This window comes from Tachysurus vachellii, chromosome 4 (genome assembly GCF_030014155.1).
Source record: "Tachysurus vachellii isolate PV-2020 chromosome 4, HZAU_Pvac_v1, whole genome shotgun sequence".
NCBI classification, from domain to species: Eukaryota; Metazoa; Chordata; class Actinopteri; order Siluriformes; family Bagridae; genus Tachysurus; species Tachysurus vachellii.
This window is the reverse complement of record NC_083463.1, coordinates 26,022,912-26,167,090: the sequence shown is the minus strand read 5'-3', so window position 1 is coordinate 26,167,090 and position 144,179 is coordinate 26,022,912. Positions and strand designations below refer to the sequence as shown.

The window sequence follows — 144,179 nt, the reverse complement described above, 5'->3', positions numbered from 1 at the left end:
AAAAAATCAAAGAGAGACGTTTGAAAAGACTTCGGTTCCTCAGCTGCACTTATTTGAAATCCTCTGCGGGAGCTGTGGATGTTCTCCATGCTGCCATTTCCAAGCAGTATTCTTTGGTAGGTTTTAATAAACGAGACTATGTAAAGCCGGCAATATATAGATTCCTTAGATCAGACGTTGATCGGAATTATTTACTTTATATTTTCATTCAAATGCTTTGTTTTAATATTTTATTCGGGATACATATGAACTATTCCAAACAGTAATTTATTTCTCCCCGTTTCATAACTGTGTAAAAAAAATGTCCTCTACCCTGTTTTCTTTTTGTTTGTTTTTTTTTTTTTGGACAATTTGTTTATTTGTTTCGTTGAATTTTTTTGTATTTTTTTTGAACGAGCACAAATCAAGATCAGTCTTTGGCAGTAGACAACAAAGGGTATTTTGATGTGATGATTTGATTGTAATTTAATTTTTAGTAGTGATTCCGTAAGAGATGATTGAGAACAATAAATTTGTTAGAATGAACAAAAAATGATGATTGTGTGTTTTGCATAAAACCGCAGATGTTTATACACATAGAACGTTTCAAGTGGAATTTATTTATTTATTTGCGATTTTTTGTGAAGACATGAACAAATGAGCTAAACTAATGATGTGGCAGTTAGAATGATTTATTTGAATGAAAAATATATTCTTCAATGCTAATTCATCTGGGCCTCTTGTGTAGATGCTAACAACTCGACATTTAAACGCCATTTTTGGAGCGACGTGTTTATGATTAAATTATTTTATAATGCAGCATGGCTTTTTAAATCACTCCATTTCGTGGGTAAAATATTTTATATTTTATACTCTTTCCTAGAGATGTGCTCTTGTCTTTTTTTGCGCTATGTTGTGTAGCAGCGGTCAGGGTTATTCACTGGGCCTCGATCCCACGGGGGCAGAAGTTGAAGGCTTGTCCGAGGTGGAGTGTTTACAGCCGTTTAGCTTTTAGTTGCTCGCTTTTGCTGTGCACCTGAGTTGTAATTCCTGGTTTCTTATCACAGCTGTCAAAGCCAGGATGCACCTATTAAATCGCTAAAACGCAAAGATAGACGTTTATATTTTTCTATGGTATTGTAGCTGCACATCAGCACTGAGCAGATAATGTTGTACTCGTGGAACGAAAATGATGCCGAGTTTGAGCGCAGTATACATATTAGTTTGTACAAAAGCAATGAAATTACTGGGCCTCCAATACCTTTCATGCCTGATTGCTGCTTCTCTTCCATTGTGATAGATTTCCTCTATTTGATTTAGCCCTAATTCTTGAATATCTTAACAAAATGCACATGCACAGTGCTAAAATCTGGAACCATTGAGAAGTCTCTCTCTCTCTCTCTCTCTCTCTCTCTCTCTCTCTCTCTCTCTCTCTGTCTCTCTCTCTCTCTCTCTCTCTCTTAGACTTCATGTGAACATGCATCCTGCACTCCACCAAAATATTTACATTCCCATATCTAACAGCCCACATGCAATAAGAATACGTTTATTATTACGTTTTGTATCTGTTTTGTTTTGTTTACATTATCCTTTGTTGGATCGTTGTTTAGAAAATTTATTGGATAATGTAACACAACTCATTCGCATTGTTAGTTATAGAAACCAAGTTTACAACTGTATCAAAAATCCAATAAAGTTAGCATAACAAGGAAAACACTGAAGGCTTTTATGATTGGTGCAGATTCACAACTCGTTTTGGTACACGCTTTTAAGGCCTGTGCAGTATTTTATTTATTTTTTTTATTATTATTATTTTTTTGCATGCAGGATATAATAGAAAACAGGCTTAATAAAAAAATAGTAAGCTTGGTGAAAAAAATGACAAGCACAACACTGGAAGGTGTAAGCGTCATGAATGCTGTTTGTTAATATATATTTTTTAATAATACCGTATTTTGAGTACAAAATTTTAAAAAATCAGAGAGAGAAAGGGAGAAAGTGAGAAAAGGGAGAAAATTGCTTATCCTTCAACTTTTTTTTTCAGCTGACTATTCAGCAAAACGCACAATCCCCAACTCTCCAAAAATTTGAATTTCGCGGATGATTTCCCATACACTAGTTGCTAAGCAACTGAATTCAATCAACGTTATAGAAGTAGCCTATGCATCTCCACTCTTTGTGCCCAGTAATAGGAATCTGACATTCAAGCTGATTTGGTATATGAATGAGAAAAGAGTGTGTTTTATAATTAAAATCCACAAAAAGACACGTAATTCCAAGCCACTTTGGTTGTTTGCACTTGTCACAAAAGTGACGGTGCCAGTTTGAGTTGTTTGTGGATAAAACTGTGTATTAAACTGAATTAGAAGATTATGGCTCGATGTGGCCCAGGGTCATTTTATTAGGTTTGCTTTCCTTGAAGCTTAAACTTTGCGTTTTAATGGATTCTAGAAACTATTGCTCGCAGTTGCTTACAAGTGATACGTGTGCAAGGCTGTTATATTCATTTATAAATTACAAAACGAGCTCTGGTGTGAATGGTCATCTGTTTAAAACTTGCACCATGGGAACCACTGCTGGAAGTTATTGACTGTGATGTACAAGGGTTCTTCAAAAGGTTCTTGGTAGAGTTAAGGGTTCTCAAAAAGGTTCTGATCCTATCATATATTGTAGTGTTTTACATAGAATCTTTAAGGGTTCCCGCACAAGGACAACCGAGGAACTCTTAAGGTAGATTTGTCCCTCTTTTTATGGAAAAAAATAATAGGAAATATAAAAATAATAAATATAATACATAAATAGTCATAGGATTAAAGTTTGACGTCGCACCATCGCATGTTTGGGATCCAACTCCAATCCACTAGAACTTAAGAACTATGCACACTTTATTTTATGAGACTCCAGAACTCTGTTCCTTCAATAAAACCTTACTTTTTTAATGATTTTATCGAATTAATTTGGGCGTGTTACATCGTATGCCAAAAATAAATGGACAACACAGTGACAATGAGTGTGTAGCGTAGCACGATTTAATAGAGTTATTTCTTTATTTATTTCTTTATTTTACAGTATTGTGTTTTTTATAATAGGTGTCTGTAAACCTAACACAGGTTAATATCTATATAAATCATGTGACCTTAGTCAGTATTCAACAATGTCAAAAAAAAAATAATACAACAACAAAAAGACACAAATATGACTAGAGTCAGAATAAAGCACAACCCTATGTGACTATATAATCTTTATAATAACATGCACGAAGAAATAGCTTCCGACATAAAAACTTGGAAGGTTTTAATGCTATTTAAAGAAGTGTTCAAATATCAACAGCTATATGTTTGCTTTGCAATTCTGTTCTACCGAAAAAAAACCCTTAAAAGCGTCTAGTACTTTTGGGCAGCGAAAACTTTCGACTAAGCATCAGCGTGGGTTTTATTTGCTTTTTAACTGGTGTTGTTCACGTCAGGTATAAATCACGATGTTATGTAAAATATGAAACATAAAGGCAACAGCAGTAAAATAGTACAGCAGCCTAACTGGCTATTATTATTATTATTATTATTATTATTATTATTATTATTATTATTATTAGTATTATTATTATAAACAACACAACAGCAGCAACAACAACAATACTACTACTACTACTACTACTACTAATAATAATAATAATAATAATAATAATAATAATAATAATAATAATAATAATCTTGATGTACACAACTCGGGTGTTTCTTTTTTTTCACAGGCTACAAGGGAACTCTGATTAATGTCCTCAGAAATCAACCTATGTTCAAACAGATAAAGACAGCAGTCAGGACTCATTTGCACAAACTGAAGAAATATTAGATAATATTGACAAAAGCGTTTTTATTGTGCTATATCTTAGAAGAAAAAAAGCCTACCCGCGTTCAATGGATTAACTAACATAGATCTGCACTCTTTATTATGCATTTAGTCCTTTTTCGTTACACATTATGGGCCACATCCAAGACTGCTGTGTTTTCCTTCGTAGTTACTTATAATCAGCTCTGCGAGCTCTCATCGGGATTCTAGCCTGTTTAGATGGAGTGCTGTGGATCCTCGACTGTCACTCAGCACTCTTACGGTGTCTAATGAGCTGTCGCGCGCCTCCTTTTAATGCAAAAACGCAAAACGCAAATAGGCCTAGTGTACCGATATAGCTATATTCTTCGTCGTTAACACCACCTCATTCAAAAAAAAAAAATCCTTCCTTCTGCCACGGGATAGGCATGGAGAGAGGGTGAAATTGCACGCTTCGGATCATATACCCCCTTCGGAGGGGGCATCTACTCCCGGGGCCTGGCTGCCTCGTGCCCTTCGCCGGCTCGCGCTAATCAAATATTAATATATGCAGCGGGGTGACGCGACGCGCCGGCTTTTCTTTCTATAGAATAGGACAGGTGAGAGAAACGAGCCAATGAACCGGAGCTGGGGATCATTTCATTCGGAAAACACAGTTTAGAATATTACAGGGGGTAAAAAAAACCTCACCAATATTTATAAGACGGCTCATGGAACAATAAGGCCTATTATATGTTAAGGATGTTTGGAAATAATAACTGGTTTGGGGCTTTTTCCCCTCCAGAATAAAGTGTTCATGCAGTAGTGAGGCTGAGAAGAATTAAAGACCTAGACATCATGTGTTTTTCTCCAAATCGTTAAGTGCTTCGATTTAGAGGACGAGGAGGAAGGAGGAAATACTGAACAACTTTTTTTTGGGATGCGTCTAGTTTTACTGGTGAACAAACCAAACATATAGGACTGTGGGTTGTAATGGCAGTTTATATGCACTGAAACTGGCTAAGCAATAATACACACACACACACACACACACACACACACACACACACACACACACACACACACACACACATATATATATATATATATATATATATATATATATATATATATATATATATATATATATATATATATACACCATCCCTTTCCCTTTAGCATTTTAAACATCGTCCGTTAAAAAGGGACGCATTGGAAGCGCGTAAAAGGCCTGTGTGCTTGTTTATAACACTTATGTACTTATGTAATACAGCAAGACTTAATAGTAACATCTAGCTATTTAAACATAATTAAGCTGACATATAACTTATACCTGTTGTTTTGATAGATTCGCCTGACTGGTAGATTTTATGACTCATAGCCACATATTATTATTATTATTATTATTATTATTATTATTATTATTATTATTATTATTATTATTATTACAACAATAACAACAACAATAGTAATAATACTTATTATTATTATTATTATTATTATTATTATTATTATTATTATTATTATTATTATTATTATTATTATCACTGGTTGTTTTGCCAGACAGCTGTAAAATAATCTATAATAAAAGTCGAAAAACAAAAACTTCTGAATATAATGAGACGTTTTAAATTCCTGATCAGAATAGTAAGTTATATTTTAGTAGTTAATATTCTATTAGTTTAGTAGTTAATATTAGTAGTTATAATAATAATAATAATAATAATAATAATAATAATAATTATTATCATTATTATTATTATTATTATTATTATTATTATTATTATTATTATTATTATAGTACAATACACTTTATAATACTTACATACCGATTACATGGTATATAGGTGAAGATCCTAATGACTCTAATTCTCTTTATTAATAAACAACAGACAAAATATAACCAACAACTGACAAAATATTCAAGAGATAGAAATCAATGAACTTTACTTAGAGGGGTAATACTATATGCTATGGATGTGCCCTGCTAACTAGAAATAGGCTTGGAATAGAATAAGACTAGCTTACAAGGAAAAATGACTCAAATGCTAAGAAAATTGCCATTTACTATTGCACATTAATTATGAAACTGCAGGTTAATACAGATGATTACTATGTGATTTTATTTCCTGTAAGTCTTTAAAACAGCCTGCTACATATATGAATGATGTTAAGATATATGTGATTTACACTGTGAGGTGCCACAGAGTGTCTGTTTTAGGCTTTTACGGTCCAACAGCGCCACCTGCTGGACATCATATAAACGTCGACAGACAACAGGACAAGTGGACAAAAAATGGACAAGTTTTGCTCAGTGCGCGATGTTGTTTAGATTCATTTCATAGTTTCTGCACAGGACCAAACAACTGTTAGATGAAATATGACTGATTATTGTGTTGGGAATTAAAAATTGGATACTTTATCTCCAGTGTTGTGGGGCTATGATTAATGACCTGATGCTTAATTATTGATAGGTTTAAACTGTTTTATTTGTTCTATATATGTAATTATTTAAATAAACAAATAAATAATCATGCTGATCGTTTAAAGTTTTTTTTCTAAAGACTATATAGAGACAACAAGGAAAGTGAATGGTTTAAAACATAATCCAACATAAGCCAACATCACAAATGTGACTCTGCACAGTTGAAATATCAATGAAAATCTACTTCTTTTTTTTTTTACCTTTGTTTATGAATCTATGGATTCTTCTTCAATGTACTTCTAAAGCAGTGTCACTTAAACGTGAATGCTTCATGAGCCAGTTCATATCAGTGGTCTAGTATTGCTTGACAGCATGTATTTCATGTCAGTGTATGATGCTTAGGCATGATTTTGTTCAAGACCAAAGTTATCTGCTGGTGGAATTTACTTTGTTAAGACTTGTGGATGAAGTCATTTGGCCACCATTGCACCCTTGTCTGAACCACCATCTCACGTAAGATCCATTTCTCAGACCGAGGACTACCGAAGCTCCATTAATCACTCAAAACTGCAGCTTCCTGTCTCCTCCCAAATGTTAAACAGCCTCGCTCAGGAATAAGAGGAATACATTTAGCACAAGAGGGGAAGGATGACTGGAGAATCAATGGTGACATGGCCGTGTCCTCTGGAGTCTGCTGACATCTTCAGGCGTATGAAAGACTTTTAGCTGTCACCTCATCTGATGGGTTTGTCAATATCACTTGCAAGGGAAGGACCAGTCTTAAAACATACACGAGCATGCAACGACACCCACTAACACACGTAGTCCTACACAGAGTTGAGCTTGGATAAACATGCTTTCTGATATGTGCATTAATTAGGTGATATGTTTGGGGAGGATGAGGACATGCTGCTGGTGGTATTACTGTATATTCAGAGAAACAGAGAGCGTGTTTATATGTGTATATGGATGGGGAGGAGGGAGGTGTCTTTTGGGATTAGTTTCTAATTAACCAGGCAGGGATTTGGGGTAGAGAGACGAGCCGAGCTCTGTTTAGCTCCAAGGGCTGCATCGTTAACCATTTCAGGTTGCAGGGTTTAATAGATTACTAATGACTGGGCACAGGTATTTCAGTTTAGGCATTAATGCCTGAAACCACAGCACACAGGCATGTTTCTAGCTTAGCTTTTAAACTCTGTGTTTGTAATTTGGAAAGCAGCGAATTGAGAATAGCAGGAGGGAGTTAGTAGGTTCATCCGGGTCATCAGTTAAGGGCTGGCGTGCTTAAACACACACCACTTTCAGGACTGACCACCCTCAATTACTGACAACCTAAGCGAGTGTATGTGGAAGCAGGAAACACAGCAGTTTTCACTGCTTTTACATTAGCTTTATTTTCAGTCCCATTTATTTTTACAGAGGTTTGCAGTGGGGGGGTGGGGGTGGGGGGTGGTGCTCCTCTCTGAGTACTTTGACTGCTCCCTTAGATTAACCAGAACTCATCCCGATTTAAATAATTGTAATGATATTTGCACATTATATAGTTGGTTTACAGAAACCCTGTGTTTTCCTCTATATGCTATGATGGTCCTGGAACCATGATATGTAATTGACCTAGTGTAACCTGCTGGATTTTTTTAAAAACCAAACTAAAATATTAGAAAAAAAAAAAACTTTGCAAGAACATTCCTTCATACTACATAAGTAACCACACTGTGTGCTCATTCCCAAGTCATTACAGGCTTTATTCCCTGAAATAATAGTAATTAATTGGTGTAATACACAAAGGACATAATTATCTTTTTTTTTCCAGCACGGGCACATTTAATTACCGTAATTGTTCCCCAAGCCTTGTTCAAAAAGGGGTGTAGCCTAGACAATCATAAAGCATTATATGCTAATCCCATATTTGATTTTCAATCAAGGGGCTAAGGGTATCAAAGATGGGAAAAAACAGCAACAAGTACCAAGCTGAGCATGTTTTAACCAACACTTTTAAAGTGTACACTTTGCTAACAAGGGACAAAAACAGATTTTTAAATTATGCCAGTGTTTTTACCAGCTGCAGGTCTGTGTTATCTGGTCAAGCAGTGGATGTGTTAATAACTGCCAGATTTAGCTCTTTCCTCTCACAGGCCAAGAGCAAAACTACTGATTAACTGGAGTTTCTGTGAAGTGTGGCTGCTTGCTGCATGGCTCCTTGAACGCAAGATGGAATTTAATAAGTAAACAGAGCGAGCGAGAAGAACAGGAGTTCTGATCAGGAACCCGTCAAGCCCCCAATGTCAGCTGATTAGCCCGGGCCGAGTGGACCTGGTAATTGCGGAGCTTTGACCCCCTCCAGGCAAATATTAGATTTTAGTGGTTTAACCTTTCACGGTGGGCTTAAATTGCCTCCACAGATGTTGAGCGGTAGCTAGAGAGCTCCTGTCCTCTCATCAGAGAAAGGATGGTCTTCAGACTCGACTCTTATTAGCCTCCTCTCTTTCAGAGACTGCTCTTTAGGCTTGATTGGTGATTTCTTCACTGATATCATCATCATCATCATCATCATCATCATCATCATCATCGAGATCATCAGTGGCTGCTTTGTTGTTCAAAGTGTTTATAATTAGACAGGGGGCTTCTTTTGCACATCTGCCATGCCAAACTATGTACGTGGTTTTCTCAAATGATTTTTCCCCCTTTCTCTGCAAAGCAACATCAGGAGCCAATTATGTTCATGGAGCAAAACATGAGAACGTTAAATATGTAAGCAGTTTTGAGGGTAGGAGGCAGTGGAGGGACCCATGGGAAACCCCGGTGGCCATTAGAGGCGAACGCGCAGCGGGATGAGGCGCTAAAGGAAGTTTTTCTTCGGTCGCTCTCGGCTCTTTCCAGAGTCTAGGGTTACTTTCGTCCTGTCTGGGATCCAGGACCTCTTCCTCCCAAGCGTCTAGCAGCTGCATCCCACGGCCCCTCGCACCACGTTGCGCAGTAATGGCTTCCTTCCTCTCACTGCCCCTCCTTCTCAGACACTCACCTGGGGGAAAAAGGTTAGACACATGACTGGAGTGGAGGGGGGGAAAGACATTGGTCTTTTTATCCATGGGAAATAGGGAAGTAACCCTCAGCTTGTTTCAGGATGGAAACCCAATACAGCAGCTCTTCTGGTGAAGAGGGTGTGTGGGGATGGGGAACGAGGGGGACGTTCAGACAGAAAAATGGTTCCATCTGAGGACGAGAGAGACATACAGAGAGAGAGAGAGAGACTCTTCCATGACTATATGCAGTCTGTAATGAACTTTAAAGGACAGTTTTTTTCCTAAAACAGAAGGAAATACATGACATATAGAACAAGAAAGATCATCTTCACATAATCAAGCTAGTCAAGCTCGCTCCGATTGGTTGTTATTGTCGATCGCATGAGGTGATGATAGCTGAAATTTTTGGCATGAGCTGAGCACACATCTGATCTAAATCATCTCATTTTTCATTTATAACCACAGTATATAGAGTGATACTTAGGTAGCTCCCTCCTCCTTCTCCTTCTCTTCCTCTAGCCAAAAATCCTTAATATCTGTGGATAGCCGTAGCCACATCCCAATCTACTGCTGCTCGTTTGGTTTCACACACTGCCACAACTGCTTTGTAATTAGGCTGATATTGATGAGGCCCGAGTCCAGCAGGTAATCGGCTGGCGGTTCGGCTTCTCTCCAATTCTCAGCCCAACGTCTCTATTTATTACAGCGCTTTTGCTATCAATTAAAAACCAACTCTCTAGGAGTCACTTTCAGATAACCTGAGGAGCGATTTGCATTGAGGGCAGATACTGAAAGCTGAGTTAAGTGTTCTCTGTGGATGAGGAGAGCTGTATAAGCATGATGATTAGGATGATTAGGCTACACATCAACAATTTTTTGCTCAGAATAATTCTTAAAAGAAATTGGAGCTATCTGTTCTCTGCAGTAAGAAACGGCAGGGAAAATATGTCTATGAAACAGATAAATAAATAATGGGCATGAATATGTGGTGACCTTTTATGTCACAAATTATTACAAAAGAAATGACAGAGAAAGTAAGTGGAGAGGGATGGTATGGTAAAAAAAAAAAAAAAAAAAAAAAAATATTATTATTTTAGAAATTTTACAAAAACGATAAAAATTTTTTACAGATACACTGCAACAACAGCATATACCATAATATGACTATTTAAAATGATGCATTGGCCTTTTTCCTTTTTAATCTAGGGTTGTGCTGCATGTTTTAAAAAAGGTCTGACTGTAATAAAATAACATTAATAAAATACCGATTTTACTTTCCCTTATCAGCTTACACCACCACACTGGTATACCATCACACAGCTAATCCAAGCATTTTCTCTCTGGATTGTCCTTTTGTGTCTACAGATACATATCATTTGTTTGTCCTTGTGTTTTTTTTTCCCTTCCGGCTTTAGTTGATGTGTGTGATGTGTGGTGTGTGTGTGTGTGTGTGTGTGTAGGGAAGGTATTATTCAGTCGTTGTCTCCTGGGCTGTGCAGGTCTTGCGTGAATTACCGTGCTCAGGGTCTCAGGACGGCTCCATGCTGAGGCAAGGACACCATGTGGCCCTCGCTCGTGTCCCGCGGCTGCTTTTTTTCCAATCACAGTGTTCCCTCTGCAGCACTCCCTGCAGATAAGAAGCCAATCATCGCTGGCTTAGGCACATGTGCTGGTTCACACAGGGCAGAGTCATCAGAGGACGGGGGGTGCAGGTTGGCTGAATGGCCCTGGGGCAAGAACAGTTCACTGGCACCAACGACAAAGACACATTCACACACATTTCATGTGTGTGTATGTATATATATATATATATATATATATATATATATAATCAACATCTTAGTCATAGTCTGCTTTGTTAATGACATACTACACACAATGCACTATGTACTCTACCATCTACTGTATGAATTTTTGAGAGTAGCATCATTTCAAATGGAACATTGTTTATTTATACTAAACGGAAATATACTAACGCACATAATACATATCATTTGAATGTTGGAAAATAAATCAACGTGGCCTAATTTAAAAGTCATTCGTGACCAACAACATATTACAACAACAATTATTATTTTTGAAATGTATTATTAAAAATTCGACATATTATTATTTTTGAATATATTTATATAAGTATGTATATATATGTATATATGTATATATATATATATATATATATATATATATATATATATATATATATAGAGAGAGAGAGAGAGAGAGAGAGAGAGAGAGAGAGAGAGAGAGGGAGAGAGAGAGAGAGAGAACGAGAGAGAGACTTGTAGCGCCGCCCCTTTTCTGCAACCTATGCAAAGCTGTGTGTTGAGTGCATGAAGAGCCCATATATTCCACAGTTGTTGTTTTTTTAGCTGAATAAGTGCATTATCCAGGTACCTGAAATACACTTCCTTTTGTTGGAATTTTACTACGAAATGCTTACACGAAATGCTTAGTGCACAATAATGCGATTTGGGATGCACATTTATTTATTCACGTCAGCATCCTCCTTATAGTCTCTGTGTATGTTCTTGCTATAGAACCCACTACATATTAAGGCGAGGACAGTAATATAAATAAACGATACAGCCAAACTTAGAGCTGCTGTTAAAGAAAATTCATTAAACCAATCAGAATAGAGTATTCAAGACTATCATGGTTTGTGTCCTTCACGTGAAAGTTTGCTAGTAAAATATCATAACTGATTCAACCGATCCCTTGATATCCAACTTAATTTCCCCAGAAAATCACATCTGTTTATGGATGTATTTCATGTTTAGAAGCTTAAGATTAATGCTAGTGTAATCAATTAATCCATAACTATGCCTTTATCCTGATGCAGCCAAATCGAGTTCACGTTAGTTCACTCGAGTTCTTGGCTAAAGCTCAGTATTTTTTGTTATTGAGATGGTTTTTTAGGGCTGAATTGTGCATGAATGGTAGAAAAATGCTAGCGGAAAAGCAGCTCTGAGCATGCTGCCCTGTGATTGTGATTGTGTTGGCCATAACTCAGCAGAGCTAAGTAGTATAACAGCTTTAAGGCGAGACGGTGAGATGCGCTTATCCTGGCACGAGCCAGTAAGGATATTAGGAAATCGCTGTAAAGCACTGTGAAAATTGTGATTACAATAAGCTCTGAACCACGACCACTAAAGGCTCAGCAGATCTCTCTCACTCTGACTTTGTTCGTTCGTTTTTTTTAATATTCAAATGCTTCTCAAATGGCAACGCTAACCACAATTCATTCCACGGATTCTGGCATTCCACTCATGTTCTCCAAACAGACACGCTTCCTTTGCCTTTCAAGTATTAATGACTTGCTTACTGGACTGAGCCCACGTTTCCAAAATTCCTTGAGCGAAGGAGAATGCTGATTAATCCTCAGAGAAGACAACCAAGCCATAGACGTCTGCAATACTAATTTTTAATCCTAAAAATCAAACTGGCACGGAAGTGTAACGAAATAAAGCGAATTGAGCAGAACTCATACTTTCAGTAATCTGGTACTAACTCTTTTTTGTGTACATCACAAGCACATAATTACTTTTCATTTCATTAAGTCAAGAGTCAGTGGCTAAATTCATACTTTATTCTACTCTCTGGAACCACCTTTCTCTCTGCTTTTCTTTTTTTTTAATGGAAAAGAATTCTTTTAAACCTTTAAACAAACATGGACGGTTTCTGGGAAATGTTCAGCTCCAACACAGGTGTATAGTTTCACAGTTTACCCAAGAGACCTAAAGGAAACTTCTCTCGAGCCACACAAAATACAAACACCATGACTGCTTGTCCTGTGTTATCTCAGTTCGGTCTTAGCTAATGTATGATTTATGCCTAGCCCCCTTAACCCCCTACAGTGAATTAGAGACCAGAGGTCAGGTCTATTTGTCTTCGAGAGCCACAACGTGCTTGTAGCTAAAGTCTGAGCACAAACACAGTTCATCATGGCACCGACGAGCGTTGCACGTGGTCTAGCACGAGCCAGAGGCGAGCAGCCATTCAACTTGATGAATATGTCTCAGCACAAGCTCCAGCTCCAACACGGTGGTACATGTGATGGCAGAGCATTGATCTGTAACACAGAACATGCCTATCGAGCACAGCCTTGAGATTGCTGTTGCTTATAAATGTCTAAGCAGTGAAGAAAAACAGAATTTTAGACACAAACACAGAACTGCTTTTAAAACTTACTTTGGATACATCATGAAGCTACAATCAGTTTGCAGTTACATTAATTAAGTTTAAAGTGTGAGCTGCACCAATAAACACCGTGACTCAGAAGGTTAAAAATAATAGAGAAAACATTATATGTTTATTATGTAAAGAATGAAACATGGTATATGGGGTGTTAAAGGAAATAATTATTAACAGTGAGGTGGTGTGATGCAGCTTGATGCAAAGTGGCACCATGAAGTACTAACTTAGTGTTTTTTTTTTTATCCATTTCGATAGTTACATCCATTTAAAGTGGAAAATTAAGCAACCTACTGAAAAATCAATCACATTTAAATAAATAAATAAAATAAAATAAATAATTAAATATACACTATATATACAATTGTATTATGCTAATACATCTGTACTAATGGGGCTGTGAATATTGTAGTTTTGTGGCTGCAATTAGGGTGTTAAAGTGATTAAAGCTACTTTTTTGGTAACAAAAATAATATTAATATTTGCTGAAAACAACAAAATCACAAATGCCGAGGTTTAACAAACATAAATGTCCAGAAAGAAACAATTAAACATTAAACATAACATTGTAGGCGTCACTGTAAGACAAATTGAATTTAAATATTATATAAAATTTAACATTTAAATTGCAAATTCAAACTACAGTCAGGTGCTAGAAAAAGATTACGACCTAAAAGTTGTACACGTACAAGTGTACTAAAACAACGACTATTAAAAAACGGAAATGACGTAACCACAAACAATCGGTTCATTCCGGTGAAAGTGTGCGCCTGTTATCCAACATGGCTGCGTCCAGTAGTAGAGCCGTGTTGACTGTTTTATCAAAATGTGGCAAATGCAGCTGGACTTCGTTTATTTCTTCGTCAAACGTGAACCGACAGGTAAAAAACGCTTCTAATGTTTTGTATGAATTTTTTAGAGCTAAATCTGTTTTGGCTTGTCGCGTGTTGTAGTGGTTAGCGGCGATGCTTATAAATGACAGGTCACGTCCCAAATCACGTGTATTAACACGAGGTAGTGCGCTAGAATAGTGCGCCAGGGCGCTGTACACGGCCCTTCTGTTTAGTGCCCTAATGTACAGTTTTGGACACAGCCCGCGATGCCCTTGTGCTGTCTCTTCTTAACAAACTAAAGCTGTAAAGTCTTACTGAATAAAAAGGATACTGAAGGTTAACATATAAATAATACATGTAAATACATCTGCCTAATGTTTTTACTTAGATATTTTTGATAGTTTGATATTTTATATCTATTAAATTAAAGATACAATGTGTGGATTTTTTTTTTATTAATAATAATGAGTATAAAAAAAATAATAGTATGATGTTTATGAGCTGTTGTGGGTTTCCTATAATAGGAAATCACAGCCAGCATTGTATGCAGGGTGTCAGGTTGGATTTGGAGGTAAATGTAAATTATACACTGATGTAGATACATCCAGTATAATGGCCAGACATCAGGTGAAAAAGAAGTCTGGCTACAGGATGACTGTCAGGAGCCACAGCCAGTCAGAAGAGGGTTTAAGACTGTTAACAAATGGGTAGTATTTCACTATAAGAGGAAAAGGATTGAAAGACTGGTGGTGTTTTAGCTGTTTTTTTCGGTTGCTAAACATATGCATGTTAGTCTGATGGGATGTTAATGAATGATGGCTAACAGTTGGACTTCTTGTGATTGTTTGTATCATCACCTGTGGCAGATAGATGGTAGTGTCTGAAAGAAGGTGTTTGAGAGTTTCTGTCAGTGACAATGAGCGACATCCCAGTGAACCAGTCACCATAATACACACTGTTATTACTGTTTCACTGCAATAATAAACAATAATAAAGCATATTAAACATGTGCAATAACAGAAATTTTGAAATGTGCAATATTACCTATGTGCAATATGTCTTCAGTGTAACCACTACTCTTTTTATACATTTTTGTTTTTGTATATACTGTATATTATATTATGTCTTTATTCTTTATTCTTTTTATATATTTTTTCCTGCTGTAACAGATAAATTTCCCCATTGTGGAACGAATAAACGAAAATCTTATCTTATCTTATGACCCCTCTTCTTGCCCTAATCTTGGCAAAGACCCCATGGTGTGGAGCAAGCAATCAGAAATGAGCTTTTTTCCACATTATATGTTAAAGTAGGCTAGATCATCTATACAGTAGTCTAGGAGATGTACAGGAACATGGAGTATTCCATTAAAATGGATCAAACATGTCTCTTCAACAGAAGCCAACCTTTTTTCTTACTATCTAACTATCTATACATTTTTCTGAGACAATGGAAAGCACTGAATCCCTAAGCAGAGTGAATATTAAAAAAAAAAGAAAGAAAAGAAAAGAACATCTATTCAATCCAACATTCATGGCAAATATAAATGTGCTTGATGATAAAATTCTGTTAAAAATCTATGCAGATATTATTTTATTTAATTTATTGCATGTTTTGTAACACTGGCTTTTTTTGATTTATGTGACATGTGCATGGCCACATGTATTTATTACAAATAACTTGCTAATTACAGTCTTTCTCAATCTTTTCAAGTTGCCGTTTAACATTTATTTTTTGTCTCTGTAGCTAATCAGCAGGCAGATCTGTGTGTCATCAGCTGCATGGAGGAAGAACCTGGCGGCGGCTGGGCCTAAAAAGTTCTCAGAGGAGTACATTAAGAAACAAATAGATGAGTTCAACATCGGCAAACGCCACCTTGCCAACATGATGGGAGAAGATCCTGAGACGTTCACGCAGGAGGACATAGACGTAAGAAGCACATTACTGCTATAGATATTTATAGTTGTTGTGTTGTAAGAACTTGGGTTTTGCACTTTGATATCTAGGCATCACATTGGAGCAGACATATAGGGAAGTGGCATTTTAGTTTGGGTTCGTGAGATCTACACCACATCAGATGCTGTATCTGTAATCTGCAAAATTTACTGCTAAATCTGACTTTAACATTTGGCAATAATTATGACAATTCGCCTTGGTGTAAATGTGTATTATTAACGCAAAAAGCAGCACAGGATAAAATAAAACAATTCTGAAGAAAACAAACCAAGGGCTTTAGGATCTGGTTAAGTGTCTGAGTTGCTCTCAGTTGAAATGTTGGCTAGAATGAAAACATAGTTGTATAATATGGGGTTAAAAATTTGAAAAAAGCAGCAACTTTGTTGTGAGTTGGCAATGATGCTATTTTTTTTATTATACAGTATGTTGTGTTACTAGTGTAAGGTGTATAACACAATGGGGTGTGATGTGACTGGTACCACCCTGAAATTGATTACTTTCCTAAATTGTCCTTTATTCCTCTTCTACCAATAACAATTGAAAAAAAAATGCCATCTGTAGTGGACAGGAGAGGCGTTTTGTTTTCAGGTTGTCTGTCACTTCATCCAGCTGAGATTCTCCAGAACGAGTTCTATAGAATCATCGCTGTAACCGATTTGATTATACAATTGTTGGTCTGTTGGTGAGATTGGCAGCGAGTTTGGCTTGGTTATTTATTCATAAACAACACATTACACTTTTGTTCCATCTTTTGTTAGGTTTTATGTGGTGGAACCCGCAAAAAAAAGCTAGTTTCACTTATCGTTTGTTACTGAGAAACATAGAAACTACAAATCTTCTGTGTCTCCTCATGGGCTAAACACAAACCACTGCCATGTTTCATTTAGCCCACAATAACTTGTAAAAGTAACACTGAAAATGTCTGCAGTACCTTCTGCTCTACATTTTCACACAATCGTAGCAGACCCACAGTGCTGTGATCTGGAAAACCACAACTGCCTCCATGTTTACTTTTGCTAGCAGCAAGCCAGCCAGCTGTCTGTAATGACTGATGATGAATACAATTTCCTTTTCAAGACAGTGATCAATGTTATACATTTAACGGCTTAATATGTCTCTATGTTGAATCAAATAGTTGCATATACAGCATAAGCCATTCAAATGTGTGTGTTGATTTGAGTTGAGGAGACACTCCCGAGTTTCTGAGTAGGTATTAGAGTAGGTACAGGAGTTTTTCCTGGTCAGAGGTCAGGAATTATAAGTCACAACCTTGTGATGAGGCAAATTATTTAATCATCCAATGCACCAACTATTGTCAACCAATCTTGTCTTATTAATAGCGGTGATCTAAAATATCCACTGTCAAAAACAGTCTTTGTCTCCTGATGCATTTATAAAAAGCAGTTTATTTGGTTCATATTTTATTATTAGCCATAGATCAATGAATTTAGCTCCTGTGTGTGTGTGTATATATATATAAAAGTTTATGTACTTTACCAAAATATTAAAAAGCTTTAAGAAGTGACTGGCAGGAAAGTTGAGTTATAGATAAAATCATGAGACTATTTAAGATATACATAAAATACTGAATAAATCCACAGAAAATCCACACTCCTACCTCGTCCAGTCTCTTGTTTTCTTTCTCTCAAACAGCACAACTCAATGCATTAAACAGGTTAAAATGGCAGAAGCTAATTGCAAGCTTTTGTCACATTCAAAACTGTCATTAGTTAAAAGCTAGAGCTAGTGGCCTTTGGAGTACATCTGCTGAAGGCGACGCCAACCCTCTCTGCATAAAATGAGGCGTTTTGGCCGTTTCTTTCTGTTTTTTTGGAGCCGTTCCCATCATAGGCCATTTTGTGTACTTTGCTAGACCTGTTCATTAAAACAAACTTTGATATGTGTTTCTGTTCAGGCAAAAAAATGAAGAAATTTGTCCTGTATCCTGAAGGGCGAAATTATCTCTCATTTTCCCATTAGTTCTGTATTTCTATGTTAGCTCAGATTAAAAAAATTTAAGTAATGCTAAAAGTATATTAGCATTACTGTGTACAGTATATTTGCAGAAATGATCTCAAATTATATAATTTTTTTAAACAGCCAACAGTAATAAACAAAACAGCTGTATAGAGCAAAACCCGGTTATCATATCCTGGGTAAATTTGAGCTCTTTGTAAGTATATGCTTAATAAATATTCTGATATGTCTCACTGTTTTGCTAGGCATGATTTTAAGCAGAAACACAATATCAGCAGCTGTGGGGACTTGGTTTAATGCCATCATCCATAATGTGTTCTCAGGATGGAAAGTTCTGGATCTTCAGTCAATTCCCCAATTATCACGGCATATACTTGTTTAAATGATATTCCATATAGTAGTATAGTTAAATTATGTTTTAAAAAAAAAAACGTGCAAAGGGAACGTTGTGAAATAGTTAAGAACCCCTTGCCTTAAGAATAGAATTTGAATATATAAAAGTTGAATATGTTGAATACTTAAGGAATAACGCACTAACACTCGAGACTTAAACATCTAACAGAAAGCTTTACCACTTCAACAACAGTTGTTTTTTTTTTTTCTTTGTTAAACAGCAACATTTTTTTAAATCAGTTTATCATCAGCGATTGTGCTACATCTGCCAAACAAGTCTCTGTGTATGAGCTGTTAAATAGGAAAAATAACATATTACAGATTTTAACATATAAATAATAAAACTTGTACATATAGTTTGTGTTACAGCCAGATGTCAGAGCATGATCAAAAATGGAGCAATTTGTTAATAATATCACATAACTGATTATTTGTCTGAGGTGAATTTCTGTTAGCTCATGTTCCTGTTGCTTCAGAAAGGCATAAATGAGTTTCTGAAATCAGACTTTTGAGACTTTTGACATAAACAGTGGGTACCCGGTTTGGCTACGGTTTCATTTGGGATCTTGGTCCAATCCTGCCATAATGCCTAAAGCTTTGCTTTTGGGAAGACGCCAATTTGAAGCCTCTCTAGCGGTCACGGGAAGACAGTGATGTTCAAAGATACTTTAATGCTTCTCTCTCGTCCTTTCACTGGACCATAATTGATTCATCACACCAAATGTGCCCAATTTGCATTTATCCCCAATCCTCCACCATCGTTAATGAATTGAGTCTTCAGTGCCAGCGTGGCTAAGAGGCAGTGACACCCACCAAGCCTCTGCCAGACGAGCAGGGAATGGCTTGGACTGCCGGGCAGCGAGGCGGAGCACCGAACAGGTTGCCAGCTCTGGCTGACATGACGTTCCTGCGAGCGCAGCAGAGGTGTGGGACAGCTGTGCCAGCAGGAAGTAATTCACCTTCTCTTCACCTGCCTTCCCTTCACCGTCACACGTGCATGGTGTCTTCGGTCTTGCTCTGTGTTTCTGAACCCGTCAGGTGGGGTGGAAGTCTTCAGAACGTGATGCCAAGACTAGTGACAACTGTGCTAAAAGCAGCACTGATGGTTATGGGTTCCAACATGCAGAGCTGCACTGTTGAACTTTTCATTTCGTTTGCACACTCGCGCCAGCTCGTTTACATCCATTAAGCGATAACTGAGCTGTGCGACCGCTTCTGCCGTGAAAGCAGATGTGGCAGTGAGCCAGTGCAAAGATTGTGAAGTCACAGAAACATTTTATTCTATTTTGTTTTAGATTTTCCTTTTTCTCCTTGCATTTACACATCATTCTGTGTGGCAAGTACTGATGGGCCTGAATTCTTATGTTTTTGCAAGTGACAGCATTTCTTATGATTACAACATAAAAAAAAATGTATTCCATACATTTTACATTTATTCCATACATTTACAGTATTACTGTCTTTCAGTATGATGCTGTAATTTACATTTAAAATAAACTACCTAGGTTAAAAATTGGGACTTGGGGTCTACACAAAAGACATCACAGACGTTGGATAACAATTTCTGGAGCCTCTGGACGTGTAAACGCTCACAAATGCTGAGTGAAGTACAGCACGGTGCGGAGTTATGCGGCGCAAAACTAATATGTGTGCTCAAGGCTTGATATCCGGACACACTTCTACTGCTGTGGCTTCACTCCGGATCTGCCTGATTTATCCTGATACTTTTTCTTCTGCTCTGAGTTTCTGCAGTCCTGGAGTTTATTGGTTCTGTTTTTGGAGATTGGAAACCCTAAAGAACTGTCCATTCGCCATTCCCTTTAAGATCCTAGATTGCCTAAATGGACAGCATTTATTAGAAACACTTGCACACTTTGGAACAGGAACCAACCTCAAAATCTTAACTGTTAATATTGCTTCCTGTGTAACACTTTTTTTTATATATTATATCTTGGCCGTAGCCCTAAAGGAATATACTGTATCATGTCTATAAATGAAATGACTGCAAAACCCTGACAAAGTTCTATAAAAGGGGATGTTTGAGTGTGGGCGTGGAGTTGTGGTTAAGTCTGCCACAACATCAGACAAAGTTTGGCCACCTTGTACGAAGTTTAGGCAGCAGTGTTTTGCAGAACAGCGTGATAAGGCTACACCTCCCTCAGGGAGCTGCACCATATTGCATTTCAAGGTATTAACAGGTGCTGCCTTCATCTGTCACTGCATCTTGCATCCGTCCCCTTCTCTCATCGTCCCTCTGTCTTCCCGCTTGCTTCTTGTTCTTGTTTCTTTGCTTGTGCTCACTTCACCACACTGCCTCTAATTTTCCCATTTTGACAGTGTGATGCATGACTGCGTGTCCTTTCCCACTGCATCTGCTGTCATCTCACTTCATCCCGCTCTTTTTCACCTTTTTTTTCCTCTCCGTTATTTTTCTTTTTTTTTCTCACAAATGGCCATTTTTTTTATTATGAATTTTTTTCATCATTTGAAGGGTAACGATGTTAAAACTACCCCGACGCTGATAATCGATCGCACAATATATTTGCAATATTCAACTATATACAGTTATCACGGATGAGCCGTAATACATCAAGCATCAGGGTCCTAAAGGAACATTGTTTCATTTCACTGTGTTCTGCCTCAGCTATATATGGTCCACGTGACAATAAAAGCCTCTTGTCTTTTGTCGTTGTCATATCCTGCTGTCTTTTACTGGGAATGTGCAAATGCAGTAGCGAGAAATTGAATTAATAATGACAGTAATGTTATAGTAATTCCTGGTTGTTTTTGTTTTTTTTCCTTCCTTTCCAGAGGTGTATAGCATATCTCTTCCCCTCTGGTCTGTTTGAAAAGAGAGCTCGACCTATAATGAAGGTAGGGTTAACTCTTTATCTAACTCTATCTAAGTCTCTCTCTCTCTCTCACACACACACACACACACACACACACACACACACGTAGTTTCACATTTGTTTATTTTTATGTTTGTATTTCAGCACCCAGATCTGATCTTCCCGAAGCAGGCTGGTATGTAAATGAAGCTTTTGTTTGTTTGTTTGTTGTTTTTTGTGATAACTGAAATTTAATATAATACTTTAATTATAAATTGTGTAAAATTGTGTGTTTTTGTGCAGCGGTGCAGTGGGGCGAGGACGGACGCCCTTTCCACTATCTTTTCTACACTGGGAAGCAAGCCTACTACTCCCTCATGCATGTAAGTACAGTCTCTCTCTCAGTCTGTCTTCCTGTATCTCTTTGTCTTTCTCTGTTGTGTGTGTATCTCGGACCTAATGCTTTTGTCAGTCTATCTCGCTGACTCGTTCTGTCTGTCTGTCAATTTTAAAAGCTATCGGAGTCTTTTACAAACATGGGCAGAGGAGCCAGAGGTTTAGAATATACAGCAATTAATAAGTTCATATCGACTGTATATGGCTGTAGAAAGGATATTGTTTATAATCACAGTCTCTGGTGTCACTCAGCTGAGGATGGGGTTTGATTGTGAGTCTGGTTCCTCTCAAGGTTTCTTCCTCATACCATCCAAGAGAGTCAGGCTTGTTCATTAGTGATAAATAGGGATAAATTCAAATAAATTTACATAAACCTTTCATGTTCTCTAAAGCTGCTTCAAGACAATGTGCATAGTTAAAAGCGCTATACAAAAAAAAAATAACTGAATTGAACCGAATCAATACAGGATTTGCTTGAAGACGCTTTTCTGGTGTGAAAGATACACAATTGTTTCTAATGGCAGTTGCTTTCAGTTCACACTGACTTTATCATGTTAAGTCGTGAACCCTGCCTTTGAGCCGACAGACTGAACCTTTTCATCACACAAACGTGACGGAGCCACTTCGTAATAGACAGCACTCATAACATACTTTTGCTTCAATGTTTTTTTTTTAATATTATTTTGAAGTAAAATTTCATTTGCCCTGTTTTCTTGAGTTTGTTTTAGCAGTATTAGCACCTCTGTAGAGTGTGTAATGCGTATGAAAGCTCATTTATGCCATGTTTGAGAAAAAAGGTAACCGATTTATCTGTAATTACAAATTATCACTCAGCTGCAAGCTTTTTGCACACAACTGCCTTTTCCCTTACAGTTGCAAATAAATATTTTACAGTTCTGATTGTTTTCTCATTATTGTAAGTCTCTAGTTCTATATTGTGAGTTATCACACTTAGCTGAAATAACCTTTTAGTAGAACTTAGCCAGATTGTCTTAGCCGAACAGTTTAGCTTTATGCGATGATGACGTGGATTAATAAGCAAAGCAAAAAGTCCCACTAGCTCACAACAATAAAGGACTTCATCAGGGGGGGGAAACGTGGAAGGTCTTAGACTGACCAAGTCAATTACAAGACATTAATCCGAATGAGCAGCATTGTATCTCCTAAACAGGAGACTGGGGCCGAAAACTGAAAGAATCTGTAATACAAGCCTAGTAAAGCATCATAAAAAAAAAAGAACTGATGCAGTTATTGTAAGCTAGGAATATGTAACCACATATTGTACCTATATGTATATGTACCTATATGTCTGCTCACCTAAGAATCTGCCAACAAAGGTGCCAAAGTTTTTTGACACATATTTGGTAAAGGAAATGAATCTTGTTCATCTTTTGATCTTCAACCCAAATGTCTTCAGTGTATAGCAGAAACAAAACTGACCTTGACCTTCCGATACTATCAGAGGAGACTCTGTACCTGTGAGTATAGTGTCCTAATGTTGACTCACATTGGGTGTTGTCCATGTGCAGTATAAAGAGACTAAGAATGCTCAAATAATTTTGGCCAGTGACCCCGTTTTAAGAGTTGAAAACTTACATTATGCGGTGTAGTGATTTGGGTATCATGACTATCACATTCTGTAATTTTGCTAACTAATGACCATGACCACCTCATGCAAAAAAGCAAAAAAAGCTTGTAGTCATTTTAAATAACTGCACTGAGCACCGAGGGACAAGTATAAAGGCTTTTATGAACATTACAGGGTGTTAGACAAAATATTTATAGCATAGACATGAAACAAAGAGTAGTAAATAAGCTCTGTGACTCCATTCATGTCTCCAGTGACACCAAGGTTAAGAACTTGGTTTAACATTTTTCAAATGGTCGCTGTGTCCCTTTCTGTGTCTTTCCCTGTTTTTTACTCGCCATTCTTCACTCTGTTCTGCTCTCACTCGCTCTCTCTCTCTCTCTGTCTCTCTCTCTCCCTCTCTCTCTCTCCCTCTCTCTCTCTCTCTCTCTGTCTCTCTCTCTCTGTCTCTCTCTCTGTCTCTCTCTCTGTCTCTCTCTCTCTCTCTCTCTCTCTCTCTCTCTCTCTCTCTCTCTGTCTCTCTCTCTCTCTCTCTGTCTCTCTCTCTCTCCCTCCTTCTCTCTCTCTCTCTCTCTCTCTGTCTCTCTCTGTCTCTCTCTCTCTCTCTCTCCCTCCTTCTCTCTCTCTCTCTCTCTCTCTCTCTCTCTCTCTCTCTCTCTCTCTCTCTCTCTGTCTCTCTCTCTCCCTCCTTCTCTCTCTCTCTCTCTCTCTCTCTCTCTCTCTCTCTCTCTCTCTCTCTCTCTCTCTCTCTCTGTCTCTCTCTCTCTCTCTCTCTCTCTCTCTCTCTCTCTCTCTCTCTCTCTCTCTCTCTCTCTCTCTCTCTCTCTCTCTCTCGATCTCTTGAGTTTGTCTTGTGACAAAGAGAATTCTCTTCAGGTTTGTTGTTTAAATGAACATGTTTAAATAGGCTTTGTGTAACAGAAAAGCACACAGAAGTAGATGGGACATCAGGATGTAGACGGGGAATATGAATCTTTTTTCTTTTTGTAAATTCTTTCTGTAAATGCTTGTTAAGAAGGCTTTTGTAGATCAGATTTCTATAGGCCTGGGCAAATGAACAATATGATATCAAGACCGTGATAAATGGTGCAATGCAATTAACTGAAATATCATGCTCTTATCTTTAGATCAGTTAATTTAATAGACCTGTTAAAAACTGAATGGAAGTGGTCGTTGTATGCAATGATTGGAAAAACAAATGTTACATCTTTTATATATGTGTGTGTATGTATGTGATAGAGAGGTAGAGAGAGAAAGAGCGATATTAAAAGAGGAGCCAGGTTTGTTCACTGTAACTCGTTTTTTTTTTCCGTCTCACCTCTCCGAATCGCATTTACAGCAGGACGCAGAACACACTTCACTAGGCATGCCTGGGCTTTGTGCTATTTCAGACGTGTATGTGTGTTAGTGTGTTAGAGAGGTACAGCTGTGCATTGAGGATTTGGGAAACGAACCCCAGAGACATCCCTGCACTGTAACCAGCTCTTTGTCACCTCAGCTAAATCCTTTTCAAAGTTTCTTTTTTCACGTTTCTCCTGCACCTTCTCCTTTCTCGTTTCTCCTCTGCCATTTATCTCCGGACTCGACCTTGGGCTAAGACGTGACGCCATAGCAGTGCAGATCTGCGTGCGCATGTTGATTAATGTGGCATTGTCCTCGACTTGCCCGAGCCCCCGAGCCTCTCCCCTTTTGCCCGGCAGTATCCGAGACCCCTGCTGTTCATTTAAATAGGTATGTCAAATCAGAAAATAACGTACAGCTCCCCAGCCAGCAGAGAGCAATATTTTACTGGGACAAGAAGGAAAGGGAAAGAACGCAGACGCACACGTACATGCACATAAACGCAATTACAGAGGCACACCACTTTTTTTTTTTTTTTTTTTAAATCCCAATTTGTAATGCATCTGTACACTCCTACAGAGCAAGCCTTTTTTCCGAAGCGTATAGAAAAGAATTGAAATATACTGAAATTCTAGTGTGGTACACAAAGATGATCTGTAAACTTAACCAAGTTACAAAGAAAAATATGTTAATTCACAACACAATATTTTTGCATGCACACAATAATCGGATAACTTGTAACAAAAATATCTGGCTGGCAATAATTTTAAATGAATCTTATTAGAATTATTTATATATAGAATTAGAAAACGTATGGTCTGGACAGTAATCTAATTTCTTTCGAAAAACATGATGTATGTAAAGCGGGCGTCTGCTTTTACTGTGCACCTGTAACTCTGTCTGTCGCTTAGAATTCAGCGCCAAGACTTTAGTCTAATCATTTCATTTATTTTTCAGCACTAAATATGTTAGTCTTCTACCGTTTACATGACCGATTATCTGCCGATATGAGATCATGGTCATATTATTGTGTAATGAAAAGTACTCACTATTTTCCACATGATTGTTATATGACTTACACTTGCACAATAACTTGGACAAAACACTGACCCTGTTCTTAGATTGCTGGCCATATTATAAGTCTCTTTAATGCACAAAGATATTGGATGTTGTTTTATTTGCAATTGTATTATTTCTTCCATTGCTGCTTTAAAACCCACCTAGTAGACATGATGCTGTATTGTGTGCTCGTCTGATTTATTAAAAATCTCACAGCTTATATAAAATCTAGTGTGTTATCGTACATAACACCAGAAAGTGGCTTTGATTCTTGTCTAGCTCCTATTTTCCTTTTCCTGGTTCAATTTCTACGACTTCTTTTTATGGCCGACTTTTTACAAATGTGTAATGTGCATTCCACTCATCTTACATCCTCTCTCTCTCTCTCTCTCTCTCTCTCTCTCCCCCTCTCGCTCTGTCTATTCTTTTCTATTACTCCACTCTCTCTTTTTTTTTTGCACTGAAAATTGGTTTTTGCCCGATGTTTGCTTTTTTGGCGAGCGCCGGTGGATTAGACGCACTCTATCAGGATGGAATTAAACAAACAGCTGCGGAATAATTGCGGGGGGAAATGAATTCTCGCGCGGCCGAGGGGAAAGGACCGACGTGAGCTGCATGCGCGTGTGCGCGCATACACACACGCGCGCACTCACACACCCACACACACACGCACACACGCACCCTGCCCTGCTTCGCTTCATCGCCATGACGCCTGACGGGCACTCCAGGCTCGTGGGCGCGATGCCAATTTAGACAAGAATGCCCGAGGACGCCATCCGGCTCTGCATGGCAGCTCCTCCTGCCGGGAGGAGGGAGGCTCTGTGTGTGTGTGTGTGTGTGTGTGTGTGTGTGTGTGTGGATGAGAGAGAAAGGGGTTATGGCCCAAGTGCTCCCCAATTCAATTTCCCCCCACACACAATTAAATCCAGCCAGGGCTGAAGAGACAGAGATGGGATCTGCCTTCATAATTGAGATCCCTGTATGTGTGTGTCGGTGTTCGTATGTGTGTGTTGTCTAAAAAGAAGGGGGATTTAAAAATTCATGTTTTTTTTGTTTTTTTTTCTTTCAAGAAATTCTCGAATACATTTTTTTTTTGTTTATTCATACTTGCTAAAGGGTCCATTTCCACTTGAACTCTATAAACGAGTGCATTTTTTCCACAGCTGTGTCTCACTTTTGAATTTTGACCTCCTTGTGAAATATCAAACAAAAAAAATCAGTATGTTTTTCGTCCTTTTCTTACGCTTTGAAATTCTTATTGATTCCAGGATATGTTTGGGAAAGTGTTGGCCATCGAAAAATATCAAGACAAGTTGAGAAGTAAAGGACTTTTTAGTCAAGACACAAAACAGATGTGAGTACCACAGTCAGACATTTCTAAATATATTTACACTTTTTAAACTTGTGATGTGTTCTAGTCTCTGCACGTGTGGTCTGGAAAAACCCACCAGATGTCACCGAGGCTGAATTCTCTCAATTCTTATGATTATATTTTAATTATTTTTTTTTTTTTACATCCCAACTTAAATATGTACACATTTCTGTAGACCAGTGACTCCCAATGCATTTTGGGGAAAACAACTCCCAAATGGGGGTGGCTTAGTGGTTAGCACGTTCGCCTCACACCTCCAGGGTCGGGGCTCGATTCCTGCCTCCACCTTGTGTGTGTGGAGTTTGCATGTTCTCCCCGTGCCTCGGGGGTTTCCTCTGGGTACTCCGGTTTCCTCCCCCGGTCCAAAGACATGCATGGTAGGTTGATTGGCATCTCTGGAAAATTGTCCGTAGTGTGTGATTGCGTGAGTGAATGAGAGTGTGTGTGTGCCCTGCGATGGGTTGGCACTCCGTCCAGGGTGTATCCTGCCTTGATGCCCAATGACGCCTGAGATAGACACAGGCTCCCTGTGACCCGAGGTAGTTCGGATAAGCGGTAGAAGATGAATGAACTCCCAAATGGAAGTTTTCTGTGATCCCAAACGCTAGATTAATGATATTGGACGGCTGTAACTTTTGAACATTATGACAATGTTCATATAAGATGAATTTTACGTCAATCTGGAGGTAAAAGCAACATAGACGGCACATCAGCACCAAAACATGAAGATTCTCTTATGACTCTATTTCTAAATCATGGTTGTATTCATTATTTTTTATATATGTGAAACATGGACAGTCGGGGTGTTGGAGTCTTTCAGTGGAGTCAGAATCGTCTGGTTGAAATACAAACTAAAAAGAGAGATATTTCAGTTAAGGAAATGTTTTCCTAACTGGCTGCTATTTAGTGTGAACAAAATGAACAATACCATCTACACCAACCATCCACACTATTATGGACACTTGGAGGAGATGGATCAACTGGTCTGAGCTGACGGAAAGTCTATAATAACTCAAATAAGTACTTTTTACAGCCAGAAAAGCATCTCAGAACATCAAACCTTGAGGTGGAGGAGATACAAAAATTCCTCTACTATCAGCCAAGAACAGGAATCTGAGGCTCTCATGAGCACAGACTCATTGAAACTGGACAGTTGAAGAATATAATGAATGTCACTTGGATTTTTCACATTTAGTTTAATATTTTGATGTTTTGTGCATGCTGAGAATCTCTTCTGCTCACCACAGATGTAACGAGTATAACGAGTAACCCGATTATATGGGTTACTGTATTGTTCCTGACCGCTTGATCCAATCTGTCCATTTTCCTCTGTCCTCTCTGATCAACAGAACTGTCGCTCTGTTATACCATGCAATATAAACACCTGAGTGGTTTATGAAATAGTCAAAGTGAGAGAGAGACACAGAGAGAGACAGAGAGAGCAGCACCTCACTATAATAATGTAATGTTTTAGTATTGTAGTATTTTAGTATTCATTTGGTACCAACAACCATGCCACGATCACAGTGTCACAGAGATCACACTTAATTTTTTTTTCATTCTCATGTTTGATGTGAACATTAACAGAAACTCTTGTCTTTAATCTGTATTAATATTGTGCAGCTCCCACCTGATTGGCTGATTAGATTAGTCCATCCACTACACAGAGACGATTATAAGTAAATAAACTGCTTAGTGCCCAGATTTGATGGTTCAGTAGTGTACCGGTCTTGCAGGGATATGGAAAAGGTGGAATAGTTAGATGTGTTCGATGTTATTTATACTTTGAGAGTTAACATTAACACTGTGTGTGTGTGTGTTCTCAGCTCTCTGAGCGGTAGCCGGTGGTTGTTAAAGGAGGAGCTGGAGCAGTTACTGGTAGAGAATATCTCTGATCATGATGTAAGTGCACAACATCCATCATACAGTCTTATAAATTCTTCGGTGAAACACTTCCTAAAGATAACACAAGAGGGCACTGTTTAAAAAGTTCAAGTCAAGTCTGATGGAATGTGTTGTTTCTTTTCTATTGCATTGTGTGTGTGTATGCGTGCGTGCAGTATACTCGGTTCCTGCAGTTGATGGAGAGGCTCTTGTCCATGCCCTACTGCTCTATGGAGGAAGAGTTTGTTCAGGGTTTCCGCCGGAAGCTGGAGGTTCAGTCCAGCAAGCAAGAGATACCCGCACTACAGCACAGTGAAGATGGAGTGGCCTTCAGTCAGGCCGATGGTAGACACACGCGTGCACACACACGTGCACAAACACAGCATGATTCATTTTCACCATCACTAAAGCCATTAAGTTAAAAAATGAACATTAATTTTACACCTGCACTAAAACATTACATTATTATAGTGAGGTGCTGCTCTCTCTGTCTCTCTCTGTGTGTGTGTCCCACTCACTCACACACAAACTCTCTCACTGCCCTTTCACTCTGCCACAGGAAGGAGAAAATCGTCCAATGCCAACGTCACACTCAGAGATCGGGGCTCTGGCTGTATCACAGTCAATGGCAGGAACCATGTGCAGTATTTCCCCATTCTTCAGGACAGGTGTGTCTCTGTGCCTGTGTCTCTGTGCCTGTGTCTCTGTGCCTGTGTCTCTGTGCCTGTGTCTCTGTGCCTGTGTCTCTGTGCCTGTGTCTCTGTGCCTGTGTCTCTGTGCCTGTGTCTCTGTGCCTGTGTCTCTGTGCCTGTGTCTCTGTGCCTGTGTCTCTGTGCCTGTGTCTCTGTGCCTGTGTGTCTGCGTGTGCCGTGTGTGTCTGCGTGTGCCGTGTGTGTCTGCGTGTGCCGTGTGTGTCTGCGTGTGCCGTGTGTGTCTGCGTGTCTGCAAAAACTGGGCTTTAACCTAGACAGGTAGAACAGGGTGAGTAATATTAGCTGGAGATATGTGGCGGTTCCAATACTGAAGTTATAATTTTTATTATGTATGTATTATAACACATACAAATCTATACTTCAAATACAACTTGTAATATATAGTGGTTAAAAAGTGGAAGGTGAAGTGATCTGATCAAAGCGTGCCTTAGGGAGGGACCTTAGATGTAAAAAAGCATAATATAAACAGCTGCAAACTAAACTATAGTTGCAAACTATACTATACTTACCCCTTACACTAAATAATAGCCTTTAGGTACTGTACTATTCTGAGCCTCGGATTTGAATAGTCAATAATGATTGTTCAGTGAATGATCTATTTTCTATAAAATACAGCAGCTCTGACAGTAGTAAATTATTATAAATATTGAGTTTTCTTTAATGAGACTTTTTTTTAGCATTTAAGGAGTCTCCAGCATCAGCGCTGTAATATAGAGTTCTCAGTAACATGACTACTGTATATTTATGTCTTACTAACTTAGAGAGAAAAAAGTGAGTCTGGTGAGGGAACGTAGCTATGAACAGATAAAAAATGTTTAGCATGTCATTCTTTAGTAAATAAAAATTTCCTGTGACATTATTGGAAAGAATAATAATAATATTTCAGGGTAGTTACACACGACTCCACTCCACTGTGAATGGTTATTTGTCCTATTCCAGAAGGCACCGTTGTGTTTGGTTCTTTACACGTTGTTCTTTCACAAGTATTCTTATGCAGAATCATGTCATTGTACTTTGTGATAAAATGTTATGGAGTTGTCTCAAGATAAAACATTTTAATATGCATTCTCTAGTCTGTTCCAGCTTTTATGCTCTTTAGAATGCTAAAGCCAAAGCCGCTAAAAGGAAATGTTCCTACACAGCAGTTTTCTCCTCACTATTCTATTGTGTTTTTTCTTCTTTTTGTACGTCTTTGAGGACGGTTAATTACACAGCTGAGTGAGTAGTGGGCCTGCTCTTATCACACAGTCCTAACCCATTAAAGAGGATGGGTGACGTTTTCTTGGTCTCGGAAGTGTGAGACATCGAAGGCGCTGCCTTTAGACTAGATGACTCAGAAGCACCTGGTGTACACACTTGTGTACAATTGTGCAATTGTGGATCACATCAGTGATGTAGTGTTAATACACTTTAATCCAAGTATGGTGATCATACTTAAATACTTATATCAATCTTATATCTTTAACACACTCTGTTAACCTAGACAACTTAGATATTTTACCTGGTTTTGATGAGATATATAACTGGGTATCATCAGCATAGCAATGGAAACTAATACCATTCCTCCTAATGTTTCCCAAGGGAAGTGTATATATATTGAGAAAAGCAGAGGTCCTAAAACTGATCCTAGAGGGACCCCCTAATTAATTGGCAATAAACTGGATAGTTCTCCATTTAAGTCTATAAATTGGTATCGATCAGACATGTAGGATCTAAACCAGCTTAATGCCTGTCCCAGAATACCTGTGCAATTTTGTAAGCATCTAGAAGAATGTTGTGATCTATAGTGTCGAAGGCAGCACCAAGATCAAGTAGAACTAAGTGAGATGCAGTAACTTTATAAAGCACAGATTCTGTGCTATGCTTGGGCCGGAAACCTGACTGAAACGCTTCAAAGATATTGATCTCCTGCAAGAAGGAGCATAACTGAGTAGAAACTAATAATAATAATAATAATAAGTACTAATAATATTATAATATTTCAGACATAAATGGAAGGTTTGAAATAGGTCTGTAATTTGATAGTTTGTTAGGATCTAAATTAGGTTTCCTAACAAGGTGCTTAATAACAGCCAACTTGAAGGATTTAGGGATGTAATTTAACAGCTGTATGATCTAACAAACATGTTGATTTAGCTGTACTAATAAGTTATCTAGCTCTTCCTGTCCTATATTTGTAAACCACTGTATAGTGTTTATATAGTGTATTATATACACCTATAGTGTAGCGCTTTAGGTGAGACTGGGTCACATGATGCTGTCAGGGGTTTAACATCCACTATTTTGTTCCTGATATATTAAATTTGATCAGTAAAGAATCTCATGACGTCCTCACTACTAAACTGTGATGGAATGCACATTTTTGCTAATCTAGCCACTGTGCTAAATAAAAACCTGGGATTCTTTCAGTTATTTGACACGAGTTTGCTCAGGTGCTCAGCCCTAGCAGCTTTTAGAGCTTGTTTATAGCTGGACATACTGTGCTTGTATGCAATTCTAAAAACCCCTAATTTAGCTTAGAGAGCGTGAATATGACTATTATACCATGGTGAAGGTGTTTTGTCTCTAACCTTCTTTAATCGGGTGGGAGCAACTGTGTCTAATGTGCTACATATATCCAAATTTCAGTAAGGCAGAGTGCAGTAAGGCTATTTTCCCAGATCATTTACAATAGTGCTTTGTGTGCAAGGGATCTAATGTTTATAAGCCCAAACTTTAGCAACTGTTTTTTTAGCAACTTGCATTTTTCTGGTTTAATTATGGTAAGATTTTTTAGAGAACTTTTAGTGAATTTACTTTCAGATCTTATTACTCAGGGAACAAACACAGATGCTTATGAATGCAGAAGAGGTCAATTAACAAATAAGGGCAAAAGAATGGTTGTCTCAGGTCACATGTCTCACTGGAAGCACATGTTGGCCTTCACTCTTCACTGATAGGGATCAAAAACCAGAAAAAAAAAACAGAAAGAAAGCTCGTCAGAAAATAGTAACTTGTTTTGGTTGTGCTGTGGGAAAGAGAACTAACTAAATTCTTTTGAAAATATTGCTATCAGGTACAAGTAGCAATTAACTCCCAAATAAACACTGCTGCAGAATTCAGAGACCATGCTGATAGTTTTTTGAGTAGTGAGATATGGTATATATTTAATAATAACAATTACATCAGGATTATAAGTCCTTAACCATCTTAAGCCTGCTTTCATCATCTAGTGAGATTCGATGGGCTACCCTTAATGAGGAACCTTTCAAAATCCAGAAATCTGAGTATTCCTATGAGTTTGTGTTTGTGTGTGTGTGTGTGTGTGTGTGTGTGTGTGTGTGTGTGTGTGTGTGTGTGTGTGTGTGTGTGTGTGTGTGTGTGTGTGTGTGTGTGTGTGTGTGTGTGTGTGTGAGAGTGAGTGCAAAAAAAACCTCCCAACAAGTTACATGAGTAATCTTCTTTCATGATTGTACTACTTTTTTGACAGTACTGCATGTAATGGACAGAATTTATATTATTTGTCTCTTGTAGACAACAGCTGATGTTCCCACTGCACTTTGTGGACATGCTGGGAAGGTTTGATGTGGAGGCCAGCGTAGAGGGCGGCGGTCATTCGTCCCAGGCCGGAGCTCTGAGGCTGGCAATCTCCCGAGCACTGCTCAGCTTTGTTTCTAATGGAGTTGTAGAGAACATGCGACAAGGTGAGGGTGAAACACACACACACTGCTCATAAATGCTGCTCTTTTCTCTCTAATTACAGTCTTAGCTTCAGACATGCGTGTGAAAACTTTGCATGTTTTTCTGACCATAAGCTTCAGGATCTTGAAGAATAAAATATGTAATTTCTTTGTGTTAGTTCTCTCAAATTTCTGATGTTTACAGGTCTCGTTGTTTATCAATAGAACATGTGGGATTTTTTTTAGCCAGGGTGTGAAGTCTGGCTTGTGTACTGTTCTCAAAGATTTTTGAATCTATTGTTTATTGTGAGTTTTCTACCAACTACCTGACAAAACTTCTGATGGACAAACCTATTTTAAAGTACTAGTACTAAGTTCTAGGTCGTAGTTTGTAATTTGAGATGCAGTTTTTGACAGTCAGATTTTAAAGAAAAGTTATCAGGGCTGCTGCATGACACTCAATGCCCCACTCTATACTGACAAACAAATGCATCCCAGAATAGTTGGTGTGAAATGTCACAGGTTAACATGGAAACCTAGCAGCCAGGGATGGTTCAGCTCCATCCTGCCCTCTAGTGGTTAATTCTTTAGAAGGACAAATGACACTTGCTCACACATACACAGCTATAAGTAATGTATAATACAAGCCTAAGAATCTCACGCTTTTGCATCAGTGTCAAAAAATAGGCTTGACACTTGGCTGATCTTTCAGAATTAGAATTAAATTAAAAATTATTTTTTGGCCAAGGTTTGTCCTACTTCTGCTAATTTTTCAGTCATTTCCTTAAATACATTTATTTCTGACTGTCCCGTCCAGGATGCTAATCCTGCTGTGTGAAACGTTCCTCTAGCAGGGGATTAAAAGATCCCAATTTGTATTTAAACTAGAAATCTTCCTATACATTAACATTTTTATCTGTTGCTTTCAGCTGGTTTGCTGACATCTGACCCCAGAGTCAAAGAGAGGAAGAAGCCTGGCCAGGCTGGAGCACGTAAGAAATTCACCTGGAAAAAGCGTTAACTGGTATTAGGCACTGTGGATCCAACATCAACATCTAGTTCACATATATTGGCTGTATATCTTACAGTCTGCATTGTTTGTATAAATGAATCATGTATATTGCAATAAAATAAATGTTTTCATCTATGCTGTGTTGAATTTTTCATTTTTGTTTTGTTTTGTTTTAACACATAAAGGGCAACCAGCAAAGGATCTCCTGCAGCACAGAAAGAACATTTAATTTATACTTAAAACATGTTTAAGTTAAAAACTGATTTCATTTAAATCCCTTATAGGTATGATCTGTGTGTATAAGATTTATGCATAGTAAGAGGTCTATTATTGCAACAGTCTGACATTCGGGGTATTGATGAGGTTGGTGTCCTCCAAGACCACATGGAGTTGGCATGTAGAATGTCAGAATACTTCATGAAGAAGAGTCAAACTCAAGCTGGTACATCTGTAGATGTTTCAGGATCCAGGGTTGGCCTTATTTCAACAAAGGTCCAAAATCTTCATGACACGAAACACAACTGGAGCTGGTACAATCTCTGGTTGCCAAAAAAGCAGACATTGTTCTTATTTTCCTCTGTCTTTTCAGTGGGAACATGAATGCTGCCATCAGAATGGATGGTTTGAGTATTTCATAAATCTCTGATGGTATAATGATATTGTATGATAGAATGGGGAGTTTCAAAGATCTCTGATCTCCTGGGAATTAGACACACTTACTGAACCCCAATATAAAACCATATTTCTCTACAAACAAAAATATCTCTGGCGGTCGGTTCTTACATGATTATATAAACAAAATCTTTGTGGTATATCATAGGAGTATATTATAAAATACTGTTTAAAATACCCTATTTTTCACTGGCAGCATTTCAGAGCATGTCCCAGTTTTATGGCAGATTTTCATAGCTTGTTCTATGAAGTTTTCTGACCTTACTAGAATGCAACAACCCTATAAACTGGGGTAAATCTGATCAAATATTAACGTGATGGTTGGCTAGGGTTAACCTAATCAACAGTTTCCTGGTTTGGGGAAAAAGGCATCATTGTTTTAAAGTTGCCTTGCTTATATATTCAATTTTTCAGCACCCACGTTTCCAGCTTTTTTTTTTTTTTTTTTTAATGAAAAAACACCTTCCGGTGCAGACAGTGCCAACTTCCTGTTTTAATACGGGTAGGAAACATAAACATTTAGTTCACTACACAGAGACAGATAATGCCTTTTTGTTACACGCCTAATAGAAATGGTGGCGCATTAGAAGTGCGTTAATGTCTTATATCAAATTAGTTACCTCAGTATCAGTCAGAACCGAGAATACAACAGCTGTGTTGTATAAAAAGTGGTACATTTTACATGACAATGTTTTATAAAATGGACTGAGGACATCCCAGACCCCACTTGTGCCAACAACGGAGTGCTTTATGTTTGTAAAAACTAAAACGGTTTGTTCTTTCTGGAGTATTTACAGTACATATTGAATGCTTTACCAGACCATAAGTAATGGGACTTGTGAGTCACATCATTTGACTCAACTCACCCGTACGAGCCGACTCTCCTAAACGACACTGTTTAATGAAATCATATTCGACTTTTTTAATCAAACAAAATAATACCTTGCTTTACATTGTCAAATACAGAAAGCATCCAACTGGAGTATACATTACAGCGCAAATAGAAATAAAATAGCCTTTACTGGGGGAAAAAATGACTCGCATATACGAATCGGCACACCACTCTTATGGGAACAGAGAGTCTTCTTGCAGCTGAATCAGGCGTATTAGTTGTAAGATAAACAGAGGTGCTCAGTGAGAGGAACTGGAGAAAAAAACCCCACAGAAGTTCAGTGAGTATTTTAAGTAAAATAAGGTTTTATCGGTCAGGAACCGGGTGCATGTCCCTGTGTGTTGTCTGCGGCGCGCGCTCACGATTCAGCCAGAACGCGCGCTGCCTGTTGATGAATAATCTGAGCCAGAAATGTCTTTATCGCCTGTTTTATTTTTTTTTTCCTAGTTTAATTGATGGAACGTTCTGTAGGGTCTCGGAAACGGCAAACTAACTGAACTACCAGGGAACCAAACAAGCACAAGACTCCAAATCACGTAAAGCGCGAACAGGCACAGGTGAGTGTTTAATATTAAAAGTACACAATGTTCAGGCCTACAACACACCACCTTGCTACATAATGTGTACAAATACTACACCGAAAACGTAGGTGTAGAGTCATTTTACATACTGTTTAGTGCACTAGTGCGGTTTGGACCAGGTTAAAATGCTTGGTTTAATCTCGCGAGACTTCGTGACAGACCACAACGGGATTTTACGCTCTGGGTTTATAATATAGCCTAAAGTGTTTCATTCAGATTGTTGATATCCTGTTTCAACAAAATCATCTAATGAGAGTGTGTATTGCACTAAAAATGTAGATATTTTTCAGGCTGAGGTGTGATGCGTGTCCAAAGCCTCCAGCTATGCAGTTAGCACTATTTTTGGATGTAGTTTTTCTCACCCTGAGAGCTCTTGTTGCCATGGAGCTGCTCTCCAGTTTCCTTGGCAGCAAGGGACAGGAATTCAACATCTTCATTCCTTCATGGCACAAAACCTGTGTGTGTGTGTGTGTTTGTTTCTGCTCTTCACCAGTTGTGTGTGTTGTGTTTTCAGCGCTCTGACATTTCTTCTGAAGAGGACTCTACATTCTCAGATCATCCTCCAATCCTCCATGATGAGATTGTGGATCAGCATCATAGACAGATGGTACTGCATTGTTATTATGAAGCAAGCTGTGTTTTATGGTACGATCCCATGAATATCGTAGAAATATGTTCATTGTAGGTCTGAGACTATACTCGCTTCAGAGGTCTTCTGCCTATGGAAACATCTAGGTCGGGTCAGCTCTTGTAGAAAAGAAACGCAGTCTGTGTATGCAGACATGCTATTTTTAAAGGAAATAGCCCAAAAGTAAGTCTATTAGAAGCTGAAGACGGATTTACACTGTAATTCTTAGATTGAGAATTGTAATCGGTCGTCTCAGCGTGACGGCTGTTACGTCATTCGTTGGCATTGAATGATGCGTAACTTGACCTGAGATGTTTCTGTGGTTTAAAGCAGTGGTTTAAAATGCTTGCTTTTCTCACATAAAATAATATAACATTACCTGTTACAGTGAGCTGTAAAGCTACCCCACATGTTAATGAACAGGAGAGATAGACTTATTATCTTAAGATCACTTTGAAGACTGAATGTTTTATTTTGTCCTTTTACGAGCCACAAACCGCAGGTGTAAGCTGTTCGTCAAATGATCTGACAAAGATGAACGCGGCGTAGTCTGTTGTAAATTTTATTGAGAGCATCTCATACTGTGTGGCAAGTAGTAATCTATAAGGACAGATGAAATTACACAGTGTAAAATATATATGTAGGACCTGAGAAGACAAATTTCCAGTTTGACCAGCACACATTACACTTTATCTACTGGTCATTTTTACTAATACCAAGCTGGATTTTTTCAGCAGCATTAGATTTAGGTTGGAACTAAAAGTAGCTCTTAAGGTGGAAGAAAATGTCTGAATAACCCAAATCCTCTAGTCAGAGAAATTAGTTCAACTTTAAAGCTATAAAGCCACTGCAAAATTGAATTATTAGAATTAAATTGAATTTAACGGTACAAATGCCATTTCTCTTGCCAGGCTTTGATGTGTTTTGTTTAAACATAGATTTTTTTGTAACCTAGCACTGCTCTCTTATCCTCAATCCTCTAGATGTCACAGAATGGAAATCATAGACAAGGAGAAGGAAGCTGACTGGATTAAAGTTGCTTCTGTTTTGCCATCTTCAGCATCACAATGGTCTGCAACGTCAGTTCAGGATGTGGTCTACCAGAACATCACACACTCAGATATGTGACGAATGTCACTGGGCTTCAGGAAACTGTAAACTCCACTTTACCTATCAGCCTGAAGGTTGTGCTGTCTGTTATAATGGTGGTCATCATCGCCATCGGTTTCCTCGGAAATGCCATCGTCTGCCTCATAGTTTATCAAAAGCCAGCGATGCGTTCTGCCATCAATCTGCTACTAGCCACGCTAGCTTTCAGCGACATCATGCTGTCACTCTTCTGCATGCCCGTGACTGCTGTTACCGTAGTGTCTGATGATTGGTGTTTCGGACTGGACTTTTGCCGCATCACGCTTGTGCTCTATTGGCTCTTTGTTCTGGAAGGCGTTTCCATCCTTCTGATCATCAGCGTGGACCGATTTCTCATCATCGTGCAGCGGCAAGACAAGCTGACCCCGAGTCGCGCTCGTCTGCTCATCTCTGCTTCCTGGTTGCTCTCCTTCTGCTTGGCGTTGCCTGCTGCTGGCAGCGTGCCAACTCTTCAAGCTTCACGCTGCATCTTGGGCTACATGGAGTCCCCTAACCGTGGCTACACACTGCTGCTGGTCAACGCTGTCTTTTTCGTGCCTGTGAGCGTCATGCTGGTCTCCTATTTGCGAATCCTAAACACGGTGCGCCGCAACGCCCTGCGTGTCCACAACCACACCTTTCCCAGTCCTGAACACGGGGGAAAAGTGAGTTTACCAGTCCTGCGGCGTCCCCCACCGCTCAACGTGGACGTCAGCTTCAAGACACGAGCTTTCACCACGATCCTTATACTTTTTGTTGGCTTTACCGTGTGCTGGCTTCCCCACACAGCACTCGGCCTCCTGGCTGCTTTCAATCAGAAATTCTACACAAGTAGGGAGTTTTACGCAGCAAGTGTTGGGGCATTGTGGCTCAGTTACATGAAGGCTGTGTTTAACCCTGTGGTGTATTGCTGGAGGATCCGCAAGTTCCGTGAGGCCTGTGACGAATTTGTGCCCAGGAGCTTTAGGATGCCCAGGCTGAGGGCACGTGGTGGGCCCAGGGTTCGTCCCTGCAGCATCTATGTCTGCGCTGAGAGCCAGTCGGCCATGTGACACTCTTTCTGTGATGATACAATCATACATTCATCTTCAGTAACCTCTTGATCCTTGACAGAGTAACATTACATCTGGAGCCTGTCTTAGGGACACTGGACGAATAAGGTGGGAATACAGTCTGGATAGTACATTGGAGTGCACCTTAAGCACACACATTTACACTCCTCCACACCTAGGAGCAATTTCCCAGAGCCAGGACACAGGAAGAATAGTGCGCAGACATGTGACTCCAACTCAGGATTGAACCAGGGACCCTGGAGCAGTGACACACTACATGAAACAAGATGCTTCTAATATGAGCTTTTTAACTGTTTCTAAAAAAGAAGCTGCTGCTGCTAGAGATTCACCATAGACGGTGTCCGTGCTATCCAAAGTATCACAGTGCAAAGGTCAAGCTTTTCATCATGGACCTTTTTGAATATTTAATATTTGACATGCTTTGGAAAATCTGGACTTCTCTTTATTTTCAGTTTGGAATTATATTTGTACCAGACTTACAGATGGGTAACTTGATTTAACAAAAATATATATCATACCGCTATACTTGAAGCTGTAACTCCAACATTTTGATTTAGTAGTTTGAGAAATCGTTCAGTTTGCACCGAGCACCAACAAAACGACGGAGGCGCTGACGGAAAACCATACAGCGAGATGTAAAATACTATTTTATGCATAGTATCGATATTTTCAGTTCATGTTACCAGTTCAGAGGTTTACATATGTCCCTTTTAATAAGGGTGAGCTGTGTTCTCTATTATACAAGTAAACACATTGGGTATTACTTGTAGACCCTTTGCCTTTAACAAACACCATTAATACTAAACCTCAGTGTAATAAGTGGCTCTGCAGAGCCCAGATTCTTGCACATTCTTCTCGACCTTGATGTTTTATATCTCAGCCTCGGTACACACTGCCTACATCAGGCCCGATGATCGGGAGACTGAGGCACGGCACAACTTTGGGATTATTAATGCCTTGTGTTTTGGATTGCTGTTTTCTTTAACACCACCTCCAATGAGGAGGTGTCTTTTCTTTCTTTTATTCTCCTTCGAAGTATTGGATACGAACTTTACCTTCAGCTGTAAGTAGAGAGATTTAGATTAGAGTTTGGAGAGTTCTTACAGAACACCTGACGATACCGATGATGCTCAGAACGTTATAGATAGCGATATGGATCCGTTGATCTCGTTCCCTTTTATCCTCCAGCCGTAAACACACATACAAGTGGCTACAGATGTAATGCGAGGTATTTTTGGCCTGCTGATAAAACTGAGCCTTTAAATGATTCTCTCTCTCCACTGAAAAATCCACTCGGAATCACTTTCATATTAATCTTTCTAATTAACCCGCGATCTTCAGTCGTGTGCGAGATTTCATTTGTAATGGAATTCCGAGTTGACCTTTTATTAGTTGAAACATCTTTCGTTGCTTTTGCAACCTTCCGATGGAGAGTCCAACACCTCGTGCTAATTTTTCACGGAAATAAAGAAAAAACATAACTGACAAATTAGTGCCATAATTGTTCACAGCAATGTTTTTTTTTTATTCTTTAAAGCTGCACAAATGTAAATACTAGTTCCAAGTTTTGTACCCAAAGATACACAAGATCTCACCATTAACATTTTTAGCAGTCATGTTTATTAAAATGGACATCTTTACATTTGTACATTCCAACTACACGGCCATCGATTTACAAAGCGACAGACAATTATAAATACAGTATTTACACGAGTAGATATGCATTTAGAAAATAGTCGAGTGGATAGAAAGATGCAGACTGATCCCGTCTGCAGGAGTGAGAGAGATTTCGAGAGTTACATGTACATGTTAGACCAGGTTACGTGTTGCATGACGACGTTCGGGGTCGGGTTTCCCAAAAACAAGCTGTCTTCGTTCTAAGAGATAAGATAATCGTATCGCTAGAGTGTTTCTGAAAAAACCCGGCCCCGGATATTAGACATTGTCAAAACAATCGAACAGATTTGACGTTAAAAGTGTGAAAGTTTTTTGTCCGGTTGTCTATGCATAACACTATTTATTTTTTTTTTTTCTCCATTTTTTGTACGGTGAAATCTGCAAATGTTTACATCCAATAAAAGCTGAGCCTGAAGCAGTCCATAAGCAGGTGTCAGTGTCTCTCCATGAGCAGGTGCATGTCTTTGGTTCCTGCCCATGTATTGATCTGTGTATTAACATTGTAGGCAGTGGTTATACTGTGCTTGAGGTTTTAGAACGAGTCTTGGCCAGGGGCGTCGTCCTCGTCGCTCTCACTCCCAGTCTCTTACACGTTTTCTCTCTCTTCTTCAGAAGCACCCATGCATTCCCAATCTACATACGCAGGTCACAAAATATATTCGGAAACATACTGCAGTTAGTAGAGCGCAAGGCATAATCTCGCAAGACCTCTGTTGCATTCGTTATGATATTCAATACCTTTAAAAAAAAAAAAAAAAAAAAGATTAGTCACAGTTTAGCATTAGAAGACTCACGGCTCAAACGAAGGACTCGATGAGAAATGTGCTTATGCATATCTGCAATTCGTTTGGACAGAACACACAATCGTGGGAGGACAGTTCTCTGGTGTGTGTGTGTTAAACTGTCCTGTTATGTAGCATGAGTATTAAAAAGATGCAGTGGCTTCACATTTCTCAGAGGAGGTGTGTTCAGTGTAAACTAGCTAGAGACCGGCAATTAAATCATTTATTTTTGAATATCCACGTTCGAAAATTCCATTAACGTAAGTTTAAGAAATGACAAATGTGGTTCGTGGGCTCTTGATTTGTGGAACACTGATGGGAAACTTTCACTTTCTTAGAGGTGGAAAAGCAAAGAAAGAACAAACGGATTAAAATTCAAACGTGATGCTTTTACAATCTAACTGCCTGGTCAGGGTTGTGGTGCTTTACCCCTAATATCTAAATATTAATAATCTAGCTTAAGCATGTTCATGATTCGCTTTCATTCGAAAATCTAACTATGAAATTAAAAATCTATATACTTTTGTTGTTTTTATTTAAATTCGGACAGAAGGATACATGTTTTGTAAAGGACCGTTTCCCTGTCGGAACAGACGGAAAGAGCAACTTTGGTGTAAAAATATAAAGTAAAATCCGTTCTTATCTGTCAAGTATAACCGCGTGGATTTTGCTTATAGAAAACCATCCACCTCAGAGAGTTTGATCACCTTGTAATGATCCGATGATCCGTATTAGATCAGAAAGTATGAGTATAATTACCAGCAAAACCTTCTGTTAGTGTTATAACAATATAGCATAACAGACTTGCTGACTGTGACTCACTAACTCTTTTATATATATTGAAGAAAAAAAAAAACTCTCCCAGTTAAACACAATCTGTGTTCTTAATGAAAAAACTGTAAGGCGAGGAACATGAATAAATAGCTTCATTTCATATGTATCTCAGTTTCTCGCAAATAAAAATTCTGTCTTTCTCTCAGGCCAAACATGCTTCAACTCATCTCTGTATCCAGACTCTGAACTGCTCTGAATGTTCTCGTTCTAGATGTGCGACGTCTCTGCACTCGTTCTTTGCTCCCCCTCTTTCTCTTCCTGTGCCTGTCTCAGCTCTCCAGGCCCAGGACCAGCAGAATCCCCCTGCAGTGCGTTCCACTTCCTGCAACGCTCATGTGTGATTGCTGGTGTGGGCGTGGTCTGCTTTTCGCTGCGACGGCGAGCTCTTAAGCTTCTGGGTGGCACAGTGTGTGTGGACGGGCGTGCCACCTGGTAGGCACACGCAGTCTGGCTCGCTGAAAGTGTTGTGGCACAGGCGGCATCCCTTTTTTTCCGACACGACGATCGGACCTCCTCGATACTTCAGCTGAACGGAAGAAAGATCAGAAATGGAGTAATACTGCAGAACAGCAGTATGATGATAACTGTTCCTTCGCTCACATTTTTTGCATATTAAAGATTCCCCTTCTTAACAGTATGACCTCTTGACCCCTGAGTAAAGGGCAGAGCTATTTGAGCAAAACTCATTTCTCAACCTTCTTCGAGTCAATGAGGAAATGCTAACACTGCTTTGTGAGATGGAGCTATGTAGGCTGGGGCTGTGACAGTTCCTACTGTTATGTACTGATCAGTATGTGTGTAGCCTGAATACAGAAATCTGGACACACTACGTTCACTCTTTATTTTAGTTGACTTTTTATTGGCCATGTTTAAACCTTCAACCAGCTACCAATTTCCTCAGGTGCTACTATGCAGTACAGTTTAACCCAAAGGAAAAGGTTTAGTATCTAAAGCACTGTGTGAGTCCCACTGCCTTGTGGGACAGTGCAGGATGTCACCTGGGTATTTCTCACCTGCTGTGTTATGGACGCTGAGAATTCGGCCGCACCACTCCTGCTTTTCACTTACTGTATAGAGTTAGGGCAGCAGGGGTATTTAAATGCAGCCCTACCACTTATATCACTGCCCTACTGAGAATTCAGCACGTAAGGCACGAGATTCGACCGAACCTCGTCATTACTGATGAGCAGCCAGCTTAGTGACGATTTAGGCATCTAATCCAGACACGAGTTGTTGAAGATGAAATTCTACTTGATGCTTAAATGTATAAAACTGTTGCTTATTGATCTTTTAGTGAAGTTACGTATAAATCTTTTCTCAGCCCGACTAAAATTCACAGACGTTGCTAATACGTATTCTGATGAATAGCGGTCACCTGTAAATGACCGAGCTCTTTCACAGCACAGCTTTAGTGCCGGAATAAAACCTCTATAGAAGGCAAAGCTCGCTAAGTTAAAAAAAAAAACTATAACTAAACGTAGTGTAGCACAGATAGTGTAGCATTTCGGCTACCGCAGGCACGTTCACTCTTATCTGTACCATTTCTAGTAAATAGGTTGCAAGCCCTGTTTGTCTTAAAATTTGGATTTGTTTTGAATTGCTTTCTTTTGAGTTAGTAATTTGAAACACGTCAGTTTCACATTCATGTCTGTCATTTAATTGAATTAGCCATTTAAACTTCAGAGTGTAATCTGTATACTTGTACTAATTATATTTGAAGCTGAAACTAGGGTAAATGCTTTATTATAACCATAATATTAATGTCTCAATATGTTCATGAAGTGACTCATGTAAAATATTCTAGAAAACAGCTCTCTGTGTAAACTCACCCTGTCACGGTGTAGCTGCAGGTTCTCAGCTCGTGCAAGCCCCAGTGCGATCTGGGAGGTGTGGCGAGCATGCATGCTGGCCCTCACAGCCCCGCACAGGAAGGGGCGGAGCAATGGTAGCGACCATGCCTCAGGAAGAAGTTCCAAAACCTTCGTGGCATCAAAAACCTCAGCGTGGCGGTTCAGCAAGTCTACAGCCTCCACAGTCTGCGGCCCTCCAGGCACGTCCGGGTCCAAGTAAACTCGCAGCAGCTGATGGAAAATTTCCCCACGGTTTTTGTGATCATGAGCCTCAGATGCCCATGTGCAGTATTCCTGTGCAGCTGTGGAGTTCTTCAGCTGGTGCACCATGATATGTAGTGCTTTATCGTGTTCCTCCAGCTTACCATGTAGTGTCGCTCTCTCCATTAACAGCAGCTCCGAGTCCTGCAGTTTTCCTACAGAAACACACAGACCGAAGTGTCAGTGTTCATATGTGTATGACCTTCATCTTACATCTGCTTTACTTTACTTTCTGCCCCTTTACTCTGATAAACATCTATTATGCTGCAGTCATATTCACATCTTAAATACATTTCTGTGTTCCTTGGCACTGATACATAATACACAAGAACTAGATACACAATTGACTAAAGACATTATATTAGCCAGCATCTATCTAGTAGATGTGTACAAATATGTAATCTATGATAAATGCTACTGTATAATAAATGTAATAGTTTGGCATCAACGTGAAACGTTTAAATTATCCGTGGATGTCAAATGTTTGCTACAGATATGACACGGATACAAGATTAGCGCAATGCTGAAATACCATTTTCACTTGATATAACCTGCTCCATCTTGTTGCATGAGCTACAAGAACATAAACAATGGTAGTGTGGTGTGCTTTACGTGTTTTATAGTTATATCTAAGGTTTTGGAACTTCCTGTTATCATTATCACTCTGCATTCCATCTCTTTTTTGTGTAGCTCAATGTAGCTTGTCATGTACTGAGACGTACAAAAATGAGGGCTATAATGAGAACAGGAAGTTCCAAAACATTAAATAAAAAGTTACAACCTCTGACTCTTACTAAGTGTTGGCACTGGAGACTCTTTCCAAGATTGTCCAAGAAACCCCACACAGAAAAACTCACCATATCAAGAACTAAATGTTTAAATTCTGGAGCATAGAACGTGCGACAGTTGTTACCATAGAAACAATAAGGAAGTAGAACGAGTGCATTAATATAAACCTGCGAAAACCTTCCGACCAATCGGATTTGAGAAAATAATAGTGGTGTACTTATTATATTCTTACTATTTTTTTTTATTACAGTACATCTCATACACACATATCCTTACCCAGTAGCAGCTGGACTCTGTAGAGGTTGGACTCTCTCAGCAATCTCTGCAGTTTCTGTCGAGCTGAAGAGAGCTGCTCCTCTGTGGTTGAGGTTCGAGAGATGAGAGTGAGCACTCGGTCGGCATACAGCACGGCTAGGTGTGTGTGGTACTTCTCTTTCTGGATACGTTCAAGAGGAAGGAAAGTGAGAAGCAGGTAAAGTACATCAGGCTTAACCTCCTCCTAAGACAAAGTACCTCAGTAGCAAAGAAAGTCATTCATGTTCAATTTTCAAAAATGAAAAGAAAAGTAAAAACATCCTTCACATCCAACATTTAAACAGAGTGGGTTGAAGTGAGTGGCTTTATTTTGTCTAACAGCTTTCAAGACCAAAGGTATAAGTAAAAACTCAATACTCTATTGCAGTAGCCTACTATTATTGATGACAGTTGAATAGAGCACACAGAGAAAAATGGAGCTCCAACCTGTATCCTCCTCTCTAGAACCAAGTGTTCCAGGTACAAAATTAGAGCCTGGTTGTGCTTCTGTAGATATGTGATCACGTTGTCTGGATTCAGCTGCCTGGCTGGCTCTTTAGAAGGAGGTCTCTTAGTGAAGATCCGCACTCCAAGCTATTACAAAAAAGGAAAGGGCAAAGAAATATATATATATATATATTAAAATTCATATACAATATAGCAGGTTACTGAAGATGTGATAGTTTATAAGGATTGAGGCTTTATAATAGCTTGATATTAGCTCTACTTTCCCCCTAAAAAAAATAAAATAAAAAAATCGTTGATAATTATGTTTCCCTCTAAAAGTAAAAAGAGAACAAAAAAAAAATGATTGCAGATTCTATGCCAGTTCCACTGAAAGACCCTAACACATTGCTGCTTATTTATTTATTTATTTATTTATTTATTTATTCGTACATTATACTGAAAATGCTGCCTGCCTTTATTCATAGCTTACAGCTGTTTGTTCATTCGTGTTCATTAACTCTGGCTCCTTATCTGTCGAACATAGTGTTTGCAGAAAGCCAAGTCGATAATTTTGGTCATATATATTTTTTCAGTATTTTTGTCTCTACACCAGCATACACAACAGAAGCATCTCTCATATACAGTACATACAGTGCCTTGAACAGCAGGGAGTGACAAATACAGAATACCTCCTCAAGATGAAATAGCTTATTTATTTCAATTATGAGTGTGAATTAAGAGCTTAATTAAAAACGGTGTGGGATGTGGATGATGTATTTCCTTCTTTTGTTATATTCCCAGAACACAGACTGTTATTTGGTTTCATCTGTGAATAGAGCACCAGTGTACCAGTATAGATGTATTCACTAATAGAGACTTAAGGTGAATGTAAATGTAGTGCAACACAGCACAGCAGGACTGACAGTAGGATAGTGTCAACTGGTACCAGATTGTTCACTCAGTTAGTATTGGACTATTTATTACATGTACAAATATGTAATTAAGCACAGATTGGACCAATGACCATATTGTTATCACTGTATCTACTGAAAACCTTACTGATAGTTACGATTATACAGCAATCACTATGTTCTCACCTTCTGATCCTTCTGTAAGGCCCAGTCTGCATACTTCATTACAAGGTCCAGGTTCTTGCAGGAGCACAGAAAGTCCACAACATACTCAAACAGATCAGCATGTGTGGAGTCTTGGAGGTCCCCATTAACAACTTGAACCCACAACTAGGAAAACACAGGTGACGTTTGTGTTGAAAGGATAGTGAAACTCATCATTTATTTCATGTGAAAGAATAACGTATTCCTCAAGAATATCAACGGCCTTTGATCCTGTAGCTGTTGTTGATCATTTGGGGGGAGACGTCTTGTATCACTACCTTAAAGTGAGGCTTATCAAGACAATGCTGGAGTACAAAAGCTAGGAGAACTGACAGCTAGTAGTTATATTGATATAAACCTTTTATATTAGGATAAACATGAGATTCAATACTAGTGATGTGCCTTCTGCTGAACTTTAACAATAAGAACATGTATAAGCTTACTTTCATTCTGCATAAGAGTAGAATTATCTGTGAATCAGAACTGAAAGCAAGACTTGATTCACGGCTCTAACGTCAGCTCCACAGCAGTCCTGCTTTCTCGTCTAAATACTGCCAGCCGTTGCTCTTGTTCATACATTCTCATGGATGTAGGAATACATAAATAGTGATTTCAGTATTCTAATACTGCTGTCAACATTGTAATGCTAAATTAGTAATTAAATACCCATGTCCATTCTGAGTCAGTAGCCTTTCTTTGTCTAAATCTGGGTTCCTGTAGATGTATAAATACCTGTAGAGCAGCGCCATCCTGGCCGTTATAGTGATACAGGAGCCCGAGTGCAAAGTACCTGAAAAGAAATACCATTAGCCTGAAACTCCCACACAAGCAATTATTACTTAGCAAGGCCAAGCTACTGTCAAACAGTGACATTTAATGGACGATTTAATCTCAGTGTTGTCATGGCAACAGCAGATTCTTCTACAGCAATCAGTCCAAGGGCAGAAGGGGACAACTCCTGCATAGCAAGGGCTCATTGTAAACCAATAGTGAATCCCAGTGGGTAGAAGTACCACAAAATGTTCCCTGGAAGTTTTGAGGGCATTTTGTTGCACAACTAGATTTATATTGTAAGCCGCGAGCCTCGACATACCCAGGCTCCCTTCAGTGACCATACAGATATAGAAACAGCATTACAGTGCACTAGATATACAGAACCTGAAACAGAATCCTGTTTCTCTGAACCATTTACATGCACAAAATTCTCTAGAGTTTACACAGAATTGTGTGAAAAATAAAAGAGATCTAGCGCTCGCCAGTTCTGCAGGCCGAAAAGCTTTGTTGATGAGAGAGATGAAAGGATAAAAGCCAGACTGGTGCTTTACTTTAATTGTGGTAAGCAGGAAAGTATCTCTGTACACAGTACACATCGAACCAGCAGCATGGGCTACAACAGCAAAAGACCACGATGGGTACCACACCTATCAGCCCTGGCTGATAAACTGGTCAGGATGAAGTTTGGTAGGTCAACTAGTTGATTAACATTCAACTCTCCAGTTTGAGTGGCTCTATATCCACTGGTTCACAGTTAGAGATATGCAGAAGATTGTAGCATTCAATTCAATCAATAAATTCTACAACAAATGATTCAAAAAGAAAGTCTTTTCTTTTACCCAACAATAAACCTAAAAATCAAAGCTGAGTGTAAATAACAGACATGAGAAGTTCAGTTTATGATGGTATAGCTACAGCTTACGCTTCTGGTGGTTGATATATGAACATTTCATCTGCAAAGCAACAAATCAACACCATCCAGGAAATGTAGGCTTTCGTTTTAGATGCAAGATAGATTGGTGGATTTCCAGTTTTTAATAATGATCATTACTGAGGCACATGAATAAAAATCATTTCATGAATATAAATGTTTCACTCATGTAAAGTCTTCTGACCTGTGGTGTTTCTCCAACCAGGGTGCGCTGTCGGCCAGCAGGCAAGAGTTGTCGGAGTCCAGCAGCTCCAGCAAGCCCTTGTGACCCGACTCGGCATAGAGCTTCAGCAGCGCAGTGTCCACATCCTGCCTGAATCCATTGGCACTTTCGCTGGCACGCACCTCACGCAGGTAGCTGATAAGGAAGCGCTTGCAGCGTTGCACCTTCTCCTGATCTCCCTGCGCCAGATGGTTAAGATCGGCGAACTCGTGCAGTGGCGGATGACACCGTGTGAAGGACGATGAGGCAGGCAGCAGCAGCGGGCAAAGTGAGATCAGCTCACGGACGTCTAGCTGTCCCTTCCTGATCAAAACACAGGAGAAATGCACAGTCCATATCGTTCTCCTAACTACTAACTTTAAATTTCTGTCCTTCTGTTTGATTCCTCAACAAACGCAAACATTTTGTAGCAACTAGTTTTATGAGGCACTTCTATAAAGGGACCCTCTAGCAATAAGTAGTAAGCCGTTACTACTACTAGCCGTAAATTTCTTTTCAGCACTCTTTACATGACATCTTTGCATTACAGCAACCGAGTTGGGAAAAGTGTTTAGACTACCTAGAAACATTTTCAACTTTTTTCCAAGGCAAATCACAGCTTTATATTAATGCAATCTAAAGAACACTAAATCTAAAGAAATCTTTAGAAATCTAAAGATAGACATTTACACAATTTAAGCTGCGTAACAAATGACATACTACACATTAAAGTTGGGGTCTCCGTTGTTTGAAAGCCAATGTTGACATTTGAAATCACCAAAACAAACACGTCCCTAACCCAAATGGGTCCCACCCCTGTATTGATAGCTCCGCCCACATACATAAGTAACCCAGGCAACTAATGTAAAGAAATGTGTCTTTATCATAGCTGAAGGGAAGAACAATACGATTGCAGATAAACAATCAAGCAAAAATGACACAAGTATAATCATGCACAGGACGGCAAATATTAGTTCTGTGAAACAAAGCAAAACCAACGTTACTCACCTCTCGAGAAGGAAAAAAGCGACCTCGGCGTCTTAAGTAAAGTTGGCCACATTCACAGATTGGAGTTTCCCGAGTCAATAACTCCTGAGCTAAACGCTGTTACTAGCAAAACGCGGTTGTGGCTGCGTCTCTAAATTACTACGATAGAAAGGTGTTATTTGTGTAGTAACAGCGTTTAGCTCAGGAGTTATTGACTCGGGAAACTCTAATCTGTGAATATGCGCCAACCTCCTGCTCCTTCGGTTCTCTCCAGCACTGGAAAGCTGATCCTATATTAACACGGTCCTACTTCTTGCCTTATTGTAAGCCTTTCTTCGCTTTCTTTCTTTGTTTTTATGATCCATGTCAATGTTAAAACCGCTTTCTGCTAATGTCACACATGCGCACTGAACACTCTCTCCTCCTATATTGACAAGACCCACCCCTTTCTGCTCATTGGCTACATGTTTGTTTTGATTTTTGTTTTGTTTGTCGTCCCGACTACTGTTTTCTGAAGCATTTCTCAAACAACGGAGACCCCACCTTTAAGCACTTTTCACTATGCACCATGTTCTCTACCATCTAGTGTGTAAACTTTAGAAGGGTTGGATCGTATCGAATGGATTGCTAATATTTTTTCCTTCTGAAAATACAGTTTGCTCTTTAATGACAAAAATGTTATTCTTGGTAAATTGTAGTAGCGTAAGAGAATTAAAACACATGCTTTCAGGGGAGAAAATCGGATCGTGTCATCACACTGATCACAATCCGTCAGGGATTATTGTCCTATAACCGCACACTCATGTCATGCTTTACTCCTTATCTATGATGGGCCACTTCTCATTAAACAAAAAACCTGTTCTAAAAATGGCTTCTGGCTAGAATATGAACACCACATTGCAACGGGAATAATTGAGAATTTGAGAGATAATTGAGAAATTAGAATTTTTCATACATTAACAATGTAGTGATGGTGAAAAGGTGATATTAAGACCAGGTGTGTCGCACGTTTCACATGTTTTAGCTCAGGTCTTTAATTATTCAAATGCCAGTTTGACTGAAACACAGTCAACACCGCTGGTGCAGAAGAGCTTTTTACATTATTATTTCGATCATAACACTTTCCATCTTCATCTCTGCATTAAGTGGAAAGCATTAAATATTAATGTGCTATTAAAACGCTGTGAGAAAAAAAAAAGCGTTCTTGCAGCATCTGTGACTAAACACGATCCTGAATTTGTAATCACAGAAACATCCTGTGGCCCATTTATTCAGCTATCAGAGAAGTTTATGTCCCCCTCATTAAGCACACAGCCATTTGGGTCAGGTGCACTGGGGGAGAGACGCGATTAAGGGAGCAGTTAATGAACTGCATTTAGTCGATTTTGGAACATCTGGGCCCGGAGTGGCATCTAACTGCGTTAATTACAGGACGAAAATGATGCATTCACCTAAAATGCTCTTTAGCTTCAGCAAACTGAAGCTGGCCGAACTGGATGAATCCTGCCTGCTGGAGAATCCTTCTGTGCAATATCTGGAAATAAACAAAGTAAAAACAAGCACAGTCTTTATCCAATAACAAACCAATACCTCAGACAAGCATGCAAACTCTCAACGTGATGCTGCACATTTAAACAGCAGTACCTGAAACTTGTCTTTAGGAATGTTTCTCTGTGCACCTTCGGTCAGGGTCAGTGCCTCCTCCACTCGATGTCCTGCCAAAAGGTCCTGGATCTGTCGTTCCAGAGGCAGAGGCACCAGCACATACACTGCTTTTGTGGAAGCCAACAACACTTTTCCTGAAAATGGGTAGGAGAGAAATGTTTTTGCTAGTTATTCACACAAGCTTAGCTCAGTTATGGCCAAACAAGATTAGCAACTGCCACGAATGTTCAACTTTCAGCACCCGATTACTGAAAAGAAATACATTTTCTAGGTTAACTATAACAAGCTCACATAATAAGATATGGTGAATAGTTATCTGGTTAATAAAGACTACCAGTATAACAGTGATAGAATGTGCATCTGTTTATAAAAATATCTGGAACTTTTACATTTCTGTAAAACTGCTTTGTAACCATTACAAGTAAAAATAAATAAATAAATAAATAAATAAAAATTTTAATGCCAAATGCGCACAGTATTCATACTTGGACTTGGATTTCAACCGGAAGTGGAGGTGGTCTAAAGTGGAGGTATTCAATTAAATATGATCCCTACACTATGTCCATTAAAACACTGGAAATAGAAATACCAGAAATGATCTGTTCTGGTCCCCCGACACTGCCATAGTTCCCAAGTTCATAATTTATTTCAACTAGAAATATGCACATAATTTACGCTGCCTAACGATGACCCTGACTAGTCTGTTGCTTTGTATAGTTGCAAGCAAATGTTTACATACACCTACCCTAAATTAAACAAAGATTTGTTAGGCTTTCATTCACTATATGTATACCTAGGCCAGGTTTACTGTCTCTATAAACAGGAAACTTCTAGAACTCTATGTAATGCATTCTGCTTAGTCAACTGTCATAAATAGAAGTTAAACTGGGGTAAATTTGTGAATAAGGGCATGTGCTTTAAAGCCAGTGCATTTTGGCCTTGATAACACTCATCATTTGGGAAAGAGACCCAATTTAACACACTGGAATGAACAAACTTTGGTCCAAAGGGTTCAACTGTACCCCAAGACAACAACAAAAGAGCTGGAGATATAAAATCCATCCATCCATTTTCTACCGCTTATCCGGGGCCGGGTCGCGGGGGCAGCAGTCTAAGCAGGGACGCCCAGACTTCCCTCTCCCCAGACACTTCCTCCAGCTCTTCCGGGGGAATACCGAGGCGTTCCCAGGCCAGCTGAGAGACATAGTCCCTCCAGCATGTCCTAGGTCTTCCCCGGGGCCTCCTCCCGGTTGGACATGCCCGGAAACACCTCCCCAGGGAACACCTCCCTCGGGCATCTGTTCCGAATGCCCGAGCCACCTTAGCTGACTCCTCTCGATGTGGAGGAGCAGCGGCTCTACTCTGAGCTCCTCCCGGGTGACCGAGCTCCTCACCCTGTCTCTAAGGGAGCGCCCAGCCACCCTGCGGAGGAAACTCATTTCGGCGAGATATAAAATACCAAAGTATTTACATCTACTATTAAGAAAGACCTACATTGTCATGTCCTGAAAGACTGTTGCACAACAAAGAAGACTCCTACTCCAAGGTGGACTAAACAAGCTCAACTGAAACATTGCTGGAAAAGGGAGTTTGTGCACTTCAGAAAATAGATGGCATCATGAGGAAGGAGAATTAGCTAGAAATATTGAAGGAAAAGCATAAGCCATCAGGCAGAAATTTTAAATTGAATCTTCTAGCAAGGTAAAGATCCTAAGTCTACATCCAAAATGGTAACAAAATGGCTTATAACCACAAAGTAAAAGCAAAGCATGAAGCCCTGATCTGAATCCTATTTGATAAAGTAAGTCATACTAAAGGCCCAAATCCTCACAGAAATGAGGTTGTGAAAACAGAAAATGAGGGACTACATCTGGAATGTGAGGTTTAAGGAGCACATGTGGGTGTCATGAAGTGTCCACAAGCTTTTAGTCACTTTTATAGGGTACAAACCATCTCTAGTGTATGAGCATGTCAAGTGTTAAAAGTGCATACTGCATGCAACTGTAATAAAAAAATAAAAAAATAAATAAAAACCATCTAGGAGATTTGTACCATTTAAGAAACCCTTATGATACCATGAGGAGTTCAAGCAACTTTTTGTGAAGACAACAAACCAGACAGACCTTGCATTAACTGTAAATTCATTCTTTATGAATTATGAGTCTTAAATCAACATCTGTCGCTTCATGGTTTTAGTTTAAGAACCTAAAAAAACCTTCATGCCCTAAAAGCAGTTAAACTGCTGAGTCAACAAATTTGCCACTTTTTTTAATCTTCTTCTTCTACTTTTGGCTTTTCCCATTAGGGGTCGCCACTCATCTGTTTCCACCTCATCTGTAAATCATCTGTTTCCAACAACTCTATCCTCAGCATACTCTACTCTCGCACCAATTACCTTCATGTCCTTATTTAACACATCCATACATCTCTTTGTCCTTCCTCTTGACCTCTTACATGGCAGCTCCATCTCCAACATCCTTCTACCAATATAACCATCTTCCACCTCTGTACATGTCCAAACCATCTCATTCTATCCTTTCTGGCCTTGTCTTCAAATACTTCACTCTAGAGGTCTTCTCGGGTCTAAAGAAATGTACCCGACCCAAAGTGACCCGAATCACTTTTTACCCGAACCCGACGTGCAAAATGTAAATTTTTTTAAGAAAGACCCGACCCGAGACAAACCCGAAAAAAATTAGACCCGAGTCCGACCCGACGGCATTTTTTTAAACCCGACTGGACCCAAATGTTGCATAACTCTACACTAAAGTAACCGCTACAGCGTGGATTCAAAATTGATTGACAGGTCTGTTTCAACGAAAATTAGCTTACTGCCAGCCACACGTCACCAGCCACATGTCGCAAGCGGTCTTGGCAAAAAGAGGAGGGGTTGGAAAAGGAATCGAGTCGATGAACACGCGAGATACAGTAGTTTGGGTCTTCTCGGGTCCGTTCGGTAAAAACACATTCATTTTAAATTACCCGAGACTCGATGCCACTATTATTATACCCGACCCGTGTCCGAGGCACACGTGAAACATTTAGACCCGAACCCGCTCGGGTCTCGGGTCGGACCTCGGGTTTTCGGATCTAAGTGGACCCGTGAAGACCTCTACTTCACACATAGATGACAAAAAATGAAACGCTAAGATAAACAGTCAGCACTTGGCTGAGGTCTGAGCTCGTAGCACATTAAGGTTCAAATATCGCTTCAGACATATGGAATTGGCACAGGTTTGAAAAAACAAAAATTTCAAGTAAAAAATATAATGCTGTATTAATCCACCCTAAGCATTAATTTACCGGGTGGAATTATTTTGTGTTTTGACCTAGTGACATTTGACAGAAGAAGATATTTCCATAAAGAAAATGTACTATAAACTGTGCTGATTTGACATCACTCCATAAACTGAGTTTTTTTTTTTTTTTTTTTTAATATTCTTTATTTAAAAGAACCACTGTTTACACTATTTTCTACAGATACACCATCTCCTTACATCGATACATGCCTGTTTCATTTTCTAAGCTATTTAGACATTCTTCTTTCACACAGTTATCAGTATTAGCATCATCTCCATCCCATGCAGCTCTCTATCTCATGAGCAGATCCTGTGGTGCAGAATTGAGCAATACTCCGTAATTCTCTGGAATATTTCTCAGTGCAAGGAGACACTGGCACCGTAGAGATTTTTGCTTATTAAAAAATTTGCTTTAGATGACATTTTAGATGACATTTTACCAGCGTTACAATCCTTAGAGAGGATATTAATGCAACGTGTCTCTGCATGACAAACTTCCCGCTTTTAAAGTGACTTGTTGCCTCAGGCTTGCTCATTAGGGATAAATGATAGGAATAAATAGGCCTTTTAATTTGAAACTGTCATTTTTATTCTATGTATTTTTCTTTCCATTCTCCATTGTTAAAAACTATATACAAGTCAATTGATTTGAACTGAATTGAAATTTAAATTCCACCACACTGAACCAAAACAAAGCTAAAAAGAATGTACAGGGAGCCTAAGAAGTCGTAGTGTCTTAGATCATGGATAACACTATTTGAGAGAGAGAGAGAGAGAGAGAGAGAGAGAGAGAGAGAGAGAGAGAGAGAGATTATACGAGACATAATGAGATAGCACTAATGAGCTCACTAATCTAATTTGATCATTGTAAATTCAATCACAATGCCATTTTCAAATCGGATTGGTGAGAAAGTGGTGATAAATGCTCCATAGCGACGGCTCTGATAGTGGTGCTGGTTAGAATTCAATTCACAGGGCTATATTAATGCACTCGTTTTACTATATTTTCATTTCTAAAGTAAGATCTCTCACTGGGACTTTGACTATGGTGGATGCATCACAGACACAGGTTTTGAGAAGAAAATAAAAGTGTGTCATTGCTGCTATGACAGAAGTGATAACAGTAGCTAACTTTTCGTCATGGATGTTCCAGAGCATTTAATGTAATAAAATGAATAAAATGTTCTTTATTAACAACATGCCCAGTGATGGTTTATTCCTCATGCAGCCAACACTAGAGCCATTTAGAATAACCAGTCCGCTTGAAATACTGGGATGTGTTTATGAGGTTAAATCCCAGAGGGTCCCAACATCTCTCATGGTACAAGGAAGGTATGCAGCAAGATGATGGAATGAACTTCCTCATGATGGATGAACAGCTGAGTAACAAACTCTAAAGCCCTAACATTTACATTTATGGCATTTGGTAGATTCTCTTATCCGGAGTAACTTACATTTTATCTTATTTTTATACAACTGAGCAACTGAGGGTTGAAGGCCTTGCTCAGGGGTCCAGCAGTGGCAGCTTGGCGACTTAACCAAACAACTTAACCACCAAGCCAGTTGGGAGTTTTAGACAGATAGTTTAGTCTGTTCTTAGTCCTTGACCTAATAAACAAGTTTTAATGAATTCATTCACAAACCTTTCAAAAGACAAAAACGCAAGTGTAAATGAGGTTTTCATCCATAAACACATTAACCTCCAGACCATAAAGCTGTGAAGCAGCACCTTTTGAAGAGAAGAACTGTTGAACTCATTTGGGCTGTAGTATCTTGTACTAGCTCGATCCCCTTTTTCTATCCTTGTTGCTACAATCCAAAGAAAACGAGTATGTATTTGGCTTTTTTTGGAAACAAACCCGTTCGTTTTATCCATAAAAGAAAAAAACGTGTATCCCAAAAAAAACATAATTCTCTAAATATTAACGTATTTACGTAATTTTCATATGTTGCATTACAGAAACCAAAGGAGAACCGTCGAGCTTTAAAGTAAGAGCCGAGTTACATCCTATAGTATGAGAACACTGTAGTGAAAATCTGTAAGCGTTCTGGTCTTTTTAACTCGTTCTGAATAAAGCATTATTCACATGGATGTGTGCCAAGGAGTCGTTCGTTTACATAAAGCATTGCCTTTCTTAGAATACTGCTGGATCCATGCTGTGTCATATTAATCCGTGCAAACCTCCCTACTGAGCTAAACGCTCTATAATTATCTTATTACATGGTAATGCTCAGTGAAGGACACAGGGATTAAAGTGAAAAAGAAGAATTGTTATGACTTGTAAGAGGTAAGAACTGCTCGAACAACGCAGCTGGTAGCAAGGAACAAATTCAGAATAAATACACAATACGTTCATTTTATATGAACATGAATTTTCCTTATAACCTTATTTATTTCTTAGAAAGAAATATTATAAAGAAACATTCTTTTATGTGGTGTATATGTGACACATGACCTTGTCAGAGCTGATACTATAGAAATGATAATGTATTAAAATTGCCCAAAATGTCTCAGATCTTCTGACCAATCAGAACTGAGAACTCAACAGCGTTGTGGTATAATATGGGTTTGTGTATTCAATGAAATTAGATTCATTGTGTTTGAGCCGTTTAGGACCCACAAGCATTTTAAAATTCTTTGCTGAACTTTAGGAATTGAATTTTAAAGAAACCACATGACCGACTGCACAAAGATCTGGCATGACATGATCATTAAAGACATCTAAACCTTAAATGTTGAGCATTAAATGTTGCAGCTTTCTATCATGAACATGACAGGAACATTATTCCACGAGTGGCACGACAGAGTGCCAAGAATAATCAGAGAGAGAAAAACAAACTCAAAGTAGGTCACCATTTGTTGACTGTAGATTCTGAGAGTAGCTACGATGCTGGTGCCTGTACGAACGACTCGACACTGATTTAGATGTAGATGATTTCTAAATCCATGATATGAGCATACTAGTAAATTCTTATTCAAGTGTGTGTTAATAATGCGGTGTGCATTTGCTGCATTGTCTCTCTCTCTCTCTCTCTCTCTCTCTCTCTCTCACTCTCTGTACACAGTCGAACAGTTCTATATGGAAAATCGATACACACCTCCTGAAGCAGCGGTGACACCCTTAAAAGCAAAAGTCCCATAAGGGCCTAAAACACTTTCACTGCATGTGTCAAGTCTTTTCCTAAAAGCCATAGCGCTTAATGCTAAGAAAGAAGCCTAGGTACATAGTGGATGCTTCATTCTTTTATTAGACACTATTATTAGGAACTCGACCGAGTATTTGTACTGAATAAAAGCAACACTTTCATGATGTGGCTGCAGTTTTTAGGCTCCTCTTGAGAGAAGCTGTTAACATTAATGAATCCCTGTACTGCATTAGTATAAATTAATATTATGGGGAAACTAATTAACAAGTGCATTTATAGAGTAACAGATTACAGAAGCCTTGTGAAACATTACTTTTCCCTTCTCCTGAGAAATGATTAAATCATCCAGAACAGATAACTAAAGAAAAGACAGAAAAATGTCTATAATTTCAGGGATTTTTAAGGGATAGAATGAGAGGGTGTAAAAATATTACAAGTTGGAAAAGCTGAATGTTGGATTTTGGGCTGATCTACTATAATGTGCAGTATGCCGTGACTGCATTATCAGTAAAACTTTGTTGTAGGCCTATTTAATCCTTTTAAATCAAAATTCTGTGCTTTATCCTGCTTCTGTCAATTTACAAATAAATAAACACATGTGCATCCTTCTTGAGGATAATCAGCTCATCCTTCATTTTATAGAAAAGAAAGTCTGCCTTTGGGCATCTTTCAGGTTGCCAGGTCTGGCAAAATAATATAATCAAATGAAATATTATTGTACTTCATGGCAGTGTCAATTCATGTAGATTTGTATATCGCATGAGTCTAGAGTATAACATGTTCAGGAGCAGAGACAAAAAAGAATGGATTTCTAACCTTCAAAGTCCTGTAGGATGTGTCCTTCTCTGAAGGAGACTGTCTGTTTGAGCTGCTGATCCAGCATGCTGTGAACCGTTATGAAGCCCTCATCCAGAGCCACCACGTACGGGAAACACACAGCTGCACCAATCACGTTCTCCGACCACTTGACTGGGGCACGCTGGGAGATGCCCTCAGCGTTAGCAAACATCCCTGTGTGAGACATAGAGAGAGAGAGAACATGAAAAGTGTGATTCATCATTTGACTGAGTGGTTCTTTAATAAGTGCTTCGACGTAGAATAAACTTAAACATTTTGATTGAACAGAATTGAATAAACACAGGCTTTCATTATGCTATACCATTAAATATATAATTATTTAAATTATTTAAATACACTCTGAATGACTTCTGTATAAATATTTATATGAAATATTTGATATTCAATGGCGGCAAGATGCATTTTGGAATAAAACTCCAAGCCGTTCGTTGTTAGGTCGGTCTAGGTCCACTTACAGTTTCCCACATTACCCACAATGCTGTTCGACAACCTGCTGAAAGTGGCGCCAGTGACAATTTGCCTTATCATTATTTATAGAGACTGACAGTCGAGCTCTCTCAATCAGATAGGGATCCAAAGTGTTAACTTTCAAACTAATGCTGTTGCCTACAATCCAAATCAACGTGCTTGCCATCATGTTAATCATATGTAGAAATTAAGTGATTAATTATTCAAGTATCGGTTATGGTCAGAAATTCCATGTGAACAGGCTCAGATCCTTGAAAGCTTGCAGACTCCCCTGATAGCTCCTGAAAAATCAGTCAGTGATTTTTTCTTTATATTTCAGGATTAAACTCACCGAGGCCACCTGGTGCAGCCAGGAGAAACTCTTCCCTGCCAATCCTTTTGACAATGGGCTTCCTCTCCTCGCTGTCGTAGGGGAATAGGTCCTGCGATGCCCCCGAGCTGTAGTTCAGAATCACATACCGTGTGGGAAGTGCCAGGCACAGGAAGTAGCCGTCCACACTGAGATCGCATGGCTGATCGGGAGTGGCTACTTCCTTCAGGATCTGGACACGGTCCTCATGCACAGTGCAAATGTGTACAGCACGGCGCCGCACAGACGCCACCGCCATCTCCACACAGAAAGGCTCGGCTCTCACCGGGTTCTCGTTAACACAGAACACTGTAACGCCTTTAAGTTTGGTCCCTCCAGACGCCACAGGTTCCAGCGTGACCATATCCACCAGCAAGATGACACCGTCGCACAAGACGATGAGGCGCTCCAGGGCCGAGGCAGCTTTTAGCACAGATGGCGGCTTTTTGAGGCCTAGCTGTTTGTGTAGGAGCTTCTGTGAGCTGAAGGACAGAAAGCCCTTAGCTGTGGTGCGCTCCTCCAACAGGAAGTGATGGATGAAGCCATCATTGGTGCCCACGTACAGGTGCTGGCCACAGCATTCGATGCACTCAACACCGACATGCTTCTTCTCGCCAGCCAACTGCTCCCGATCCACAGCGGGCACCAGCTCGAAGGCCTTCACGCTCATGCTGCCTTTCACATCTACACAGACCACGAGAAGAAAGTGCTTAAAAGTGATCTTTTTAACAGTTCTTATTTCTATTCTTATAAGAATAAACAGAGATGCATAAAGACTTAAAACTAATGTGCACTGAACAGCCAATCAGACTGCTACCTTTCAAATTTTAAAGTTTTAATTGTCCTTAAGTTTATTGGAGTATCATTGATTATTCTGTGTCAAATAAACAAACAGGAAACAGTGTTGGAGTCTGGATTCAGATCTGTGAACAGGCTCAGTTGTTTCTCTCAAACAAATCAGAGAAAAAGATTTAAAGAGTCCATCACATTGAAAACATGGAGTGTAAACACGTAGTAAACGAAAGAAGAGTAGACGTACACATTCGCATGATTAAACATTTTAAGATTTTAAAGATGTGCAAAACAAAAAGAATACAAAAACAACCAAACAAACAGCACCCTGAAAAAGATGAGTAGTCAGGCCCGGATTCAGAAGGGAATAAAAAGCAGAGGAACGAGAAAATAAGTGAAGAGAAACAGGAACTGAAAAGCAAAGCACATCCACAACACTTCACTTTTTAAATAGATGCTTTTAGTCAGACACTAAGATCAGATCAGGTCTGAATCAGTACAGACTTTTTCCATCTTTGATATAATCCTGATCTCCAACACTCACGAGCTCCAGGTCATGTAAACCTGATGTGTCATGAAACCGTTTCTTTTATTTAATGTCAGATCTCCATTGTCTCAATCATGAGATACTGAAATATTTGATATCGACCTGTTTTCTGCCAATAACTGTCCCGATATCAGTATCAGATCGGTGCATCCTTACCTTCTACTGCTGGAGCTAAAGCCAACTAGCCTGCTACAACTAGATCACCTGCTGTCCAACAATATACATCAGAATATATCAACCTGTAGCATGTGGGCACTTTTCTCCACCTTACTCCCTCATCGCCAGCTCTATTCCTCTGTGTCCCGTCTAGCTTTAACTCACTGACACTTCGGCACAGCTCAGGAGTTGTAAAACAGCTCGCTAACCACTAGCCAGCTAGCTACCAAAACACTAGCCTGTTACTAGCCTACTAGCCTAATAATAGTAGTTTAACTGAATAAACGTCAGTGTAAATAACTCAACGTGTCACTACAAGAAAGAGACGAGTCACAAGAGAGAAAATGACCACATACCCCACCAGCCACAGCCGTTGTTTTAGGAGATGATGCGAACGGACCTCGGCCTCTCCGTTCACTTCACTGTTCTCCACTCTTTCCACGGCTGCCTTACTTCTTCCCACCTCTATTCCGACAAACAACGCCTCTTGCACTGTCAGTCAGTTTACACGCGTACGTCGGAATATGGGTGGAAACGCAAATCTGCCTGCTTGTTGCCAGAGAGGATTTTCCGGTGGCACGTTGAAACTTTATCCGGTCACGTGACTTGTATTCTTAAACAAAACCTTTCACATATAATAATAATAATAGTAATAATAATAATAATAATAATAATAATAGTAATAATAATAATAATAACAACCACAACAATTGCATTATTATTGTTATAATAATAATTTTTATAATTATAACAATAATAATAACAACAATAACATTATTATTATTATTATTATTATTATTATTATTATATTCATTTAATATGTGCTATGAAAGCAATGAACAGGTCAACAGGTAAGTGCTCCCTCCATCTCCTCAGGTAAGTGCACCAGCGTTTACATAACTACATGAACCGTGAATTCTACAAATAAATTCTTCCACAGGTTCCTTGTACCTTATAAAGGCATAAACATACACGGTAGGCGACTGTGACGGCATATGCAAAGTAGGGGGCGTGGCCATGCATATGAGTGAGGCTGAACTACAGTTGCTCCAGGAACAGTATATAGATCAAGCTGAAATATGGTATGGTGCATCTATGTGCAAAGGAAAGAGTAGATTTGTTTACGATTACCTTTAATTAATTAAACATTTACCTTATTACCCAATCAGCTTTCATCAGCTGTTTCTCTCTCTCTCACACTCATCTTCTACCGCTTATCCGGACTACCTCGGGTCACGGGGAGCCTGTGCCTATCTCAGGCGTCATCGGGCATCAAGGCAGGATACACCCTGGATGGAGTGCCAACCCATCGCAGGGCACACACACACTCTCATTCACTCACGCACTCACACACTACGGACAATTTTCCAGAGATGCCAATCAACCTACCATGCATGTCTTTGGACCGGGGGAGGAAACCGGAGTACCCGGAGGAAACCCCCGACGCACAAGGAGAACATGCAAACTCCACACACACAAGGTGGAGGCGGGAATCGAACCCCGACCCTGGAGGTGTGAGGCGAACGTGCTAACTACTAAACCACCGTGCCCCCCTCAGCTGTTTAATCAACACTATTTTAAGCACCATATGTTCTGGGGTGGGAATAAGGCACAGGCTCAAGTAATAAAATAAAATTGTATTCTGCTCCAACTATTTTTTAATCTTTATTGACCTAATTTTGCCAAATTTCGAGAAACCTTTGCATTTTTAGTTTGCTTTTGCTTTGCAGTTTGTTATCCAAGAAGGATAACAAGAGAAGTGTAATAATTGAGAAAGGGTGCCCTCTGGTGGTCAGTATTTGCACCACTGTACGTGTGTGTGTGTGTGTGTGTGTGTGTGTGTGTGTGTGTGTGTGTGTGCTATCCAAGAAGGATAACAAACTATTAAACCTATGTATAGCTTATATAACTCTATGAAACTTAACTTATTCTGTTTACTCATGTAACTCATAATAAACATAACCACATGAGCTGCCTTTAAACAATCAGGTATTTTATGTTTAAAACATATTTGCAAAAATGTTGGAATAGGAATCATTTATTCAGTAAATAATTGTAGCTGATCAGTTATAATTGCCAGTTTTTCCATTTCGATCTTCACCACCAGATAGCGCCAGACATCACATTTATTCACAGTGTAGATAGTAAACATCCTGCTTGTTTGTGTGTGTGTGTTTGTGTGTGTGTGTGTGTGTGTGTATGTGTGTGTGTGTGTGTGTGTGTGTGTGTATGTGTGTGTGTGTGTGTGTGACGTGTGAGAGAGAGACACAGAGAGATTGATGTTGGTTGATGATAGGATGAAATGTCAAATAATTATATAAGAACTTAATTATTATAAATCATTATTATTGTGTTGATCATTATATTATTTCTAAATATTATTTAAAGCCCATGATTATAATGTACATGTTACAGTCTGTTTATAGTACTTTTCAAATCTTTTTGTGGTCAGACACGGTGCAGTATTTTTTCTTTCATTACTTTTGATTGAAAACATGATCAATTGCTTTGTAGGGTGGCCTTACAGCAGAGAATACAGTGAAGTGTCGTCGTTGATGGAGCTTAACAATGTTTGGTTAGAGGTAATGTAGTGTTGAGGTAATGTAGAGGTAGTGTTTGGTCTATACATCTGGATAGTATTTAATAAATAAACCTTTAAATAATCATCAGTGAAAATGAAACAGAGCTTCTCCTGAAGTGGCCTAACTTCTCAAAACACATTTTGAAGCTCCATGACCCAGCATAACATCAGTAGTCGTCAGTGATTCACAGTGTGCTGCAATATTTCACAAAAATCTTCAACACTTATGATAATGAAGACTTTTTACATGAAACACTTTAGTGCATTTTGGACTATTTTATTTACATCCATAACATACAGATGCTGCTTGAGTCTGCAGATAAACAATTACAGAATCATTAGTTTATCTTAGTGTTAAGAATAGAAATCTAAAATATCTTCAATTAAAATAGTCTTAAAATAGTCAGCATGAAGCCTTTCACAAAGCATGTACTACTTTGGGTTGGCTAACCAGCCTGATGAATTTCCCCCTTCATAATGATATAATGGTGTATCTAGTTAAATATAAAATACATATGAATCACTTACAGATTGAATGTCAGAATATGTCAGTAAAAGGTTTGACAAAATTTAAGGCTGGTTATATTAAAATAGTCATATGACATCAACTACCTACTCTTTCATGCTGTCAGCTGCTCAGATGGTCTGTGCTCAGATATCTTTGCCACATTCAGGACACAGGATATTGTCTCTCTCAGTCAGGAAGCCACGACCCACCAAGGACACAGCGCACTTTGTACAGTTGAAGCAGTCATGATGCCACTGACGCTCCTCAAAGGAAATATACTTGCTGCCACCCAGACCTGTAGTTTTCAGGATAGATGAACATTCATATTTGCATTATCAATTGCATTATCTCAAATATCATGCTTCACAGTGTTGTAATGCTACTAGTTAAGAACATAGCCATAAACATAGCCATAAAGCTACACAAGATTCTTGCTGAATGAAAGGACAAAGAAGACGTGCAAGCAGTTTTTTTTAATATAAAAAAATATATATTTTTACTTTTATATGTAGTAGTCTTTTGATTTAAGGGAGCCATGATTTGCCATGGCAGACAAAATAAGCACTACCTTACAAAGACAGTCCATTGCAAGCAGACTGACGCAGGCTTTTACACACTACAGGCAATTTAGAGATGTCTGTAGCCTACCATGCATGTGTTTGGACTAGGGCAGAAAAACAGAATACACCTGGAATTGAGCCTCAAACCCTGGAGGTGTGAAGCAAACACGCTAAAGCCATCATGCCTTCAGGAAAGATATAATTGTTTTGAAAGATATTTCCCTTGCTTATTCAGTAAAATTAGACAGAAAGGTCAAAAGCCATAAAGTTCAGCAGTCCATCTGTTTGACACTAACTCCAGTATTATAGATTCTGCCAATTTTGTTTATTTAAATTGTTGTTATAATTTGTGAATGAATTTTATTTTATGTGCAGGAGCCCTGGCTTTTTAAGTGATTCCAGAGGACATTTATAAATAAATAAATACCACTGATAGGGGTGGTACAGGAGGCACACTTCTTAGCATAAAGGTTGCAGAAACAGCCGAGGCAGTAAGGAAAGTCATCACGAGAAGTAAAGCGCTGGCCAGCCAACTGCTCCTTGCAGCCTGTGCACAGGAAGCAATCTTTATGCCACGGCTGCTCATGGTAGGTCACACCTCCAGTGGTGATCGGCTAAGAGAAACACAAAAATGGAGTGTAAATTTATAATGTGATATTTTATTTGTAGGGTATGTTGTTATAAAGTATGGAGAGGGATGTTTTGTATGCAGGCTCCAAGAATGATGTACAACATTCATTTGCATATATGTTCCTGAATTTACTTTGCAGTATCCTTTAAACATGAGCTGAAAAAAAAAACTCTGTGTATTATAGAACATATTGTTATTGTCTTTTGTCTTGCCTTTCGGTTAATGGAAGCTAATGGAAGCTTTCATTTAATGAAATCAGTTTAATCAGTCAAACGGGTTTAACAAACAGTTTATAGAATTTATAACGGGAACAATGGAATCACATTATAATGGAATTAAAATGGATTCTAGTTTAGTACACTCTTGTTTTTATGACTGTGTAATGCAATGTCACTGAAAACAAGAAGCTAAAAGGCGAGATGAGACACAGGTGATAGTAGTTAAAACATGTTGACATGCTGGGGCTTGTAGTTCAGCAGCCATTTGGCACTATCATGGCATAGTGTCACCTTCTTGCACTGCACACACTGGAGAGCAAACTGCTTCTCATAACAGGGGACACAGTAGTTCCTGTCATCTTTTGGGATGAAGCTCTTGGTGCCAATTGGTTGCTGGCAACGCTGGCAGGAGAAGCATGTCTCATGCCAGCTGTTGCCCTTGTGCTCCATTTTCCTCGAACCTGAAAAAGTGTTTATATTTAATCAGTATCCACCAAACAGAACATTAAATATAATAATAATAATAATAATAATAATAATAATAATAATAATAATAATAACAATAATTACTAATTAATAAAACATGACAGGACATGGTGTTATAGGAAAATAATAATCAACAAAATGGAGGGACATGTTACCACCCTGAGGTTTTTCAAGTACTATACTTTGCCATCTCTGACTGTTTTCATGTATTAAAGAATAACACACAGGAATATTTTTACATCCATAGATTGTTACATCCATTGGTGGACCGTCTATGACACGAATGTCCTGAAGGTGTCAGCATTTTGTAACATTTAGGACAGAGTACTTTGTACAAAGGAGGACTGGTGGAGAGGACAGTTTGTAGCTGTTATAAAGCTAGTAAAAACAGGAACTAAACCTTACTATAAAAGAATAAAAAGCATGAAGCTGTGATAAGAGGAATAAATCATCACAATATGATATACAGCAGACTGATGATATAACCCCACCCCCAGAGAGTTCCAGTTATTTTTAACAATCAAAAAAAGGAAATCAATATGTCTAGAGGTGAATAGAAAACTGAAACTCTGCCTGAGGGTAAGGTGTCTTGAGCCACCCCCCTCCATACTGATATCTTTTACAACTCCTTGAGGAAGAAAATAGCAAAGTGAAATTACTTATCTTACAAATGAAGCCTAAATGGAACAAATGGAAATGTACATTTTTCTGCTCTACATTCTTTCTGCTTTTAATACAAACAAATCTTATCTAATCCTAAGCAAGTGAATGACAATATATTAAAAAAAACCTGAACAGAGTTTTTGGTTGATTGTATCCTAAGTTTGTAACCTAGTGAACCAGAGTTAATGTATGTTAATGTATGTTAATGTATGTTAATATATTCATTGATACAGACTTCAAAGCACTTTTGGAGAAGGGTGTCTGCCAAATGCTGTAAATGTAAAGATCACTCTGTCAATGATCATCTTCCTATAATTTCAGACCTTTCGTGTGTTATTCTTTATTTAATAAACACCTTTTAACCAATCAGAATGATATGATATTTTTCACAAATACATATGTGGCATTTTACTCAGACAAAGTTGTTTTTTTCTCACCAGGCATGATAGTCTTCTTGCACTCATGGCACTTAGACGAATACTCGCTGACATAGCACTCAGTGCAGAGCATCTGCTCATCCTTGATGGAGAACGGTTTGTCCGCTAAGGAGCGTCTACACTTAAAGCACTGGAAGCAGTCGCTATGCCAGTGGAGGTCCTTGTAGGAAAGGTCCTATGTGGGACAAAACCAAACAGGTTGTTAAATTTAAATAATTGCTAAAGATCTAAATTAAATGACTTTTTGTTATTACACTACTCAGCAGTGGATGTCCTATTGATCCTTGCCTATGTCACAATGGTACAGTGTAAATTTAAAATATCTCAATTATTAGCAATACTGTATATAATGTATGGATTTGTACACACACAAAATCCTTTTACATGAATTATCTGCCCATAAGGTTCATGATGGCATCATGGCAGGTCATTAGGCTGTGTTTGATGGTACTTGTGATAAATCAGGGTGTTTTATCCAGGATTAGTCTTATCCTGTGAATACACAGCACAAGCACAACCTTGTGACTGGAAAAAAAAACTTCATTTATCTGCCGATATGACCAAATGAGCTCGAGGGTGTGCTTGTACATAATATATCACTGGACTGAGGTCTAGCAGTGTGAGCTGGGGAGTTTTGGTTGCTCTATGAGGGATGTGGTGGTTAAAGAGGCCAAGGACTCTGGTCAGACTAAATGACTCCACTGCAGGTTAATTACGCTGTAATTTGGCCTTAATGCCAGGAGCCTGAGGAGAAAAGAGACACACACACACACACACACACTCCAGAGAATAACAAATTTTATACTTTTTTCCAGGCTAAATCCTCAGGAACTCCCGAGCTAAGTGGCTTATATCCATGGGCTAGTGATTTAATTTAGCCCATACCACCTTACATTGACCTAAGCCTTATAATCCTAGAGTCTTAGCCTTTATATAATATTTATATTTAATTTTCTTTTTCATATTTACAATAACCAGTAAAGTATTTGTAATACATTTATCTTAGCGTAATCTGGTAGATATACTGTACATATATATATATATATATATATATATATTTATATATATTTAGATATATATTTATATAGATAGATATATAGATAGATATATAGATATATAGATATATATATAGATATATAGATACAGAGAAATATATCTATAAATATATATTTATATAGATAGAGAGAGAGAGAGAGAGAGAGAGAGAGAGAGAGAGAGAGAGAGAGAGAGAGAGAGAGAGAGAGAGAGAGAGAGAGAGAGTCTCTGTGTTATTATACTGTGAATTATTGTTTTATTGAATTTTATGTTTATTTCTCCTGTTCATGTCTCCTGTCTCCTCCCCTGTTTTGTTCTTGGATGTGTCCTACAAGTTTCCTGATTGTTTTCAGTTCACCCCTTAAGTAGTTTGTGTATTTGAAGCCTCAAGTTTCTGTGTTTGGAGTAAAGTATTGCTCAGAGTTTTGCCACCTAACGCCATCAACCCATTCTCTTCTGTGTTGCTATTCTGTCTTATAATCTTGTTCTATTAGGTTATTCGTGTGCTTTGGATTTGGATTATAGCTGCCACTGGTGTTTGTAGGTCGTAGGACTTCACTTGTTTCCTGTCTACATTTTGGATTTGTCTGCCTGACATTCTAAATAGAATAGAAGCCTTTATTTGTCACATATACATTACAGCACAGTGAAATTCTTTCTTCAAATATCCCACCTTGGAGGTTGGGGTCAGAGCACAAGGTCAGCCATGATTCAGCACCACTGGTGCAGAGAGGGTTAAGGGCCTTGCTCAAGGGCGCAACAATGGCAACTTGCCCATGCTGGGGTTTGAACCCTGATCCTCTAATCAACAACCCAGAGCCTTAAAAACTTCACAGTATTCACCTTCATCACGGGTCATTTTTCTGCTGTTTGTTTAAATTTAAAGAGAATCCCAAAGAGAATATAAGTGTCAGAATTAAATCTCATGTGTTTTATGATCAACTCACCCTGCTGTCACAGCCAATGGGTTTCTTACACTGATCGCAGGTGTTGGAGTAAAGGCTGTTGTAGCACTTCACACAGTAAGGGTTTTCTTCTCGCAGAACATACTTCTTCCCAATCAGGGACTCCTTGCAATAGTGACAATCATAACGTTCTGCCATTTTGGGTCCAATTACAGCTAACACGAACAAGCAAAAAAATAAAAACAGTTACAATTGCACAACAAACATGAACTAGATGGTGCTTTAATTTTCCCCAAAATGAACAAAAGCATTAAAACCCAGCAGGGTTGTAAATTTGAAATTGGCAATTCTGAATTCAGTTTCTAAAAATAATCTTAACAAGAATTCAAAGAGGATTCTGTTTATTTTTATTTACAGCATGAATCAAAATGCTAGCTGAAGCAATAGGCTTCATAGCGGCACAACATTTAGTTGGATGTAATTTCATAAAACAGCATGAAAAATCAGGTGCATATGTTAACATCAGCCTCGCCTGTGTATAATCCCTAAAGTCTTTTAGTGATACATCTAACCTGACACTGGCTACACACAAAAATACTGTAGGTGTAATTTTATAGACAAAAAATATAGACTGCTTTGACAAGACATTTTGTGTTCTGGATCTGAAGCATTACAAAATCTTGCACTTTTACCTTGCCAATTAGAGTTTAAGCTAAATTTAGAGTATGCATACAGGATCTTTCACTCATCTACTCAGCATGTCCATTGTCAACCTAACAAACTGTAAATACCATTTACGAAACCTTCACTGTAACAGAGAATTAGATGACAGTCTGTCAGGGTTGAGAGTCAAACTGATTAGAGAAAATTCATCAGCTTTTACTGCTGCTGCAAAATAGATTCTCTGATCTGTATTAGATAAAAATAAAAAGTCAGACATACAGACAGCTACTGGTGCTCAGTATGAAATAAATTTATGCAAGTAAACAATGCTCTGATTTAAACAATTTGGAAGAGGATAGGTTCACCTGCATCCTGCATCTCTGTTAATTTACATTGATTACTGATTAATAAATGTCATAATCACCTTTAAAAAACAGACAATTGGCCATTATTGTGCAGTGGGGTGGAAATTGTTAGAAATTGTTTAAACTACAGGGAACAAAACCATTCAATTTCTTTTTTAATAAAGAGTAACGGGCTGCATAGTAATGCAGCACAACCTGTTGAAGAGAAGACAAGAGAGGAGACACCATGAGAGAAGAGAAGAGAAGAGAAGAGAAGAGAAGAGAAGAGAAGAGAAGAGAAGAGACCAAAGAGAAAAGACACCAGAAGAGAAGAGAAGAGACACCAAAAGAGAAGAGAAGAGAAGAGAAGAGAAGAGAAGAGAAGAGACGAGAAGAGAAGAGAAGAGAAGAGACCAAAGAGAAAAGACACCAGAAGAGAAGAGAAGAGACACCAAAAGAGAAGAGAAGAGAAGAGAAGAGAAGAGAAGAGAAGAGAAGAGAAGAGAAGAGAAGAGAAGAGAAGAGAAGAGAAGAGAAGAGAAGAGAAGAGAAGAGAAGAGAAGAGTTCAAGCTGTGGAAGTTGCACATACAGTACCTGTGTTTGATGCTGTTCTCAGTTGTGCCCAGTTCCTTTCTTGCTTTGCCTTTAGTATCTGAGGAAGACACAGAGGGGCAATTCTGTCTCTCCTCTTTATTGGATTACTCCCCCTGCACACAGGGCAGTGGCATGATGGGGATGGCAATTTTACATTAGTAACTAACTATAAATACACCATTAATACATAGAAAGTGAACTAACATGCTGCATGTATCTGCTAACAAATGATGTGATAACACACGTGCATGTGTACATTCCCAGTGTATACTGTATTTCTATAAAGACTATTCAGGAACAAATACAAACAGAATGAATATTGTTCCCTCAAGATCATCATATGTGCAATGAGGATGTGTTTATTCTTCTAACACTTCAGGAATAAGAGGCATAGGGGGGAAAAAATAGGAAAAAAAAAAAGGTTCCTGTATGCACTAAACATTATATTGACAATTAAGAGACCTTCAAAGTAGTTCAAGTGCTTAATGAACATAATGACATGAAATTCATGAATATAACAACGACTCACTTTTTTGCAATAGAGTTGAATACTATATACTATATAATATAAAACCTTCAGTCTAAAATACACCAAATAACAATCACCTGGGCTTTAATTCTTTAGTTCAATATACTGTAACAGAGCTTATATTAAAATTTATTGAGCAATGCAACTCTGACGGTGTTCATAGTCTAATGGAAGGATCAGAGGCTAATCTGGGAAGCCACCATTATCAAGTTCCCCCAGGCTATGACCTCTCTCACATATCATGCGTGCCAATATTTTCCTGTAGTTCCTGTAGAACCCTCCCTTCCCCTGTCAATTAACACATGACATCCACTGGGACAATATGTATTCAGGGGGAATCCAAGGGATCATAATAATACTACATAAATACTACATAAATAATTACTAATTTATAATTGTTATTTGAATGTCTAACACATTTTCACTCCTAGCTGGAATAGTATACAATCAAATCCACTTCTTTTAGCTTTGCATGAAAAAATTAAAAGATATTCCACTCAACAGCAATCCAAATATTTGCTCAATAATAAATATCATAAATTAAACAGAGGCTCAGGTGAGACAACACAAAAGCCATCTGTGTATCTTGAAGATATGGGAAAAGCAGTCAAATTATACAGCATTGTGTCTTTAAGGTAAAAAAAAATAATAACTTAAGGTTAACTTAAACAAATGAAGTTTTGGTCTTTATTAAATAATCACATCCTTTGATTTCTTATGGCTGCTGACTTTTATAGCCATTTCTCTTTTCTCTTAGCTAGACCAAGTTGATCTCCTGCAAAAATAGTTGGAATCCAAACAAGTGACAGTGATTTCATTACATTTCAATTGAACGATGTTGTATAAAAGCCTCATCTCCTAGTAGTTGCTATTTGTACCTTTTCTCATGCAAATTCGTACTAGTCATAAGACCATGCTGGCACAGTACCAGGCTTTCTGCCTGGAGATAAGGCCTCAGATAAGCTCAGCAGCTGTCTACATGAGGCAGCTAAAGCTCTTCGTTTAGCATTGCAGCAAATGAGAAGCTGAAAAGGTCAGCAGTGATCCCCCTGAACTAAACCCACTTTTTTGTACACAGATCCAGAACAAGCTGTACATACCCATCCATGTTTCTAGAACCTTTCATGCAATTACTGACTGTTATCTTTAAAGAACCACAGCTTGTCTGTAATTTGGTTTAATTTGATTACCCATTTCTATGTGCGTCACTGGGTCACTCCTTATGCACAGGAATGTCTCTGACTAACGTTGATAAAGCGAACTGTTCAAAGAAGCCCATTCTGGAGGAATATTCTTGACCAATTTGGAACTACAACTAATGAAGTATGACTCCTGTTTGTTTGGATCAAAAGCCTGCAGTCACACTGGCCCTTTACTAATAACATTTAAGATCCTTGGACAGAATCAAAATCAGAGTCAGACAAACTATATAGCAGGCATAGCAGGGTTTTTTAACAGGCTTGGCAGCATGCAATCATGTACAGTAGAACATATATTTTTATTTAAATCAACCAAAGTGAGGTCTGCAGTAAACAATGATCGGAAGATACATAGCTACAATAAAGATAAGTCATTATGTCTGTATGTAACAGTGGTTCTAAGGAGGTGAGAATTAACTGGATAGCTTCTTGTTCACATTTACAAGGTGAAGTATGACTGTACTGTATTTGCAATAAATACATTATTCATATAGTTATCATTTTCTGGAAACAATTCCTTGTTGGATCTGCAGTTTCTGAGACAACAAAAAACAGCTAATTGAACCCAAATGTGACCATTATGGGCAGTGAGTATCACCTGAATAACTTCAAAACTGATAAACTAAACACTGATACCCAGAAATCTGGAGAACATCTTTAGATGCTTGTCATCGAGTGGCATGTTATGGTAGGTACTGGGTGTCCAGACCACTATGCTGATGACGTCCAACTTCCAGTCGTCCAGCCTCTGCTTTGACAAGGGAGCCCCTCATAAATGAGCAGCTGGTGTAAGGATCAGATGGCCATCGTCAGCTAAAGTCAAGCCTTCCATAAGTATTCATCCCCTTGAACTTTTGCAAATTTTGTAGTGTTAATATCTAGGATCAAAGTGGTTCTAATTGGGTCTGGAAAATTGATTTACTTAATATGATTACATTTGAATGTGCAAAATATTTGTATTCAAAGGATAATTATATATCTGCATTCTGATATTTTTGTTTATTCACATCTGATGGAGACATTCTGTTCTTGGCACAGGTTCTCAATTGGATTCAGGCATACTGAGCATTCACAGGTTCATGTCTTCAAATCTAGAACTTTTAGGTTCTTGCATTTAAAACACTGCACTGTATATTTTGCAGTATGTTGTTATGTTGGAAGAATTTTGCAGACCAAAACATGTTTCTTATCAAATTAGCCCTGTATTTGCTGCATCTATCTTGCCCTCACAACGTGATGCTACCACCATCATGCTTCACTGTGAAGTTGATTTGTCCATGGTCCATAACTAGCCATTTTCAGTGGACCCTTCCTGCCAAATACCTCCAGGAATCTAGATCATGTGCCCCATCTTGCTTGGTATCTGATTGATGAGCATAATAATGTCCAGACCGGGTTGGGGTGAAAGGATGGTTAGAATTCTTAGTGAATTTAGCTTCAGGTCGATGAACTGTGTGGCCTGTTTTATTATTATGGAGGTTTAATAAGTCAGTGGTCCAACCAAATAAATGAACAAAGACTGTACTAAGAAGTAAAATGCAGCTATAGAAACCTTTAGACCTTTAATTAAGCAATATGTTAAACTGTGTGTGTGTGTTGTTGTTGTTGTTGTTTTTTTACTGTTGCTTGGCAGTGTAAACACTTTAACGCACTGAATGTGTTGTTGAAAATATCTCTAGTTCTTAGAATGTTGAGGAAAAGCAGGTCATAGACAGTGAGATGTTAGTGCTTTATTTGATTTTATTCTTAACCTAATTTTCTCTGTTAACTATGTTATAATAGAATTTTTGGCAATATAATTTAACCCTCTATCACATACACAAACACCAGTTAAAGGGCTAAAATTTCTTATTTACAAATGGAAAACGGTCCAATAAGGCTGCACATTGATGTCATCAGTTTTATTTATTTCCTGAGAATTCTTAGCACTGAGGCATTGAGTATTCCAAACCAGTACGATTAAAAAAATAAAATATCATGATATAGTCTTTGTTCTATGCAAAACAACATACTGTAGGTTTCCAAATGAGTCAGTTAACTGGTTAATCAGGTCAATTAATCAAATAATTAAAAATAAATTATTAAACTTTATATTATCACAATGATCATAAATGTCAGATAAGCAGGGGTGAATTCTCCTACCTTGTGCCCAGGTTTGCCTCCAGATCAACTGCAACACTGACCAGGATACTCACACACTCTCACTCATTTTCTACCACTTATCCGAACTACCTCGGGTCACGGGGAGCCTGTGCCTGTGATCTCAGGCGTCATCGGGCATCAAGGCAGGATACACCCTGGATGGAGTGCCAACCCATCACAGGGCACACACACACTCTCATTCACTCACGTAATCACACACTACGGACAATTTTCCAGAGATGCCAATCAACCTACCATGCATGTCTTTGAACCGGGGGAGGAAACTGGAGTACCCGGAGGAAACCCCCGAGGCACGGGGAGAACATGCAAACTCCACACACACAAGGAGGAGGCGGGAATCGAACCCCCAACCCTGGAGGTGTGAGGCGAAAGTGCTAACCACTAAGCCACCGGCTGACCAGGATACTGATCCAGGTTATTTGAGATGAATGAATAAATGAATGAATGAATTTTAATTCATCTACTACTACCATATAAAGACTAAATAAAGATTAATATAATTATTAATAAAGACTAATAAATTTAATACTTCTACTACTACCATATAAAGACTAATAAAGATTAATATAATTAATCTTAAGACATTATTGACCAAAGAGTAAACCCCACTGCAATTATATTATCTCTTTCTAAAATACAGTAGCACATACACATGAGCCAAACATGTTATATTCAGTATTGTTAATTGTTTATGTGCATATGTGCAAAATGCAGACACTGTTTCTGCATTAAACAAACAAACAAACAAGCAAATGATCATTAAACTTTATTACCTGAGGTGAGTTAACACATATTGTGGATAGTTAATTGCATGTTTTCTTAGATTCTTAGATAGTGATTCTTTATTAATCATTTATGTTCTTCTTCTTCATATTATTATTATTATTATTATTATTATTATTATTATTGTACATAATAATAATAATAATAATAATAATAATAATAATATAATAAATGTATAATAATAAAAATAACAATAACAAGAATATCAAAAATAATAATAATAATAATAATAATAATAATAATAATAATAATAATAATAATAATAATAATAATTAGTATAAAAAATAATAAAACATAATAATTTAATATTTTAAGTCACACAGCTAGTTCAAAGCTAAGTTGTAAACCTCACAGTTCTGGACCAGCTTTGTTATATATTTTAGTACTTTATACCAGCTGTTCTCGGGGTCTTGCACTCCACTGACACTGTTATTGCGGATTTATTAAAGGAAAATTTATTTAAATAGTCAAATAATACATTAGAGCCATAGAGCTTTCCGAGTCCACGTTGGTGATTCGATCCCAAAATATAATAATAATAATAATAATAATAATAATAATAATAATAATAATAATAATAATAATAAATGTGATTTTTGCTGTGATTTCCACCACTGTAGCAAATGTTACAAATATCACAGACCCCCAGAACCACTTGTTATTAGCGAAACATTAGCCTCTAGCGGCCAAATACATCAGCGCTTAGCGACAAATGCTCTTACGTCATATGTCTGCGACATTTAGTGCCGAAGCCGCGTGATACACAACCCTCTTGAGTAGTAAGACATTTTAAGCCGTAAGAACTAGACTTTAAAATGTCGGTGTTTCACGACGAAGTCGAAATCGAAGACTTCGAATACGACGAAGAAACAGAAACGTATTACTTCCCGTGTCCCTGTGGAGACCGATTTGCCATCACGAAGGTAGGTCATGATGAAGGGTAATAACACTATCACTAGTATTCACTCCAGTTTACTCACAGATGCTGACTTTTTAACTACTTTAGCGCTAAAGATTCTCTTAAATGCCTCATCATGTGTTTATTAAAGAAAAAATTGTACTTCCTGTTGGTACAAGTATAAACAGGAAGATTGATTGATTAATTGATTGATTGATTGATTGATTGATTGATTATATGGTCAAAAGATTGTGGACAGCTGACGATCACACATCGATAGTGGATCTTCCCAAACTGTTGCCAGATATTTTAGATTTCCCTTCACTGTAACTAAGGGGCCAATTCATGCTCCAGCATGACACTGTCCTTGTACACAACAAAGAGAGGTCCATGAAGACATGTTTTCAATGTTGGAGTAGAAGAGTCGCCTTCACAGAGCCCTGGCTTAAACCCCAATGTACACCTTTGTATTGGATGACCTGGAATGCTGATTGTGAAAGTAATTTATGTCTCACGAGGGCCAGGGCTCTGTGAAGCTAATGCTCATATGGTTGAATGGTCAAATCCCCTCAGCCACATTCCAAAATCAGGTGAAAATCAGGTTAATATAACAGCGAATCAGAATCAGGTTTATTGGCCACGTGTGTTGACACACACAAGGAATTTGGTTCCAGCTGTCTGTGACTCTCAAAAGTACAGAAATAAATAACACTACACTATACAAGACAATACAGACTATCCAAGACAATGCAGATGTGATACAATAGACAGTATGAGTATTAAATATGAATACAAAATATATGACTGATCAGTTATGAACATAAAGTGTGAGAAGTGCAAATAACAGTATTGTGTAATATTATGCTTTTGTGCAACATGCAGCAGCAGTAGTGTGTGTAACATACACGGATGATGTGTTGACTGACAGTTCTGATAATGCAGTACTTGTAGATATAAAGCAGGGAATATCATTATGGTGAGTTGTTAATCATGGTGATTGCCTGGGGAAAGAAACTGTTCTTGTGTCTGGCAGTTTTGGTAAGTATAAATGAGGGACTAAAAATGAAATGGGATGTTCAACAAGCACATACGGGTGTGATGGTCACTGTGTCAGATATCATTTGGTCATATAGTGTAGATTGAGCAATAGACCACTTATCGATTTAAAATTTTGGGAAGTTGGTATTCTCTTAAATCTTCAATATGCTATATTTACAAGATGCTTTTTCACAAGTAACTAAAGAATTTATAAAGAAATAAATCCTTTTACAGGAAGATTTGGAGAATGGTGAGGAGGTGGCCACCTGTCCAAGCTGCTCGCTGATTGTTAAAGTAATTTATGACAAGGCAAGTAGTTCTGAGTGGTTTATTGTTTCTGGCTGTCTCAAATTGACATTTTATGATGGTTAGTACACTTCCTCTGTTGGTGGTGTTTTCTGACCTTTGTGTTATTTTCTGTACTCCCTCTTAATAATAATATATAGATATATAATAATAAATCTCAAAGTGAACATTTCCACGGTTGTGTCCTAGGGCTAGTTTATTTATTATCAATAACACATGGACTAAATGATGGAAATTGTATGTAACAGGCTGGTGAGCAAGTATAGTTCATCAGTGCATGATGTACTACCCATAGCCCTGTTGTTGTGACGTGGGAAAATAATCCTTCCAACTTTATATTGTGTTTGAATGAACTTGCATAGCAACTGTCTCAATCAAGACATCTTCCGATTTTATAACGTATAATTTGCTAACTTTTTTCCGACACTTCAAACATCTTCATATTAACATTAACAATCATTTTGTGACCTTAGTATTAACTATCAGTTTTCAAAATGGACTATGTCTGCTTTACAGAAATATATAACTCTGTAAAACAGAGAGCAGCAGAGCATGCAAAGTCTTTTCAGAATCAGTTTGTTCATTTTGTTATGTAATGAGCGGAGGTTCACCAGGTGAATCGAAGGGAGCGCAGTTCTAAATCACTTCTCTCGTAGCTTCACTAGCGCACCGGCGTCTCCTCCATGTACCATAGAGAGCAGCTGCTCCTCCATCTGAGTTCAAAAAACTTTCCAGGTTTGTAAATCTGGTGAAAAAGTGTCTGGAGTGAACTGACCGATGTTAAGCAGTTCTTCTCTAGTGTAAATTCTCACAGTAGCATGACCAAACACACAGACAGTAAACAAAAAGAAATAAAGTACTAGCGAGTGTCATGCCGAGGCTGCCATCTTGACCATTTATATATTTAACCAAAAGATTCAGATTGTGCTTTATTGTGAAGTATGCTTACACATACAAACATTTTACAAACAAGGTAAAAGATTAAGTACAGTAGTGTATTAAGATAAAATTTACATATGTACAGCAGATTTTTACAATACTGCACTGGGGGAGTTCATAGACTGGTTAATTGTTTAGCAGATGAATAGCCTGTGGGAAGAAACTGTACTTCTGCCTGGATGCCCTTGCGCTTAGTGCTCTGTAGCTCTGGACAAAGGGCAAATATTTACCTTTCCATATAGTGGGCAGTGGTGGCTCAAGCGGTTAAGGCGTTGGTTTGTTGATTGGAGGATTGGGGTTCAAGCCCCTGCACTGACAAGCTGCCACTGTTGGGGCCCTTGAGCAAGGCTCTTAACCCTCTCTTTCAGGGGTGCCATGTCATGGCTGACACTGTGCTCTTTCCCTAACCTCCAAGTTTGGATAGGTAAAGAAAGAATTTTACTGTGCTGTAATGTATATGTGACAAATAAAGGAGGGTTAAGATCCTTGCTTTAGGGCCCAGGGGTGGCAATTGGTGGGATTTGAACACACAGCCTTATGGATAAGTACGGCAACGTCCTAACCACTGAGCTTTCACTCCCCTATACGTAGTTTAAAGAGGAAGATGGCAGGGTATGTGGGATCCAGATTGATTCTACCTACTTTTACCTATTCATTCTAGTTTTAACATTTGTTTTGTTGAAGTTATCAACTGTTCACTGATTAAGATTTGACTGCTCCACAGCACTCCAAAGCCATCTTCATTATTTCCCTCAAGAATTCATCTTATCTCCAATTCAGATAAATCCTTACAGTACTAAGGTCACAACTGATTAGAACTATTATTTCTTTTTCAGGATCAGTTCATGTGCGGGGAAGTCATCGATGCACTGCCTGCATCTGAAACAAAACTGGAGCTGGCCCAGAGATGACAGCTTATGACATCTAAATTTATGCCTGGACGTCGTTACTGTGTAATGAACATTGGACCTGAAACCATTAGATGATAAAGAATTGTAGAACCATCAGGGAAGGAAACAATCTTTCTCTTCTCATGGAACTTGAGACACTTGCAACAGCAGCATTTTGCACATGGACTATTAGTTTTAATAAATTATATAAACATATTTATTTTAATACGGTGCTTTCTTGTCTGAGTTATGTTGTTCAAACTCTGGATCATTTGAAGATTGTTGTGTGGTATGTAGTCAGCAGAGGGTGCTGCTAGATCATGGGACAAAATCCAAATGGATTATGGATTGGTTGGCAAATGTTTACTGACATTTGGAGTATCCAAATTGAAACAGGTTTGGGAGATAATGATGGGTGAGACAAAGAAACATGTTTATCATAGGATAGTGAGGAATATAACACCTCAAACATTAAGCATGACCTACAAAGGGAAGGATTTTGAAATACATATGAGAATCCATTATAAATATAGTGAAAATCTAAATAATCTGGATATTAAAAGAGATCTGATTGCATTGCCACTTGATTCTTAAGTGAAAGATTATTTAACAAGTTGCATCAGTATGCATTTTGAGATTAGACACAGTGTGTATTGTTGACACTTTAGAGAGTCCTCACAGGGTTGCCTGTTCAATCCAAAGCTCAGGTTACAGTATGTGTGTGGAGAGAGAGAGAGATAGAGAGTGAGTGAGTGATTGATTGGTGTGCATTTGGGTGTGTGCATGGTGCCCTGAAATGTTCCTGTCATACTCAGAATTTACCATACACCTGACCAGGTCAGGTCACAAAGTATGTGAGAGCTCTGTTTATCTGTGGGCTACATTCCCCAGCAGTGGCTCTCTCAGTCTTAAAACCTTTAAGTAGTTTGGCGTAGAACTGAGGTTGCTTCTATGTATTTATCTATATCTTTATATTTTTGCCATAATACTAAGTGTTGACAAAGTTTGGAGAAACTACGCTTATAAGTTGTCAGTGGTGGGAGAGCTGTGTTTGTGTGTAAGGTTTACAGGTAGAAGTAGACGTACAGTACCAAAACCAGACCATCCATCAATCTTATTTACAACTTATCCTACACAGAGATGTGGGGAACCTAATGGCTCTACTACTAATTTAATTTACAAGGGTTAAAGTTTAATAGATGTGATCAGCAAATTGTCTTGTAAATATGACTAATTTGTCCTATCCCTCTTGCAGTCAGAGTTGGTCTATTTTATGACAAGGCTTTAATACTTCGTTAGCATTGGCTGTGGGGATGACAGCTAGGTCTTGATCTAAATATTATTCTAAACTGACTCGCATTCAAAGCAGAACATAATCAGACTAAATGCATATAAATGATGCATCACAACAGCAGGTTGTATTATGGTTGCTCTTTCATAATTCAGGGATTCATAAGCTGCATTCATATTCATAAATCAAAGCATTATTAGTGCATCTGGCTGTGTAAATAAAGCTCCTAGTCTCCTTGATGCAGCTCTGAATAATGATGCTAATGGTGCTAAGAGATTCAAAATGTCTTGCCATAATTATCACTTAACAGGATGGGCAGATTTCTTGAGATCCCTTATTAGAATGTTATCCGGTGGTAATAGAAGAAAAAAATCTTTGTTTTAACAAAATTGAGAAATTTGTGAGACAAAGCTCAGTCATTTTACTGCTCAGAACTTAGATTGGAATGCATTTTTAGAAGCATTTTAATGTTTGTAGCATGTAGGTACAAAATATAGCTGTTATTAGTTGATACTGATTATAAATTTTTAATCTAAACAACCACCCTGCGATTTCCCCAGGATCAGTAAAGTATCTATCTATCTATCTATCTATCTATCTATCTATCTATCTATCTATCTATCTATCTATCTATCTCAATCAGTCTGTATACCTATCTGTCTCTTTCTGTCTGTCTGTCTGTCTATCTGTCTGTCTTTCAGTCAGCCTGTATATCGGTCTATCTATGTCTGTTTTTCTGTCAGTCAGTCAGTCTGTCTGTCTGTCTATCTATCTGTCTGTATGTCTGCCAGTTTGTCTTTCTGTCTATCTATCTGTCTTTCTGTCTATCTGTTTATCAGTCTTTCTGTCTGTCTGTCTTACAGCAGACAGATCACCTCAGTGGTAAAGTGTAGACTGTAAAGATTTATTAAAATTAGCTTTAAGTCCAACTTTGCAACTATGCATGATTTAAAGTCATTTCTGATACCAAGCAATGCACACAGCCAAGCACTTGCCGTATATAAAATGCTAAACGTTCATTAAAAGTCGCTTTTCGTGGTTTGTGTTTTGATGCTTGAACATTGCGCGTGACGGTCCTGTCCGGGCGGCGATGACGTCACGCCGCAGCCCTCGGCGAAGGAGCAGCAGCAGAAGAAACAGCAGATGAGGTTTAGAGGACGGAACGTGTCCCGGGAGGCCTGCGGATAACACCGGGAACACAAGCGCCACGTATTCTCACAATAAAACTCTCGCATGTTGAGGATCCGCAGCAGAGCAGTAACTTCACTGCCGCGGAATATTCGCTGTCGCTCGAAAGCCGCTCGAGCTTAAAGGTGAGACTGACGTTAGCTAATAGCAGCGAGCTGGAAAGTTGTCCTGCGGCTGCTCTGTGCGTGTGCGCGAGCGCGCCAGCTTTAATACGAGGTGCATTGGCGGGACAGTGGACGGGATTTAAAGTGCGATTTGTGTCTTAAAATCTACAAAGTTTTATCTCACGCAAACGAGATTGACATACGCTGTTTATTCGCTTTGCCGACTGTATATTGGACAGATAATAGGGAACGGCTTTGTGTAGCCTCGCGCGCGCGGTAGCTAACGTTAGTAGCTAAAGCAGTACAATAGCAGATCGACGCTGCGGGGCTGTTTGTAACTAAACAATCGTCTCCCGTCTTAATTATCGATTTTTCTAACGAATATTAAACCCGTTGAGCGGATTGTAACACGAAGCACCTTTTCTAGCTGTAGGGTTTTTGTGTTTTTCACGCATAAGATCGCAGCACCTTTGTAACGCGATTTAAGACGCTTTATTTCTCTTAATACTTAAAGTTTTGACACAGTTCAGAGAAACTACGCTTGTATGTCGTCAGTGGCGGGACAGCCGGGGTTTAACGTGTACGGTTTGTGTGAAAGACTGTCTGTTATTTACCTCTTGCTCTGTGACCGTTCGGTACAAGCAAGAAACCGGGATGAATTTGTGCGCGTGCGACTGTAGGGGCAGTCAGGTGAAAGGTGGCGGAAACAGACTCCAAGCTCCTCATGGACTAGTGGACTTGATGGTCCTTAAGGGCACCAGATGGGTGTGAGGTTTCTTTTACAGGTAGAATTATGAGATGCGTAAATCTCCTAATCCGACCCAGAGTTGTGGGGAACCTGGATCCTGTCCCAGGTGATTAAAGGGTACGAGGCAGAGGACACCCTGAACAGGGTGTTAACCCATCACAGGGCACAATCTCACACATCTACCACACATATCTACCCAGACGAAACCCTTGAGGCACTGGGAGACTCTGAATGCCTTGCAGAGTCAGGATTCTTACCCCAGACCTGGTAGTGAGGGGCAAACGTATTAACTACTAAGCCGCTGTTTACCTATATAACAGCTTTTATTATTTTTTTAATTTGATATTTCACACACAAGACATGTTCAGTTGTGTTATATCATTACATATATGTATTTGTTTTAATCAAACTGAGCAGAAAACAGAAATGATACAGCTTTTTATGTTAGAGAGATACTTAAGACATTTCTCTCCTGAATACCGTCTTGTTGTGGAAAGTTTACTGTCTGTTACAAAGCTCTGAAACGGCATGCTCCTTCCAAAAATATTAAAGGTCTCCTTACATGGTCTGTACTAACAATTATAAAATTAGATTTTTCTTTGTTAAATTTTGTTGCGTTTTGCTGTTTAACCTTCGCTGATTGTATGCGAATGACATGTTACTGTGTAAAACAATAACTGCTATAAATTTAAATGCACCTCTGTCAGCGGCATTGCATGGGCCCTTAATTTGTCTTCACTTAAAAGCAGAAGTAGTGTCCTGAAAATGTGAGTCACTGTTTGATATGGAAGTGCAAAGACAGGTTTATGGGGAAGCATCCTGTACAGAGGTGCACTAATGAACTGATGTTTATTCCTTCAATTGCTTGATTGGTTAAAGGCAGAGAGATATGTCCTTTTGTGTAGTTTGTATAACGTGTGACCACTTTTCCATGGGTTAATGGAGCTTACTGCAAACACGACATTGCTATGGTACGGCTCCATAACGAAGACCTCTGAAAATAAGGCTGAAAAGAAACAGTGTATTGTAGCGTTTGATGCATTCATATCGAATAATTCATTCAGCAGACTGCATAATAAATTGAGCATTGTGTTTTAAAGTACAGATTATATTACATACACAAGGTATAATTAACATTTAAATGTAATCAAGCTCACACACCATACTATGATTTGATTCTTTTTTAAATCTCAAATCAGAATAGGCTACCAGGGTTTAAAAAAGACTTAAAAAAAGAAGGAACCAAAAGGTCTGGTGTATCACTGTGGCTTACTGGTATGTGACGCTAATGGCCAGTAATCTGACCTTTCTGTTTGTTAGAAATAGATGAAAATGTAATGAAATGTACACACGCATCATGTGCTGCGTTTCCTGGCCGATTCAATCCGGGATAAAAGAAAATATTTTGCTTAAATCTAATTTAAAATAGGGGGGCACGGTGGCTTAGTGGTTAGCACGTTCGCCTCACACCTCCAGGGTCGGGGTTCGATTCCCGCCTCCACCTTGTGTGTGTGGAGTTTGCATGTTCTCCCCGTGCCTCGGGGGTTTCCTCCGGGTACTCCGGTTTCCTCCCCCGGTCCAAAGACATGCATGGTAGGTTGATTGGCATCTCTGGAAAATTGTCCCTAGTGTGTGATTGCGTGAGTGAATGAGTGTGTGTGTGTGCCCTGCGATGGGTTGGCACTCCGTCCAGGGTGTATCCTGCCTTGATGCCCGATGACGCCTGAGATAGGCACAGGCTCCCCGTGACCCGAGGTAGTTCGGATAAGTGGTAGAAGATGAATGAATGAATGAATGAATAATTTAAAATAGCGAGTGATTCAGCAAGGTAGGTGAAAAGGAAGGAAGTGAGTTACTATTTAAAATAATTTATCTGAAAAGGTTTTTAATCTGTAAGATGCTTCATGTGGCATCAGACATCGATACAAGATACCGAGTTGATTCAGTTTCCGCTCAGCTTTCTGCTTTCTAGAAGTGCTGGATTGGTGAACAGCCATCCATACAATTTGATCAGGAATCACAATTACAGGAAATATAACTATGGGACTTTTAGTTTGGTTTTGCCCAGTGAGTTTCGCTTGGCTTATGAAAGTGATACAGGGGATTTAGATGCTTCTCCTCCAGCATTACTTGCAAACCACATGAGAGGAGAGAGAGATTAAAATCCTGCTGGTGTAGCTAGCTACCTGCTAGCCAGGACCTGACTCAGCGTTTTTGTTGAACTAGAGCTGGAGTGTGGAGGATGGTGAGGTGACAGAGACCCTTCAATGTGGGGGAAGTTATTGAAAGATTACTTACAAAAAAGAATTGCTTATTTTAATCAGGTTAACTCGATCCGAGCTGACACGGTCGGGAAAATGTCTGTTTTGATATCAGCTGATGTTGAGGTAAGGCTTTACAAGCTCTTTAGTCAAGAAACCAACTAAATTACAGAGGAATTGATCGTATTGTACAAAATTGCCGTCAATGTGCACATTCTCATATTGTATCTGTATTCCCACTTTGTAGAAATCCATAGACCATGTGAATCCATTAGCTGGGGGTGTGGAGTGATGAGCTGCTCAGCATGTGTGGCTGATGCATCTTTTATTAACCATCTGGGGAAAATAGTGCCTCAATATTTAATCAGGCTAGAGTGCCTACTCAGTGCCAGGAAAAAGAATGACTCTTACTAAAAATAGACACTACTGGAAGTTTCAGTTAGGGGGACAAATTATAGGCCTATTAAAGTGAACTGAAAGCCACGTGTTGCTCCTCATTTATTTCAAAAGACAGTTTTGTCGAAATAGCGGAAAGCCTCTGAATAAACAATTCTCTGTTCAAAAAGATTCAGGGATGACGTGAGTTCCTGTGTGGGCAGGAACCGAATACCCTTTTCTTTATTTTACAAGGGTATTTAATCTGCTTTGATGGGGAAAAGAAAGTACACCCTTCTTCATTTTTTATGTATTTTTACAGGGCATAAATCTTATGCAATTTTATGCAGTTCTCACCATCGTCAGTAAACATAACATCAGCTGATTGGATAACTGAATAAATGAGCAAGTGTACAGCTGTTCCTATTAAAGTGGGTGTGTATTTTGTTCATAGAAATTGGTGAAGGCCACACAATTGTTATTTAGGTCCTGATAAATGATGATGATGATGATGATGTTCTTTCAGCTGCTCCCTGTTTGGGGTCACGACAGCTGATTATATGGTCAACATATTTGATCTGATAAAGAAAAACCGTATAAATGAAGGAGGGAGTACTTTCTTTTTCCCCCCATAAATAGTCCTGGAAACAGGTCTCCTTTTATTTTAAATTAATAACTTAAAAATGTACAGATCGATAATACATATAAATGCGTGTTCTGGAAATCAAAAACAAAATGTATTTGCAGTAATTTATGTAAATTTATTAGATTCACATGTCTTGGGTCTACACTATTTGGGCATTTTATCAGGTACTTATTATTCATTTTGTACTAATATCCATTTTGTAGGTATATGTCTATTCATTGTAGTCCATATTCTACTGTGCACAATTTGCCAGCTCTCTTCAACCCCCTTCACTAGTGGAAAAGGACCACCACTGGCAGTGCTATTTAAATGATGGACCATTCTTAGCACAGCGAAGGCCTCTGCTAGGTCAAAAGCAGTCCATCGACCAAAAATATCCAGCTGACAGCAATTCTGCGGGCATAAGTGGCACTGATGATAGGCTAGAGGACAATTAACACAAATGGTAACATTAAAAGTATGAGCTACAAATATGTTTAGTGCTATCCATCACACAAAAATGATCTAGTGTGTGGTAGTCCTGGTGTTTCTGCCTATGCTTATATAATTAGTGTTATATATATATATATATAAACATGCCTGCCACTTTTATTAGGAGTTCTTTCATGTTCATTCAATAATATGGCAGCAACGCGATTCTTGTAAAGATCACTGACTTCAGACTGGATGACTGGATGGGAGCTGACAGAATGGCTATGATAACTTAAATAACAATTTTAGTAAGAGCTGGTGAGGAGAAAAGCATCTCAGAACATACAGCACCTTAAGTTCCACTCTGGGGAGGCGAGAAAAGGTGGAGGCCAAAGTGGACACAGGCTTGCTGATACTCTATGATTAAGGATTGAAAGTCAGCTGCAGATTTTCTTTTCTATTTTTATTAGAGTTCAATTGGATATATTACCATCCTACAAAATATCAGTTATTACATACTGCATAGTGTTGACTATAAAGCACTATCAGCCTGAACCTACGGCCATTTATCTCCACCACTGCCAAGTGAATTCTAACATTCCTAAGGGATCTGAAACTCCGGCTCAGACGATCCAAAACTCCACCTTGCATACCAAATCCCAAATCAAAGGACCCAGGTGTATTGCTGTTCTGTTTTGATTTGTGGGTGATAAGTGTAGCATGTAATGAAAACACAGTATCAAGCTAACCTACTTTATTTGCTTGCTAATTGAAAGAGCTTAGCTGAGATTTATTACAGTTAAAGACTGTCAGGGAGACACTGAGTGCTGCTGCCTCTTCAGGTGATGTGAGTGATAGAACCAAATTAAACCAATTATTCTGTGGGACTATGAGGGTTTTTAAAAAGGAATCACTTTGCAGATAAAAAGCATTAAGTTTCCCACAGCTTGGCTGTACAGGAGGGTAAAGAAACCCTCAGAAAGTATGGAACTGCAATGCCAATTATTTTGTTGTTGCTGTAAATGACTGATCATTTCCTGATATTCTAGATGTCACAACAGCCGAGACCATGGCCCTTTGGTGTGCATGGTATAGGAACAGTAAGTCTTGAATGGAGGCTCTGGTAATGACTTTGCCAGTCATGTCCATGGTCCACTGAAAACCTTTTCCTTTAATGAAGTCCTTTGTTTTGTTTTCGTCATTGTCTTGCTGCATGATGATGTTTATCCCAGTTAGACTGGATGCATTTCTCTGTAAATTGTCAGACAGAATGTGTCTGTAGACTTCTGAATTCATTTTGCTGTTACTTTCATGAGTATATAATGATTAGTGATCCTGCTCCTGAAGCAGCCACGTGATCACTGAGACACTAAAACCACCATGCTTTTCCAGTTAGCTTGTATGTTTTGAATCATGAGCAGATCCTATGGCCACACTTTGTCCTTTGGCCTTTCCATCATAAAGGTTCATCTTGGCTCTGTAGTTCAATTTCAATCCAATTCTCAATGCTGATGGGTTACATCTTGAGGTATGACCTCTATATTTTTGCTTTTTTGTGAACATTGGATTGTTCACCCCTTCACCTTAACCTTTCTACTACGGAAGCTTGCTTCTCTACCATAGGCACTCTCTGGTATTCATGTTCGTTTATTCTTTAAACAATAAATGCAGGCTTCATAGGTGAAACCCAGGAATCAAACAAAGGGTAGAGACATTCAAAGCTGTTAATTGCTTGAGCAATCAGTTTTACAGGGCACACCTGAGTAGCAAGAAATTCCTGTGTAACACATCTATAGCAGATGTAACTATCAGAAAACGAAAGCTGAAATTCGGATCCATTTATCTTTTTTTTAATCTCAAATCCAGATGTCAGCAGGGTATAACAAAAAATAAATTGGCCTCGACGTTCCAATACTTCTGGATGGAAACTAAAAAAAAAGTTATGTTTGCCCCGTTTTCCATTTTCCAACTGCTGATACTTCATAATTGTGTATATGTTTACTAGAACCCTCTTTGTTCAGATTCCCCTATTTTTGCACTATGTAATATACAGTGTACACACTGTTCAACGCAATTTTGTGTATTTGTCCTGTAGTGTTTTGTACTTACACGCGATTATACAAACTTACTTTAAGTCCTTAGCTCTGTGTTGTTCTGTGTAGCACCAGGGTTCTAGAGAAGCATTGTCTCATTTCACCGTGTACTGCGTCAGCTATATATGGTTGATATGACAATAAATGCTTCTTGACCTGACTTGCAACAATATGAGTCACAAAAGTCAGGATCATGTTCAGTTGTATGTTTATTGTGTTTAATTGGCTCCTTTAGATGGCTATTGGCTTCAGACGTTTGGAATTGGTCTCATTTTACAATAAAGTATAGACTTCATTGTTGTTAAGTAGCCAGGATGTCAATTTAAAAACAAATAGCAACCAAATTCCAATTATTTACCATCAGCTTCAAAGCATCAGTTCATGAGTTACATCACAATTCTTATTTAGTTCACTAGTTCTTTGATTTGGAATATGATTTAGATTTTTGTTAAAGTGAGACACGAGCTCTTAATCCCCTTTTCTTGTCGATTTGAATGGTATTTGGATATATACGTGTGATTTGTTTTAACAGCCCTATTGTGCAGTGCTTCGTACAGAAATCTGTGGTGTCCGTTTTGTTTCACAGATCAGTCATGTGTAGCGTGAGCTTATGGTCAGACGAAACTTCTGTTAGCAGGTTGGTTGTCAGCTGTTATACGTGAGGCTATATATACAGTAGTGATCAAAAGTTTGCATACCGTGAGACAATTTGCAAGATCTGTACCTTTTTTTTTTTTTTTTTTTTTTTTTTTTTTTTTTAAATAAAAAATGAGTGAGAAGGCAAAACATATTCATTTTATTTCTTATAGGAATCAAGTTAATATATAAGGCATAACAGAATGGCGCAATCATCAATCAAAACATACAAAAAAAATCAGGAAATAGTCATTGTCCAAATTTGCATAACTTTAGTTCTTAATATGGTGAATTGACCTCTTTAGCATCAATGTTGGCATGCAGTCTTTAGTAATAATTGTGCATGAGGTCCTTAATTCTCTCAGGCGGTATAGCTGCTCATTCCTCTTGGCAAAATGACTCCAGTTCCTGTCATTTTTTTGGTTGTTTTGTACAAACTGCATGTTTGAGATCTCCCCAAAGTGACTGGAAGATATCGAGGTGAGGAGACTGTGATGGCCTCCAGAACCTACAACTTTTTCTGCTTTAGCCACTGAAAGGTCAACTTTGCCTTGTGCTTTGGATCACTGTCATGATGGAACATCCAAGAGCGTCCCATGTGCAGCTTTCATGCTGTAGGATGCAAAACTTCTGCCTGTATTTTCTGATAGCATGCTGTACTCATCTTGCCATCACTTTTTACTTCCCTGTGCCACCGGAGCTCACACAGCCCCAAAACACTGTACATGCTGTACAGTGGGGATGGTGTACTTTTCACCGTAGGCCTTGTTGACTCCTCTCTAAACATAGCGTATATTGGTTATGACTATAAAGTTCAGTTTTGGTCCCAAACGACTCTGCTCCAGAAGCTGTGAGGCTTGTCCAGGTGCTGTTTGGTGTACTGAAGGTGGGCCTTTTTGTGGCATGGGCGCAGTAACGGCTTTCTCCTAACAACTCGTTCATGCAGGCAATTTGTGTTCAACTACCTTCTTAAAAACAACACCAGCACTTTTATCCAAAGCAGCTTCTTTTTCTCTCAAAGTTGTTTTTTCTTTACGTCCTGAACAATTCTGGCAGTAGTGGGTGAAATCTTCCTTGGTCTACCTGACCGTGGCTTAGTATGAACAGAGCCTCTTATTTTCTACGTCTTTATCAGAGTCTGAACAGTACTGACTGGCATTTTCAAGTATAGAGATATCTTTTTATATCCTTTTCCTACTTTATAAAGTTCAACTACCTTATTACGCAGGTCCATTGCCAGTTCTTTTGTCTTCCCCATGGTGCAGTATCCAGCCAAGTCAGTGCATCACTTACTATTTGTGCACAGACATTAATTACAATTACAATGAGTCACAGGTGTGGAAACTTCCCTTTAATAAACTCTTTTCTGTAGACTCCTTTCTTCACTTTGTCAAACGTCCAGTTTGCATATCTGTATATCTTCAATTTACATGGCTACTGTGCATCATGATTTTCTTTTGGAGAAAAGGTCATCAGTTGTAATGAGTCACTTTGAATCAAGTTCACAAAGCCTTACGTTCTATATACGTCCCAGGGAACTTGCATAGATTTTAAACAATGCATGGAAGGTGTTTTCTAACACCTCCTAATTCATGCAAAACGATCTGCCAAAAGAAGTAAACAGAAAGCAGGTAAAATACATTTCTTTCTGTTGAAGAAGTTATAAAAGTGTGTTGTTTTTTTTACAGTGATTAAGTCCATATTCAGATTCTGAGTTGAACCATTTTATAGGTCAGATTTAACCCAAAATCAGAGTTAATTAAATCTTCATTTCTAAATTTATAGGTATGCTCATGCTTATGTTTTCCTCCTGAACAAAAGAACAGAACATAATTTCATATAAACAAAGGACAAATTTAATCACACTCTGAAAAGCAGCCAGCAAACAAACAGCCATGATTCTGATACTGATTTTGATGGAATCTTTCTGCTAGTTTAAATAATACACTCAGATTTACATGCACTCCGACCAGACACAAGCTTCATCTCATTGATGCCAAAGATTAAATCGTCGAACAAGGAAACTGTCAGATTTGACTGATGCTGCTTTGATGAATAAGATCCTCTGTGATTGTATGTTGCTTAGTGACGAGCACATTTTAGCGCACTAGCGTAGTGATCGACTAAAAATACCTGTGCGACATGCAGAGAATGTACAACTGTGTGAGGAAAAGTTTTTGAAATTGTTCCAATTACCTTTCGAGCTACTTTGGTTTCACGTGAAAGGCTTAAGTGGCACTTAACTACTAAGCTGTGTAATTAACTGGTGAGTTGATTCAGGTGTCTCTGAGCAAGGAAAAATCATCAAATTGCGCTCGAATTCGCTCTCGAAGACAGTAAATGATGACCCCTTTTATAGATCATTGTATTAGGAAAGTACAGACATGATTGTCTGCGTGAGATGCACTTATAGCTGTAGAGCTCCGAAATGGTTGTGCGGTTTTCAGCAAGTCTGTCATGTTCTTGAGGAAATCCATATCATATAATGCCTTGAGCTTTGGATCATTGTCATGATGGAACATCCAATAGCGTCCCATGTGCAGCTTTCATGCTGTAGGATGCAAATTTTCTGCCTGTATTTTCTGATAGCATGCTGTACTCATCTTGCCATCACTTTTTACTTCCGGTGGCACAGGGAAGTAAAACGTGATGGCAAGATGAGTACAGTGAACAGTAAAGAGCCTCAAACGACCAGAAATGTTTTTTGGCTTGATTAAGAGTTTGCAGCTGTTGTGAACTGCATGCTGTAAGACTTGACAGTTGTGACTCAGGGCACCATTTATGAATATCTACAGGTATTATGAATGTTTACCTGATCCTGATGTATGAAGTCTGCTTTCTATCCTGGACAACACCCACCAGAATGCTGTCTCTGTCATGGTCTACTGCAAGACTGAGGAACTCTTTTGTCCCCCTGCCCATTAGACTGTTCAACATCTCTCAGGTATGATAGGGTGGAAAAGTACAAACGGAGGAATGACTCAGTATCTTAGTTTTCATGACTTTACTTGCTTTTACTGGACATTAAAAAATCGAAAAGTTAGAATTTGAGGCATATTTCTCTCCAGTGTTTACACAGAACTTGCTTGTATCTGCACTACCTACTTTCTGCTGTGTCTTCTAGACAACGTAACCGCATAACATAGGATTTTAACTTACATGGGTCGAGGTTTTTTACGCAGGTTACGCATTTCAGTACTGTTATGGGAAATCCTAATACTCAGTTCGAAAACGAAGGTGTGTTATACCTAGCTGGAAAAGAAAAAGACGACATTTAACATAACCCACATAAAGCGAAGTAATGATGCGGAAAAGTGTGATGTTTCCATTGCCATACATTTTAACAACTTTTTTATTCACTCTCAAATTTCTACCATGAGTATTAAAATTCATCCTACTAGGTGTTACGAGGACAAAAATCTTGTCGATCAGGAAACCGAAAGATGATGTATGCAGCGCTGATAAAGCTTAGATAAAATATTGCAGTCACACCCAGTCCCGGTTTGTACATACTGATGTCTTCAGTAACAAAACTCAAACGAAAGGTATCCAACTTAATAAAATTAAAGAAAAAACATGCCGCTTTGGAGATGCAAAGTTTCATACATCTTTTGTGCTACTGGCCACAAAGACTGTGAGCAGGAGATCCAAGGATGCAGTTATCTTTATTACAGTGACTAATGCACAGGAAAATAGCTTTCCATTTCACTTTGCTCATTTCTTTCTGAAGACTAATAATGTTAGTGTGGATCTTTGAGTTGTACTAAGATGAATGTATCTATTTTCATGTATTTTATTTTTACCGTCTGTTACAATTTATAATATATTTGCAGTTTCATTGATTCAAGTAGTTCAACTGTTTCTATCCACAAGCTATCAGAATCCTGAAAAACGCTTGAAACACTAACTATCTTACTCCCCATAAACCTCACTGACTGTTACACTGTTTGGCACACAATGCACTGAGCACCTTAATTATTAACTCAGGGTTTTTTGTGTGTGTGTTTTGTGTAATGAAGAATCTCTTTGTATGGTCAAATCCACTTTGATTTCTGTGCAACTGACAATAATCATCTTGAATCATGAAACAACTCCAAGTTGCATCGCAAAAAATTTTGTATGAAGCTCGAACAAAATCTAGCCAATAAATAAATTCTTTTTTAATAAAAGCTGATACAAACCTGTTTTTTTGTGCAAGGACCAACCCACAGGGTACAAACTGTCTGATATTCCTATCCTGTACTATGTGATCAAAAGTGATCATTGTGGGGACTTTTGGTCACTTTCTAGATACAAAAATATGCAAATATACACACATTCATCCTGTGAAGAGAACACAGTGATCATTTTGGACGTCTGTTTTGCTGATTGCAGTCAGATTGGAATACAAAGTAGCTCACACTCTCCAGTTTCTCCTTGAATCCCATTCCCCAGACTCTGCCCTCACGTCACTCTTTCGCTGAGTTTCTCTGCCATGATGGATGTTTTGTATGGTCATTATGAGGAAAGCTCTCAACCGCTGATGGATCACTCGACGCACAACTGAGAAAACTCAAGTGTGAGGAGAAAAGAGACAAGAAGTGATTTGAACAAACAAGAAAACCAGTGTATGTGTGAATTGTATGTGTGTATGTAAGTGTGTAACCAGAATACTGCATGAACGTTAAAGTCTCAGTGCAGTTAATGAGTGATGCAATCGCTGCATATCTCATGCTGTGTCTCATGCTGTGTCTTTGTCTCTCTGTCCTTTTATCTCTTTCACAAATAGCAATTTAAACCAAACACGACGTGTCTTGCCAACCAAACCAACTATCTGACAGTAGCATTGTCAACTCTTTTCAGGGGAAAGTAGCTAAATAGACAAAAGAACTCAATAAGTCAGTGCAATTGTTTGCTTATCAAAATGTGTTATGTATGAGGAAAACAGTTGGAATTAAGTCCTCTCAGTTATAACTGTAATGTAGCCAAGAAACAAGTGTGTGTGAGACCAAAAATAGTGATCAGTGATTGGTTGATGGGAACAAAGGGGACCTGTGATTGGTTGTTGACAACAGTGGTAATTAGTGTTGGTCGTTGGAAGCAATGGTGATCTGTGATTGGTTGGTTGTTGGGAACAGTGAGAACTAGTGGTTGATCAACAGGAACGATCAGAGATGGTTCTCTTGGATATTGGGTGAACAATGATACATGATTGGGGAAAAATAGTGATCAGAGATTCGGTGTTGGAGACAATTTGACCAGTGTTTGAACCCTTTGTTGTAATTGCTGGGAACAGTGGTGACCAGTGATTGGTTGTTGGGCACAATGGTGATCAGTGATTGGTCATTGGGATCAACGGTTTATTTGATGTCTGCTAATAATAAACCCGTCAGTTTGTCTATCAATATGTCACTCAATCTCAGATATCCTACATTAATTATTTAGAGGAGAGTAACAGCTGCCTTATGTTGACACCATGTAGACGTAAATAAGTGCAATAAGTCTTAAAAATTACTGTGGGTAAATAAATCAAAATGAATCTGAAACATTAATGTCAACACTTTTATCTTTGTCATGCTGCCTTTTCCATTCACCAGAAGTAGGCGACTACACACACACACTCTTTATTGAAGTGTTCAGAGAGAAAAGCAATTCAAGCTAGAAATGTTATCGGAACAATTTTGTAACATCAGTAGGTTTTTCCAAGCCACAACGTCCAGTGGGAATGCAGTTGTTTGCTTCACTTTAAGCCCGGTTATGGATTAATCGCTGGCATAAAATCCGGAGACAAGCTTGGCGTCTCTTCTAAGAAGTTGCAACGCACACTGATTTCTGATAGATATGACAGAACTGTGCCACTAGTCTACATGGCTGGAAAACTACAAATCATCCCAAGCATGAATTGTGACATTCCCTTGATGCTTCATCAGATATTCCATGCTCCTTCAGGCGATGTTATGAGAACAGACACACACATGAGTCTAACCTTGTACACACCAACCCTTGATCTTTCCCTATCTGAGTAGAACACGCAATACTAGATGTTTCCGTGCAGCTAATACCATAACTTCTGTGATGAGAATTCTTTATTCCAAACAGACATTCATTATAGCAGTAACCTACATTTCAATGCCCCAGGGTATTGGGAATATAAGAAGATGCAGTTACTGTAATGATAAACATACGGTAGCCTCATAACTTTATTTGAACAGATATAGTTTCAGAAATGGAACCTAATGCACCTTTTAGTGTCTTGTCAGATTTGTGTGTGTATATTTTTGCCTTGTTGAATAGTCTAGCTTTGATTTGAACTTCAGATTCAAGGGAAAAGCCATTCTGAATATTCTGCATGTCAATATTAATTATGCTGTGTACAGTGTATTTTATACAGAGCTCCTGGTTTACACTTTTTTTATCAGAAATGGTCTGGTTTAACTCAAATTCGTCACTTAATATAGTTCCCTGTCATACCCAAAATGAGGAGAGAGAAAGGTCCGAATCTCAAATAGGATATGAAAACGCATATGGGATATTATGTTCAGAAAATTCTTGATACGAACCGGATATTGTTTTGCTTTTACTGGCTGATAAATTTGGCAGAAATCTTGTTGTTATGAATGTTATGTAATTCACTTTCTCTGTAGAATAGAATATAGTATAGAATTTCAATACGATGGTAAAAATCCCACCAGATCAGATCAGAGCTTTTGCAGGCTATCAGAGACAGGGTCAAATTGTAGTCTTTGCTGTATGAACTGACTGTTCTACAACACTTTTTTAAAAAACATTTTTAATAATTCAGTTTTTGAAAATTTTAATCCCTTTCACATCTTTACGAATGTTAACGGTCTTGTACCTATAAGCTTATTTGTTTGTGTGTGTGTGTGTGTGTGTCTGTGCGAGTGTGTGTGTCTGTGTGAGTGTGAGTATGTGTTTATTCTCCTGTATATGGTGAATTCTCATATATCTTGGATATATTTATCTATGTGTAGAATTTCTTTGTGGCTTCTCAGTGTCAGGATTTCACAATATACTCCAGTAAATCCTGACAAGCCAGAAATCTGCCTGCTGGTTTATTTACTTCCTGACAAGTGGTAGTGAAATCCTGGAAAACCTCAAACCATTCTTTTTCTTGGGAACGATATTAAATTCCTAAATAATGTGTCTGCTAAATTCTCCTGATGAAATCTGTCTTCATTTCTGTTTTGTCAAACTACAAAAAGTTATAAAAACAAACAAAAAAACACTTAGCTTGTAATGTTAGACAGGTAAATTTTGACCAAGAATAAAAACATAAATCAAAGCTACAGGCAAAGCAGTGGTGTGGATGTTGGAGGTGGTTAATGACTAACTAAGACTGACACTCACTCCTGTGGAACGTCTGATCAGAAATATGGAAATGAGCAGAGGCGCAATGCTAGGAACAAGTAACCAGAGGGGACGATTTGGATTTCAAGTACTGAAACATCTGAAATAGACATTTTTGTTCTGTCTGGTCTGCCTGTTATTTCCTGCAGGCTATCTGAATACATGAATGTGTAAGTTTAGATGGTAAGATATGATGAGATTTTCTAAATTTTGGCTCTGAGACTTGACTCTGCAAGTCCCTGTGGTAATCAGGTAAATCTGTTAGGAAGATTTATCCTGAAAGCTTTTCCTCTGGATTTTCTCGGTTACAAAGAGGAACCACTTTGTAAGCATCTAATTGGCTGTTGAGATTCCTTTGCTCAATTGCATAATTAAGGGTTATTAGATTAGATTAGATTAGATTAGATTCAACTTTATTGTCATTGTGCAAGGTACATGTACAGAGCCAATGAAATGCAGTTAGCATCTAACCAGAAGTGCATAGATAGCTTATTTACAAGTGGCAGTGTAATAAATAAGGGTATGTGGTTATACAGAAAGTGTAGTAATATGTACATATAACTGAATAAGGGCATATATAGTGTGGTTTTTATATAAGTATGATACAGTATGAAGTGGTATGACAGGTATAGCTGTACAAAAGGAATGTCATTATGAATGATGAATGTTAAGGAATAGGTTCGGTTGTGAAGGTGTGAATCCACTGATGGATTATATATATATATATATATATATATATATATAGGGGGGCACAGTGGATTAGTGGTTAGCACGTTTGCCTCACACCTCCAGGGTTGGGGGTTCGATTCCCGCCTCCGCCTTTTGTGTGTCTGGAGTTTGCATGTTCTCCCCGTGCCTCGGGGGTTTCCTCCGGGTACTCCGGTTTGCTCCCCCGGTCCAAAGACATGCACGGTAGGTTGATTGGCATCTCTGGAAAATTGTCTGTAGTGTGTGATTGCGTGAGTGAATGAAAGTGTGCCCTGTGATGGGTTGGCACTCCGTCCAGGGTGTATCCTGCCTTGATGCCCGATGACGCCTGAGATAGGCACAGGCTCCCCGTGACCTGAGGTAGTTCGGATAAGCGGTAGAAAATGAATGAATGAATGAATATATATATATATTAGTGTGTGTGTGTGTGTGTGTGTGTGTGTGTGTGTGTGTGTGTGTGTGTGTGTGTGTATATATATATATATATATATATATATATATATATAGCGAGATGTCTCACAGAAGACAGATGGAGAAACACTTCATGGCATCATGTCATACACACTGGTGTTTGATGAATCGTGTGAAGTTTCTAATGCTGACATGATTATACTCTGGATTACGTGAATAACACTATGGATTAGATGATGACCCAGTGGAGGCAATTAAACCTGTGTGGGTGGGTGTGTGTGTGCTTGGAGTTATTTATATCTGGAGTGAACAAAAGGGAAAAGATCACTTTTCTCTGACAGCTGCGTGTGAATCAGATGCTAAGCTCAGAGCACCAGGCTTCATTTTTTGCGCTTTCCTTTTTTGTTTGTTCAGAAGACTCGCATGAGCTATCTCCATCTGTTTCCCTCCCGATGATTTCTGTGTTCATTCATCTCTCTCGGTCTTATTCACTCTGTCAGCTGCCGCTCTGTGAATTTTGGCTTCGATCAACATGACTGACGTTACGTGCAGTTGCTGCAAAGATGGTTGCTCCTGTGGTTCTAGCTTCTGGGAAACACAACATCTGAGGGGCGTGACAGTACAACTAGGGCTTCTGGGATTTGTGAGAGTGGGTTTAGGATGGCCGGATGAGCTAAACACAGAGGAGAATGTTTGGTCTCTAGTGTATAGAAAAAGAAAGGCAGAGAAACTTTGAGAATTTTAGAGTATGAAATATATTTCACAAAAAAAAGGGAGGGAAATATCTCTAATAATTTAGCAGAGGGAATAGGATCAACAGCAGAATATCATCCTTCTGCTAAGCAAGCTAACACTGAAGTAGTGATACAGTAAATATTGTACCTGTTGTAAGTGTTACCTGTTGTAAGTGTTATTGTGTTAAAAATGTTCTTGATGCTTTAAGTTAGGTGACTAAACATTGCACACAGTAAGAACTGTAATCGTATCGGCCACTGCGCCATCTATAACGCCGTTACAGTTTGTTTTATTAGTAGTTATGCTAATAACTCAGCAGCTTGCTTTAGCAAAGAGCCTCAGGTGCTAACACGTACAAGTTGTAATGTTAATAATTGACACATTTGTATTAGCAGAGATTACATTGAATGCTTGTGTGTGTGAAGCTGCTATACTGAAAATCTAACAAGCTTGAGGAAAAGATTTGACTCCATCTTTGACTCCAAAGATTTGACCACACCATGTTAACAAAGCAGAACATGTTTGGCAGTGAAAAGGTTTTAGCTCTAAGAGAGTTTCACTGGAGACATTTTTACTGCATTTTTACTGTTTGATATACTGATTACATTATACACCAAAGTATGATGAGCTTTTCTGACAGATTGTAACATTAGCTGATCTTGTAGAAGCTCCACAATGGCAGTCAAATTAGACACGTTATCTTTTGGCAAATCTTTAATACCAGTATACTATGAAAGCATTATCTTATTCTTTTAATTTGTCACAATCTCCCAAATCCTGGAACAATCCCCCTCACACACACACACACACACACACACACCATGTAGAAAGTAGGGATTTGTGTGTGCCATTGTTTTGAGGCTACAGATGGCAGTGGCTGTTTTTATTTATTTTATTTTATTTTAAGCTGAGAAAAATGTGTGAAATATTACAAGCTACAACATTTTCAGCAGGGAGAAAAATAGTTCATGAGTCAAGCTTCATCAAGCTTGTATGTTTCTCATTGCAGTTTGTGAATGCAGTCATGGTGAATCTGGAATGTTTATTTTTTTTAGTTTTTTTTCTTTTCTTACAGTACTAGGTATAAAGAGACTGATGTTTACAGACAAGTGTCAGCCTGCCATGCATTCCACTTCAGAAAGTACAGGTATAGCTGGACGTGTGTGTGTGTGTGTGTTTTTTTGTTCTTTATCCTCTTATCATGTCTTGGAGTTGACTATATACTGTAGGTGTAATCATTACTCTGTTAAGATAGGGATCTCACTTGCTTTAATTGCTTGTCTTGTCTTGAATATACGTAGTTTGGACAGGATTGTTTTTGTTTTTTTTCTAACATAATATCTATCAGTAAAGGATTAATGTTTTCTACAGTTTTCAAGTTCCACTAGGGATTTGTTGGGTGCAGGATTTTGCTAATTAACCATCTCTAGCAACAATAAATTGAAGTAAACTTTTATCAGTCTCTCATTGTTTTGGAGAAAATTTCATCCACTCTTCTTTGCAATGTTGTTTCGGTTCATTGATGCATGAGGGCATTTTTTTGTACACGGCTCTCTTAAGATCTCACCACAGCATCTCAATGAGGTTAAGACCCGGACTTTTAATTTGGCCTTATATTTTTACTTCTTCAGTCATACAGATGTTAATTTCCTAGTGTTTTTGGTATCAGTGTCCTGTGGGGATCATTGTTGTCTCAATGACTAAGATTCCCAGGTCCTGTGGATGCAAAATAAGCCTGAATCTACCACCATGTATGAGGTGTTTGGTATAAACCAAACAAAGTGTATCACAACAAACATGGCACTGAACAAACTTCTCTACCCAGGTCTAATTAGTCTAAAGGATATTGTTCCAGGGTTTTAGTGATTTGTTCAGATGCAATTCTGCAAACCTGAGTTACCCAATGCAGGGAAGATTAGCCGTCTTGAATGCTCTTCATTTGTAAACACTCACTCACTGTAGACTGGTTGTTTTTAGGTGGCCTTATAACCCTGCACAGATTGATGAGCAGCAATCTTTGCTTCTCTGGGGTGATGTCAAGGCTGATGTCCTTACTTGACATGATGTAAACACACACATGAATGCTGCAGAACACTAAAAGCTCTGCTTTAATAGAGATCCTCATACTTTCTGCTCACTTCTTTAATATTGTGCACACATGACTGCTACTTAAGCTATTATTTATTGTGGATTATAATGGGTGAACTTTAGTTTTTCTCTACCTGATTTCTAAATATGCTTTTTTTATGTGGTTTTTTTTTTTTTTTTTTTTTTTTTTTGTCGTCAGAGATTATTTTTTGTTTCTAGGTGTTTCTGAGGATCGCACAATAGATATTAAGGCCCTGATAAATAAAAGCATAAAACTGAAGCAGGTTGTACTTTCTTTTTTTTCTAATGACTGTCAAAAATGTACACACCCCTGCTAAAATTTCAGGGTTTTGTGATGTAAAACAATTTTAAATCATGCTTTTCTGCTTTTATTTCATAACGGATCCAACAAAGTTCAAACGGAAACTTTATTGTTATGTTACATGTGCTAGCTTACCGTAACATGGAATTATAGCTATAAGATTTAATTCTGTTTCTACTATGTCCTTTCCAAACACATCTCATGTAGCCAAAGAGGAAGCCAGTCCTTATGATATAAAAAACAGGACTCTTTTTGATGACTATAACAGCACTGGTACTAAATATTCTCTTGAATATTTCATACTGAAATTGTTGGTAGTGTTTTGGACCTGCTTTATGAAACAGGGGGGTGAAGAATCAAATATATTTAGAATTTGACAAACAACAGGCTTTGGCAAAGTCAAGATGTCAGTTGTGTGACACTTCACTCGTTCCTTCACTTCTCCCTTCTTCCTCTGTCACTTTCTCAGTATCAGATGGTTCATTACTCTAACTTCCTGTGTGTTGCATCTTTCTCCCCATGTTGCCCCCCAATCTCCCTCCACCCCCACCCCCCCTTATTTCTTTTTCTCACTCCCTCATCCTTGCCCTCTCACTCTCGTTGCCTTCGGGTTAAGCCTTTCCCAGCAACTGGGTCACAAGGGGCTCGAGTCACATGGCTCAGTCTGGCTCTCAGTACTGAAAACTGACACCACTAATATTGAGACTGGGTCTGAACCTCATTTGTCTCTCTCAAACCAACACACACACACACACACACACACACACACAAACACACATTCGTAAGGTACTCCTAAACGTAAGTGTTTACATTTTTATTTGGGTAACAGTTTGCAATAGGTGCATTTAAAACTCAGTACTTGTGTAAATGCAGTGTTACACAGGTCTGATCACATAACGAATTAGCCCCAATACTTGCTACTGGACTTGCTCAAAAAGATGTTGAATTATGATGCTAAAATTGCGCTATAATGAATAATGAAATGATATTCATTATTACGTAATATTCGGTCAGGGTTATGCACTGTAGAATAAAGCACTGAACAAATAACTGATACAAAAATCCCACACTACCTCTGACTAATGTTGGCTAGCAAACAGTAATCGAACTAAACTGCATTATGCTCACGGATGGACTAACTGTGCTATTTTTAGCAAGACTACAGGACCAGTAAGAGGACTAATTCAGTTTATTTGTGTAGTGCTTTTAACAATTCACATTGTTACTATATATCTCTAACCATTTTCTTTAATGATCAAGCCAGACGTGACCAATCACGACTAATTAGTCCGCTTGTTTCAGTGGCCCAGATACCTGATGACTAATGACTAGGCTAAAGAGTAGTAGCTAATGTCTGAGGAACCATGTTGGTATGTGATCCAGCACGTCGTTGTATGTATACCACACTGATTTTTCGGACTATTGTAATTTTCATTTATCAGTAAATGTCATGTCAGGTTCATTGACAGCTTATAGCAGAATTTACTGTTGTGGAACGTATGTGAAAAATTATGTTCCTGTTTTTAATTAAGTTATGAGCAAACAATAAACAGTCAATACCTCACCCTTATTTCCATTCTCTCTCTCTCTCTCTCTCTTTCTCTCTCTTTCAAAAAAAAGACAAGAACGCAGGAAACAATTTTACTAAGAAATTCTGTCCTGAAGACTTTCTTTTGCCGGGAAGTACTGAGACTCCTTACAGTACATAAACATCACCTAAAAGAAAACTTCACCACATCAATGATTATACGTTTTTCTTAACAACATAGTTTATTATTACTCTTAGATTAAAACCTGTGTATGAGCTACTGCTATAGAGGGAATATCCTATTAAGAATGAGTGCGTTAACAGTTTTTACCCGTACCCTAGCCTTTAGATAAACTTATGGCACTTCATTTCATCCAGTATAAACAAATGAATTATTTTCTCACAGCAAGTGTGATATAAAATGGGTCAAGACACTGCTGTTCAATACTAGATGATTTTCCCTTTTCCATTTTAGTGGTTGATAAAAAAACATCTTTAAATTTTAGATTATTATGAACAAGAACTTTTTCTATGAATATATAGCTCTAATAGGCTAGATAAAATCAAATCTTTTGAAAGATTACAAATTCTTATAGCCTGGGATGTCTACATTCATATGAGCCATTAAGCAGCACATTGGAAAGAAATTCAACCCTGAATATGAACACAACTATACAGACACCGATTTTTTTTGTCCTCTTGTAAAAAGAGTTCATAAACACTTATGTTGCAGCTGGCATTTAATCTAACGTGTATGATCATATAGAGCATCGTGTTCCATCTGCACTTTTCTTTTTGGAAGGACTGTTTTCCTGATTGTTTATTTGTCTGCTAAGTAACTACAAACTGTTTCCAAAACTAATGGCCTCAATATACTGAATTATTGGTTTATAAATTGCTGCACAGTGACAATTTGAAGCGTGTATTTATTAAAGGTTGTTTAAGCAAATATAAAGAAGGAGAATTTTAAGTATACACCCAAGTACAACTGTCTACGTTTTTTTTATAAAATGATAAGAAAAAATAAAGGCATTAATTCTCTTCAGTCTCTCTTCAGTTCTTCTGGCTTGCTAAAACAAAACGAATCAAAAAGACATAATTCGGTTCTCCTTTCATTCAGCTTATTCATTCTTTCAACTCAAACACAGAAAGACTGATGAAGGTATTCATTTTCACTTGAGAACAATGAGGATAAGGAGGATTAGTGAGTCCTGGTTATTATATCATACAGATCTTCTCATGCTTATATCTGACAGACTCTTAATGAGCTCTTTCTCTTTCTCAAAGAGGCTTTCAAACACGCAGTGGTTCACGATGCACATCTTGTAAAAAGGAGCAGTTAGAAAAACAATTTTTTCAAATCCATTTTCACTCCTAGCTCCATTTTTTTTCCATTTTTTATTGCCGAAAAATCTGTTTTTTATTGGCTCACAGCATCGTTCTCCACTGTATCCCATTGGATTAGGTGCAAAAAGAAGGGACGTAAAGATGAAGGAAAAAGGCTTAGTTTGAGAGGATAATTTCTTAGATATGCTTTCATGTGGGCTTAATCTATGCTTAACAGCACAAGCTGGCTGAATGTCGTGGGATTCTTATTTGCGGAAACAAAATTGCTCTCTCGTGCCCTCAGTCCGATCCTGTTTTCCAGCTGCAGGGGTGATTATGGGTGGCTGTGAACTAAACTGAAACATCTGCCTTTAAAGAACAAGGTCAGAGATGGTTCCCATGAAAAATGCTTGTTGAGCAGTAATGAGACTGAGGTGGAGGAGGACAAGGATGCTGTAGTGTTTCTTTAAATAATTCTTGAACATAATGGAGATTTGACTACATCCAACTTTCCATCGTCACCTGAACCAGACCCTGCTGACCAGTCCCTGCTGATGCTGCCACCACCGTGCTTTTTCGTTTTACTGATTTTGATGAATTTTCACTTGCATCTTCACACCACCACTGTACTTCCTCATGGGGATGGTGTACTCGGGGTGATCAGAAGCATCAGCCAAATGTAGCACATTTATATGCAGTGCAGTTCGTTGCAGCTCGGCAGCCCTGGTGCATCTGAACTTAAAACCAGCCGAACAGTAGTCCGGCACCTTAAACACTAAGCTCCCACATCCCTGATGGCTTTTGTTGAGATTTTATTTCAACTGTGAACTTTCAGTAATAGATTTTTTCCTGCCACTCTTGGTTTTATGGAGTGTCATGGCTCAGGTTGTCCTGAAATGGCATCTCCCATATAAGATGTCAATCTCTGCAACTCCACGTATACCTTTTTATCTCTTGATTGTTTTGCTATTGGATTCTTTACTTGTTCACTCCCCAATGGTGGGAGATGATCTCTAGTCATGACATACAGATTCTTGGTCCTCACGATGCCCTTTGTTTAGATATCATCTCTTTAGCCTTACAGGAAAATATTTATGTCAAATTTATGTATTTATTTAATCACATTTTTTTATTTGTAAATCATTTTGCAAACTGTATCGATATCACAGAAACTACTTTTTTTTTTTGTCAGCAGTAGACAATGAAAAAGCTAATGACTTGTCATTACAGCTGTCTAATGGCATGTGCTATATTTAGAAAGCATGGCAATCAGAGCGAGATACTGGTTCTGGAAAAGCGCCTCAAACAAAAGTTTGTTTGTTGTAAGCACCACCATTACTGCAAATAGACATGAAGCTGAAGCCATTTCCTCTGTATTTTCAGCAGCTTTTAATGTGAATGGTGCACATCAGCCTAAATAGAAAAGTTTCAGGGCAATTTCAGTCTGGAGTGAAACGTAGTCTCGGATGCTCATCTCGAAGAGTGAATCATGTCAGAAATGATTCACTGCCCTTAACTTAAGTATAGCTATTATTAGCTAAGCACTCGGCATTGGGGTGGCACTTACTGTTAGAGCTGCACTAACTGGCCTCATAACATAACTTGGGTTTTTCTGTGACTGTTGTTATTATTCATTAGTGTATATATATATGCAGTCATAGCACTGATGTCCCTGCTTGAACGAGTCAGAGTTTTCCAAACCTTAACCGCTTCTCTGTGTTGCACATTTCTATACATATTTCATCTTCCTAGTCTGTCAGAAGATATTATTTTATAATATTAGTTTATATGACAGCTGGAGCTGGTCAGGTTGAAAATGAGCATGATCTCAAATGAGCAGTTAGTCTTCGAGACAGAAGTTTTGTCACTTCAGTACACAAGTCTTTGAATCGATCAGCTTGTGCTTCTGTGCACGATGCTTCACACACTCACACACATTCTATCTACCCTCTGCCAGATATAAGAGCTCAGCGATGCCTATATTTATCTAGTGTCACAGTGGAGAAATGAACATCATACCTCACATCCAGAAAGCGCAGCAAGCTTTGCTTCTTTGTCCACGTGCGGCTGTGGCGTTGTTGGGATTCGATCTCTGAGGTGGAGAGCATTTTTGCTGTGGTGTAATTTCAAGTGTGATTGTTTCACTTATTCTGTCAAACCCCAGTGCAAATTAACATGCATAGAGAACACCTTATTATTTTGGTGCTATTTTGCACAGTAAGGCACATCACCTCATCTGCGTTCCTCAGCATTCCCATCACTCATGCTATACGGGTGTTGAGGAAACTAATGATGTCATTATCAGCTAATGATGTCAGTATCAGCTAAAACACAGTTTATTTACTTCCTGAATAAGTGCAGAAACAAGTATGAGTTCACATTTACAGGAATCGTTCCAGTGCAATCGAAACCACCTCCTACAGTCTTGGGTTCAGTACCACAGTGTGAGTGTTTCCTGGCCCACTTCCTGCCCACTAAAGTAAAAAGTTAAAAAAACTAAAGTTAAAATACTGATTTGCTTATTTTAGAAGTGGCATGAAGTTATGAAGTCTTTGACGGATGTCACTCAAATCTTCATAATCCTGCCAGCCTGCTTCAGCATTGGCGTGATGCTCAGTGACTGGCAGATTATCAGCTGTGCTGGGCCAACTGGAAGAGAGCGAGACAGACACAGAGGGATGATGGGAGAGAGGGAAGGAGAGCGGGGCTGCAAAGTGGCCATGTTCTGTGCAGGAGACCCTGCAGTGACCGCTGTTCCTGTACTCCCCAGTGCTCACTTTGCGTATGGCTCTTGTCAGTGCAATTGGGTAGCAGTGTGAGTAAGAATCCCTGAGGCAGGAAGTGTGGCACGGCCCCATCACACTCCATTGCCTCGTCTCAATCAGCCAGCTCTTGTCAGAGGCATTTGGTTCATCTGTTGCTTACTCTCTCTCTCTCTCTCTCTCTCTCTCTCTCCCTCTCTCTCCATCACATTCTGCTTTCTCTTTCAGTTTCTCTTTTTCTGGCCATGGATCCCTTTTTTTTTTTTTTTTTTTTTTTTTTTTTTACATCCAAAGCTATCTCAACTGTTTGTTTACAAGGTTTAAGTGGAACCAGAAAAAAAGTTTAATAAATGAGATGTTAGTTTTAGGCATGTAATTGTAGACTATACTATGGTGTTATGTGTGTATGTAACTAAGCAAGTGGTATCTGCCCTTTCCCAGGCAGAAAACGCTTACCTCAAGCTGTCACGATTCCCGAATCTGTGTCACTGCTCATCCATGGCCAATTACCCAGGCTTGCAGGGGTAATAGATGACAAACTCTCTTTAGGGCTCTTTAGGTTTGGTGGCCAAGGACACAGGTGCTCGTGGGCTGTCTAGCAGTTCATATTCTTGTTTAGAGATCATAGTGTACATGCTAATGGCTTTTCTATGTACTGTTTCCTGGAATTAACCATACTTCTTCCATCTTCAGCGTGACTCCATGAAAGATGTCAGAGGAGGTGATTGTGATTGCAAAGTGGGACTACTCGGCACAGCAGGAGCAGGAACTTGACATCCGGAAGAACGAGCGCCTCTGGCTGCTAGACGACTCGAAAACGTGGTGGCGCGTCCGCAACGTTGCCAACCGCACAGGCTACGTGCCATCTAACTATGTGGAGAGAAAAAACAGCCTGAAGAAGGGCTCGCTGGTGAAGAACCTCAAGGACACTCTGGGTAAGCTTTATTGATTGCTCAATTACCTGCACAGCAATTGTTGTTGGTTTTTAATTACCGGTCATTATTTGTCATGATCTTGCTTAATGAAGCCTTCATGAAATGCATCTCTGAAGAATCAGTGCAGTGTTGCCCTTGAAGGACCGTTTAGAACAAAGGGTGTGTAGGAGGCTAAACTAATTAAAGAGAAACTAAAGACTTTTTTATTGTAAAGTAAAATGAATTACTGAGCTCATTTAATCACACAGAGCAGTCGATCGATTGAATGATGATTTTTTTTTTTTTTTTACGACTGAATAATAGCACAAGTCTTGGTATTACAAAGCTGTCCGAAAAGCTGGGATTAGTCTACATAATGCAGAAAAAATTCTAGATTAAAAATATCCGGTTTTGTGTCAGATTTCTGTCTGGCTTTTACCTGATGGGATTTTGTTGGACTAGGGAGAGCTGAAGTACTGCTGAGATTCTCTGTCTAGCATGTGACACAACCAAGAGATAGTCCTCCGATGTGTAAACATGAAGCTTTAGTCCAGGCTTCAGTATGCTATCTAGATACACCTTTAACAAAGTCTAATGACATCTAACTTAATGTCCAATGAATCACAATAAATGCCAAATAATAGTTTAATAAGGTGAATAGGAGTGGCAGCTCAATGGCTAAGATTTATTAATTTTTTTTTTTTTTCATTTTTTTGGCAGATGCCCTTATCCAGAGTGACTGACCGTTATTTATTTATTTATTTATTATTTATTTATTTAAAATCTCATTTTATACAGCTGAGCAATTGAGGGCTCACGGGCCCAGCTGTGGCAGCAGATTCAAACTGACCACCTTCCGATTGGAAGTCACCTTGACCACTAGGCCACCACGTCCCCTGTTGGAAGACTGATACAGAAGGATATAAGTTCAAATCCCAAGACAACCAAGCTGCCAATGCTGGGCCCTTCAGCATGGCCTTTAACCCACAAAAGCAATAACAGCACAAGGATTCACTTGAGTGAAGAACATGTTTTGTTGTTAAAAGAATGCTTGTATTTTGCTGAACGTCTGTAAAAACCACAGTGACGTCTTGTTGTGCCATAATGTAGAAACCTCCAGCATCGACCGTGTGGCCATTCATTGCAGGCTTCCCGCGGGGTCTTAAAAAGTCTTAAAAGCATTGAATTTATTAATTTGGAAATAATACCTTAAAAAGTCTTTAAAAAGTCTTGAATTTTGATGTCTGGGTCTTAAAAATTGTGCTGCAAGTAACTTCTCCATATTGTAATTTTCCTCAAAAGTTTCATTTGTCAACCACGATTATTTTGATTAAATGACGTAGTATAAAAGAGTGGCGGAACCAATAATTGAGAACGCAACGCAGGCCCGGGTCACCGTACAAAATACTGCGAACACGCGATGCCTTCAGTAAAGAAGATCACGCGCTACGACACCACAGCCATAGACTACAACACAACACAACATAACAAGCAAAGGAGAAACGTGAGAAATCAATGAAAATCTCAGCATTCCACAGGAAAGGTTGACTGACGCACGCAGTTATATTTTTAAAGTTTGTTTTTACGTTAGCTAGCTACCAATTTCATTCTGAGGTTATGGGGAAATGTAAATTTAATGAAGCCTGGCTGGATAAAAACTCTTTTCGTCATTGGTTAAAACCAGTGGACAACAACGTTTTTGAGGCGTTTTGCACCATATGCAAAAAACGGATTCAGCTAGGTGCAATGGGAATGAAGGCAGTTGAGTCTCATGCCAAGTCGTCCAAGCACATTAACGCTCTCAATGGACAAAAACAAACTCCTTCCATCGCCTGCGTGTTTCAACCAACTAATGTTAGCCAGCTATCTGCTAATGTGCCTGAAGTGGCGACAGGAGCTAATGTTAGCCAGCTTGCTGCTAGCGCTGCAGACCCTCCAGTAGTATTAATTTCGTCAGACGAGACGAGACGAAATATGTTCGTCAACAACCTTTTTTCATGACTAAGACGAGACGATGACAAGACTGCACCACTGTCCAAAAACGCTGACTAAGACTAAATTAACATGCATTATTGTTGACGAAAAAAGACGAGACGTAAATGTTTTGTATAAAATAAAAACTAAGATAAAATCTCTCTTCATTTTCGTCTACAATTGTCTCTCCTTTTTCATCAGCTGTTACGCCTTTAAAATATTCACAACGAGTTCGCGGCTTCGCGCTGTTGCTCAAGTTACAGGTCCGCGAAGCAGATCCCGCTTATTATATTGCTACCTACCAAATAAATCAATAATTTGACACAAAATGATGATTTAAAAAGGAGTTTATTGATTTAAAAACAATTGTATTGTTTCCGCTAAAGAAAACAATGGGTAGAAACGGTTAGAATCCTATGTGTCCATGGCAATGCTCTGTTTTTCATGGCAACGGTGTGTTATAGTTCGCAGCGGTCTGTTATCAAGAAATAAAATAGTGTGTGTGTAGAAAGAATTCGTCCACATGCCACTCAAATAAATAAATAATTAAAATAAATAAAAAACTCCTGAGCGCAAGTCCAGCCTAGGTCTAGTCAGGCTTTTTGTGTTAAATTATATTTCCTGTCGCTGCACAGGCTCTTTTATTGTACATGACAGCTTATGTCCCGATGACCGGTCTTTGCATTACAATTAAAAGCAGTATCAATAAAGTAAAAAATGTGATGTGCAGTCAAGTTCGAGTGTATGCACTGTTTAAACGTGTGTTCTCAACCTCTCACTGATACTTTTGTGATTCGCGGAGTTTTGACAAGTTTTATAACCTTAATATTGTTTCTTATTCAAAAGTGGTGACAGAAAAAACTCAGCACCCCCAACCTGAAACCTCTTCCCACACCTCTGTCACAATCACATCATAATCAAAATGAATAATTAGGCTTAAAAACAAATGTATTATGCAAGGGAATCAAGTTTAGCAATTACATGTAATATTGCTCCAAATATCATCAATAATGGTGTGTGCAATACCATGTATAACTTGCATTAAGTCGGTAATTTTTATATATATATATATATATATATATATATATATATATATATATATATATATATATATATACACAATTTTTTGACTAAAACTAGACTAAAATTAAAAGACTTTTATTCGACTAAAACTTGACTAAGATACCTTGAGTTTTCTTCTGACTAAAACTAGATTAAAATGACGAGACTTTTAGTTGACTAAAACTAAGACTAACAAAAAAGAAATGTGAATGACTAAATATGACTAAAACTAACAAGGACATTTGGCAAAAGACTAAGACTAAATTAAAAATAGGTGACGAAATTAACACTACCCTCCAGCTATGGCCGCAACTAGAGTGGATCTGCACACAGCTTTTGGGTCCACACCAACTGTGTTTCTTAATTTAATTTAATTTATTGTTGAGTTCTGATTTTCGATGTTTATTGTTCAGGGGTCTCTCAGTTCCCCATATTCCCAGCATGGAATAAGTAGCTAGCTCATGTTAAAAAACAACTTAACATTGTTCGGCAAACTTTCTTGTGGCCTACTGAAATGTTTTTATTTTTCACACTGCTTGGCTTATCTTTTACCCATTCCACATTTGAAAAATAAATGAACACAAGTTCAAGGATTTTGCTTTTCTTTGCTGGTAGGGACGTGAAATAGGTATTAATTTTTTATATAAATGGTCTTAAAAAGGTCTTAAAAAGACTTGAATTTAACTTGAAGAAACCTGTAGGAACCCTGCATTGGTGCTAAATACTCAGTGACTGTTTTAGCACTAGATATAGCAGCAGACTCAGTGAACATGTACATATACTCACAATCACATTACAGTGCCAAATAAACTGGTTTCATCATTTTCTCTTCCTTTGGATCAGTAGCCTCAGGTCTACAATCTTGGCTGCTCTGGACAGAGACAATAAATCAGTGTTGGAAGCGATGCATCAGACAGGAAAAGGAAGATAAATGTGAACAGAGTCATGCAGAGACCTGTAGAGATATGAAGCTTGGATGCTGACCAAGCTCCGCTGATTTGAATATGAACTGTGAAATTTTATTTACATACACTTTAAATCCAATCGCATTAACTGACTTTAAATCAAATTCTTTTTTTTTTTTCAATAAGCTTAAAGTTAAATGCTTTAAAAACATAGACAGTCAGGTACATAAGTATTTAGACAGTAAGACAATTTTTGTAATCAAAATCCTACTTTGTCTGTGCACTTGCAAAAGACTTTTTGTGTTTCTATCCACTACCTTAAAATAATTTGAAATTATGGTTTAAAAAAAACTACATTTGAATCTCAAAATGAATGAAGTGTCTAAAATCCATCGAGGTTGTGGAACAAACCTCAAAATGGCTTAATTTACTTTTAAAAACTATATATTTAATACAACTACAGCATCCAGAGTTGTTGCAGAGCATAAAATACATTATTAATAGATTACAATTTATCAAAATGATAAACATTGATTTATTTGACTTTATTGAGAATGTTGACTAAACACAACCACACTTTTATTCCTGAACACATCCGCAGTAAACATCCAGACTACAGCTTAAATGTTCTGTTAACCTCCCTGTTAACTCCCTCAAAAGACACTCACTTTCTCTGTCAACTAAAAAAAATAAACTATTAACCTCTTGAGACCCAAATGTCCTCATATGAGGACATAACATTTTCTCACACTTCATTGTCTATATATTTATTGTACCAACCTTATATGAGGACTGTTAGGTTTAATTCTTTTGCAAAACTGCTTCCTTGAAAACACTGATTACATTTATAGTTATCAGCTATGAATTAAGAGAAACAGTCAGTAGAAATTGTAATGTACACAACAGTAGCATACGGGTCTCAGGAGGTTAAAGTAGTTTATGTAGTAGTATTTTTTATTAAATAATCTGAAACAGGAAAGAAAGGTCAAGTTGAGTCTTTCAGTTCTTTGATTTTACAGATATAAATGGTATTAGGCACACGTTTCTGAAAGTGTGCTCACTCTTGCACTCGCTCTCACTCTCGCACTCGCACTCTATCTCTCTCTCATCCTTTCACTCTCTTTCTCTCTCTCGCACTCTCTCTCACACTCTATCACACACTCTCTCTCTTAGATGTTCAGATGTCCTTTAACCTTGAATATTTTCTTTAATCTTTTAATCTTGAATAGTTCCAATTATGCTGAAGTCAGATTGCAATATCTTCATTTAAAAAAAGACATGAGCGCCATTCTAAAAGATTCCTCCTGGAAAAATAAACCTATCCTTAGTGCCTTTTACATAACCATTTTACATAACTAAAGCAGATTTAGAAAGTAATCATACCCAAATGATTTTGATGATGGTTTTTGTAGATCTGAAATTATACAGTAACCTCAAAATCATATGTTGATATCCAAGCCTCCAAGCTTAGTCCTGCCTTATGTCTGGCCACGTTTCTATCTGTTAACCTAGGGCAGTGGTAGTTCAAGCGGTTAAGGCTCTGGGTTGTTGATCTGAGAATCAGGGTTCAAGCCCCACCACTGGCAAGCTGCCGCTGTTGGGCCCTTGAGCGAGTCCCCTAGCCCTCGCTGCTCCAGGAGTGTTGTGAGGATACGTGAAGAAAGATTTTCACTGTGCTGTAATGCATATGTGATGAAATAAAGGCTGCTTCTTCAACACTTATGACACTTTTTTAAAACGTGTGTTCTAATGACATCTTACTAGTTTATAAAGTTGTACACAGACTTAACTTGCACACAGTTGTGTGTCCAGCAGTGAGTCAGTCGGCCTCTTGTGTCTCCTCGGAACGATATCTTAAGTAACATGAAAACCTTTCTGCTGCCAGTATGATAATCAGACAGTGCCTTATGTTCACCTGATTGTTTTAACAGTGTTCACGCTTCCGGGATTTGTTCTGACCTAGCTAAGTGAGTCATGAGTCAACTTCTGCCGTGTTTTCACGACTGATCTTGATTACTCATCACTGCCTGAAGTTAGAACTGTTTGTGTCACATGTTCATCTCACGTCAGGTTTAAATAACTAACCTTCCCTGATAACCACACCAGTACGTTGTCATATCGTTTGGATTTAAAATCACCGAAATCACTATATCTAGAAAAAAGGTCCAGGTTAAAACCAAATTATAACCTTGCTGAGAAAAATAAAGAAGGGGAAAAAAGAGCTTCTGTCTCCCTCTGAGTGTCATCTGTTCAGTTTGCTTGTGTGGAACCACAGAGCGAGAGTCCTGAGTCCAAAACACAACAGATGCACAGGGCCTCAGGTGGGGTCTCTATTCCTCCTGTTTTTAGGAAAATATTGAATCAGTGCATCACAAAGACAAAAACAAGGTTATAAATATTTATGCGTTATGATAATGTGGCAAAGTTTGTGTAGTATATAATCAGATTTTCTTTTTATACTAATTAAACAGTAGAGACTTCCAGAGAGTTCCAGTCTCTGGTTGTACACAAAACAGTTCTGATACAGTTTTATGTACAAATTTACATTCAAAACAATATTTTAATTACAATTATAATTCTGTCTGAATTTGTTTCGTATCAAATAGGCATGAGACGTACATCAAGGTGACAGTATGTGACCTACAAGCTTCACCTTGTTGACAAATAAACTCATTTAAAATTGTTATGAAATGACGACTGCAGTATTAATACACCGTATTGTAAGCCACGTGTGATTCTAATCGTTTTTATTATGTTAGACATGTATTTTGTGGCAACATTATCAATATGGAAAGATTATTTGTCTGTAGATTGTGCCTAGATCTCAGCACTTTAATCTGACGTTTCACATCACAGTCATTCCAGGTCATGTGCCATTAAAACACTTCCTTCTGATTAGCTTAACCTTTTTGGATTAATAATTAATCATGCTTAGAGACAGTTAGGTTCACAGTCACCACAGACGTTGTAGTCTTTGTTTATGCTACAACCTCTGATGCTGCCACCTAGTGTGTAAGAAGAGATAGAACTCATAATGAACGTTAAACTGAATTATTGTGATACAGAAGCTAAATTCATCTCATCACAGGATTTTCTATCTCAATGTTTCACTCAACAAAATTCTGTCTCATGCCCGGTATTTCAATGAAACCGTTTTTTTTATCAGAGAAGGATAAAGGACAGCATCGATCAGTTATTTATCCCTTCAAAGCCAGAAAAAAAAGGACAGAACAAATACAAACCACAGCTGAAATGATGAGGCTTAGACTGAGCTGAAACAGAATTACTGTCAGTCAGAGTTATTGTGTTCATTCCATTGTGTTAGTTCACTTTTAAAGTCAGTGGTTTAACAAGATTTGGATTTCTCAGGATCACGTAATAAAAGACAGAAAACGTCCTGAATCTAAGTAAAAGATTCATTTATCCAAACACATGGACAATGCTACTGTATATTGACACCTGATGTCAGATAAATGATGCTGAAGCGAATGCCTTGAAATATGAATTCTCTCCGTTCCATATACACACATACCATTTATAACAACGTATATATACGCTCACAGGCCAGTTTATTAGGAACACCTTATACACCTGTTTATTCATGCAGTTTACTAATCAAACAGTCCTGCAGATGCAGATCAAGAGCTTTGGGTAATGTCCACATAAAATATCCTAATGGGAGAAAAGGGGGATCTTGGTGTCTCTGAATGTGGCATGATTGTAAGTACCAGACAGGGTAGAGAATAGAAGTGAAGAAACTGCTGATCTGAGATTATATCGAAAAAACACAATATAGAGTTTATATACACTCTGTAGAGTTTATACAGAATGGTCCATAGAAACACAAAGCAGTTCTGTGGGTGTAAAGACCTAGTTGATGAGTGATGAAGGCTAAAGTAACTTAAAAAGTACACATTTTACCACCATGCTGAGCAGAAGAACATCTCAAAATGTCGATTATGCCAAACCGTGAGGTGAAGGAGCTAAAACAGTTGAAGACCACATCAGGTTCAAACTCTTTACCCAAGAAGAAGGAGGCTGAGGATGTTGTGATAACAGGCTTGTCAAAACAGGACAGTCTGAAGGACTGAGGGATACGTTTTACTAACCGACAGTAAGAATATTGGTTACTGCAACTGTAGAATATCTGGTTTAAAAAAAGAACAGTTGCTACGATTGTCACTTGCTAGTGCAGTGTTGATGTACAAGGATTTTTATGTTAATTACAGCATTAAATAATGTTAGTCAAGGGAACCGTAAAAGGGAAATAGTAAACGACATGTCATTCCTAATAACCTCATTACAATCTGTTTATTCCTGGTTGGAACTAACCACGGCTGCATCTTATAGTGTGCTGCCATCTTGAATCAACATCCTAGTTATCTAGAATAAACTGGATGAAACCTGTGTCCTTACATCCTTTATTGTTGTACATATATTTAAATATTTATATCTGCACTTGTTCCTTTGCACATTTTTTGCACTATTTGCACTTCTGGTAAATGTTAAAATGCATATTGTTGCTATATACCTGTACCACCTACCTACCTACTTACCTACCAACCCTACCTATCATAATTAGTGAGCAGTTAAATATTGGTCAGTGAATAATGATCAGATGAATCAGTAATTGCATGTTCTCCCCGTGCCTCGGGGGTTTCCTCCGGGTACTCCGGTTTCCCCCCCCGGTCCAAAGATATGCATGGTAGGTTGATTGGCATCTCTGGAAAATTGTCCGTAGTGTGTGATTGCGTGAGTGAATGAGAGGGTGTGTGTGCCCTGTGATGGGTTGGCACTCCGTCCAGGGTGTATCCTGCCTTGATGCCCGATGACGCCTGAGATAGGCACAGGCTCCCCGTGACCCGAGGTAGTTCGGATAAGCGGTAGAAAATGAATGAATGAATGAATGAGTCAGTAATCAGCCGATAATCAAAGAGCAGTCATTGGTCAGTCAATTATAGGTTAATAACGAAGCCAGTGATCAGTCAGTGATTAATCATCAGAGGTAAATCATTAGTCGCGTGATTAGTCAATTATAAGTCAATAATGAGCCCAAAAGTCAGTGACCAATGATGAGTAAAATCTTTGCGATGTCAAATGGAATGACTTTTTCCTTTAACTATGTGATGTTACAAGAAAACCTTTACACAAGAGTCAAATTCACGAAGGTGATATTACTTATCGTTCTCCTTCTTATTAAAATACAATATATGACCTTTATGCGCTGCTATAAACCCAGGTGTATTACACAAATGAGAGAGCGGTAACTGTTGTAACTCAATGGAGGATTGCTGTTGTGGTTAGTTGGATGAGAGATGTGTGTAGACGCATGCACATAAAAAACATGGATTACTTGTGTGTGTGTGTGAACGAGAGAAAACCTCCTTATGCCTTGCTACATTTTACAGAAGCATCTAACTGCAGACAGAATGTCAGGTGTATATTCATCTACTGGTTAAAAATAGAGCTTGTCATGGTGTGCGCTTGTTTATGGGAGACTGACAGTGCAAAGTGCTGGTATGTGAGTTACACAGTAACTTTTTCAGCTTTTCTCATTACTGCTCATGAATTTTCTTTTTCTAAGATAAGATACTTGTTAAAATATTTGTTTTTTACCCAAAGTCCTAATGTAGATTAAAAAAAACACACTTTTAATGGACACAGTGTTATAGGAAACCCTTCTTATGGTGAAATTTTAATGTTTAATGATTTGTATGAATCTAAAACAACAAAAGGGACAAAACTATATTTAAAGAATTAAATCCAATTCCACAGATAAATGTTCCACCCATTTTTACATCTATAACATAATGTGCTTCTATTTTGTTTTGTAACATGGACTTATGAAAGGATTATGATTGCAGGTCTGGGTAGGACTAAGCGGAAGCCAAGCACGGAGGCCGAGTGTCCAGCGAACGGCGTTGGTGCAGGAGCGGAGCACATCTACGAGCAGCACACAGCGGCAGTGGCCAAGTTTGCGTATGCCGCAGAACGTGAGGATGAACTGAGCCTGGCAAAGGGCGCTCGCCTTCTGGTGTTGGAGAAATGCAGCGACGGCTGGTGGCGCGGCCGCTGCAGTGACGGCCGAGCCGGCTGGTTCCCCTCCAACTATGTCCAGGAGGAGGAGGAAGATGAGGAGGAGGAGGAGGAAGATGCGGGTACAGGTGACAAGCATTGCTCACGATCGTTGCACAAGGTGCAGACGCTTTACCCCTTCAGCTCAGCTACGGAGGAAGAGCTGAATTTTGAAAAAGGAGAAATCATGGATGTGTTGGAGAAGCCAGAGAATGACCCCGAGTGGTGGAGGTGTAAAAACAGTCAAGGCCAAGTGGGCCTCGTGCCCAAAAACTATGTGACGGTACTGAAAGATGGGCTGGCACAGGAAGGAGGGGCCAGCAGTTTCACGGCCCATTCTTTGCAGCATCCAGGCCCCGCACGCTCAGGCAGATTCGCAGGGAAGAAGTGGTACTACGGTAGCGTGACGCGGCACCAGGCTGAATGCACACTAAACGAGAAGGGAGCCGAGGGAGACTTCTTAGTGCGTGACAGCGAGTCCTCTGTGAGTAAGCGGGAGATTAGAGCTTAATATTCTTTGAATATGCAGGTTGTTTTGTTACTGCACTTATTTTCTTACCAGAGTAAATTTTGACTTTTTTCACAATATTGAAGAAAGGATCAAAACGAAACTATTCTTTTTTTACCAATAAATGTCTGTGCTCATAAAATATCCTTATACTTTGCTAAGATTATAATAGAAGGCGCTATTGATCAGCTCAAGTAGAACTTGTTGCTTTTAATATTTGATATAATCACATACTCATCTTTTCTCAGTAACCCACGCAGAGTTTATGTGAGGAACAAAACATACAGAGAGAGCAAAACTATAAAGAAAAAGGGAACAAATTGGAAATCTTTGCTTTCTATATTTTCGATATATTTTTTCAGTGATGTTCAAGGCGCAGTGTTTGTGTGTCTTCCTTTAGCCAAACGATTACTCCATCTCCTTGAAGGCATCAGGCAAGAACAAGCACTTCAAGGTACAGTGCAGCGAGGGCATGTACTGCATCGGCCAGCGGCGTTTCAACACTTTGGACGAGCTCGTGGAGCACTACAAGAAAGCCCCCATTTTTACCAGTGAGCACGGAGACAAGCTCTACCTTGTCAAACCCCTGCAGTGACCTTCCAGCCAAAAATGAGCCTTGACAACCTAAATAGACCTCACTCTGAGCCAAGCATCCTTACTGGTCTACTTGGTGGTCAGTTCTCGCCAGCAAGTGGGCAACAGCGTGCCAACACAAGCAGACGGGCAGTGATGTCGTCCCTTATTTTTGAATCGTTGTCATTTCCTGTTTACTTCTTCTTCATATATCCTGTTCTTGACATGCCAATACCTGGTAAGAAATCTGCTGAGAGATAATAAGTGATACACACTTTTGTTACTGAAGTTTCAGTTAAGATTTTACACAGCTTATACTTAAGTTCACAAGAAGTAGCCATTTAATTTAATTGTTTTTTTTATAATACAATTTGTCGATACAATAGGGAATATTTTTAGACTTTACATGGCAGTGTGTGTCAAAGGAGTTACAGGACTATTTATCTACACGTTGCCAAAAAAAAGCCAATTTGTGACATACAGGTACTGACTGCCCCCTGCTGGATGGACACACACACACACACACACACACAGAGATGCATGGATTCACACAAGGGAGGACTGTTTGAGATGTGATGAATGTCAAACACTCAGCCAAATGTGCCACGCACTCGTTAAGTTTAATAATCTACATTATTCCAACCCAGAACTAACCACAAGTCCGAGTTATACTATATCCTTATGGGTATCTCGTATAAGTACAAGAGAGCTTATTCTGTACAGCCTGTTTAATTTCCCAGCTTTTTAAAAGTATTTGTCTGAATGTAAGAGCATTTTTATTTAAATCTGTGTCTATTTAAACTTCGGTGCATATAGGAGGAATTTACTAAGCACTGTACCAATGTCCAATATGTTGGAAATACATTTGTTTAATTAAACATTTTGCAAAATAATGTTAAAAATGTCTCAGACGTTTGTTATTCATCGGTTAACGTATGGAGAATGAGATCATCTGTTTCCACCTAACTCTGTCCTCGGCATACTCTATACTCTCACACCAATTACCTTCATGTCCTCATTTAACACATCCATACAGTATATCTCCTCTTTGTCCTTCCTCTTCACCTCTTACCTGGCAGCTCCATCTCCATCTAAGAATCTAAGAAATAATCCTCTAATATATTTCAGCATGTTTAGTCAGTTCATTGGCCAACATTTTGCATAACCTTTACTTGTAGACCAGGATTTAATCTCAAATTTAGTTCCAAAATTTAACTAAGTAAAAAAAAAAGAGAAAAACGATTTCACTTTCCATTCATTTTCAAAACAATGTCTTTTTGTTGTTTCTTTTTTTTTAAGCAGTTTGTCACTTCACAAAATCTCCAAAGTAGTTCCAAACTCCTTCAAGTGCCGAAACATGTGCTCACTAAAAATCCCACAATGCATCACATCGATGCTACTAAAGTGTCACTCTGGAAATGATAAATTTTTTGAAATCCTTTTGAAAGCTTTAAAAAAAAAAAGGCAGACGATCTCTCAGTCAGCTAGAACTGTAAGTAGCTTCTTATCTTTGTAGCTTACGGTAGTTTACTTGTTAAGTGATTTTATAAAGACTCCCATGTTTGAGTCTTAACGACTTTTAAACGTTTAATGATTATTTTTAAATGTTGCAAGGATATGTTACAGAACAATGCATGTGTCTTTAATAATTCATAGCTGAAAAGATCTCGCTCCTGCTTGTTGTTGAAGCCAGTGGTGTTGATGTACAATTCAATACTTAACCATGCCTTAAGAGTCTGGATGTGCGGATTTCTGCTCCTTCAACCAAAAGATCATTACTGAGGTTGGATGCTGATGGACGAGAAAGCCTTCTAAACAATTGTGTACATCCAACTTTGTGGAAACAGTTTGAGGAAGACACACATATGGGTGTGATGGTAAGGTGTCCTCAGAGTGTAAAAGCATATGACTGGCAACAATACGACAATAAAGGATATGCTACAGAAGCTGCTCTGGCTCATGTTTAGAAAATGACAGTCGCTGACCTACAACTAGTTTATCGTTTATTGTACAGTATTTACACGATTTGATCCACCACTAATCTCCCCTTGACTAGTGTGGGGTCTTATTATTGTTGTTTTTAAAGCTTTATGTACAGGATTTGTTTGTCAGGAATCTTATAGTACTGACACAGAGCTCATCATGCTTTAATCCAAATTGTACTGTCTGAAAAAGAGATTTTTTATTGAGAGACTTAAAAAATGATGATTTCACAATGAATGATTAGGGTTAAGAGATTAAGATACCAGTTTGTTCACACAGGATGTCATTGCTATTTTTAATTCAATTCATTTGTATAGAGCTTTTAACAACTCACATTGTCTCAAACAGCTTTATAGAAATCTAGAAATCTTTCTATTTGTCTCTAACATTTATTCCTAATGAGCAAGATGGAGGCGACGGTGACAAGGAAAAACTCCTTGAGAAGATATGAGGAAGAAACCTTGACAGAACCTCATCATTATTTGGGTTACAATGAGGTGACAGACTCAGAAGAGAACCTCATCCTCATTTGGATGACACTGGACAGTCAATAATGTGTGAGTAATGGGTCAGTGGAAATTGTTAGTTCTTTTAATGTAAGGAATAGTTCAATAGCAATCAATAACATCAGAATCAGCTTTATTTGCCAAGTGTGTGCAGACACAAGGGATTTGTTTCAGTGTGCAAGATCTTTTTTTGTGTCTTATCTAACAGGAGCATAAAGATTCATTTTGCTAGTTTGCTAGTCACTGTTTTGAATCAGGGCGGCTGTATTGTAGTGTGATTACTGACTATGATTAACAATTTATTTAAAAAACTAGAAAATACAAGTTTCTAACAGGAATATTACAAACCAAACAAAACTTAGTAATCTGTAAAACTGCATGTTGGATTATGTAGCAATGTCCCAGATCAGTTGTAATCAGACTAAATGTACAATGTCAGACTGCTGTTACAGTATTTTAAGGTATTATTAAAAGTTTAAAAGCTCTGTAGTATCCACAAGATGGATATCAATAGCCATAAAAGTCCAAAAGTGAAACTAATCAATGGAAGGACTGATATCTTACAGTGGAGATGTGTTGATTTGAATGGCTTCAGATGATTTCTGAAGCTTATAGATGGCTCAACTAAACAATAAAACCTGTTGGGGCATGCGGTTATAGGACAATAACTGGATGGTGTGATGGTGCCTTTAACAGTTATCTTTACCATCATGCGTCCAAGTGTTTTTTTCCCTCTACTAGCTCAGCAGTTTGCCAAAGACAAACAGGTTTAATCTTGCCTTTAGAACAGATCTAATCGGTTACTCCCTCAGCAGCCTCTTTTTTTTTCTCAAAAAAAACCCAGTGCAGGTTACAGAGAAACTGCAAAACCCTCTAGATTTAGATTTTTCTTTCAAAGAAAACTTTACAAAATGTTGACATGGAATTCACTGCATTGATCCACCTTGTGCTGCTACAACAGCTCTGACCCCTCGAGCCTTGGACTCCAGAAGAGCTCTGAAGTTGTTCTGTGGTATCTGACACCAAGACATTAACAGCAGATCCTTTAAATCTTGTAAGTTATGAAGTGGAAGCTCCATGGATTTGTGTTTCCAGCACATCCCATAAACACTCAATCACACTGAGATCTGGGGAATGTGGAGGCCAAGTCAACACCCTGGACTGTTTGTCATGTTCCTCAAACCGTTCCTGAACAGATTTTGCAGAGTGAACATCATCCTGCTGAAAGAGACCACTGACATTAGTGAACACTGTTGCCATGAAGGAGTGAACTTGGTCTGCAACAATGTTTAGGTAGCTGCTACGTGTCAAAGTAACATCCACATGAATGTCAGGACCCAAAGTTTCCCAGCCGAACATTACCCAGAACATCACACTACCTCCACTGGCTTGCCTTCTTCCCATAGTGCATCCTAGTGCCAGCTCTTCCCCAGGAAAGTGACGCTCACACACCCGGCCGTCCACATGATGTAAAAGAAAACGTGATACATCAGACCAGGCCACCTTCTTCCATTGCTCCATGCTCCAGATCTGATGCTCACATGCTCATTGTAGATGTTTTTGGTGGTGTACAGAAGTCAGCATGGTCTCTCTGACCGGTTTAACCTACACAGCTTCATGCACAGCAAACTACAATGCACTGTGTGTTCTGACACCTTACTATCATAGTCAGCATGAACTTTTTCAGCAGTTTGTGCTACAGCAGCTCTTCTGTAGGTTCGGATCAGACGGGCTAGTCTTCACTCTCCACATGCATCAGTGAGCCTTGGGTGATCATAACCCTGTCTCTGGGTCACTGGTTGTTCTTCCTTGAGCCACTTTTGGTAGATACTAACCACTGCACAATGTAAACACCACACAAGACATGCTGTGTTGGAGACGCGCTGACAAAGAGGCTCAGATCCTTACACTTGCCCGTTTGTCCTCCTTCCATCACACCAACTTCAAGAACTAGTTGAGATGATTAACATTACTCACTCACCTGTCAGTGGCTTAAATGTTATAGCTGATGAATGAAAACCTGTGAAAGTTGGAGACTAATAGAAGAAAACATATTTTCACTAATATTTAATGGTTTACTGGGTCAAAGACATTTTTAAACATCAAGATTCTTGAGTATTTGCTGTTTCTGGAGGTACTACATATAGAGAGGACATGTGAAATACAAACAGAGCATTCCAGCCCTCAATCTGCTCTCTGTCAGCGACTTGGCTTAAAGAACTGAAACATCTCCAGAAACACACCAAGAGCTACAGGAGTGGAATAAGGTGCTGCAGGTAATCTCACACACAGATGCAATTAATACTATTGCTTTGTTTCTTTGCTGGTTAGAATATTACTATATATGAAGCTCACCGGGTTTCATTTCATTTATTGATTGGTTTTCTATAATACAAATCTTTCTATTAATATTGATGTAATGAAGAAAATTGACATAATATTTAATAATTGGGGGAAAATGTATCTGGACACAGCAGCATTTTAGAAGCATGTATGTCACATAATTTTCTGCTTGCTGTGTATGGCTAATATTTAATTCATTTAACCGAAGGAAAAGAAATTGTCATCAAGAAGCCCTTTCTTTTCAGAAAAGAGACCATGGCTCGCTTCTCGCTAGCCATGTGTGTGCTTGTGCTCGGGCTCTTCTGCCTGTCAGGTAAGAAACCAGCTACATTTTTTTTATTATTATTATTATTTAAATAATAAAGCTTATTAGGTTAGCAGGTTAGCTGTTTGATAGAATAGTCAGTGCCAGTTCATCTGCAAGAACGGGAAAGACATTTCTTCTGTATTTACTGCACTCCTCAGGCTTATCTTGTATTCTATTTTTATGGGAAATTGTTACCTCACTGATCATCGATTAAGATGATCAATCATTGATTGATCATCGATTAAGATGAGGTTGTTCAAATCATCTTTGTGCTTTTTTTTATTTCTGTGGTAGTTGTCTCATTCTTGTATTTTGGTAAAGAGAGTTTTAGATTAAATAATCTAGAAAAGCAAGAGTGAGTTTCTCATTCACTCTGCTTTTTTCTGCTCCTAAAATACTGGATGATGATGATTATGATGATGAAGATGAGAGATAGTGTAAGATAAAAAACAAAGCAATAAAACCTCACTTGGTAATAGTACGGTGTGCTGGAAGATGTTGTGGCTTTTTCCGCTCGTGCAGCAGGGAGCATGTGGGTAGATATGACATGCAGAAGAGAAGAAAGGAGAAGAGAGATTAGCCCTTTTTACACCGGATGAGAGGGTATTCACAGAAGGTTTTCCCCCCACACTAGGACGCTACAGCCATGGCACATGTATTTCTATGTTTTCATTATCTCTGCACTGACCATCAGATCATTATAAACATACATGATCACCACTGTTACTACAGTAGGGATATTATGCCTGATATCACTGATAAAGTTATATTCATTAAACCTATACTGGGCATTTTAAGATTTCTGTTCATTATTTCACTATGTTACATCATTTTGCAGTGGAACTGTTATGCACAGCAGTTGTATCAGACAGTGTCATGAGATGGAGGCTGAGACAGATGCAAATGCAGGAGGGAGCAGTTTTATGAAGAAGTAGCAAACAATTCAAAAGCACTAGGCAGACCTAAAAACAGTGAAATAGGCATAGTTCAGGCAGTTGTCAAACAGGAATATTTAGTTCAGACAGAAACTACACCCAGAAACCCAGAAACATAAACAAAGTCTTGGTACCGTATAGTCAGAACACAAGGTAAACTGAATGTATTCTTCAGTGTGTGAGTGTGTGTGTCATGTGAGTAAGTGTGTGTGACAGTGGGTGTGAGAGGGCTTAAGTGTGTGTGTGTGTGTGTGTGTGTGTGTGTGTGTGTGTGTGTGTGTGTGTGTGTGTTAAATCAGAAGTACTGTGACTGTGAATGAGAGAGTGATTGTTCACTGTGGGAGGTGGAGTCCAGTTCAGCCATGATAGTTCAAAGTCTTTGCAATTGTATCACACTGAATATCCCTTTCTTTCCATTTTCAAAATATAGTCCAGAAAAACGTTCAAATTCTGTATTCACATTCTATTTGGAAATAGCACAGGCTGTAACACTGGTGACAGCAACACCACAGAAAACCCTCAAAAGAATTTCCTTCAGTATTAATAAAGTTCTATGTTATCTCTAAACCTCCAACATGGCGGAGGATAGTTTGGCTTCTGTACTGAACACAGCTAATTGTAAGCACTTTGTGTTGTAATTATTTATGTAGATCAGCAACGTTGTACATTTTAACACAGTAAAAATAACATGACCAATTTGACCAAAATTCTATTATCAACAACCTAACTAACAGAGTAATGTGTTTTTATCTGACCTTAAACAACTCTAACTGCAATTTGAAGCTTTACTCACTCTGCTTTAAATCTCCATTGCAGGTGCTGAAGAGAGCCAAGGTGGGCATTCATTTACATTTACATTTACATTTACAGCCTTTGGCAGACGCCCTTATCCAGAGCGATGTACATAAGTGCTTAAATCTCTAACATTGAATACATTAATGTTGGTTCACTAGGTTACATACTTAAGATACCATGAGTTTAAAACATTTGTTCAAAGTTACAATGAAAGTGTCAAAGGTTGTGTTTTTTTTTTTTTTTAATTCAAAAGATAAGGAAAGAAGTGCTAGATGAAGTGTTTCCTGAATAAGTAGGTCTTCAACCGCCGCTTGAAAATAGCCAGTGACTCAGCTGTCCGGACTCATTCCGGACCCATTCACTCAATATATTTTGCGTAGACATTGATTGATCAGCACAATATTCATAAGAGATTCATAAGATCTAATGTCCATAATGGTCAAGAATAAATACTATAACCTAATGACTCACCTAATAAAAATGAGATTAGTTTTCTGATTAACTCGCCACAATTCTAACTGGCTTTCATTTAATATTCTGCTTACTACTCTTGAATATCCATTAAAACAAAAGCTAAAGATGATAAAGTTTATTCAATTATATAAACTCAATATCAGCACCAGCATAATATAGTAACATATTTTTCTATAGAGATTTCAGAAATACAACAAGTTAAGTTGTGTTCATTCTTTTAATCATTTCTAATTTAGTGTTTAACTGTTTGATTGGTTCTTAGAAGAGTCCAGAGAAAAGCGGGATGTACCAAACTGGGCTCTGACCTCCTCTGACTTTTTCGGCTGGATCGAAGAGCTGCGCAATCATGCTGGCTATGATAAAATCGATGAGCTGGCCAGAACCTTCTGGGCTCATTTCCCCTCGGCTAGTCGTCTGGGTTATGATTCCCCAGCTCCTGAAGAATGATGGCGTATATGCTGTTTTTCTGTGTTAAACTTACTCTGTCTGAACTGTTCATAAATTCCTGCATATGTTAAAGGGCCATTAAAGATTGTCAAAATGTCTGACAGTGCAGAACATGTCCAGTCACTTTTTCCTCCATTAGAAAGTGAAGGCAAATTATAAAAAGTGGTTCATTGTCCTTTTTTCCTTTTTAAATAAACAGCACCTACTTTGTTAAACACACAATAAATATGTGAGAAATGTGCTGTATGTCTCCATCTGACATTGTAAATAATAAGAACACTTATGGTCTGTTTAAACAAAGTTCATTAATGTATTCATCCTCTTCGAGACTTCTGTCGCTATGGATACTGTGCGTGAAGTAAAAAGTGTTGAAAAGGTAGAGTGTAAACAGTACGATAAATGTAGCCTGAAGGCTAAGATAACATTGCAGAGATGCTTCTGTCTTTCAGCCTCAGGATGTCCACATGTGTTGATCTGTTCATACTGTAGCTCCTCCCATTGCTGTCTCTGAGCCATGTGTAATATGGGGACGAGATGCTAATCCGATACCAAATATACAATAATCAAAGATTGTTAGTTTGTAAACACACATCCACACTGATATAATTAAACTGCCTTGTCTTCTGGTACATTTCAGATCAATTCAGATTATAGCAGCTATAAGCAGCTCTCTCTCTCTCTCTCTCTCTCTCTCTCTCTCTCTCTCTCTCTCCTGAATAAGATAAACAAAAGTTTGTGGTGTTCTCAAGATGTCAGAAATGTCGGAACCCTTGACACTGGAGAATCTTTCACCACAGAAACAACAGTACTGTTTTTAGTCACTGACATCAGACTTTTTCTCTGTTCTGATGTTAGACATGAACATTAACCGAAGCACTAGAACTGTAACTTTATGATATTTGCATTGTGCTTCAGACATATGATTAGCAGATTAGATGCATAAACACTGGAAGTTGGAGGGCAACAGAAACATTAGCTTCATTTGCTCTACTTTTGACTGCATTCCTTCACAGGCAGTGGCAAGTATTTTTTTTTAGACGGAATGTTAGCCCATGTCCCGAGGGCTGTTCTTCCTTGAGAACAATAAAATTGTTTTCATTAGCTCATACATCACAGCCCCAGCTAATCTTGAAGACTAAAGACATGAAGCTCTACAGTGTTTGTATAAAATCTCTGTTCTTCCTCACCTTCCTCATCCTTTGCAACAGCTCAGGTATGTTAATATCTCTAAGATAATCCTTTTCTTAACTTCAGTTCCTCTATTCCTGGGCATTTTCCCATAATTTTAATTGCTCTTGAGTTTGTTCCCATTACCAGATGGATGTAAACAGAAAGAGAAGGTGGTTTACTACTAAAAATGTGATTTTATTGCAAACAGTGTATTAAGATGAACATAAAATAAAATCCAGTTAGACAAGTTGATACAGACTAGTACATTATCATTGATTTGGAATTGAGTTGACCTTCTATATTTTAATATAGCATTCGTTACAAATAATTATTTGAGCTCTAATATTAGAAAAATGATTCTAGACCATAATAAAGTAATTATTAAACATATGATGACTTAAGACTTAAACTCTCAGATTAAAGGTTGATAGGTACTACTGATTAAGTGAAGTTTTGCCAGCTAGTAGTCGCCTTGACTACTGTAATTCATTATATTTGGGTCTTCCTCAGTCATCCATTGCACGCTTACAGATGGTACACAATGCAGCTGCGAGACTCTTGACCGGGGCAAAGAAAACAGATTACATTACACCAATTTTAGCCTCTCTTCATTGGCTTCCTGTCTATTTTAGAATTCAATTTAAAATTTTGTTGTTTGTTTTTAAAGCTCTTAATGGTCAAGCCCCATCTTATCTCACAGATCATCTTATTCCTTCTTCATCCACCAGATCTCTAAGATCTTCTCATAGAGCTCTCTTGGTTGTCCCTCGTTCACACTTAAAAACGAAGGGTGATAGGGCTTTTTCTATTGCGGCCCCCCGTCTCTGGAACCAACTTCCACTGGACATTCGCCTTGCACCTTCCAGTACAACTTTTAAAGTGAAGTTGAAAACATATTTTTATTCCCAGGCATTTTAATTGGATTTTGTCTATGTTCTATTGTTTTATTTTATCATCCGTTTTGTTTATTTTATGTTTACTTTTTGACTTTGTTCAGCACTTTGGACAGCTCTGCTGTGATAAATGTGCTATATAAATTAACTTTACTTGCTTACTTACTTACTAACTATTGATAATTAAGATGAAATAAGCTAATGTAAGAAAAAGGGGAGGACAACATTTTTCATGTCAGAGGACAACAAGGGTATTTAAAATGTACAGCTCATTTCATTCTCTCTATATAAATAATTAAACTGTTCTAACTTCTGACCTGAACTATACCAAGTGAAAGATATTTCCATCCACACCTCAATGCGTCTGTCTGAGAAAGCTGTGTCCAATCGTATAAACAAAGGACCAGTGGGAGTGCAGGTTTCCATTCCAATCAAACAGATGCCACATGATTCCTCATGTTTAAACAGCTGATTTTTGCTTTCAATAGACTCAGCTGTGGCTTCTGCATGGTTGGAATGAAAACTCTGTAACCTCTGAACCCACACCAGACCATTCTGGTTAAGATTGTACACTCTTGGTCCAAGGCTTAAAGTATGGTGTTGCATTCACTGATGCCTGAAATAAACAATGGAAAAACAATAATTTGTCCAGATGTCTATGCTGGATGGACGCTCTGGATGGAAGGTGATTTGAAACTCTAATATAATGGAACAAATCTTTAATGTTGTAGTTTTAATGCCATGATTGAAGAGCATTGTGCTGGTCTGTTCCAGGTGGATCAGGTGAAAGTACCCTGAGCAAGATCTTGAAGAAAAGAAATGGTAATGTCAGCTAATTGTTTTATGCATTACAGCTTCTTAAATATAAAGTTCCACTACTGTTCATCAGAGTAATATGGTTATGGTTGGGCTTGAAATAAAGGAAAACTTCACCCTGGGTCACAAAATATTTTTGCGTTGACATACTTTTGATCATTTCTTGTGTTGGTTGGTACTGTACTGTTTTTGAGAGCAGTTTTAGCTGCTAAAAACAACCGTGCAAGAGCTTCTTTTATCACTTATAAATTTCAAGCTTAAATCCAATAAAGATTTAGTGGAGAAAACATTAGGTTCATACTCCTACAATGCAGTGCAGCTATTTAAGAAGTTGAGCTATACATTGATACATTAAGCCCTGGATAATTAGCAATGTAAGAGATAAGGGTATTAGCATGAAAGTTGGCACATACAGTGGTGTAGGTGCTGTGCAATGAGGGCTGAGTGATTACTCATTTTAATGGCATTCATGTGTGAGAATGATTATTCGCACATGTAAGTAGAACCAGGGTAGTAGAATAAGGTTAATGTTGTTGAAGTTCCTGATTTTATTTACTTTTTGATGAAAAAAAGTGAAGTAAGAAATAAACAGAAGAAATGATACTAACAAAATTCTCATCTGTCATCATCAAGTCTCACAGGAGAAACACCAGGAGAAATGGAACAGACACGTTACGTCATAACTGTAGGGTCTGTTGTCCCACTGAACTAAATTTGCGATGTCTTTTTCACGCTAGGCTACTTGAAGCCCCGGAACAAATTACCTTCGGGCCGGGTTCAGACCGCCACTTGATTAGCCAGGTCTTAATCCCATTCCATTCCATCCAGGAAACCACTATCACCATGTAGTTGACCAGCTTTGTGGGTAATGTACAGTACTTAAAAATCAGAATTTGATAAGGTAAATGGCATGTACTGTAATGCCATTAATAATTATGTTAATTATGAAACATTATATACAAATCAGGGGGGCACGGTGGCTTAGTGGTTAGCACGTTCGCCTCACACCTCCAGGGTCGGGGTTCGATTCCCGCCTCCACCTTGTGTGTGTGGAGTTTGCATGTTCTCCCCGTGCCTCGGGGGTTTCCTCCGGGTACTCCGGTTTCCTCCCCCGGTCCAAAGACATGCATGGTAGGTTGATTGGCATCTCTGGAAAATTGTCCCTAGTGTGTGAGTGCGTGAGTGAATGAGAGTGTGTGTGTGTGCCCTGCGATGGGTTGGCACTCCGTCCAGGGTGTATCCTGCCTTGATGCCCAATGACGCCTGAGATAGGCACAGGCTCCCCGTGACCCGAGGTAGTTCGGATAAGCGGTAGAAGATGAATGAATGAATGAATATACAAATCATGTAGGGTGGATTTTTCCTTTATTCTGTGTCAATCTCAGAAAGTGTGAATGGTTTTTACATTGTTTCCACAAACCAAAGACTAAACTTAATGCATAGATTGTGGAACATATTTCCTCTCAGGCAGTTATTTGAACGATGCTCAATCGATGTTGTTAAACTGATCTAGCAATCAGAATGTGAAACAAACCCAATGAGTGCAGCTCTCAACCTCCACTTCACAGTCCAGAGCAGATCTGTCGATGAACTCGTGGTCCCTCAGGTGAAAGCTAAGGAATTCCTGTCAGCTCCACGGAGACCTCGGAGAAACCTATGGGACCGCAGCCGTCCAGATGTGCAACAGTGGATCCAGCAGTTCATGCAAATGGGCTATGACGAGGCGGTGAGTGTAATTAAAATCAGCAATATTCACTATATTTAAGATTTTAGTATATTTAAAACTGTTTAAAATCTAATGCATATTCCAGAAAATCAACCCCATTTTCATTCTCAGGGTAGAAACTGTACCTCTTTGGGTCCACCACAAAACTCTGATTTCAGGATCCTGTCAATCCACACACATGCTCTTCTCTTCTGATGGATACCACACTGCTGATAAATTCCCAATTCTGTTATTAAAGGTCTATGAATTACTAATGAATAATTTTTTATGTTACTTACAGAGGCTTGAGACAGATCTTGCTTACTGGATGGACCATGCCAAAGCTAACGATCAGGGTCGGCAGCATCACTATGATGAGAACGCTGCAACGGGTCCCCGGGATGCCAGTGCCTTTAGACATGGAGCCAATGTCAACTATGATTATTATTAATCATAATCTCCTGATTAGGAAATGAGCGACTGTCTTTATATTTTTGTCTTCCTAATAGGCACAGCAAATAAATATATGCCTTCTTATATAATTCACTTTCTAATGATGCACATTACAGTTGAGTCCGTTTTTGATAGTGGCACTTTTTTAATTAATTGAGGTTTTAATAAAGACATGGCAAAAGAAATTGTGACCACATTTGTGTTTTGTGTAAACAAAAACAAAATGGCTTAAAATATAATCTGTCCATTTTAAGACACATTATGAAACCATTGTTGTGTTGCCCCACAAAAGAGAAGGAAAAAATACATGCATACAATAAAACCTGTAGTGCAAACACCTGAAATCTACAGTAAAACCATTAATCCTTAAAAACAACATAAGGCCGTGTTTTTGAACAAATTGAATTAGACAACTTCAAGACATTTAGAAGGGTGGACAATAAGTTCTTAAATGTTTTTTATTTGCATTTAATTTTTTTATCTTATTTAAATGCCAAAAGTGGTTAAAATTTACAATCCTGAGTAAGAGTTACCTTTAAAAAAGGATACACTTTTAAAATGATGAAACCATAAACAAATGTGCATTCTCAATATGAACATAAGTCACATATAGTGGTTTACTCCTAACAATGATAAAGATATGAAAGGCTTTCATCCAAAATTTTGTCCCCTTTAGTCCTACAGTCCAAACATCCTGTCATAGGTACAGTACCAGTGTCTCTATCAGTGCTTATTCTAACTTTGTGTATGTACTGAAACTGCTGTTCTCTAGGTCTGTTTGGCTCGGATTGTTTTGTTCTTTCAAAGCATGTACAGTAGTAGCAGACATTTTCTGATGCCAGTTCCCCATTACAATATTCCAACATTGTTGTCCTTAGCTTCCAGTCTCCATGTATGCTGAAGTTCAAGTCTTTGTTTTTCAGCAGGAAAAACTGCTGTTTACAGGAGTACTCAGGATTCAAACTGCAGTCCAGTGGTTTATCCATATTCAGATGTACAGATACCTATAACGTTAACTATATTGTGATGAACTGGCATAATTCGTGTTTTTCAACACTGATGAACAGAATATTCCGGTTTCTAAATGGAAGTGAATGGATTCTAAACACAAATGATTGGACTCTAAACTGAGCACGCTCGACTAATACTGTACATTAGCATACAGTCATTGGCTAGATGAGAAGAGACTTTCAATATTTGTCACAGGTATTTGGTTTAAAAATATACTGAAGTAATGTGTATTTACACCAAAATAATCTTTAAATATAGTAACAAAGTACGACTATTCATACCTTTCACCCCTGCCCCTTTCCCCATAGTAGTAATGCAGTGTAATAGACTCTGATTTATCTCATATTTTAATTTGGTCATTTCTGTTTGTGGCTTTTAAATGAGTTCTGAGTTTATGCCACCATCTTTATTATACTTTTTGCCCTGAGCAGGTGATCTGACTAAACCCTGGGAGAGTGACCTTGCCCTTTGTCATAAGTTCGTCCAAAGAGACAGTGGTCATTCTTCTGACGAGGAGCTTCTCATAAAACAGTGGGTGATATGCTCCCAATGTGCAGGCAAAGTCATGGTACTGCTCATAGTAGTGGCACAGAGTTGTGTGCTTTTTAGATGGGATAAACTCGTAGATATCAACAGTCTTACAAATGCTCATCATCAGAATGATACCTGAAACAAAACAAAAGAAAAAAGGTGTTATTACTTTGTGAACAACATGCCAGATCAGATCAGCATCACAAGCAGTGAGAGGAAACCAGGGAAAATAGCAAGAACATATGAAAACAAACAGGATTTACCCATGACCCATTTACCCATTATGCTTTTTGTGCAATATACAGCAGCTGTACACACTACTGCTGCTGTATATTGCACAAAAAGCATAATAGTGCACAATATTGTTATTTGCAATCCCACACTTTATGTACATAACTGATCGTTCATAACCTATACTCATATTTTATATTTTTTATTCATTTTATATTCACATTTTATACTCATTCTGTCTATATTGTATCTCATCGTCTGCATTGTTTTCTTGTATAGTATAGTGTTATTTATGTCTGTACCTTTGAGAGTCACAAACTGCTGGAACCAAATTCCTTGTGAGTGTCAACACACTTGGCCAATAAATCTGATTCTGATTCTGATGACCCTCTAGCTGTCGGGCAACAATGCATGATACGCAATCTTATCAGAGACATGCAGCTTCGTTTCTAATTAGCTATCAATAATAATTTTGGCAATTACATTTATGATGATTGTTAATGCATACTATTACTATTCATCTGACAGTATGGGTGTTACAATTAGACAATTTGCACTGATGCATTGGTTAAAAAGGCTAATCATTTTGTAATATGTGAAGGATTATACCACTAGAAGAAAGCTGCATGAATGAATTTTGAGATAAATACTCATTACATGGAAATAGTGTATAGGTTTTATATATTTTTTTTATATAACTTTTAATATATTGATGTGTACATATAGAAATTTTCCACTTTTCATTGCTATATCATTAACACTGGTATAGCAATGCTATACTATTAGACTTTACATTCAAACTGCTCCCATGAACCAGTCACCATAATACACACTAGATTACTGTTTAACTGCAATAATAACAAAAACAAAGTATTTAAACAACACGTGTGCAATAACAGAAATTTTAAAAACGTGCAATATTACCGGTGTGCAATATGTCTGTTAGTGTAACTACTTACTCGTGGTCTCTTTTTCTTCTTTGTATTTATACATTGTGTTGTGTATATACTGTATACTATATTATGTCTTTATATATATATTTGCATTTCTTTTTCTTTGCTGCTGTAACAGAGAAATTTCCCCATTGTGGGACGAATAAAGGTATATCTTATCTTACTACTATTTCATGTTCACTAATATTGCTTACAGTTCATTCAGATGAGCTCATCTTAAAGCTCATTAGTGTGCCATATATTACTCAGTTCAAAATGGCTCTTTGAATAACCTGTGCAAACATTTTTTTTTGCGTGGATGTTAGTCTAACCTATAAACCCTGATGAGGGTGGATTGGGATGGACGTTCTCTTCTGTGTTGCTCTGAAGAACGTCCCACAGGTTCCAGAGGAAGTCTGGGTGCAGGATGTAGAAGGGCTGTAATGGAGATCTCATCCTGTGTTCAATATATGCTGTGAACAGGTCATGATCTGGGCTCTTGAACCACTGTGAAAGACCCAAGAGATGTACAAATGATGACAGATCTGGAACCTGATGTGTATACTGCTATAAAGTACTCATTCAGTGCTCAGTGGAAATGAGGGTTGGGGGTGTGGGGGGTTATGGTGGGAGAACCAGCTGTCTTCCTTTTCCGCATTTCTGACTGTGAAATCCACATATTTTAACTGCAAACATATTTCAGTATTAAATCATTGCTGTTAACTGTTTTTAATGCTAGTGATGTGTATATCAATGAATTAGAAATGATTCTACAGGACATAAAATTTAGATTAAGATGGACTTTTCAGGGAAAAGGTTGGTTGTTTGTTGAAGGTGATCAACCAATTGAATTTTCGGTTATTTTTGGTTATTACTTACCTTTTCAAGGTTGCCAGAATATGGACCAGGATCCCATGCAACAAGTGTAATATTCTTATAGAGAGGACTGTCAGCAAACATATACTGCGGATCAGCCATAATCTGGACATAAATGTTTTTTAGTAACATGAATCCATCTCTGTCGTCTCATTCAAAAAGCAAGTGCATGTGTGTAAGAGATTAACAAGTGGGGTTAAACAGAGGTCTACCTGAGAGTTAATGATGCGGATGGTGGTCTTGCTGCCCACATCATTCTCATAGCCCTCAGTTGGAGCAGCATTGAACCGAAGCACTGCATCATGAGAATCTGTTGACAATAACAGTATTCATTCATTCATTCGTTCATCTTGATTAACCTAGTTATCATGGTCAGGGATTGTGGAGGCTACCATGAGAACACGGAGTGATAAACTGTATAAACTGAAGAATGTGAATACAGAAAACAAGTAGAGTTCCTAATTTAAAATTCACAGTAAACAGACAAAGTAAATCCATGGTGCACATACTGTACAGTATAGGTCGATATATATCTAATAAACTGGCAATACATTCTAACACAAAATTCATACAAAATAGACCCATCACATGTAAATAACAACTTTCCAGTTTTGATGGTGCTGTGTATACAGAGTTGATGAAGTGTAAACTGTTTCTGAAAGTAATTTAGCCAGCGTCCTTTATAAGCAAGCGAACAACTAAACAACTAAATAACTTCCAGTATTGCAGGATATAATGTCTGATCAAATGAAAGTTGCATGAAACAAACTATGAAAGACCATAAATGAACGCTATGAGCTCAGCAGACCGTCATTCAAGGAGGTAAGAGAGGGTGAAGAGAGGATTAAGAAAAGAACACAACATGGGGAACAAAACATAAAGTAACATCATTTAAACACAAATAATTGACAGAAATGTCTAGCAGTCTTATTTCTCTTCAAAGAATAACTACAGAGAACAAACTGCCAAATGAAGTATTTGAAAAGGATAAGTTACATAAGCCACATAAATTTTAGTTTTTCATAACTGAAATAAAATTCATGTTTTTTTAGACATTCGACACTACAGGAAACAGGAAAAGATTCTCAAAAAAAAGTTGTTTAACAGGAAAATGCCATGCATTGTTTACATACTAAACATCACCACTCACCAATCTCAAGACCCAGGGATGAGTTGAGAATGGCACCAGCAGAGGAAACCACAGCACATGTCCTGTAGGGGCCTCTAATGGTCTGCTCCAGAGGTTGGTGGGGCACCAGTTTCTGCCACCCTAGGCTGGCGAAGGGCTCCTCCAACCCAGTCAGAGTACGGAGTGGTTCCTGCTGCTTTAGCTGGCACAGGAGCTTCTTCTTGTCCCTCTGCTCCTTCGAGTGTCTTTTATAATTCACCCTGTACAGATTGATAGCAGTATATTTCTTCTTGTCTTTCTGAAGCCGTAAACTCAGCATGTCAGAAGTTGCCCAGCCCATCCACAGTCCTCTTACCACTTTATCCACCCAGGACTCATCTAAACTCCAATTCTGCTGAATTACAGGAGGTTGGAAAGTTCTGCCATGATGGCGATATTTGTCCTTCAGCTGTTCAGCGCTGATGTTGTTTTCCACATGGGAAGCAGTGATGAGCCTCATGCTGTCCTGGGTGGAACTTAGCAGCAGAGACAAGCGGACGACGATCATGTCAGAGTAGGTGTTTTGCCAGAAAAAAATACAGGAGAGCAACACCCAGGCTACTACACCCACAAATAACAGATTCTGATGTTTCTTCTTCTTCTTCCTGTACCGCCAAGCTAGGCTCAGCTCGGGGTTCAATCCTGAGATGAGAAACAGAGAGCATTTGATGGCTTACAGTTATAGAGTAAATATGAAAACAAAGATAAAACATCTCATTTGGTAGGATTTACCTCTTTTGAAGTTGTGGTTGAATGCCATCATAACTGCTTATAAAACTGCTGCCAATATTGTCACAGATGCTCTCTGTACACCTCCGCTTACATTTAGAAAACATCTTCAACTCTACACATACTGTAGAGGATTTCTTCCCGCATGGACATACATGTTTTTCTCCATTATGTAATATTTGTATTTCTGGATTTGTGCTCCAAATCTGTACAGAAAAGAAAAAATAATTCCAAACCATTTTGTCTGTCTGAAGTTCATTCTTGACTGATGGGATTAATATTTCCAGGTGTGATGCCTCAATACCCAGCTTCTGAAGAGAAGAAGCCCTATATCATGATGCTCCCACTTCTGCATGGATATGGTGTTCACTGTGGGTAGGCAAAACCCTTCTATCTTCCAACATCACAAACTTAATAAACTGCTAAATAAACAAATTTGACCAGAATATATTATTCCACAAGAGTTCTGTCTAAATGCTTTTAGACACATAACATGTTTTTTTTTTTAGCAGACACACAGTAAAGATAATCTAGGAACATTTTTATTTTTGTTTAATGCATTTTCAAACACTTTTCCTTGCAGAACACTTCCAAATGCTGTAAATGGTTTGGATTATTGCCCTGCTGTCTCTTTTTAGCTTCAGTTTCTTAACTGCAGCAGATTTTTATTTTGGCTAAAAAATTACTGGAATCCATCTTTTCATGTACCCGTGCAGTATTTCCTGTTCCACAAAATTATAGATATGTACTGTACACATCAATTAATTACAGACATTACATCTGGTTTCTTTTTATAAACCGTCAAACATCTGAAGACATTTTATGTATGTAAAGGAAACTATTTAATAAAACTCTGATGAGGCTGTAGGCCTATCTTATTTGAAAGTGAAGTGACATACAGCTAAGTATGGTGACCCATTCTCAGAATTCGTTCACTGCATTTAACCCATCCAAAGTGCACACACACACACAGCAGTGAACACACACACACACAGCAGTGAACCCTCATCACTCCTCGCACTGCACCCCGCACCTTCCGATCTACCATCACTGCTTGATTTCTCTCATTCCACCATCTCTCAGGGTAAGAGGCAAGTATACTACAAGACTTTTCTCTGTACTGGCACCAAGGTGGTGGAATGAACTTCCCCTAGAGGTCCGGACAGCTGAGTCACTGGCTATTTTTAAGCGGCGGTTGAAGACCTACTTATTCAGGAAACACTTCAACTAGCACTTCTTTCCTTATCTTTTGCATTTAAAAAAAAACAAACAAAAAAAAAACACTATTTCATTGTAACTTTGAACAAATGTTTTAAACTCATGGTATCTTAAGTATGTAACAGTGATCCAGCATTAATGTATTCAATGTTAGAGATTTAAGCACTTATGTTGGTCGCTCTGGATAAGGGCGTCTGCCAAATGCTGTAAATGTAAATGTAAATGAACACACACACAGAGCAGTGAACACACACACAGCAGTGAACACACACACACAGCAGTGAACACACACCCGGAGCAGTGGGCAGCCATTTATGCTGCAGCACCCGGGGAGCAGTTGGAGGGGTTTCAGTGCCTTGCTCAAGGGCACCTCAATCACGGTATTGCCGGCCCGAGACTCGAACCCACAACCTTATGGTTAGGAGTCAAATTCTCTAACCATTAGGCCACTACAGTCAAAAACTAAACTATTTTACTAAGTCTACACATTTCTCATTTCCAATTAGCCGATGTTCAACACTATTTCTGTTATTGCACAACTCGAAGATGCAGATTAATGTTACAATTATGCTGAAAGGCAGGACAACCCTTTTTTCTATGTATACATTAAGTCAGTGTTAATTGGGAAAGCTGCTTAAAGTAAGTGATTTAATTTTTACAGAGCTTGACTGTATAGCTAAAGCATATTCTGCAACAGCCAATTTGCTGTGTTTGTATTATGTCTGTAGAGTATCAAAATTCTCTTAAATGTGGGTTTTTTAACAGCTCTGGCAACATGTGTGGGTATGGGGTGTTGTGGTTGTATGCTTCAGGAAATAACGCTTGTGTGGTAGATTTCAAGTAATGTCAACTTTCTGCCATTTTCACTGTGTCTCCATATTTTACACATTAACATCTGCAGAAAATGTGTTTTTAATAGCTTGATGCAGTGACGTAAACTTTTGCACACAAATGCGTGCTTATTTTTTTGTTTGTTTTATTTATTTCTCAATTATACGGTCATCAATTGCAAAACACTTCTTTATTAATGATCATGAAGACATACTTTTTAATACTTGTTCGTTCATTTATAAGAACAAAGACGAAGGATGACAAAGAGGATATATTGTGCGAGTGGATATGTGCATTGGAAGAATATTCAACAATAAAAACATAAACACATAAAATATATATTTCCCTCTCGCTGAACACAATATGAATAACCGAAGTAGTGTTTTTTTTTTTTACTTCTTTAAATGCCTCTAATCCTGTCTAAACAAATCCCATCTAAAACAAACTGCCTTAAGCAAAACAGAAGGCAATTAAATAAAAAAAATAGCACAAAAAAGCAGAATAGTTGTTTTTAATACAGACTGTAAATAAGGTTTTTATATAGTATTTTGTCTCTCTTAAAGCTTGAAAACAGCCAATGGTAGTGTTATCTTTGTACATGTTTTTTGCAATAGAAGGTTTCCACAAGTTTATATTGATTTATTTTGGCCAGATATTAAAGCAATACGAGGTTTTTTTTATCTCATACCGTGTCTGTCAAATTTTATTTATTTACTTTTGGTGGTGTAGAAGTCAGTATTTACTAAAGTAAGGTGTCCAGGGTTTGAGGTAATCTGAGGTAATCTGGGCACGTGCTCATAAACATGTCAAAAAGTTTGAAAAGTAGTTAATCCCGTTAGTCTTTACGTATTAAACAGTTGCTTTGCTTAGTTCTTAAAGATAAATATGAAACGAAACATTAATTTGATCGAATAAAATAGTAATATTTTTGTATTTCGCTGTATTTAGTTCATCACTCACCTTCGCCGTTGCATATTTATTTAATGGCGTCGTGTTTTGAGATTTATGGCAAAAGTAGACAAATTGAACAAAAACCTAAATAAATAAATATATTAAGAGAAAGTAAAATAGCTGAAAATAAGCTGTCGCTTTCACATTTGCCAGCTTCTCTACAAGATTCTTGACCTACGTACAGTTCGATACTGTTAATGTGGGCGGGTCTTATTAGGACAAACTGAGCGTCTATTTGTCAGTATAAATTAGAATGACGCAGGGCTCCACCTATCGCAGGGAAATGCAAGGCAGCCCAGGTCATTGCATTGTATATTATGGTGTATTATTACACAGAGAACACTTTGTCAGGTCATAAGTTAGCTCACCAGTCCAACCACTTTCAAGTATGTTTACAGTTAAAAAACCACCACACCATAAAATGATGGTGTTAAAATGTAGATTATCTGAGTGATGTTGAGATATGATGATGCCATGGCATAATAAAAATAAAGCCAGACGTTGGTTTTGAGTCTGGATTGTAATATATTCTCTAAGATATATCATGTTTTCTTTTATGGCCTAATATAAAAAAAGAAAGAAAAAAAATGCTTTGGTAATGTTCACATCAATTTTCACACACTTTACAACTATGATGAGCAGAAAAGCATCTCAGAACTTACTACACACCAAACCTTGAGACAGGTGGCCTATGACAACAGAAGACCAAACAGAAGATTGGTTCTTCCTTTGCTTTCAGGCCCAGAACAGAAATCTGAACACAGTGGACACTTGCTCAAATAAACTGGACAGTTTCGCTTTCAGTTTAAGCTGTTGTTCTTGCTGTTACTCTTATTCATATTCTTCCTATTATTATCATCATATATTCATAAAATAAACTGTTTAAACACTTAGTTTAGATTGTTTGGAGTTAGTCAGTAAGGTCTTAGGTCCTTAGATTGTGTGTATGACCATATGTATGTGCAGAGGAATCCCACAGGAAAAACATATAAAGACTCAAAGCTGTATTAAGGAGCTGTGACGCACCAGTACGACCTCTTGCACTGTGTTGACTGTAAAATGTTAATCATTATTTCAGCTAAGACACATCTGACATCTGTTATAACATCTGATCCTCCTCATATAACCCATATAACCCATTTGATTAGATCGTATAGCTGTATCTTAACTGAGTTAATGATAGACATATAAGTTTTTTACAAAGTCAACAATCCCTGCTGCAAATGTGAGGAGTTATTTTGTCTAGAAACATTTATATTCCTCAAGGTTTAAACACATCAATTTCCAGACTTGATGTCATTGACATTGGATTGTTTATTTTTTGACTAAAAGACATCATGTTTTTTTTTTTTTGAAAGACTGTATTTGGAGTTCCATCTATTATGTTCTTGTTCTTTTTTGGAACCGCCAGAGGTCCTTATTGACTCAAAGGTGTGCTGCTTGCCACATTTACATAATCTTGATTTACATAAACATTTGTATGTAAATGCAACTATTCACACCTTGTTTTAATGTCTAACTGAGACCAGCCCTCATATTTAGCTGAAGTTTTTGTAGCTCTTCTATAGAAGCATGACTTCTTTTGATTTTTTCAATGTGTTGTGTGTTGAAAATGCCACAATATTGAGAGGAAGAAAAGGAGAAAGACTCTTTAAAAATGTTACAGTAAATGCATATTGAGGCACATGTGAGGCAGATTACCTCTCATCTGTCTGAATTGTACCTGCAAAGGTGAGTCAATCAATAAACTAGAGATTATAGTAAAGAAATGGAAAAAGAAGTTATAATTGATTTGACATATCCATTTCAAGGTCATATTTTATAGACATTGCTGGGAGGTCAAAGACAAAAGGACTAGTTCTGAAACTTCACTTGTCCTGCCTTGTGTCACCTGCCACCAACTGTCTAGTTATCCAATACTCCTTGTCAAACATTTCCAGTGCCTTCTTCCATCACAAACCCAGTGCATCCTTCTTGACGTTCTGGACCTTCCAGAGAGGGCAGCAGTCAAAGTCCCTGTCCCTTACTTTGGCTCTTATTCTACTTGCCACTGGCAGCCTGGCAACATCTGGACCTTCTCAGATCTCATAGACCAAAGACCATGGTCAGATGTATACAAGTGTCCTCTTATTCTTCCTGCTATTGAAAACAAGGTAGCATTGTTGTCAGTGAGCCAGATATACCATTTGTGCCAAAGTAGCACTAACACACATGGAAGGAGGGTGCAAAAATAGCATAGATAACCCCTCAAACTCAGTGACTATATTACAGCTCAAAGGTCATATGCTAGAATACTAAGTTTAATTGATCTCATATGTTTCAAGACTGGTGCAAACCTTTTCTGTTTGTGGCCAGTGCTCATAGCTCAGACCAATATTAAACCTTTCTGTGTACTATTGTTCAGGTGAAAATACCAGGTTTGGGGTCTAGTGGGGTAGCTTTAATAGTTTGTCTTAATAGACATGATTCTTTTTATTATGCCTTTGTGTTGTAGCTTTTAAAGTACAAATTGGAATTTAATATAATGATAAGATGATGAAGCCTTGTAAACCTTAGCATCATGCCAAAAGTGATGCATCATATGACTGTATATTTGAACTAGGTTAGATTGGAACCTGTTACATCAATTTTAAACATATATGCAATATCTAGGCATTTATCTAGTGGAAAATGCATTGAGGCATTTTGCATAGTGCAACATTTTAAATGACCAAGAGTAAACAAAACAGTCTAATGTTTTTACCCCAAACACACTTTGATTTCAGCAGCAAATTAATATTTAGTGGAAATAATTGTAACTGGAGGTCTATTGTTTCCTTTGTCTGAAGATCTACAAGCTTTAGACATTTTGGAATATAGAAACAGGAATTATAATATTGATATGTGCACTTACTCACAACTCTTATGTCAGCCAAGTGACTTGTGAAACGGCTTTATCCAAAGAGAAAGTGTATTATGCCACTTAAAGTTTCTTTGTAGATTGAAGAATGATTGAAATTTTCAAGTGTGACAGAAAATAAATACAAGACAATTTAAATACCAAAATGTTGATTAAATCTGTTTTATTGCACTTCTGAGAAGCCATTGTAAATCTAGCAAAAGCACCAAGGTCCTGTCTTTGAGATATGCAAGTTAAGCATATGTTAATTTTTCCAAAGAACCAGATAGACTTTCTACAAAACCTATACATACATCTGTGGTTTTAAAACTTTGTAATATGTGTGGCAGCAAGTCTGTTTACAACTGCCAATGGACCAGCAAGTGTTCCTCACACAACTCCTGCTGTCTTCACTCACCCTCACCAAGAAGAGAGAGCTAAGTGAGGTTGGGCAACGTAGCAGCATTAGGGTGGCTTACAGCTGGACTAACGTGTTCATTCTATTCACCAAGTGAACCAGACGACACCTGTCTGCTCCATGGAACCAGCCTCATCCAGTGCACCGGCACCTCTCCATCACCCCTGCACTGCCCCTGCACAAGTCCTGCCTAAATTACATAGTTTGTTCGCCTTCCTTCTCTCTAATTTTCTTTCCCCCTCACCATCACTGTAAATAAATTCACACAGATTTTCACCCAGTCTCTGTTGTCCTGTGTGTTTGTGCTCACTCACAAAGGATTATATTATATTATGTACTTTTTAATTACTTTTTTTTCCAATAGGGTGCCCAAAAAAATTCAGGAACCAGCATGAATTTTTTTTTCCCAACAAATTAGCAATCCGAATACACTAATACAACAAAACGATACAGCGGTTGAGAAAATGTTAAGGAAAAGAGTGAACATGTAGGGCATATTGTTGTAAATTATAAATACATAATTAAGTATATGTAGTTTAGCCCTTATTGTTTCCTCGCTATTTGGACACAACAATTTACAAA

The 144,179-nt window shown here is 38.3% G+C and overlaps 10 protein-coding genes across 15 annotated transcripts in view; 7 read left to right on the top strand and 3 right to left on the bottom strand.

Moving 5' to 3' along the window:
* pou3f3b (POU class 3 homeobox 3b) overlaps positions 1-413 on the top strand; it is a 3,418-nt gene extending 3,005 nt beyond the window's left edge. For both annotated transcript variants that reach the window (XM_060867172.1, XM_060867171.1), the window contains exon 2: positions 1-413. This exon is cut by the window's left edge and continues 591 nt beyond it. The gene's annotated coding sequence lies outside the window, so the exon portion shown is untranslated.
* Positions 414-14,171: 13,758 nt separating this feature from the next.
* On the top strand, positions 14,172-34,571 carry mrps9 (mitochondrial ribosomal protein S9). Its single transcript, XM_060867174.1, has 11 exons — positions 14,172-14,303; positions 16,002-16,184; positions 21,393-21,455; positions 21,578-21,608; positions 21,716-21,795; positions 27,065-27,150; positions 28,995-29,070; positions 29,229-29,397; positions 29,612-29,720; positions 33,279-33,448; positions 34,354-34,571. Exons 1-11 carry the CDS (start codon positions 14,205-14,207, stop codon positions 34,443-34,445), a joined length of 1,158 nt encoding a protein of 385 aa, XP_060723157.1. The 5' UTR covers positions 14,172-14,204; the 3' UTR covers positions 34,446-34,571.
* A 1,055-nt stretch (positions 34,572-35,626) lies between these two features.
* Positions 35,627-41,286, top strand: LOC132844801 (high-affinity lysophosphatidic acid receptor-like). The gene is made up of 4 exons (XM_060868608.1): positions 35,627-36,280; positions 36,448-36,557; positions 37,096-37,226; positions 38,193-41,286. The coding sequence occupies exon 4, from the start codon at positions 38,277-38,279 to the stop codon at positions 39,387-39,389; it is 1,113 nt and encodes a 370-aa protein (XP_060724591.1). The 5' UTR covers positions 35,627-36,280; positions 36,448-36,557; positions 37,096-37,226; positions 38,193-38,276; the 3' UTR covers positions 39,390-41,286.
* On the bottom strand, positions 41,008-62,172 carry tgfbrap1 (transforming growth factor, beta receptor associated protein 1). The gene is made up of 12 exons (XM_060868607.1): positions 61,991-62,172; positions 60,122-60,823; positions 59,281-59,475; positions 51,998-52,152; positions 51,805-51,887; positions 49,349-49,690; positions 48,192-48,249; positions 47,442-47,585; positions 46,345-46,491; positions 45,880-46,039; positions 44,533-44,969; positions 41,008-43,229 (listed from the first exon to the last, which is right to left on the bottom strand). Exons 2-12 carry the CDS (start codon positions 60,807-60,809, stop codon positions 43,035-43,037), a joined length of 2,604 nt encoding a protein of 867 aa, XP_060724590.1. The 5' UTR covers positions 60,810-60,823; positions 61,991-62,172; the 3' UTR covers positions 41,008-43,034.
* Positions 62,173-64,528: 2,356 nt separating this feature from the next.
* fhl2b (four and a half LIM domains 2b) lies at positions 64,529-76,775 on the bottom strand. The gene is made up of 7 exons (XM_060868605.1): positions 76,657-76,775; positions 71,261-71,318; positions 69,701-69,873; positions 67,719-67,893; positions 66,424-66,593; positions 65,711-65,897; positions 64,529-65,018 (listed from the first exon to the last, which is right to left on the bottom strand). The coding sequence occupies exons 1-7, from the start codon at positions 76,672-76,674 to the stop codon at positions 64,867-64,869; spliced, it is 933 nt and encodes a 310-aa protein (XP_060724588.1). The 5' UTR covers positions 76,675-76,775; the 3' UTR covers positions 64,529-64,866.
* Positions 76,717-80,231, top strand: dph3 (diphthamide biosynthesis 3). The gene is made up of 3 exons (XM_060868606.1): positions 76,717-76,857; positions 78,105-78,179; positions 79,952-80,231. Exons 1-3 carry the CDS (start codon positions 76,750-76,752, stop codon positions 80,024-80,026), a joined length of 258 nt encoding a protein of 85 aa, XP_060724589.1. The 5' UTR covers positions 76,717-76,749; the 3' UTR covers positions 80,027-80,231.
* A 2,178-nt stretch (positions 80,232-82,409) lies between these two features.
* Positions 82,410-119,898, top strand: nck2b (NCK adaptor protein 2b). 2 transcript variants are annotated; one of them, XM_060868603.1, is made up of 4 exons: positions 82,410-82,609; positions 107,679-107,920; positions 117,705-118,399; positions 118,824-119,898. In XM_060868603.1, the coding sequence occupies exons 2-4, from the start codon at positions 107,695-107,697 to the stop codon at positions 119,016-119,018; spliced, it is 1,116 nt and encodes a 371-aa protein (XP_060724586.1). In that variant the 5' UTR covers positions 82,410-82,609; positions 107,679-107,694; the 3' UTR covers positions 119,019-119,898. The 2 variants fall into 2 exon arrangements, with proteins under 2 accessions (XP_060724586.1, XP_060724587.1); XM_060868604.1 differs by lacking the exon at positions 82,410-82,609 and adding an exon at positions 97,200-97,275.
* Positions 119,899-123,737: 3,839 nt separating this feature from the next.
* On the top strand, positions 123,738-126,884 carry otos2 (otospiralin 2). Of its 2 annotated transcripts, XM_060867168.1 has the most exons (4): positions 123,738-123,761; positions 124,074-124,141; positions 125,887-125,904; positions 126,602-126,884. In XM_060867168.1, exons 2-4 carry the CDS (start codon positions 124,084-124,086, stop codon positions 126,784-126,786), a joined length of 261 nt encoding a protein of 86 aa, XP_060723151.1. In that variant the 5' UTR covers positions 123,738-123,761; positions 124,074-124,083; the 3' UTR covers positions 126,787-126,884. The 2 variants fall into 2 exon arrangements, with proteins under 2 accessions (XP_060723151.1, XP_060723150.1); XM_060867167.1 differs by lacking the exon at positions 123,738-123,761 and having other exon boundaries at positions 124,046-124,141.
* A 970-nt stretch (positions 126,885-127,854) lies between these two features.
* ecrg4b (ECRG4 augurin precursor b) lies at positions 127,855-132,008 on the top strand. Its single transcript, XM_060868584.1, has 4 exons — positions 127,855-127,999; positions 129,624-129,671; positions 131,234-131,391; positions 131,672-132,008. Exons 1-4 carry the CDS (start codon positions 127,930-127,932, stop codon positions 131,819-131,821), a joined length of 426 nt encoding a protein of 141 aa, XP_060724567.1. The 5' UTR covers positions 127,855-127,929; the 3' UTR covers positions 131,822-132,008.
* Positions 132,009-132,128: 120 nt separating this feature from the next.
* On the bottom strand, positions 132,129-140,479 carry st6gal2b (ST6 beta-galactosamide alpha-2,6-sialyltranferase 2b). Of its 3 annotated transcripts, XM_060868583.1 has the most exons (8): positions 140,311-140,479; positions 137,606-137,723; positions 137,305-137,507; positions 136,555-137,214; positions 135,617-135,714; positions 135,408-135,509; positions 134,861-135,035; positions 132,129-133,500 (listed from the first exon to the last, which is right to left on the bottom strand). In XM_060868583.1, exons 3-8 carry the CDS (start codon positions 137,333-137,335, stop codon positions 133,244-133,246), a joined length of 1,323 nt encoding a protein of 440 aa, XP_060724566.1. In that variant the 5' UTR covers positions 137,336-137,507; positions 137,606-137,723; positions 140,311-140,479; the 3' UTR covers positions 132,129-133,243. The 3 variants fall into 3 exon arrangements, with proteins under 3 accessions (XP_060724566.1, XP_060724564.1, XP_060724565.1); XM_060868581.1 differs by lacking the exon at positions 137,606-137,723; XM_060868582.1 differs by lacking the exons at positions 137,606-137,723; positions 140,311-140,479 and having other exon boundaries at positions 137,305-137,586.
* Positions 140,480-144,179: the final 3,700 nt, after the last annotated feature.

What these genes read in the sequence shown, in the direction of transcription:
- mrps9 (XM_060867174.1), top strand. Translation starts at nt 14,205, where the DNA reads ATGGCTGCGTCCAGTAGTAGAGCCGTGTTGACTGTTTTATCAAAATGT. An exon ending in TTCCCCATTCTTCAGGACAG is followed by an intron (nt 29,721 to 33,278) that starts GTGTGTCTCTGT and finishes TGTCTCTTGTAG; the next exon opens with ACAACAGCTGATGTTCCCAC. An exon ending in TGTAGAGAACATGCGACAAG is followed by an intron (nt 33,449 to 34,353) that starts GTGAGGGTGAAA and finishes TGTTGCTTTCAG; the next exon opens with CTGGTTTGCTGACATCTGAC.
- LOC132844801 (XM_060868608.1), top strand. Translation starts at nt 38,277, where the DNA reads ATGGTCTGCAACGTCAGTTCAGGATGTGGTCTACCAGAACATCACACA.
- tgfbrap1 (XM_060868607.1), bottom strand. Translation starts at nt 60,809, where the DNA reads ATGAGCGTGAAGGCCTTCGAGCTGGTGCCCGCTGTGGATCGGGAGCAG. An exon ending in AGGATGGCGCTGCTCTACAG is followed by an intron (nt 47,586 to 48,191) that starts GTATTTATACAT and finishes GTGTTTTCCTAG; the next exon opens with TTGTGGGTTCAAGTTGTTAA. An exon ending in TGCAGCTACACCGTGACAGG is followed by an intron (nt 43,230 to 44,532) that starts GTGAGTTTACAC and finishes TCTTCCGTTCAG; the next exon opens with CTGAAGTATCGAGGAGGTCC.
- fhl2b (XM_060868605.1), bottom strand. An exon ending in GAGAACAGCATCAAACACAG is followed by an intron (nt 69,874 to 71,260) that starts GTACTGTATGTG and finishes TGTTCGTGTTAG; the next exon opens with CTGTAATTGGACCCAAAATG. An exon ending in AGTGTGTGCAGTGCAAGAAG is followed by an intron (nt 65,898 to 66,423) that starts GTGACACTATGC and finishes TGTTTCTCTTAG; the next exon opens with CCGATCACCACTGGAGGTGT.
- dph3 (XM_060868606.1), top strand. Translation starts at nt 76,750, where the DNA reads ATGTCGGTGTTTCACGACGAAGTCGAAATCGAAGACTTCGAATACGAC. An exon ending in ACCGATTTGCCATCACGAAG is followed by an intron (nt 76,858 to 78,104) that starts GTAGGTCATGAT and finishes ATCCTTTTACAG; the next exon opens with GAAGATTTGGAGAATGGTGA. An exon ending in TTAAAGTAATTTATGACAAG is followed by an intron (nt 78,180 to 79,951) that starts GCAAGTAGTTCT and finishes TTTCTTTTTCAG; the next exon opens with GATCAGTTCATGTGCGGGGA.
- nck2b (XM_060868603.1), top strand. Translation starts at nt 107,695, where the DNA reads ATGTCAGAGGAGGTGATTGTGATTGCAAAGTGGGACTACTCGGCACAG. An exon ending in GAACCTCAAGGACACTCTGG is followed by an intron (nt 107,921 to 117,704) that starts GTAAGCTTTATT and finishes TTATGATTGCAG; the next exon opens with GTCTGGGTAGGACTAAGCGG. An exon ending in TGCGTGACAGCGAGTCCTCT is followed by an intron (nt 118,400 to 118,823) that starts GTGAGTAAGCGG and finishes GTCTTCCTTTAG; the next exon opens with CCAAACGATTACTCCATCTC.
- otos2 (XM_060867168.1), top strand. Translation starts at nt 124,084, where the DNA reads ATGGCTCGCTTCTCGCTAGCCATGTGTGTGCTTGTGCTCGGGCTCTTC.
- ecrg4b (XM_060868584.1), top strand. Translation starts at nt 127,930, where the DNA reads ATGAAGCTCTACAGTGTTTGTATAAAATCTCTGTTCTTCCTCACCTTC. An exon ending in GATCTTGAAGAAAAGAAATG is followed by an intron (nt 129,672 to 131,233) that starts GTAATGTCAGCT and finishes TCCACTTCACAG; the next exon opens with TCCAGAGCAGATCTGTCGAT. An exon ending in AAATGGGCTATGACGAGGCG is followed by an intron (nt 131,392 to 131,671) that starts GTGAGTGTAATT and finishes TGTTACTTACAG; the next exon opens with AGGCTTGAGACAGATCTTGC.
- st6gal2b (XM_060868583.1), bottom strand. Translation starts at nt 137,335, where the DNA reads ATGATGGCATTCAACCACAACTTCAAAAGAG. An exon ending in TCCGCATCATTAACTCTCAG is followed by an intron (nt 135,510 to 135,616) that starts GTAGACCTCTGT and finishes ATTTATGTCCAG; the next exon opens with ATTATGGCTGATCCGCAGTA. An exon ending in ACCCTCATCAGGGTTTATAG is followed by an intron (nt 133,501 to 134,860) that starts GTTAGACTAACA and finishes GTTTTGTTTCAG; the next exon opens with GTATCATTCTGATGATGAGC.